General features: G+C 45.2%; 1 protein-coding gene across 1 annotated transcript; it reads right to left on the bottom strand.

The window, feature by feature from the left end:
- Positions 1 to 28520: 28520 nt before the first annotated feature.
- Positions 28521 to 91129, bottom strand: S1PR2 (sphingosine-1-phosphate receptor 2). Its single transcript, XM_066617546.1, has 3 exons — positions 91050 to 91129; positions 40858 to 40975; positions 28521 to 35920 (listed from the first exon to the last, which is right to left on the bottom strand). The coding sequence occupies exon 3, from the start codon at positions 35792 to 35794 to the stop codon at positions 34742 to 34744; it is 1053 nt and encodes a 350-aa protein (XP_066473643.1). The 5' UTR covers positions 35795 to 35920; positions 40858 to 40975; positions 91050 to 91129; the 3' UTR covers positions 28521 to 34741.
- Positions 91130 to 114747: the final 23618 nt, after the last annotated feature.

Here is a 114747-nt window from a genome sequence, read left to right as displayed (position 1 = left end):
TTGGACACTCCTGGTCTAGGGGTAAAGAAATACTTTCTTTTATCTGTTCTGACTCTCCCACCACTCCATTTTAGTGGATGTGCCCTGGTTCTGCAAGAGGCACTGGCATAGCCAGAGGGGGGTGGGGCACTAAGTTTAGTAGGGAGCCTCCCCGCAAGGTGCAAGCAGGTACTCCCCTCCCCTTTGGAGCCATGGGGGGGGGAGCAAAACTGAGGCAAATGGCTCCCAAGGAGTGGGGGAGGGGCCACTTGCACCCTGCAGGGAGGCTCCCTGCAAAACTTAGTGTCCCACCCCCCCTCTAGCCATGCCAGTGGAAAGAGGGAAAAGAATCCCTCTATCCACTCTGTACACCCCTTGCATAATGTTATATATCTCAATCTTGTCTCCCCTCAGGCACCTTTTTTCTAAACCAAAAAGCCCTAAACACTGTAGCTTTTCCTCATAAGGGAGCTGCCCCAGCCCAGAAATGATTTTAGTTTCTCTCTTCTGCACCTTTTCCAGTTCCACTATATCTTTTTTGAAATGTGGCAACCAGGGCTGGACACAATACTCCAGATGCAGCTTAACCATCAATTTTTACAATGGGATATCATTATTGGCTGTTTTATTTTCATCCCCTTTTAATGATCCCAATCATGGAATTGATTTTCTTCACAGCTGCTGCACACAGGGTCAACACAGCTGTCCACCAGCACTCCCAAGATTTCTCTCCTGATCTGCTCAGAACTTAGTGTATATGTGAAGTTTTGATTTCTTGCCCCAATGTGCATTAATTTAAACCAGTGGTTTGCTTTTTACCACTGTGACCCACTGAGGGCCCAATCCTATCCAACTTTCCCACACTGGTGCAGGTGCAATGCAACCCTGAAAAAATGTTCCCTTACCTTGAGGAGGCCTCCATGACTGTCTCCCCACCAAAGGATGCAGTGTACACCCCATTGGCACAGCTATACCAGCACTGGAAAATTGGATAGGATTGGTCCCTTAGGGCACAAGCCTAACCAGGTCTACTCAGAAGTAAGTCCTATTTTGTTCAATGGGGCTTAGTCTCAGGAAAGTATGGTTAGGATTGCAGCCTTCGTAAGCCACAACAGTAGCATCGTGCCCCAGGATGCCTTGCGGTTTCTGGGGCTCGATGCAGCCAATTAAGTGTGCTGCACAGCAGTACTACCTGGGAGCTGCAAGGTATTCTGGGGCTCAGTGTAGCCCAGAATGCCTCAAGGCTCATGGGTAGTGCCTGGGTAGTGTTGGCCCTGTGACCCACCAAAAATTGGGTTGCAGCCCACAGTTTGAGAACCATTACTTTACATTTACTTACTTTGAAGTGCATCTAGCGTTTTGCTACCCAGTCTCCTCGTTTGGAGAATTTCTTTTTTAGCTCTTCACAATCCCTATTTGTCTTCACAACCTGGAAAAGTTTAGTGCCATTTGCAAACTTGGCCATTTTGCTGCTTATCCCCAACTCCAAGTCATTTATGAACAAGGTAAAAAGTACCTTTCCCAAGACTGATCCTTGGGACATACTGCTTTTCAACTCTCCTTTGTGAAAATTGCCCATGAACACCCACTCTCCGTTTTCTGGTCTTCAACCTGTTCCTAATTCGTATAAGGACCTACCCTCTTATTCCCTTACTTCGGAGTTTTCTCAGGAACCTTTGGTGAAGGACTGTGTCAAAAGACTTCTGCAAATCCAAATAAACAGTTTCAGTGGGTTCACCACATGCCTGTTGATCTTTTAAAAGAATTCTAAAAGGTTCATGGGACAATACTTACCGTTACAGAAGCCATGCTGACTCTCCCTCAGCAAAGCTTGTTGTTCTGTTTTAAGATTTTATCTTTGATTAGGCTTTCCACCATCTTACCTGGAACAAATTTTCGGCTGACCAGCCTGTAGTTTGGATCCCCTCTCCTTTTAAAGACTGGTATGATATTAGCTACCCTCTGGCACAGTAGCCATTTTAAGGGGACAAGTTACATACTTTAGTCAGAAAATTAGCAACATCTTTAGTTTCTTAAGAACTCTTGCATTAATGACATCTGGGCCTGTGACTTATTGCTCTTTAATTTGTCAATAAGGTCTGAAATGTCTTCTCATTTAACCTCTGTTTGACTTAGGGCACAATCCTAACCAAATTTCCAGCACTGACATAAGGGCAATGCAACTCCAAGGTAAGGAAACAAACTTTGCCTTACCTTGAGGAGGCCTCCGTGACTGCCCCCCAATTGTAGGATGCCCCACTGGCACAACAATGCCAGTGCTGGAAAGTGGGTTAGGATTGCGCCCTTAATTCTTTAGTCAAAAGGGGCTGTTCAGGCAGCAGTATCTGCCTGAGGTCTTCTGCCATGCAGACAGATGCAAATAACTCATTTATAGTCCAATCCTATGCTGCACTGCCACAGCCAGGACGCATGGCCTGTGCTGCACGCATTGCAGCTTAAGAGTCAGCTGGACGTCTCCTCAGGATAAGAGGATATATGTCCTCTAACCCTGGGTAAAGCCCCAACCACCCCTATCGGGCTTCTTGGATTTGCACCAGCTATGAAGCTAGCGCAAATCTCAGAAGCCCGATGTAATGCCAGCCTTGCTGGGAGGGGTTTGGGATATGGCGTGCACTCTGCTGCCAATCCTGTCTCTCTCCTATCCTCCCACCACCCACCCCATGCCTCCACACCGCCCTGCACAATCTTACTTACTCCGGCCTGCACTGGGCTGAGATATGGCACTGGCAGGCCAGCACATGCCTTCGGGCTGGCGCTGCCAGCTCTCAAGTAGCTGCAAAGTGCTTTACAGCACATTTGCAACACTCTGAGCTGGTGCAAGGACCGCTGCACCAATTTAAGGTAGGGTTTGGATTACACTGTCAATTTCTGCAATCTCCAAATCCTTTTTAATCTCCCCTTTCCCTCCCTCATCATCCTGCAGGCAAACTGCTTTTTCTGGCAGGTTTCCTGCTTCTTTCATAATTGAAGAAGCTTTCATTATTCCCTTTGATATTACTTTGATATTGCTTACGTGGTTAAGTATTTATTTGATAAAGTATTTGATAAAGTATTTGATAAATACTTAAGTGGTTCCCAACTCCCAGCGTTGGGAACTCAAGTCAGTGATTCAGACTTGAGTCACGAAAATGCATGATTTTGGGTGACTCAGTGACTCGGGAGTCATGCATGTGGAAGACTCTGAAAAAGACTCGAGTCAGGGCCCTCCTGACTCGGCACTTGCCCCACGCATGCTGACTCGAGACTGCCTGTGTCTGGGTATACTTGCTTGCTGTTCTCGTGGTGTGAAAAACCTCCTGGGGCCAGCATTCCAGTGGGGTGAGTAGCAGAGGTTCCAGCCACAAGACAGGGAAGGGTTAATGCTTTCCTCTTGCAATGAATAGGGGAAAACAGGGCTGGGCTCTCTTTTCCCCATCTGTGATAGAAAGGAAGGAATGGATGATCATTGGACAAAGGGTAGGCATTCTGATATTTTCATTGGCTGAGGAAGGGCAGGAGGAGGAGCCAAGGGGGTTCTTTCCTTACGATTGGCTAGAGGAGGCAGGGAAGGGGGGAGGAGGCAGTTCATGGTGATCATGCTTTCCTATTTATTTCTTGGGGGAAGGGGAGGAAGCCTCATTGAATGACCAGCCACAGTGGGATTACTTTTGTATAGAGCTGCAAAGGATCAAGTCGTCCTAATAAGCCTCACAGCTGCTGTGTGTGACCTCCTCCCTCTTGTTGCTTCTATCCCCACTCTCTTGCAGTCCCTCCCACCCCTCCTGCCCTGTTTACAGATGGGCAGGGACAGTAGGGGATGGTTAAAAGTGCTCCGACACACACACACAGCCTAGCAGCAGTCCTGTTTATTCCACAACTGGCTTTTTAAAGGGGGGGGGACTCAACTCTAGTCTTTTAGAGACACTAAAGGGTGACTCACAGATTTGGAAAGTGCCCCTGTTATGACTCTTTTTCGAGTCGAGTTGCAGGGGGCAGTGACTCAGCAACTCAACTTGAGTCAAGTAGCACTGGGTTTTCCCATCCCTGCCAACTCCACTGTAGGAGTTTGGAAACCACTGAACTAACACATTTATTTCAGCATGAGCATCAGTTGGCAAATATTTACATATATGATGCACAGACACATTGTAAAAATGAGATCTAAGGACTATGAGATGGGAGAGGTAGATCAATGACTATTATGAGGTAAACTTAAATCGAAAGAAGTAAGTACAGTAGCTATTCATGCCAGAAGTACAATGGATCCTCGTTACCCATGGCATCCGCAGATTTGACCTAACACAGTTCCCAACCCTAAACTGGAAGGTCCCAGAGGACTTCCAGGATGTGACCAGAAGTGCCTTGTGTGTGTCTTTTGAGGCACAGGGAGCTCAAACACAGCCTCCCCACACCTCAGGAGGCCTCCTGGAGGCTTCTGAAAGACACTTTTAATTTGTCAGAAAACTGAAAGTGCTTTTCAGAAGCATCTGAAAGACCTTCAGAGGCACATGGAGGTCAAATAAAGGCTTTTGAAAGGCACTTTGGGTTTGTCAGCAGGCTCCCCCCATGGATTTCACTATCTGCAGAATTCAGTATCCTTGGGGGGTCCTGGAACGGATCCTATGCAGATATCGAAGGCTCACTATAATAGTTGATCTTCCAGACCAAGGGTGTCCAAACTTTTTGGCAAGGGGGCCACATCATCTCTCTGACACTGTGTTGGGGGACCAGGAAAAAAATAATTAATTTACATTTAAAATTTGAATAAATTTACATAAATAAATATATTAGAGAGGGAACTTACATGAATGAATGAAGGTCTCGCGATAGCTCAAGGCCTATAAAAGATGTTGTGCGAAACAAGGCTAGCCTTTCCTTTGCTGCCACTGGTGCTTCACAGATATGAAACAGCAAGCAGCAAAGGGAGTCCTCGGCCCACAGCTCACACAAGAGTTCAAACAGTCGGCCCTCACACTGAGACTAGTAGCATCGGACCAGCATGGGCTCCAGCAAGTCTCCGGAGGGCCAGCAGTTCATTGGAGACTGAAGGGTCCCTACGGGCCAGATTGGGGGTCCCCAAGGGGTGCAAATGGCCCCCGGGCTGGGGTTTGGGCACCCCTGTTCCAGATGATAATTCAGGCTGCAATCCTATGCACACTTTCCTGGTAGTAAGCCCCATTAAACATAATGGGATTTAATTCTGAGTAGACATACCTAGGATTGTGCTATCAGGGTGCAATCCTAACCCCTTATGTCAGTGCCTTCCAGCACTGGCATAGCAATGCCAATGGGACGTGTGCTGCATCCTGCAGTTGGGTGTCACTCACAGAGGCCTCCTAAAAGTAAGGGAATGTTTGTTCCCTTACCTTGGAGCTGCATTGCCCTTATGTCAGTGCTGGAAAGCACTGACATAAGGGGTTCGGATTGCACCCTTAGTTAACTAAAATATTGAAAAAGGAGCAATGGTTACCCATAGAAGCCTGAGTAGGTGGACCCAGACCTATTTACCATGCTTTCAAATGGCTATGGAATGGGAATGTACGGTTGACTATTATGTACAACTGATGCAACTTGAAATAGTGTGGGAAACAGGATGCAAAACTAGATGGCATTTGGCTTGATCCAGTCCCTTCTTATATGAGGACAATTTTCAATGGACAATTTTCACAATGGAGAGAGGTGAAAAGCGGTGTGCCCCAAGGATCTGTCCTAGGACCAGTGCTTTTCAACCTCTTCATAAATGACCTGGAGACAGGGTTGAGCAGCGAGGTGGCTAAATTTGCAGATGACACCAAGCTTTTCTAAGTGGTGAAGACCAGAAGCAATTGTGAGGAGCTTCAGAAGGATCTCTCCAAACTGGCAGAATGGGCAGCAAAATGGCAGATGCGTTTCAATTTAAGTCCAAAGTCATGCACATTGGGGCAAAAAATCAAAACTTCACATATAGGCTAATGGGTTCTGAGCTGTCTGTGACAGATCAGGAGAGAGGCCTTGGGGTGGTGGTGGACAGCTTGATGAAAGTGTCAACCTAATGTGCAGCGGCAGTAAAGAAGGCCAATTCTATGCTTGGGATCATTAGAAAAGGTATTGAGAACAGAACAGTTAATATAATACTGCCATTGCACAAATTGATGGTAAGGCCACACCTGGAGTATTGTGTCCAGTTATGGTCACCACATCTCAAAAAGGATATAGTGGAAATGGAAAAGGTGCAAAAGAAAGTGACTAAAATGATTACTGGGCTGGGGCACCTTCCTTATGAGGAAAGGCTACAGTGTTTGGGCCTCTTCAGCCTAGAAAAGAGGCACCTGAAGGGGGACATGATTGAGACATACAAAATTATGCAGGGGATGAACAGAGTGGATAGAGAGATGCTCTTTACCCTCTCACACAACACCAGAACCAGGGGACATCCACTAAAATTGAGTGTTGGGAGAGTTAGGACAGACAGAAGAAAATATTTATTTACTCAGCGTGTAGTTTGTCTGTGGAACTCCTTGCCACAGCATGTGGTAATGGCATCTGGCCTAGATGCCTTTAAAAGGGGATTCAACAAGTTTCTGGAGGAAAAATTCATTACGGGTTACAAGCCATAACGGGTATGTGCAACCTCCCGATTTTAGAAATGGGCTATGTCAGAATGCCAGATGCAAGAGAGGGCACCAGGATGCAGGTCTCTTGTTATCTGGTGTGCTTCCTGGGGCATTTAGTGAGCCACTGTGAGATAAAGGAAGCTGGACTAGATGGGGCTATGGCGGGGCTGTTCTTATGTTCTTATGAGGCTAGATGAATAGATAGTGCAATAATAGATTGAAGTGCAATAATAATTTACATATTCATCAGCAATAATAGGTGATAAAACAGTCTTCTGTGCTGAGCTAATTTATTAGCAGCACAGTCATAAACAGAAATAAGTCCCACTGAATTGAGTGGGACTTATTCCCAGGTAAGTGTATGATGGATTGTAAATGTGAAATGAAAATCTCCCATCTTTGTTCTAGTCAAGATGGATAGAATCAAATGTCCTGATAAATTCTAGTGCAGCCTTCTGCTAACTTGAAAGTTAGCATTTTACAAAGTTTTTTTAAAAATTTCAAAGGGAGACTTAAGTGGAAAATTACTGAATTAGAATTTAGTAGGAGAATTGATTCTGTTCTAATCTGATGCACTGTTGGCCACAATAATTCATGCTGAAATAAATGTGTTTGTCTTTAAGGTACTACTAGAGCAAGGGTGTCAAACGTGTTTCATACAGAGGGCCACAGTTCGCTTTCATGGTGCCTGCTTAGGGCCAAAGATGACATCATTAAGCAGCTGTTGCAGAAATAAGCACTTTGTTCTCACATAGAAACTCATTAGCTGCAAATGAGAAGAGAAAAGAGAAGAAAAAATGTGCAAATCTTGTTCATATTTTCAAGATATGAGACAGCTCAATTATCACACTGGGAGAGCCCAATTAGAATGGGGGCCTGTTCCAGGGGCCACATTCGGCCTGCAGGCCTTATGTTTGGCACACCTCTACTAGAGTCTACTTTTCCTGCAACAGATTAGGCTGCAATTCTGTACATATTTCCGTGGAAGTATGTATTGATTTACATACTTGATTGATTGATTGGAAGTAAGTATGTAATTCTGTACATATTTCCCTGGAAGTCCTATTGAACACAGTGAGACTTACTTTTTGAGTACACACACATAGACTGGTGTTGTAACAGCTAATCAGCTGGAAGTAATTCTGAGACAAGGCCATGATGCTAACAAACCAAATGTTTACAAGCCAAATGTTTATGCTATGTTTATGGGTGTTTATAGCTAAATTAGTTTAAAACAAATTATTGGTTTATATGTTTAGGAAATAGGGAAAAGTGTTTGTTTGCTTAGCATGCTTATATGTTCAAATACCAAAAAGCATTTTTCTGGTCTCTGTCTGCAAATTGCAAGTTGGCTGTTAATCAGTCTCAAGGAATGTCTCTTGGCAAACTGCCAAAGCATCAGATAAGATGAACGCTCCATGAAAAAGGGAGTGAAATACACTCCCAAGCTTGAATGTCAAAACAAGTGGACAGATGAAAACACATGGAAAAAGAACATCTTTGGATTTTTAAACCTATTATTCTATTAGTTCCCTTTTAAATAAAAAAATACAGTCTAGTAAGCACTGAGTTATTTACACCAGAGCATCACAGAAGTGTCAAATAAATTACTAAGTTAGCATGCATGCCAAATATTCTTCAATATTTAATAGTTAATAGTTATAGAGTGTAACTAACACACACACATAAGGATGTAATAGTTTAGGAATAGGTTTTATTATTTGAAAGTTAATAATAGCATAAAATACACAGAAAGGTAGAAAAAGCTATTTAAAAAGGCTTAAAGCCACAAGTTTGAAAATGTAACCTTGAGAGGCAGATGTCTGGCAAAAGTTAATTAAAAAGAGTCTAACAACGAGACACTGGAATGTGGTATAAAGTTACTCCTCACAGATAAGACTCTTATCTTAGGCAAAAGGCATTCCTAACTCTAGACTCAAGTTCCTGCCTGATATCTCTTGGTACCAAGAAGCGAGAAAACCAAAGGTTATACACAGGTTAGAAACATTTTAATGAGGAAAACTAGCAACATTAGATAAAAAGGCCTTGGAAAGGACAGTTTATCTTGTTTGGCAGACAGAAATGGAATTTTCTAAGATACAGACACCTGCAAGTACCAGCTAGACAGAAGATAACAGAAATAACATCTATGGGAAAGTCCCCTGATCAGCAAAACATAATGAGAGCCTCTGTCTGAACTGAAAGCTGATAGAAAAAGCTGAATTTAGTTAGAAAGAGTTTTTAAAATCCTTTTATACAATAAGAGGTTAGTTTGTCTTGTATTAAATATATGTTTATACCACTATACATCACAGCAACAAGTCACATATAGAGAATCACACATAGAATAGGAAGACCAAATGGCTTAAACAGAGGTTGGCAGACAGCCCAGTGATTGATGAGACCAGACAGAAAAGAATGTTAGAAAGATAGCACTAGTAGCTCTACCAAAGTCAAACCAGTAAAGAATAGCAAAAGATAAAAACAAAGACATACCAAAGGCCAGTAATTGAGTAAAGAGTGCCATCTACTGGTTGTTGGAAACAACGTTTTCTATATGTCTCAATGTATGTTATTGCCTTTTTAGAATCTGTAACTTGAAACCAACCAATCAAATGCTTGTAAAGTTATCTGTGGCCAACCCTGAGAAAGCCCCCATCTATGATGTCACACACCAGCCAATGGGAAGTGTAAGATTCCTCAAACAAAGGAGCCAGAATCAAATATAAGTGAGAGGCTCACACTGGAAAATTGCTCTCTCTGAGGGCTCTGGGAGCTCCCACATGGCTCTCATTGCTCTCTTCACTTTGGACAGGAGTCCCTGAGAGGCCCATTGCTGGCAACGAAATAAAGCTTGCAGACGATCACCACTCTTGCCTACTGAGTTTGCTTTTGGACTTTGCTTTTGACCTTGCAACAATTCATCTTGTAGCATCTTAAGGACTGATTAATTATGAGGAGCCCTTGTGGGTCAGACCCCACTCTGTCAGATGGATTCAAAATTATACTTCATTGGCAAATATAAATTTTGGTGCAACGTAAAGTTGGAAATGCATGCGACACAGGTATGCATAGGCTTGTGTTCTAACTGCATCTCATACTCTAGATTTGATCTTGTTTTCATTTGTATTGTGCATAAAAGTAACAGACCAAGTGTTTGGTCTTCTGGCCTCATTTGGTAAAAACACTTGCAACTCTTACTTTGTAGTAATTATTATTGAGCGTAGGATGTGGATAGAGGTGATCCAGTTGATACTGTACACTAGAAATTTCAAAATTTTGACAAAGTCCCTTTCAAAAGGCTCTTGAATAAATTTAGCAGACCTAGAATAAGAGAACAGAACTTCTTATGGATTGGTGACTGGTTAAAGAACAGGAATCAGAGGAAAGAAACAAGTGGGCAGTGTGCATGGTGGAGGGAAATGAGAAGTGAGCCCCTGAAGGATCTGTCTTAGGGCAAGCACTTTTTTATGTTTATAGATGATCTGGAGTTGGAGATAAACAGCAAGGTGGCCTTGTTTGCAGATGACAAACAATCATTCAGCATAGTAAAAACCAAACTAGATTGTGAAGTACTGTACTGCAAAAGGACTTCTCCAAACTGAGTGAATGGGCAACCAAATGACAAATATGGTTCGGCGTCAAAACATATAAAGGGCTGCTGCACGCGAATTTCAGTTTTACAGCATGTTCAAGCTTTATGACATGACTAGAAGGAGACAAATCCCAAAACAACATAAAATGCGAATGATTTTCTAACTACACAGTTCCTTACCTGATCTTATCTGGGTGATAGAACCACTAACTCAAAAAGGATGGGGCAACTGGACTGTTTCTTGTAAAAAAACTATAAAAACCACCACCTTATCTGTGAAGATATAGCCCCATTTTGCACATACACACTCAAACACCTTGGTTTGCTATTAGCAACTCTTTACTCTACTCTTACTCTCCAGTAAGGGCTGCTCATGGATTCTCTGACCTGGAGCTAGAGCAGCCATTTTCAACCACTGTGCCGTGGCACACTGGTGTGCAGGTGTGCCGTGGGAGTTTGGGGGAGAATCATTTGTTAGTAGGGCCAGTGGGGGATGCGAGTGTGGTGTGCCTTGACAATTGTCAAAAAACTGATGGTGTGCCGTGACAATTTTAGTGCCTTGTCAGTGTGCCATGAGATGAAAAAGGTTGAAAATAAATCACTGAGCTAGAGGAAGAGAGAGAGAGCTTCTGGCAGGAAAACTGTTTTTCTTTCTAGGCTGGAATGATGTCATCTGTCTATCAGAGAAGTGCTGCCTGGTCACTGTGGCCCATCTCCTCGGAACTCACTGAACCTGTTTTGTTGGACTTAGCTGCTAAATCAAATTTGCATTTCCTGTCTCCTGTCTGGTAACCTGTAAGCTGTAACAGAAACATTGCGGAGGGAGGGGTGACAATGCCCAGAACCACAAGGATCACAGAGAATTACACAGAACCAAAAATATATAGAAAGGAATAGAAACACACATAAAATACAGTGATTTTATGACAGCCACAGAGAGGAAAACCTAGAGGCACAAAATTGTGCCTAAAAGTTTATTTCCTCCATGGTTAACAGCTGCAGTGTGTTTATGGGGAGGGGGAATATAACATAGTTAGGGATGCAGCACTGGGACAAATAATTGGAATTCCCTCCATCTGCATCACAGCCCTAATCCAAATGCTACCTCCTATGGCTGCTTTTGACAAAAAGGACAAACAGGAAGATGTTGGAAGGATTTCTAAACACGGAGCTCCCACATCATGTCTCATTTTGTCCTTAATAGATACCTGAAAGCAGTCAACTTACAGTACATGAAGCAATACTGCCTTGCCAGCAGAAGATGGGGCTGTTTACCTGATATACCAGAAAATATCCATACCGGGAATTGCTAGCCAGAATTGCTCTCTGCTTACATTCCATTGAAACAAGCTACAGGCTCCAGGAGGCCACTGCACATTTTAAGAGCAGTGTAATCCAGTTTGTGTGTGTGTGTGTGTGTGATGGTGGAGGGGGGGTATTGTAACTTGAGGAGAGAGAAAGTTGAAATTTCTGATGGATGAAACATCTTAGGGTAAATTTGCTTGGAGCTTTATTTCCCAAAGCAATTTTATCTGAAATTGCTTCTGCAGTAACTGTTTCACATCTCCTTCATTTTTGCATACGGACTACATATGTTCCTCATTCAAATAAACATATGCATTTAAGGGTGCTTCCAGTTGTTAGCTTCCCCAGCATCTGGAACACCAGTGGTACCTTCCTACTGCAGTCAATAGCAGCCTTAGAGGAGTAGTCTGAGGGCCCAATCCTATCCAACTTCCCAGCACGGGTGCAACTGCAATGCAGTCCCGAGGTAAGGGAACAAATGTCCCCATACCTTGGGGAGGCCTCTGTGACTGACATCCCACCACAGGATGCAGTGCACACCCCGTTGGCAAGGCTGCACCAGCACTGGAAAAATTGGACAGGATTGTGCCCTTAGTCAGGGTCACAGTGCAAGGGCAAAGGCCACGGCATGACCCCAATCCAAATTGGGCACAACTTTTTATCTGAGAGTTGCTTCAAGGTACATATTATAATTTGGATTTCTTTGCCATAATTCTATAGTTTCTCATGTTATCAGTGACCAATCATTTTACAATTTGATTGAGTTCATGTAATTTCTCATTTAGAAATACAGTATTTAAAAACTTGTCGGATCCGTTGACTCAGAGTTCTAGGAACAACTTGCACACTGGGAAATGGTGACATACTGAACCTCAAAGGGAAACCCAGTTACAGCCCACAGGGTCTTTAGGGCACAATCCTTACCCCTTATGTCAGATCTTTCCAGCACTGACATAAGGGCAGTGGAGCTCTGATGTAAGGGAACAAACACTCCCTTACTTTGAGGAGGCCTCCGTGAGTGACACCCAACTGCAGGATGCAGCACATGTCTCCGCTATGCCATTGCACCGCTACGCCACCGCTATGCCAGTGCAGTGCTGGATTGCACCCTTAGTCTTATACACAATTGACCGCAGACCATGTCAGAGGCAGCCTCTGTCCATGACTTACAGCTCAAGCCTAGGCATGTCTACTCAGAAGTAACTCCCATTATAGTCAATTAAGTTTACTTCCAAGTAAGTGTGGATAGGATTGCAGCCTATGCTGCGGCTGTAAGAAGCCACAAAGTTGAGTCCGAGGGCAGAAGCAAGGTCGCGGTCTACGCAGCCAGGTTTCAGGATTAAGTTTCAGGTCTGCCAAGATTAAGAGGCAAAGACAAGTTCAAGGGGAAGCTGAGGGATCATGTTGGAAAGCTTGATCAGGGCAAGCTGGGTTGGTAACTGAAGATTTCATCCAAAAGCAGGGGCATACAGGGCATCTCAAGAAGATACACACATACTTAATTTGACACTATAATACGCTATGATTCACACATATACCATGATATTCTAATTCAGTGTTTCTCAACCACTGGTACTTATACCACTGGTGGTACTTGAGGTGGTGTCTGGTGGTACCTGCAGGACTGTTAGACTTCCGCTGGCTGGCAATGAGACTAGCAATGCAACACAACAAGCAAAAATAGGCGGCTTGGTTCACTGAGCAGAGCTCCAGTGTGCACTTTTCATGCACTCGAAAAAGCCCTTCCATCTGCCCTGAGCCTCTTACCAGTATTTGACACCATCACCAGTTACTTTCAATAGATGGACCATGCAGACTGGTACAGCAAGAGACAAATGTTGAGAAACACTGCTCTAATTCACACATACACTATACTGCATATAGTATACATAGAAGCAACTGCTTGACCAAGTTGCCTGACCCCTGAGTGGCCGTGTGCGGACCCTGAGTGGTGTTGCATGGCTTGGCGTGGTAGCTGAAGAAACCTGGAAGAGCCAGCAGGCAGCTGCAGGAGTGCACATTTCTCATCTCTCTTGGTGAGCCAGTGAGGGAGCACCCCAACAGGCCTTGTGCTTCTGCAGCTGCTGGCCAGCTCTGCTGCACCTACTTTGCATTGAATGCCTGCCAGCAAGAGTTAATGGTCAAGGCCATAGCCACCCACCAACAGCAAGAGCCTTGGTTCTAATACTGACCCCACCCAACCGTCTTCATTGTTGTTTAATGTGATTTTTCTCTCCTTAGTCTTGTCACTTAAATTCTCCCAGCTAGTTCAGCAATTATCATTTGTAAATTTTCTAGACAAGAACTGAGTCACGTCTGCACAACACCTTATGTGTCATGGATGCTCAACAGAAGCCTAGTGGTAGAATTTCTGATGTGAAGGCATACATGGCTTGAGCAGGAAGAAGTTCAGTTCCTCTCTGCAGGCTATATCAGAGACAGCAAAGAATGGCTTTCTTTTAAAAAGGACTTTGATCGTACAGTATTCAGATCTGGAACTTCGAGGCCTGCCTCACTCAGCATTCCAGCAAAACCTGTGAGGCACCCCACTGAAACCTACCAAGTGTTTGGCAGAAACAAGACTTGTTACTTTTCAGGATCTGGCCCCTAATTAGGATATGGAGCGGAGGCGGATGTGCACGCGTGTGAATAGCTTTTATAAGTCCCTGCTGAGCCATTAAGCGAGGTCAGCCAATGACAATCTGTAACAGCCACGGCCAGCTGTGTTTTCTCAAAAAATTATTTTCTCTTGTGAGAAGGAACGACATGTCAGCATAATAAGGACCCCACTAGAATGGGGTCTGACTCGAGGGCATCTCTAATTTCCTTCTCCCCTCTTAAATGCAGCTTATAGGAGCAGATGCATTTACTGTTAGTGTTTTGTTTCTACGGCTGGCTGGCCCTACCATGTACCAGGATGAAACAAGTCACTTCAGGTCGTGAATTAGGGGCAGATTTGGGGCTGTTGCCCCTGCTTAGTTACCTCTGCAGCGGTTGACAGGGCCACTCAAGCCAGTCCGTCTCCATGGATGGTATCACTCTCCAGCCCAACTCTATGGATGGAAATGCCACATCATCATTCCCCCCCTGCTTCATCTCCCTTCTCTATGGCCTAGCACAGGGGTGCCCAAACCCTGGCCCTGGGGCCACTTGCGGCCCTCAAGGCCTCTCAGTGCGGCCCTCAGGGAGCCCCCAGTCTCCAATGAGCCTCTGGCCCTCCGGAGATTTGTTGAAGCCCACACTGGCCCGACACAACTGCTCTCAGCTTGAGGAAGACTGTTTGACCTCTCGCGTGAGCTGTGGGATGAGGGCTTCCTCCACTGCTTGTTGTTTCACGTCTGGGATGCAGTAGCGGCAGCAAAGGAAATGCCAGACTTGTTTTGTGCAAGGCCTTTTATAGGCCTTGAGCTATTGCAAGACCTTCATTCATTCATATAAGTTCATCTTTAATATATTCATTTACGTAAACTTATGTAAATTTATTCAAATTTTAAATGTAAATTAATTCTTTTTTTCGCCCGGCCCCCGGACACAGTGTCTGAGAGACTATGTGGCCCTCCTGCCAAAAACTTTGGACACCCCTGGCCTAGCACAACACTGCTCTTTCTTGCTGCCCACCTACCAGAAGGGAGCACAAGCAGTGCAGTAGGAACAATTGTGCTGCCCTTCACGTAGCTACTGAACTGCTTGGTAAGGGGGCAGGAGATGACATGTACAACAGAGGAAGGGCATTTGATGCCCTACTTCAGGCACTAACATGTCTTGAGCGACTACTATTAATCACTTGGAAAGTAAACTGCAGGTTGCATTAATTGGGCCTCTTTCCTATTTCGAGTGCCCTCTATGTTGCTCACTCCCAGTCATCAGCAGGATACTATTTCTTGCTGTCTAATAACACTGTTCATACCTGGCTTTGCCCTTATGGGATCCCAAGTGCCTCTCTAGTTAAGTGATCTTAGATAACAGGGCTTGACAATGGCTATTCCTGAGACTGCTATGATAGTTCAGGCCTAGATCTAGAGCAGGCCCAAGCCCCCTCCCCTCGAGACATTGCAATGACTCCAATCTAGCCCACCACACTCCTCGCCTCCATGTTTCCTTCTGTTCTGATCATTTCTCACTCTCTTCAAAAGCTGGCGGTGTGAGGAGGGCCATGCCACTGCCAAGTAAAATGGGGCATGATGAGGTGTCTAGTGGAGGCAAGTGCAAAGTGCCCCACTAATCACTTGAGGCAGCCAGTTCACAATGGCTTGTTAGTGGGGTGGCTATGCCTAGCCCATTAGGTCTAAAACAGGTTTTGAAGGCACAATATTAGCCTTACAGAGACCTGGCCCAAGGCAATTTGGTGCCTGAGGCAAAAACATCCAAATGACAATCAGCATGGGGCACAACTGTACTCTTGCACAGCTCATGTTCATTTCAGTGAGAGTTACATAGGAGATTGTACCCATCGATGGGTATGACTAGCCCGTCTCTCATGGTGTTTCTCTTAACTGAACCCTCCCAAAGTGGATGCCTTACCCTCACGGTAGGGTGACACCATTTCTAGGCAGACTCAAGGCCCAGCCCAAGACTTTCCCTGGTTTAACAATTAAGCACTGATCAACCTTCCTTGGTACAACACTGTATAGTTCCTGTATTTTGAATGGGCCATGCTGGCGGAGTATGGCATTGATCTAATGCCAGAATATTAAGCAATCCAAAATATTGGTTCATTGGAGAAGTTGAGCATCTGTGGGCTTTTGCCAACAAATGAAGCCAAACTATTTGACTTGGAGGCGTATTATTTTTCACTATGCAAATACACTTCCAGATCATTTATGTCAAGTGTTGCCACTCAGAAACTGGCAGCTTCTTCACTCATGAGTCACTCATTCCCCATCCCCCTTCCTTCACTCCCACTCACCAAGAGTAGCAGTGTTAAAGGAAGCAGCCCAGTCATAACGAGAAATGGAGCAAGCTGGCGTCATCTACTTCTCTGAGCTGGTTTTACTGCAGTTGAAGAATCAGGGTCAGGCCGATAGGCACCTCAGGCTTGCAGGGGCAATATTCTTATGAATGCCTATGAAGCAGCACATCCCAGAATCCTTTAAAATGCGTGACCTTCTTTGGCCAGCCATGAGTAATACCAGACCAAAAGAGCTGAAGGGAACAACAGAACACACAAGATCTCATGGAGGATGGGCGAGGATAAAAACAACAAAGAACACTTCACTATTGAAACTGAAGGTTAAAGACTTAAAAACAGCAGGTGGCCAATGACAAGATTAAAGAAACTGTAAAGTGCTGCAGCTCTTGGGTTGAAAGTAATGAACAAACAGTTTTTCCCACATCTAAGAACTAAGGCTGGAGCTATGGCACGCAGTGGCGACACTAGGGTTTTTGTCACCCAGTGCGGGAGGCCAGCACGTCACCCCCATGATGGACCACTTCCCATGCAGTGGGTGGAGCAATGCCCCAAGTGGTGGGGTTGCTGATGTACCATAGCCCCGCTGGTTTTTTTGGCTATGACTTTTGATAGAGATATTTCAATGTGGTTTGTTCCACTGCATTCTGCATGAAATTGCACATCGATTGATATATAGCATGACAGTATTATTCAAAAATACCAAGATTTAAAATTTTTGGGCCAGTAGTGGTGTCACCACCCCACTCATGCCCGTCACCCAGTGAGGCCCACACCCCCTGCACCCCCCTCACAACACCACTGCTGTGGTACACCTCATTGAGCTGTAAGCTCCACTTCATTGGCTACTATTTGAAGGGACAGGAAAAGGTTTGCATGTGTGATATGTCACCTACTAAATTTAACAGAACGGATAAAGACAATGCGACATCAAGCTTCTTTTTTCTGCGATTATCCCACATCTTCTGTAATGTTCGAGACAAATACATCTGTGCCAAGGCTTCATTTATCACCTCTCGTCATATTCCACATTTTTGTTGGTTCATGAAGCCTTGGCACAGATGTGTTTGGCTGGGGGAAAAGCAGGGAAAGACCTTCCTCCTTCTCCTCCTTCTCTCTCCACCCCCCCCCAACTAATTGATTTGTTCTACAAGGACGTTGTAGGCAAAAACAGTAATCATGATTGGTCAAGGAGTGGAGAAGGGAAGGAGGATCTTCTTGTAACTCACACTGGATGAGCTCCTCAGCAGGGTTGGATTAAGCTAGTGTGGGGCCTGTAACATATGTTATACAGGAGCCAGCCCCCTGCCCCATTATACTCCCTTCCCTGCCCCATTCCATCCTCCTGTTGCCAATGCACACAAAGCCTACATGCTTTGGTGCATACTGGACTTCTGTGAGTACTGACAGGCTGGTACAGGCCTTCCCACTAGTTCTGTGAACTCTTCCATTGTTGCAATGTGTTTTCCAGCACATTTGCTATAGCCAGAGCCAGCAGAGCATGTGCTCCACCAGCACTGAGGCACAATAGGATTGTGCCCACAGTACAGTTAAATTTGAATGTAATTATTTATTTGTATCCTGTTATTAATGATGCCCATTACGTACCATACAGAATGCAGCTCCTCAACCTGTAAACAACAGGGTTAGCAGATCATGAGATGCCAATTTCACCAAAGACTACTTGCAAGCATTTAGTGTAGGGCCTTCAAAAATGTAGGGCCTGTAGCTTATGCTGTTTTTGCTACTAGGTTAATCAGGCCCTGCTCCTCGGTCAATTGCATCTAGCTTTGGGGAGCAACCAACCAGCCAGGTATGTTGGGGGAGGGGGGTGACACATATAGTGGTTGTTGTTGTTGCAGGCACATATGAACCCTCCACCATGGTGTGCTACCTTATGTGACTCCTTCCTAAATGTAAGAAGAGTACCTCTTTAAACTGTGCCTCTTTGCCCAGTTAGCAGTGTATGGTTCAAATGAAGATACTAGTGTGTTTTACTTATGTTTAGCGTGCCAGCAAGTGGGGTATGTGCGCTTGCATTCCTGTATGTTCTTTACTTCTCATCTTGATAATTTGCTTCTGTCTTCCAGGGTAGGCCCGTCATGTAACCACCGCCTTTTTAGTCCATGCATCTGTTGTAGTAGGCAATTGCTTGCAAAGCTTTGTCACTAGTTTATTTATTTAAAATATTTATACCACATCATTCCTTCTATTACCAGGACACCCAAGTTATCCTAGACTTTGGTTGAGAATGGGTTGGGATGAGTTTTAGTTTCCTGGATTTTTTCTAGCTACCCCAATTCTCTTGTCAATTTCTGGGTGCTGTCAGAAATTATCCTGCAAGAAGATACAGTGGGGCAGATCTTTCTCCAGAGTTATCTGTCTTCATCTACTCCATATCCCTCCCTCCACCCTGATTTTACACTATCTCTGGTTGCCCCATGACATCCTTCCTCATTTAATTTGTGCTGCACTCCTTGCATATCACATAGACCAAAATAAAAATTAAAGCTGTGGTATTTTGCCCATAAAGTGCAGTAAGTTGACAGTAGTGATGAGTCAATTCTAAAAATAAACACATTGTTAATAACCATTCATAACCAAATTCTAAAAATAACCTGAAAGACATTGTGAAATCCTCTGCAGCCTGCAGAGGAGGCTGCAGAGTTCACAATGTGTTTCAGGCTGCTACTGACTGATGGGGGTAGTGCATGCTGTGCATATGCTGAAATGTGTATGTGTGTTCTAAATTCTGGGGCAGCATCAAGATGTGGTTGCAGGATCAAAGGAAGGGCATTCCAAATAAATAGTGGGAAATGGTGGTCTTGTTGAAGGTAAACAATATTTCCAATGGCTGTTGCTGGTGCGCATGTGTGTGTTTTAGATCGGGGGATTGAGAACCATTTACTTATTTATTTTAACATGTAAATTGCTTTATAAATGACTTTTGGTTGAAAAGCAGTAATATAATGATGATGAAGAAGATGATGTTCCTGATGATGATGAAGATGATGTTCCTGGAGAAGAAGATGAAGCATACAATAAGAGGTCCTCCCAGCCTAATTCAGAATATTTTATGAGACCCTTTGTTGCTGTGCGCCTGTCTGCTCAGCTGGGTGTATGAAGGCCTATGGAGCAACAATTCAACTCATACTTCCGAGTCAAATCATATCACGTGAACTGAACCTGTATTTGTACATCTGAGAGTGCAATCCTAACTTACATTTCCACCCATGCAGCAGCCACTCAGCTACTTTAATGCGAATATGCCATGAAGCACATTTGCACCACCTGGATAAGGAAGGGTGGAACTCGGGTGGATTGGGCCCAGGAGGGGCAGGATCAGTGGAGCAGGCTTCTGCCATATCCTAACCCCAATCCTGGGTCTCCCGGTGTTACACAGGCCTGCTTGGACTTGCGCCTGGCATTTAGCAGGCACAAATCCAAGTAGCCCCTTAGGGCAGGCTGGGGTATTACTCAGTATAAGGTGAAAATTATCGCCTTACACCAAAGAGACCTCCAGCTTGCTCCATAGCTGCTCTGGACACAATGGAGGCCCCATGGCTATCAAACAAACCCATCATGATCTTGCAGGCACTCTGGCCATTGGTTTTGTAGCCCTATCTTTTAACCATGTCCTTTTAGCTCTGTCCTTCCAAACTTTGGTCCTGTTCCATCTTAAAGAAATGGATATGGAAATATATATATATATATATATATATATATATATATATATATATATATATATATATATATATAGTCCTGGAACATGCTGGAATCCCTAGCATGTATTCACTGCTGAAACAGAGACGCCTGCGTTGGCTTGGTCATGTCGTGAGAATGGATGATGGCCGGATCCCAAAGGATCTCCTCTATGGAGAACTCGTGCAAGGAAAGCACCCTACAGGTAGACCACAGCTGCGATACAAGGACATCTGCAAGAGGGATCTGAAGGCCTTAGGGATGGACCTCAACAAGTGGGAAACCCTGGCCTCTGAGCGGCCCTCTTGGAGGCAGGCTGTGCAGCATGGCCTTTCCCAGTTTGAAGAGACACTTTGCCAACAGTCTGAGGCTAAGAGGCAAAGAAGGAAGGCCCATAGCCAGGGAGACAGACCAGGGACAGACTGCACTTGCTCCCGGTGTGGAAGGGATTGTCACTCCCGGATTGGCCTTTTCAGCCACACTAGACGCTGTGCCAGAACCACCTTTCAGAGCGCGATACCATAGTCTTTCGAGACTGAAGGTTGCCAATACCAATACCATATATATATAAAACTTACAGCCCAGAGCCTTGGTGCCACTTTTACATCCATGCACCAGATACCACTAATGTAGACTTTGGATAGATGGGTTTCCCTCCTCTAGAAGCCTTGTTTGATGCTATTGGAAAACTTTTCTTTTGGAACAGGCAACAGAATTTATGTAGTATTTTGTGAGTGTTTAGTCTGCGATACATTAAATTGTGATAGGACTTTACAGGGTTTTATTCTGAGCTTTTTTATATACTCAGATTTTATTTTTATAAGGCACTCTTGAATATATTGAATATAGTATAATCTACCGCAAATCCTGGGTATTCAGTGGGATAAACATTCATCTGGAGAGACTGGTTTTAGAAAAGAAGCATGGCAGCACACTACTTTCATGCAAAAGTCTCCAAAAATGTGCACCAGCTGAGCCTTCCAAAGAACACATTGCAAGACTTGCCAAGGCTGGGCCATAGATGAAGGAAACAATGCAGCTTGCACTGAGTGGCAGGCACACTCTGGATACCTTTAACCCAGTGACTGCTGCCATCCAGCTTGCTGTGATCAGAGCTGCTCTGATCTGCCTTGATCAGAATGCAGCAAACCAGCCCTCTATCCCAGTCCTTCCTGTTTGGTAGTATGGAGGTGGGAGATGGGTGAGATGGCCATGGTGAATTGCCTGTGTCTTAGCTCCTCAGCTGCAACCTGCCCTGGGGCCAGCCCAGGGGGCAGTAGGTGGTCCTCCCAGGTCTCAGATTTTAGAATGCCATTAAAAGGCAGCAAATTATCATACATAAAAGGAAAGATGCTCCAGCTCTAACCAATTCCCTATGTTATAGATAACTGGATTTAACTGGAGGGCATCTGTTGGCATGATGGGTGTTCTCATAACTATGGGCTGTGGGAATTGGACAATTTTGTAATCTGTAGGGTGAAAGAGTGACACTTGAAGAATAATATGGGGGCCAATTTGTAGTAGCATAGCGTGAATATGGGGGGCTACTATGTAGCAGCAGGGAGGAATCAAGAGCCATTAGTATTTAGTGGAGGAAGAGGGGTGGTTGTGGAGAAATGCAGAAAATCATGTCAGTCTCCCTTTGGAACAGCCCCCCATCTTTGGTGGCTTCTGTGGTCATTTGCAGCCCTCAGAGCCAGACAAATCCATTGCAGATGTTGCTCTGTAAAGGAACACAAGCACCCCCAGCTCCCACCCCCAGCCATCTGTTGCCTGCAGAGTCAGAAGGAAGCCACTGACCCCTGTAGCTTCCCTGGGAATGTTTGTTTTTTGGGTCTGGGTTTTTCAGTAGCTCTTGGCTTCCTTGCACTGAAGAACTGAGACTTCATGTCCTCAGCATGATGAACTCATTGGGGCTGTAAAGGTAGCCCTATCTCAGGACTCTTATGACCAAGAATATTAAAGGTCACTGAGTATAGGCTGAGTATATATATCTGAAAATCCCAGGCAAAACCCTCCACACAAGAGTATTCTACAAACTACATAAGAGAGAACTAAAGGTTCTCAGTAACTAAGAATAAAGATAGGCACAGAACCAATAAAAAGAAAAGAAAAAACATTTCTAAAGACATCTCCCTCCTAGCAGAGTGCTGCAAAAGAACAGGAAGCAACCCAAGGCCCAAACAGAAGAACAAGCAAAACGTAGCTCCCAGACCCTTCCTTTTATACCTCTTCTCTTTCTCCTGAGAAGCTTATCTTAGCCCATGACTCAGCTAATATTCCAGCTGACAACAATCACCTCCCCTACAAAACAGCAAGACAGAAAGAGGGCACTGATCCTAGAAACGTATGCTCTTCAATCTTCCTTATCCCCATCTACATGATCTTGCTTACCAACCCTATATCTAATTCCTGTATCTTTACAGGGGCAAAGACAGGAATGGGCAAGTCAGGCACAGCACGGCTTGGCTTGACTCGAGTCAAGTCAAGTCACAAGTCTCCACTCAACAAGTTGTAACAGGCAGACTTTCCGAGTAGCCCAGAGCATTTTTATGGAGTCTCAAGTCATTCCCTTTAAAAAGCCAGCCATGGAAAAAATAGGGGTGCTGCAAGGGTGTGTATTGTTCTCTTTAAACACTCCCCTGCTGTTCCCATCCCATCTGTAAACAAGGTGGGAGGGGGTGGGATGGACTGAGGGAGAGCTAGAGAAGTGACAAGAGGGAGGAGGATCACACACAGCAGCTGCAAGGCTTACCAGGATGACCCAATTCTTTGCAGCTCTATTCAGAAGTAGTCCTGTTTGCACCGGTCATTCAATGAGGCTTCCTCCTCCCAAGTAACAATGCCTCACTGCAGGTGTACTGGCATCCTCCTCTCCTTCAGAGCAGGGGTGGCAGGTGAGGCAGAACTTCCCTACTGTAGTCCATGAAAAAGCACTGCAGCTGCCCTGCTTGCTTACACCCAAAGAGGTTCTCCTTAAACCTACTTTCTGAGGTGTAAGGAACCTCCATGGCCTTGGGTGTAAGCAGATGGGGCAGCCGTGGTGCTTTTCCATGGACTACAGTAGAGCAGTTCTGCCTCACCTGCTGCCCCTACTCTGAAGGGGAGGGGGTCACCCATAGTAAGGCTCTGTGCAACACATAGTGCAGGGGTGGCAAACATAAGGCCCAGCAGCCAGATGCTGCCCCTGGAAGCTTTTTATCCGGTCCTCAGGCTCTCAGCTGCTGAGCAGTGCTGAAGTGTTACCACGGAAACAGTGGCCCACATGAAAATGGGGCTTTCCCATATCTTGAAATATGATCAAGATTTCCATATTTTCTTTTCTGTCATTTGCAGTTAATGAACTTCTATATGAGAGCAAGGTGTTGATTTCTAGCCATCAGCTGCTTAATGATGACACTTTCTGCTTGATGACATCATTTCTGGCTCTTAGCAGGTGCCCTGAATGCTAACTTTGGCCCTCTGTATGAAACAAGTTTGACACCCGACACAGTGCTTTGCAAGCCAGTGAGGCTCCCTGCAAAACTTAGTGCTTTGCACCCCCTCTAGGTACACTAGAGCACACCGGAGCACACAGGAGCCAGCCATATGGTTGGAAAGCATGATCACTAAGAATTGTCTCTTCCCCCTCCCTGAGTTTCTCCAGTCAATCCCAAGGCAGGAACCCCCTTAAGCTCCTTCTTCTGCCCTCCCTCATCCAAAGAAAAACACCAGACCGCCCATCCTTCATCCAACCACCATCACTTCCTTTAGAGCAGTGTTTCTCAAACTGTGAGTCGGGACCCACTAGGTGGGTCACAAACCAATTTCAGGTGGGTCCCCATTCATTTCAATATTTATTTTTAATGTATTAGATGATGCTACCATGATATGTGACTGCATTTGGGGATAAGTTACAGACCTGTACTTTTTACAAGCTGCTATGTATATTCTTTTAACAATGATAGTAAATGAGACTTACACCTGGTCAAGCGTGGGTAGGATTGCAGCCTAAGTTTATAAAAAATTTTTCTTGCTTGATTATGTCACTTCCAGTCATGGCATCACTTCTGGTGGGTCCTGACAGATTCTCATTCTAAAAAGTGGGTCCCAGTGCTAAATGTGTGAGAACCACTACTTTAGAGATCCGCAAGAGAGCCCGCTCCCACCTCCTGCCCGATGCAAAAGCAAAACATGAACCCTTCCTTGACTCCTGGCTGGAACTTCCCTGCTGCTCGTCCAATCTGAGTGATGGCTCCATGAGGTCTTTCGTGCCACACAAAAAGTAAGCAAGCACACCCAGACAGACAGACTCTAGTGCGCATGCATGGGGAATCAATGCCAAGTCAAGCGGCCTCAGGCTGGATGATGGCTGGATGGGGCCTCAGGCCCCATTGATGCATGGGGAATCAATGCCTGAGTTATTGGTGCAGGTGACTCGAGTCGCCACAAGTCCTCTTCTTCCTCTTTATTCCTTTAGCTGGCGTTTGGACAACAGGTTGTCTTCTAAGCCAATATGCTGCTGTAGGTGCCACAGGTTTAGATGCATTTGTCACAATGAGCTTCCATTCATTGTAATCCTTGGCAATGATTCTGGTTGTATCCACAAGTCAGTGAAAAATGCTGATTTTTGTGACTCGGACTTGAGTCACCTGACTTGAGTTCCCATCCCTAGGCAAAGATAGAGAGGCTTGGAAGGAACACAGGGAAATCCGCTGGTCTGTATTTTATGTAAATTCCTCCCCCCCCTTTCTTTTTAATTTCAGGGATGTCTGTCCATGTTGACTCCATTGTTAGGTTCTATGCTATCAGTGCCCTAAAACTATTGCAGGACACTATTACTTCCCTAGGAAGCTCAATTGACAGTCTCCCAGGGAATACCAGCCTGGCAGCCAGGTACATAGAGGCTCTGTACACCAATGCCCCTGCCAAATATGAATGACAAATCATCGATTATAACATATGACCACTGTGTTTTGCCATTTTGTACTTTTTCCAATTTGGGACAGCTTGTATCTTCAAAGTATGGAATAATTGCACTTGCTCTTTTTTTGGGGGGGGGGGGGACCAAATCTTTTTCTTTTTATGAGTACAACTCTGGACAGTTGGTTATGACTTCAGGGGAAAAAAAATAGCTTCCGAAGGCAAATCCAGCTCCAGCGTTGTCACTGGCCATTGCTGATCCAGGCTATAGAAGGACTAAGCAAAGAACTGCTGAGGCCATGTGTGATGCATTTATTACCGATGTTTTTTTACCCAAAAGGAACCTGGCTCTCCTACTGCCATTCCAAATTTAAATTTTGGCTGCTGAGCTAAGCTTCCCTGAGCAAGGGAAAGCGCTGTTCTCAGCAGGATTTTTGCTTGGATCCCTCCAGGGAGATGGGGGTGGTGGGAGGCTTTTTAATAGAAAGAAAAATAATCTTGTGCAATCACTCTATCCCCTTGGATGTGAAAGGGCTCTGGCTCAACCAGCCAGAGTATGAGTGTGTGTAGTAGTGGTGGTGGGGAGGGATAGACGTTCCCAGCCATTGCTCTAGCCATCTGCTAACAGTTACAAGGAGGAAGATTTCCTCCGTCCCCACCCCCATCAAGGAAGTAATAGGGGGGAATCAGGGAGGCCAGGCTTGGGACAAAAGAAATGCATACTGTACTAGAGTCTCCTCTTCTGTTGGCAGCTGGAAGAAACGGCAAGGTTGGTTGCACAACATTATCAGAGCTAGATGAGTTGCTTTTCTCCCCCATTATTTTCTTTGCATCAGGCCTGATATGGAGAGTCTCTTTTCCCAGAATGTGGAACAAAGCCTGCTCTAAGCCAGAAGTTCTTCTTGCTTGCATGTGCAAGGTTCTTGCACAAGCATTAGGCCTGGCTGTGCTGCTTAGAGATCCTCCTAGATGAGTCTGTCAAAGAAAGATTTTTTTCCTGATTAAATTTATATAAACTGCCTTAGATGAATGGACAAAGTGCCTTACATTCTTCATCTCTTTTCTTCCCACAACCACCCTGCGAGGTAGGTAGCTTCTTCCTACTTTCAGATGGGGAACAGTGGCTGGCAGATACAGCTCATTTGCACTTTAGGTGACAATTGTTTCCGGTTACCGTAGGCATCCACCATCCAAAATGGCAGAAGATTTATGCCCAGCCAGTCATGGTTTCATTCAGGCTGCAACCCAATATATGCTTACCTGGGAGTAAATCCCATTGTAAACAAGGCTTACTTCTTAGTAGACATGGCAAGGATTGTGCTGTAAATATATAAGCTGCCCTTCAGTGTCATGGCACTCAGGTTATTTTCATAGAACTTTAAGCTGATCAAAACATGTAGCAAAAGAGGTGCTACATTCCTGAGATGGTCGACTGTCCTGCGTCGCTGCAGGTGAAAGGCATGCATTTTGAATGTAGAAAACCCTGTAAACTCCCTGCAGGTTAAAAAACAACAACAAAAAACCTCAATGCATCAGCGAAAAAGATTCTAGTCATGCCTGGTCACTGTTGGGCAGCAAAGAGGCAACTCTCAGAGCGGTGCCCTCTTATATTTAAAGGAGGAGAGCAATTGTCCCTCTTACCCCAAGCATAGCTTCTTTTCCAGTGGCTGTTGCCTCTTCTGTATTTTTTTTTTTTAAGATTGTGAGCCCTTTGGAGACAGGGAACCATTTATTGATTTATTTTATTATGTAAACTGCTTTTGACCTACTCCTGTTGTAAAGTTGTATATAAATATTCTTAATAATAATAATTTAAATAATTTTCTACACTAGTATCCTGTCTTATGTGGTACCCAATAATTACCCACTCAAGGACTGAATCATGTCCATATTTGCTTAGCATCAACAACACAAGTATTTGCAGGCCATTCACTACTAGGCCCTGCTTGTAGTGCGTTTTTCTGTTTAGGAAAATATTTTTAAAACATGACCCTTCCCACCACATTGATACAGCCCATTCCAAGACCTTATTCTGCCTCTTGTATAGACCAGACCCAGCCTCTCATAGACTCAGAGATGAAAAGAGAAAGCCTGCTAGCTCAAAATTCACCTCCCCCATTATGCCATTTTCCAGCTCTTGTCCCCACAAACAGAAATAGCTCAAAGAAATAGGGCTAAGCTTGTGAGACGGTTTAAAGAGAAGCAAATTAAGAACTATTTCAGGGCTGTGTTATTAAGGCTGCAAACCTATCCACACTTACCTGGGAGTCTCCTTGAATTCAAAGGGGCTTCTGAGTAGGCTTACTTCTGAGTAGAGTTGTGAAGGCCCAGAAAAAAACCCAGAAAAATTCAGAAAAAAACTTTCCCCCCTGTTTTCTCTTGAAACCTTTTTTGTTTTTTCTATTGATCACAATAGATTAATGGGAACATAATAAAGCACAATAAAAAAACTTACTAGAACAACAAATTTTATATTACTTTAGATATTATAAAGAAAACCATGTGTACCTAGTTATTATGATTTTAACTGTTGCGAGGATCTTATATGCTAGATATTGGAAGGGTTCTAAAATACCAATGAAAAATGAATTAATAGAGAAAATAATGAATGTGGCAGAAATGGACAGACTTTCAGAAATTTTGGATCAACAATGAAAACTGACACAAATTGAGCAATGGAAAAAACCCTTTTATGCTTGGTTGAAAATGAAGTTTTAAAAATATATGATAGGGCATTTAGATGATTGTATTACATATATAACTTGATATGGTATGATAGATGAATGAAAAATGATATTAAGAGGTAAATTTAGAAGAGGAAATTGATTAAGATATGTAATGATTTATTAGTTTTAGTGATATATGATAATGATATATGATTTTATATATATATATATATATATATATATATATATATATATATATATATATATATATATATATATATATATATATAGTCCACAGCTATATGATATATATATCATATATATGATATATGATAATGATATGCACCCTTTGGTTTTTATGATGTAGTGGTGTGTTATGTTTTTTGTGTTATGTGTGTTTGTTTATAGTTGTTTTTGGAAAATAAAAAAAAAGAAATAAACTGACATGTGAAAGGGTAGTTAAGCTTTTTTCAATTTGGGCAAACCTTCAGTTTTTAGAAGTCTATAATAACTGTGATAATGACAGACACAGCAGAATAGCTGCAGAAGCAGAGACTGAAACTGATAACACAGGCCAACACACATTTTGCTTCCTTAAACTTTACACCAATACCTGGGTATATTTGGGGTGTGATTCCAAAAATGGCATCCATTTTGCCCGATCACGTCTAGTTTTGGAGATATAGTATAGCCTCTTTAGTGAACGGTTCAAGCAGCTTCCTCATGAGGAGGCCTACACCATGGCTTCCTCATGTGGAAGCTGCCTGAACCATTCACTAAAGAGGTTATACTATATCTCCAAAACTAGTCGTGATAGGGCAAAATGGATGCCATTTTTGGAATTAGCTCCCCAAATTCATGTCAAACCACCATAAAGTTTGGGAAAAACTTTTCTGACCCTCAGTTTTGTAGGCCTGTGTAATTACATCTCAGAAAATGATTCTGATTAAATTTCGTGCCCATTCATTGAAACTTAGTCCCACTCCCTTCTACATACTTCTCTCCTCTTCAGTTCTTTTTATGAGAATGGGTTTTTAAATTATTTAATACTGTGGAGAGGAAATATGAATAATTGTTACTTCTGGATTTTATAAATTGTTTTGTGGAGGTTTTTTTTGTCTACTAATTGCTGATCCCTACAGGAGGTAGTATCTTCTGGTACTGGTACTGGTACTGGCTACAGCTTATGTGCCCCCATCTCCATTTCCTACTGTAACTAAGCCCAAGTATGCATAACAAACAATTGCACACACTTCTTCCCCTGTTTAGTCTTGCCTGCCCCCTCCCTTCTAGACTGTAAGCTGTGGACTATATGAAGCACCATGTACATTGATAGTGTTATGTAAATACTAGAAATACACTACTGCTTCTGTTAGTACAAGTTGGAGTGGCAGACAAATATGGCAATGATATGGCCAAGTGATACATTCCATTAGTCATGCAACTGGCTCCTGGTTTTTGTTTTACAGACAGCAGCCATGGAAGAAACCTGTTACAGATTTAGACCTGGTGGAGCCAGAGGACTAAAGCTGCCTTCCTCCATTGTTCGGATCTAGATTAGATACCACACCCCCAGGTAACTCTTATTTATAGAAGAAAATGCAGGAACAATGTAGTTTGGCCCTCAGAGAGATTTCCAGCTGCCACAGGTGTGTTGTCATATGCAGTTACTATGGTTCTGAAGGAAAAAGGGTCAGTGTCCCTAATCCCCATCACCTTGAAAAGAAAGCCAGGCAGGGGATTTGTACATCCTCAGACAGCATGAGCAAGGGGGAAAATGACAAAGGGGCCAAATTTAGAAGCAAACATTTTAATACATACAAATTACCATCCAAAAATTATTAAAAATACAAACAAAAGTTAGTGTTTCCACAGGCAACATTCTGCTAATCTAAGGAAAGCAGGAACTAATGGCCAAAGACCGTACCTTTGGGTTTGTGCAAGGAAGAGACTGCAACATGGTGGTAATGAGTGACTGATTCATTCTTCCTCCTTCTCTTTGATCTTTCCATGACACAGTTCAATCCAAAGACTGGCAGCCTATCTCTAAGCAACTTTCCAGGGCTGATGCAGCTACAATGCAGCGTTGAGGTAAGGGAACAAATGTTCCCTTACTTTGAGGAGGTCTCTGTGATGTGCCCCCCCCCCACTGCAGGATGCAGCACACACCCCACTGGTATGCCTGTATCATACCAGTATATGCAGGAAAGTTGGTTATGATTGCGCTGTGTCTCAGTGCTTTTCTAAGGCCATTATTTGGTCTGCATCTGTGGGCATAATCTATACCACAAGCTTGTATCTGTTTGATATCCTTTTATATGGAATCCTGACAATTGCAGTTTACTGAGTATGCTGAAATGTCCGTTAGACATCTCTGGCTCCACAGCTATAAATGCCAGGATTCCCAAAAGAGAATAAGAAAGAATGACTGAATAAATCAGTATGCCTGCACCATAGAGAAGCCCTCAAATTCATTTTGGCTTTGGCACATGCAAAAAAGAATGATAATGGGGTAAATGGTTCTGCTTTGAAGGCACATTTATATGGTAATTATCCTGCAGTCTCAATTTGGTGCTTTAGCTCCCAGTTGGAATTTTAAAAGTATCTTTAAAAGCCAATTCATTTTTGTGCAGGCTGAGCTTCTGCAATGATGAATGTCCACACTTTCAAACCAGTAGAAAACTGGCTTTTTGTAGCTGGTAACGCATGCTGGGGAGGGGGGAGAGCATGCACATATGCATGTGTGTGTGGAGAGGAGAACCATCCTCACCCCAATATATGCAAGAGGATATACCTAAGCACCATGTTGCAGTCTTCCTTTGAAAGCAGCCAGCAGTTCTTCCTTCTGATTTGATTGAAGAAGAGGTGGCGATAAGCAAGTATAAAAAACTGACAAGGGCAACAGAGGGCCAGAGTTTACATACAGTATCATACAACATTCTCAGACACACAGGGGCACACACACAAATGCCACTGCTTTATGCCATTTGCCAACATTCCAATAATGCAATAATTGCAATACCAATAATGCCATTATTGCGAAAGGACTGTGGGGGCACAGGCTATACATGTATGCCAATGCAGATGTGCAAAATGACAACCCAGCAATACCTTGAAGATATGCAACCCACAGGATGCCTACTCATACACCAAAATTGTGCACTTGCATTCACACACACATACATAAACACACCGAGTGATAGACATACTTCATGATCATGACAAGCTGTACAAGTACGCACATGCTTTATAGGGTCAACATGTTCACATGCATGCACACACATGCCACACTGTGATTTAGCTTCACTCACATACAATATACATCTTCCCTTCATAGTTTGCTTAACTGCTCCTGCCCATGACCTGCATAGGACAGTGACTTCAATCCCTTGCTAGATCCACTTGGTGCACGCACTCTCTTGGTAAGCCAGGGAGAGACACCCCTCTTCTTCACCATAACATGTTTTATCATGCCCTCAGATTTCTGCACAGACCAAATATTCAACAAGGATTTCAGTGCTTATTTATAAATGGGAGAAGTGCTGGGGCTCAAATCTTTTAGAAACCAGACTCCATATGACGTTGACTCAGGGGTGTGGGAAGGATGCCTTGGTACACGCTTGCTCAGAGGCACAGTTCTACCCTCTTGCATACACAGTTAAAACAGATTGGGTTAAATATCCCAAATTCATATATTCTGGACCAGAAAAAAATTAACATACAACAGTCCCTTACATTGCATCCCCACCCCATATTCTACTTGATACGAAATCATTACTTTTTATTGAATGTTGTGTAGAAACAGCAGCCATATTCAACTGGGAAACAACTTTCTTATCTTTTTCTCAGCCAGGGAAATGCAACACTGTGTTTAAAAAAGGAACAAAAACCCCACAGGGATTTATTCCTACAGGGGTAATGGAACAGAAGAAGGATTGCTTTAAATAACTTATCACCCACCTCTTTTAGCCCCTGGGCTGCATCACCTGTGCCCTGGGAGGGAAAGAATTCCCACACTTGCATCTCATTCCCATTCATAAAATATCCTCCTCTCACCCTCAAAAGCATGTTCCTGCACATAATGGTGGTGAATCATGCTTTCAGCTGCAGGACTGATGCTGACAAGAAACGCACCCAGTCCTGGCACTTTCCTTGAAGGAATTCCAACCTTCCCCCTGCACATTTTGTGCTTCTTTCCACCTCTCCCTTAGCAATACCCCCTGCCTAGCAAACCCACCTTCCCCAAACCACACCTTAATTTCCACATTAAGGTGGAAATTTAACAGAGTGTGTTAAATGTTAAATTTAAATGTTAAATTTAACATTTAACAGAGTGGCTGGAAAGTAAAAAGGCTCATGTTGCAGACTGGTATTTCTGGTTGGAATGGGGGATGCGTCTTAAGGGAGAGTGTGTGCATGTACAAATCCACCCTCATAACATACAAGCTTAGGGCTGAAAAGGGTAGTTCTGATGTCATCTCTCAGAAATGGTTTCTTTTTATGTACTAAATTTTCACACACACACACACACACACACACACAGCCCACATGACTGGAAAGAAGGTGCCAAACACAGTGTCAGATCAGTTTCCCATCTAGCCCACCGGTCAGCAACTTATGGAAGCATCATTAGCAGGAGGAAATGGATGATGTTGGGCCACAGCCCCAAAATGATTCTGATTACTGCCTTGTTCTGAAATTTCTGGTAAGTCTTGTAGAACAACACAGCTTCCATGTCCACCCCACACCTCTCTTGTTTCTGCATTGAAAACTGAGTGGTGGTGGTGGGGAAGAGTTAGTACTTCCCAGTACCAGTTCTCAGATACAGCCCTAGGGCCTCCAGTTGCCAATCTCCAACTGAGTCCCCGATCGCCTACTCTGACTGACAAGGGATGCTCTCCACCCTATGCCCAAGATCCCTATGACTCAAGATCTTAACAGGAGATCCCAAAAATTGAACTTAGGATGCCAGCTCTCTTAAGTGCTCTACAATGTGTGGGTGGGTCCCTGCACTTCACAACCAGAAATGTGAGAGCCAGAAGCAGGGGAGATAGGTGGGGAGTGATAATCACATGGTGTTGGGTTTTGGGCTGGAGAGAGGCTGTGGCTCAGTGATAGGACATCTGCTTTGCATGCATAAGATCCCAGATTCAATCCCTGGCAACCCCAGGTAAACTAAGAAAAACCCTTATCTGAAATCTAGAACTACTGTCAGTCAGCACAGACAATACATTTACTAGATGATCTGACTCAACTCTGGTGTTTCCTTAATCCATGTTACATTAACATTAATTGGCAGGAGAAGCCAGATTTTCCACCTGAGGCACTGCAGTATTTTAGGATGAGCAGCTGAGCTTCCCATCTAAAATTCAGAGTAAACATGGTGAGGCTCAAAGAGACTTAAACATTAAATCTACAGCATAGGGAGGCAGCCTAATCTGAAGTTGGAAAAGCAAGTTCTCCAACATTTTGCTTAGCCCCAACAACTAAGGGAAATGCTCCTGGTAGCAACTGGAGCAGCAGTAATCTTGCTGAGGTCTTTCCACCATCAAAATGAACCCCAGTAAAGGGGCAAATTAGATTATAGAAGACCACAGCACCCTTTGTGACAATCGCAGGGATCTCTAGCCCTCTCACCCCTCCATGCATGTGGAAGCAAAGGAAAATTTTTCTGTCCTATCTGAAGAATCTTCTTTGGGGTTTGTGCTCAGTCTCAGTCTCTTTTGCAAGAGAGCAGTGACTATGGTGGACCAAACCATGCAGAAGCACTGCTTGGTAGTCTCATCTACAGGGCCCAAGCCACCTTTGAGTCAACACTGCAATTCCAAGTCTGCCTCCACACAATGTAGCTTTTTCAGACTCCCACCCCAACTGCTACTGTGGATCTAACTGCAGTCCAGCTTCCACAAGACCATTGTGAATAAAGAGATGGGAAATGCCTGTTTCCGGGCAGGGGCAGGATGAAGTCTTGCTGGGGGGGGGGGGGAACCTTGGTTGCACCTTGAAAAATATTTCAAATAAAAAGAAAACTATCTTCAGGTGGGGAACAGGGTAGCTTTGTAGTATCTTTTTCCTTTTAAAAAAAAGAACCACTGGCATACAGTGCCCAAGCACAATTTCTCTTGTCCTGTTGCAAATTTGTAAGAAAAACCTCTTTTCGCCTCCCTGGAAAAACCTTGTCTCTTTTGAAAAATTGTATGTGGTATGACTGCTTTCCCTTCACACACTTTCTGGGGAAGAAGAAAGTAGAGGCTACCCCTGTGCTTACCCAAACTATGTATGCACTTACACACTCAGGCTTCACTTTACCAGGGGAAAAATTCAAAAGCCTTTACAAACATGCTCTGGTAGCTCATGACTTCTGCAGTGACAAACTCTAGTTAATGTGTATCCACCCTGGCTGTACAGATATCTCTAGAATCAGCCTTTGTCTCTTTTTTGGAGGGAGGGACTGGTGTTTTCTAGGTTAGCTTGAAGTACACAAAAAAACCTGCAAAACGAGTCTGACCAGGACAGGGGGAAAAGAAAAGAAATGGAAGTGATTGCCATCGCTGACTGCACTACAATCAACTGCCCCTGCTGCTCTAAAAATGTTTAAGTCTGTCTTCAGCCTTAGCCAGTCTAGGAAGCCCCCTTGACTCCTCAGATCCCATTTAGATCCAAATTAGAACCCTGTCAAGAGTTTAAGACTCTGTGCAGGTAGGCAGGAAGCTGAGCTGTTGACTGTTGATTGCCTGGAAAGAGGGAGAAGATGCTTTGCAAAGAGGGGAACCGTGGATGCACAATTGCAGATGCAGGATAAAAGAAAGCATGGGTATACAGATAGGGCAGGGCAGCTTTCTGGAAGGAGAATAATCGTACCAAATCACACTGTCAGGAGCTCACAAGCTGCTTACTCCCCTCACCCACACCAGTCAGTCACTCTTACACACTCACATACTTCTAAACAGAAAGTCATAATACTGTGCAGGTCTAGTTAACAAATGGACATCATGTTTTTCATGCCATGTACCATATCATCTCCTTTGTACCGTTCGCTTAAGTCCAGTCCCCTTCTTTCCTGATTCCCATCTACCCCACTGCTTGTGTCGTTTCATACAACAGTAGAACGTTCCTTAATGAATGGTGATGTGGGAAGGTCCTGTTTTTGTGTGCAGCGTTCCAAGGAACTGGAGCTGCGAAGGGGAATCATGCAACGCTCTGAAGGCTTCCCCTGCCCCATCATCCCCCAGCAGCAAAGCACTCGGAGGAACTCCTTTCTCATGTCCTTGCTGCGGAGAGTGTAGATGAGGGGGTTGATGAAGGAATTGAGGGTGGCGAAAGCAAAGAAATACTTTGCCTTGTAAAGGATAGGGCATGACTTCCTTTGGCATGAAGCGTCTATGGAGAGGATGATGAAGGCTGGTAGCCAGCAAATGATGAAGGCCCCCAGGACAAAGGTGACTGTCCTAAGCAAGGCCATAGTCTGGGAACTGGCAATCTCGGCATGGCTGGAGCGGACAATGCGGTAGATCCGGACATAGAGAACCACAATGGAGAAGAGAATGAGGGTGAAGACAGTAACAACAAAGACAATGTAGCGTTTGGAGTAGAGTGGCAGGACGGTGGAGCACTCATTGAGGTTGGGCATGCAGTTCCAGCCAAGAATAGGCATTCCCCCAATAGCTGCCGAGATGACCCAGCAGGCCCCAATCAGCAGTACCATCCGGCAGTTCTTGTCACTGCTATAGACCTTCACCTTTGTGATGGCCACATGCCGCTCTATTGCAATGGCCAACAGACTGAAGACTGAGGCGGCCAAAGTAGCAAAGGCTGTTCCCTCTCGAACAAACCACTGTATGGGAGTGAGGTGAAAGGTGGCTGGGCCAGACAAAAGAACGTTGGCAATGAAGGCTGAGCCAGCCAGCAGGTCTGAAAAGGCCAAGTTGCCAATAAAGATGTACATGGCCGAGTGAAATTTTTTGTTTCTCCAAACAGACACCAGTACCAGGAGGTTCTCCAGGATGATCAAGCAACACAGCACAATGATGACAATGGTGATGAACGTTGGTGAAGGGTCGTCATCTTTCTCCAGCTTATCCTTGGTGTAACTGTAGTGCTCCAAGATCTTGCTTTTGTTGAAGTAGTGCTTATAGATGCTTTCCATGACTGAGCCAAGCTTTCCTGGGACTAGTTATGCTGGTGCCCAACCAGGGAAGTCTGTATTAGAGGACATGTGACAGGATTGTGCCAAAGATGTGTCCATTCAGGGCAGAGTCAACAGGAAGTCAACCTGGTGAAGACACAACATCAAACAGGATTAGAATCTCAGAAGAGAGAGAGAGAGAGAGAGAGAGAGAGAGAGAGAGAGAGAGGGAGGAGAGGCAACCTCACTCATAGTCAACAGCTGTGGGAATATAGAGAGCCACGTGCATTCTGATTACAGTATTCATTTTTTTTTTGTAGCTTTCCTTTAAGCAAGGGGCCCATAACAACAGAAGGCAATTGGGAGAGAAGTTGTAGAGGCTATTCTTGGGGACAGGCAGGATGGTGTAGTGGTTTGGGAGTTGGATTTAGTCCTGGAAGATTTAGGTTCAAATTCCCACTCAGCCACAAAGCTTCCTGGGTGACCTTGGGCCAATCACTATCTTTCACCCTCACCTACCTCACAGGATTGTTGTGAGGACAAAACGTGGGGAGGAGCTATGTACATCGCCCTGAGCTCCTTGGAGGAAAAGTGATATAAAAGTGTGAAACATAAATAATTCCAGCTTCCTCTCAAAACCTTCAACTTCCATGAAAGAAAAAAAAAGGTATAGTACATCTCTAGCGAAACAAAATGGAGTAACACTAAACTTTTATCAAACAGGAAAAACCATACAGGCCACCCAATACAATACAGTCTACTTAATAGTTCAATAAGAAGCAAACTTTTTTGCTTTCACCTCCCCACACCCTGTTGAACTAGTGCAGAGCTACTGGGAAACATCACACATGTGATATGGGAAATGTGACATTCTATCTTACAAAAAAACACTTAAAATAAATTTTAAACACACATCCAGTAATGATTAACTTTGTGTTGTTTTGTAACTGCATACTGTCTGTTCCCCATCCCCATTCCCCACACTCAAAACCCCTAAACTTTTGGCTACAGTCCTGAACAAGAAAACAGCCCTATATTGAAATGGTAATTCCACTCCTAGTTCTTGAGCGGTACCCTCCTACCTAAGCTCTACTGTCCTATTATCTCTGTAAAGGTCTCACAGCCCAGAAAAAAAAAAAACCATTAAGGGGCTATTCAGCCACTATATATTATGTTAGGGCGTTCTGTGGTTCCAGTGTCTGTATCTAACAACAAAGGGCCCAAACCTACAGCTCACTGATTTGCCCCAACCCATCTGGAGAGTCCATGATCAAAACCAGACTGGTCTTAATCTCTCCCTGTTTATGGTTTTCATCTTCAGGAAGCAGAAGCGTTTTAGTGCTGTCTGGATTTGTATTTGAACTATGGATGCTTGGGATGCTTAGGGTGGGGAGAAGCAGGGGACAAGAGGCCATGCTGGGACAGGAAAGCTGTTCTACCACCCCCTTCCCTTTCCAAGTGTGGTGCCCCATGGATCAATTGTTGTTCCTTTGCTACTGCATTTCCTATACGGAAAGCAGGTCCTGTTATGCACAGTATGGGGTTAGGAGTTGGCTGTGTTTTCAGTGTACATCAGTTCTGAGCACACATCCTAACTCCAATTTGTTGGCTGACACTGGCCTCCCTCCCACAACTCTGACTACAACTAGCCGCAGTTGAGGGGCTGTGATGTGCAGCCAGTCAGCATCTTGCCCAGCCACGGAGACATGCCGCTTGCTGAAGTTGCTTCGCACTTTAATTTTTACCTCAGTAGCATTCTAAATGACAATTTCTTTGCACTCAGCGCAATGGTGGCTGGTCAACAGTTCAGTTGCTTGTGTGGAAAATAACGGCCAGCTTCTTGAATGCAAGTATTCTTGGCCCCAAAAAAGTAGCAATCGGCTACTCAATGAAAATGGCCAAGAAATCTATTTTGCCACAAACTGTGAACATGACAGGATGCTTAAAAGATATTGATGGGCAATTAATGTGTGCTATGTGATCTTGTGCATAGAGTGGCCTCTAGAGAGCCCTTGAACCTTTCTGTTTTTTAATCTTTAACTGAATACCATGTGATTGAATTAAGAGGGCCCCATATGAACAACCAAACTAAGATAGATAATTGGTCCTGCAGTCTTGCCTTATACAGTGGTGAGTATAAAGGGTCTAAGATTACCACAGGCAAATATAAACTAACCAGAGCTATTTAGCCAATGTTCTTGTATCAAGAAGTTCAAAATTTAGTTCCTGTCCCCTCAGTTCAAAGGTTCCCTGCCCATACACATGCACACAAACACACAAACTCTCCCCTGACAATGTGCAGAATATTCTGTCTTTAGATCCTAAGAGTGCCCAAACTGTAGTTTCTTCCACAACAGCTGCAGTTATTGCCAATATTCCAAGAGGAATCTCACTCTCAGCAGTTGGAATATTTATAAATATTTCCATTACCTCACGTTAGATCAGCAAGTGGGGTGTGGTACAGGCGTGGTTTGCCAAATGCAGGCAATTTTCATTATGCCTTTAAATTGTTTAAAAGTGCTCTCAACATTTTTAGATATTTTCATGGCAATATTTGGTGGCAGCCAAAAGCAATTGAAGGGATGCAAATAACAGCTTTAAACACACACACACACCACTACCACCACCACCCAACATTTCCCTGCTTGTTTTAAGTTCTGAATGTTCTCATAAGGTGAACACTGATTTGTTTGTTTTTTTAAATACTTTCACTAAAATCCATTTACGTTTGTCAGTACTCAATTGACAAACTGAGAAATATTTAACTGAACAGAATGGAAAAGTCTTGGACGCACGAGATTTACCCGTTGCTCACTACCCAGCAGTCAAGGATTGAAAGAGGTAGGCCAGAAACAAAAAGGTAATGCCACAAATGTATAGCATTAGTTAACCACTGCACACTGTAGCAACTACAATAAATTCCAAATGTAACACATAGGTGGTGGTCCCCATTCAGCTCCTCAGGTCACAGGTTGTGAAAGCCTGTGCTAGATTTAAGAAGAGGCCATCAGCAGGTATTTCAGTCTGCTCAGGAGGAACTCTGGGTTGTCATTGCCAAAAAACAGCCATAAATGCCTCCAACTTTTATATTCGCCTTTTCATAACACATTGCTTTGATCTTTCTAACAATATACAGTTTGGTGGTAAAGAGATCCTCACATTTAGCTGAACATCCCTATAACAATTAAGGTGTGCCTCTACACACTTAACTACATAACATTACTGTCAGCAAAACATTACTGTCAGTTCAACAAGACGGGTATTCAAGTAACAGTTTTTTTTTTCATTAAAACGTGTCACGTTTAACTTTCGCTTTAATATTAGGTTGCGAGCCCCACCTTCCCCTTCAAACACATGTCTCCAGGAGGTCTAGCCCTGAAGCAGGCTGGGAAAACCTGTTACTGCTTCTCCCCCTGCTCCCCAGCAGGAGTGAGAGGAAAAGGAACTCACTACTCTCAAGCTTCAAAAAACAATGAAAACACAACTGACGTGGTTCCTCTTGCCCGCAACCCAATTATTAATTACTTTTTTTTTTTTTAAAGAAGAAGCAGACAGGCATCAACTCCACCCACGTGCCACAGGCAAGGATGATGCCTGCTAGGAAGGGTGGTGATTACTGTGGGACAAGTTGGATACACAGGCAAGCATGTGCAGAGCTGTTCCATCTCCCAAAGCTTTGGCTGCTGTGTTGTCATGTACACACTAAGTAACCAGAACTGTCCATATGCAAATAGCACTGGCACTGGTGCTGCAGCAAATATTCATTATTGCTGGGAAAGGCTCCCGCCCCTTCTTTCCTCAGCCACAGAAGCATCTGTTGTGCTGGATCTGAGCCCTCTGAGATCAGGTCTGCTGAGCAACAGGCAGTTCAACCAAGGGCCTTCACAGACAATCAATGCCTTCCCACCCACAACCACTCCTTGCAAACTACAGTTGCAGCAGGTCCTGAGTCTGGAAACTAATCAAGCAGGTATCAATTCCCTGGCCAACCACCAGGCTGTGCCTGGCTGAAGAAGGGTGTTACGCAGTAACCGGTCAGAACATTAACAACGAAGAGTCTTGCAGAGGAATTGCACGTGCGAAGACCTACTCTCTGGTCGAAGGCACAAAAAGGGGCCTTCTTCCTTGCCACAGAAATGCCACACTCCTAGGACATTATAGGAGTTGGACCAAGAGAAAGGAACTGCTCATTTGCTATTCTGCTCTCTTTCTAACTGAACAGTGCATTTGTGTGCTCCAACACAGGAAAGAGGAAATGAAACATTCTAGAACTGAAGGGGGGGTGTTAATGAATGGCCAAGGATTGCTGGAAGATGGAAAAACAACCTTGCACGTGGTTTGTCAAATACGGTATGTTCCACCCTGTCTTGCCTCCTTTCCCAGGCAGATAAGGAAGCTCCCTACTTTCAAAATTGAGAAATACATTAAAAATCCTTTCAAATGTTTCACAGTGGTAAGGGCATTTGGGCGTAGAACCAGGTGACACTTTGCCAAGGCTGTTCTGGGCAATAGATGCTCATGGCATTCACAAAACAACAGTATACACAGCCCTAGAAGCTACAACATTTGTTTGGCAAACATGCATTGTGGTATATAGCAAGAGAAATCATGTTTCCCTACCATGAACACTGTGGGAGCGCAGCATACTTTGGATCCTACAAATCAAGTACAGCTTCAAGTTTATTGTGCTAAAAGAATAGAAGATATATTGTGAATATTTATATAGAAGAATATTGTGCAGAAGAATATTCCAGAAAAATCTTCTAATGTAAGGAGATGGAACACAGTCCTCTCCCAGAGCAACATCACCAAGCATTATGGGAAATTCCTTCCCTTGGTGTAACAGTTTAGCTAATAGCCAAGCCATATGTTACGACAAAAGCATAATGTGGCCTTTTGTGCTTTTTGATAAATATCTTGTGTGTGTGTGTTGAACTGGAGGTAAAACCATGCCATAAGATGAGGGGGCTTTGCCCCCTGTCAGATGCTGATTGTTCTCCCCCCACTAGCATGCTTAACGAAAAAGAAAACAACATCCACAAGCCTTTCTAATAAGTAGCGTGGTCCTAAGAAATGAAATTTACCTGAAAAGGCCAGACACCTTAGTAAGGCGGAAGAAGAGTTTGCTAGACTGACTCAGAAAATCTTTGGTTCCTCTAGCTCAGAATCCCAGTCTTCAGCAGCAGTCAGCATCATGCTATTCTGAGGAAACAAAGAAAAAGGGAGTAGTTATGGGATGACCCACCCTGTGTCATTTGCTCCAGGATTCTTACAGTCTTATATTTATAAAAACACCATGCTTAAAGCTGTGTCATTATGAGACTCTTCAATCACTGCCATCAACAGACTACACACAGTATGTGAAGTGTGCAATAATACCATAGGATCACAAATGGCCTATATACTATATGTGGTGGCAATGTCTCTAAATGTGGGTTTGCCCCACTCATGTGTAAAGCAGGGACAAAAAAAGGGCCAGATGGGGAATGAGGGAGGGTTTTCCACTTGTCATGGAGAACATGGAACTTCTCCTGTCATGGAGAAGTGCAGCAGGTTAACCTGTAAAAATTTTGCCCAATTTTCAGTCTGTATCTAACCTTTGTTTTCACGCACACCTCAACCTACCTTCTTTCTTTGCTACCTAAGAAATAGTATTGGTTGATAACATCCACTGACCTTTGCTTCTCCCCTACAAGATATCCTAAAGCAGGTCACATCATGGGTCAATTTTGTAGGTAGTCCTATAAGTGTTCAGGGAAATCCTGTGATGAGTAGGATATTGCAAGCTATATTCACCAGAGTTCATGCTTCAACTTCTACCAAAAGGGTAAAGGAATTATGGACCCAACAACTGCCTCTTACTTTGAATCATCTGTCATATGTAAGCTAGGACTGATATAAGTCAAAGGTATTAGAATTTCAGTCAATAAATTAAAGGCAATGCTATGTGTTCTGTGTTTTGTTAATAAGCCTAGTTTTTTTTTTGTTTAATTACAATGAGTATGTTCTGAATTCCCAAGTACCACATCTCACTCCATGTTACTGCTTTTGGCTTCTTAGTCAAGGTACTACAATTACTGCCCTCCAGGAGAGTGGGGTGGGCAGAGATTGGGAGCTCACAGTCTGGTGACTCAGTACCTCAGATTCAGTAGATTCTGCCAGCTATTGACTTTGTAGATATCTCCTGATGAATCTAGTCCTGGTGGTGAAGCCAGAGCAACTAGATAGCAATCTAAATGCCGTTTACCTAGGATGACAGATTAAGGAGAGCAGAAGGACTCTTCAAAGGACCCTAGGGATGTCACAATCCTGACTTTCCCTCTTATCCCTGCAGCCTTACAGGAAACCATTTTCTCCTACGTAGCCTCACTGCTTGCGACAGAGTTCTGTTAGGAAAAACGTGACCAGAGAGATGGACTGCAGGGTGGAGCACCCTCTGGATGGAGCGAAGTTCCTAGCCATGGGGTGTCAAACTTGTTTTACACAGCGGGCTGAATAGCATTCATGACGCCTGCTGAAGGTCGGAGATGATGTCATTAGGTAGGGAATTCAGAGCGCGAAACCATTGTCTTTCGAGACTGAAGGTTGCCAACTGATGTCATTAAATAGGTCATAAACATTCAGAGCGTGATACCATTGTCTTTCGAGACTGAAGGTTGCTAACTGATGTCATTAAATAGATCATAACCAGAAATAGTTTTTTTCCCACTTAGAAATATTAGTTGCAAATGAGACAGAAGAAAAAATATGCAAATCTTGATCATAAAAAAAGCTTCAACGGGCTGCATCTGGCCCCTGGGCCTTATGTTTGACATGCCTGTTCTATCCCCCTTATGGCTACAGAGAAATGCCTCAAAATGGGTGGGCTGTTCCTAGTCAAAAATGAAAAACCGCAGGTGGCCTAATAAGATTCTTTGTGGTTGGGATGGGGCTTCAGTGCCCTGCATAGCTCCTTGCTCCTCTCCATGATTAGCAAAATGACAATGCATTACTAAAATATAGCAGACAGCAGAATCACAGCAGAAACATTTAGTTTCTAAGCTTGTAGAATTCAGCAAGATTTGGGATTGCCTGAATACATAATTTTTTTTTTTTAAAGAACATGGAATACACACTTCCTTGCCTATCATGGTTATGTAGTAATATCTCCATTGAAGCTTATATATTATTGGTCTTCACAGCTTGGTGGTTGGCTTCACCAGCTTCAGTCTCGAAAGACTATGGTATAAGCCTACAGCACCCGGTTTTCCCATGCGGTCTCCCATCCAAGTACTAACCAGGCCTGACCCTGCTTAGCTTCTGAGATCAGGCATGTGGAGGGTAATAGTCTTTCGAGACTGAAGGTTGCCAACCATTCTTCACAGCTTACAACTTCTCTTGTCTAAGACAAGCGTTCAGATGCAATCTTCCACAGAAATGAACTGGAAATCCCCCTTGAACACATATACATTTCTCTTTCCCTCTAGTCAAAACACAGTTTGGTGAGAAACCCACAAATACCCTTGTATTGATTTGACTGTGCTACCATCACTCATGCCATTTTAAATCTCAAGGCTGGACTACTGCAACATACTCTGTACAGGACTGACCTCCTGAAAGCTGTTCAGTTCACCTCTTGGCAGGAATGGGTCACTAGGAAATTATTATTTAGTTCTGGCACTAGGTTGCTCTAGGCCAGGGGTGTCCAAAGTTTTTGGCAGGAGGACCATATCATCTCTCTGACACTGTGTCGGGGGCCAGGGAAAAAAATAATTAATTTACACTTAAAATTTGAATAAATTTACATAAATAAATATATTAAAGATGAACTTATATGAATGAATGAAGGTCTTGCAATAGCTCAAGACCTATAAAAGGCCTTGCACAAAGCAAGGCCGGCCTTTCCTTTGCTGCTGCTACTGCATCACAGATGTGAAACAACAAGCAGTGGAGGAAGCCCTCATCCCACATCTCATGCGAGAGGTCAAACAGTCACCCTCACACTGAGAGCGGTTGTGTTGGGCCAGTGTGGGCTCCAACAAATCTCCGGAGGGCCAGAGGCTCACTGGAGGCTGGGGGCTCCCTGAGGGCCGCATTGAGAGGCCTTGAGGGCCGCAAGTGGCCCCAGGGCCGGGGTTTGGGCACTCCTGCTCTAGGCCCTGGGCAAAGTCTAACTCTAAATGTACCCATGGTCACTACTGCCTCTCAATACTAGGCCTTCAAGGGGTTGGTCAGATAAGCATGCCGATGTGAGTGGGCCCTCAACCAGTCCCTCCTCTGCTCAATCTGATGCAGTCACTGATTCCATAATCAAGATGTCTACTAAACTGTGGGACCGTGTAGGAAAATGTAGACAGAACAGTGGGCACTGACGGGGGAGGGACGGGCAGAAATCAGCAAGTGCCAGCCTCAACTTCTCTTCCCTATTCCCAGTTGGCTTCCTTGCACTTTTTCATTTAAGCCTCACCTCTTACACACCATCTGTTCTCAACCTTTCTGCTTTTGAAGGCACAGTGGATTGGAAGTGGTCCTTTGATCTCTAAAATCAAATGGGGGTGCAGTCTAGTTGGAAGTGTGGAGCAGGGTAAATTAACACTGTTCTGTATTTTAAAAATAACACACCCCAGTGGTTTGCAGCAAACGTCTGCTTCAATGCAAATCATTTGGTGCAAAATCAGCACAGAAGGGTTAACCTCCCAGTTGCCATATGCCACACTCCTGGCTTTACCTGGAGCCTGATGGGCAGCAGGCAGAAAGAACTGTTTTATTAACCAGACAAAGGTAGAAAAAACCAGACTCCTGGTATTTGTAAAGTGGCAGTGACTGCCCAAGTTGTTGAAGGCCTTGAGGGAAAGCCCTGTATTAGGCCCCTGATAACACCTTACTGATGGTGCATTAAGCACTATCACCAATATTGATGGGGTCAGCCTGGTGAGGTAGGCCCTCTGTAGGCCCTTGAGCTGTCCAGGCCAAGGCCACTCTTGAGGCCAGGACAATCTGTCATACAGCCTGCCAAATCACAGGGGCTGATGATGCACACCCTATTCCCACCTGTATTTGAAGAGGACTCCGAGACTTATCCATATACTATACCTGTGTATAAGTCAAAATTTTATGCCTTAAAATTGACCCAAAAAGTCTTGAGTTATACACGGGTTAACACAGTAAATGCAGTGAGTCATGTGGTAGGTTGGAATCCAGTAAAAGACAGAGCAAAGCCATATCCCTCTAGTGCAGGGGGCTCCAAACTTTTTGGCCAGAGGGCTGCATCAAATATCTGGCGTGGTGTTGAGGGCCAGAATAAAAATTTAAATATAAAATTAAAATAAATAAGAGATGGAACTTAGATGAGTGAATAAATGAATGAATGGGCTCATTCATTCAACCTCTCTGGCCCTCGGAACACCCTCCAGACACAATCAGAGCACAGTTCTGGTCACGTGCAGTTGAGTGGGCCAGAGGCTTTCAAGGGACAAGAGGTTGGCCGCGGGCCGGAAAGAGGCTTGCAGCGGGCCGCATCTGGTCCCTGGGCTGGGGTTTGGAGACCCCTGCTCTAGGGAACAAAGCAGGCTCACCACTTTTGCTATAGGCTCTGCTTAACCCTATACTGCCAGGAAAAACTGCTGCAAACAGGTCAGGGGGGCTACAAATTGAGGCATATCAAGAAGGCCTTGCATTGCCAGAGCTGGTAAGGCCTCCTCAAATTCAAAGAAAAGCTGTTTGGTCGGGCAGGGGATGGATTGCACTGAGAAGTGGGTGGAGAGAAAACATGATGCTGCCTGTAAAAGCAAGGGGGGATAAGACCAGTATTGTATCTCTGCTTTGCTTGTTCTTCGGGGGGGGGGGGGGCTAGCCTCCTATACCCATTCATCTTCTACCCATTCCTGGAAGCACTTTGAAAAATGGTTGTTAAATGAATGAAAAATTAATAAATGAAAATGCACCCTATGATTTTACTTTCTCTTCAATAAATTAGATAGACTATACAGATCTTAGTAACAATTACTGGTAGGCAGTTTTTCAGGATCTGGCCTTGGGTAAAAGCAGACAAAATTATCTAATTCAAAGAATTTCTTATACCCCTAAATTTAACCCTCAACTTATCCATGGGTCATAGTAAATTCTATTATTTTTGGTTTAAAGCTTGCCCTCGACTTATCCATGAGATCAATTTATGCGCAGGTGTATGAGGTGAGTATACATGGCCCCTGGTAGCTTATTAAGGCTAGATTTCAGCCTTCAATTCAGAGGTTCAAGTCCTTAATAAATCCCTTGAACTAACTGAAGAAAGTAGCCTCACTACTATTCAAAAGTGGCAGTGATGTCACTGATGCAGGTTCAAAAAGTCCCTATTTTTAGTGGCAGAACTGACCAGAACGGAACAGTTCTGCCAAGCTTCCTGCACAGCAGTACAATCCCAGGACCCCCCATCCTTGGCTATGATCAATACATTGTCAGCAAAACACTTTTTTTTAGAATACAGTAAGATTTGAACTTTCCTCAGAAATTTCCCCAGCTTCCTCCTGTCTTTTTTAAAATTACATCATCATTCCAAACTTAACACAATAAAATGCACATTGTATGTTGATCTTAGCACAACTTGAGCAAACTGGAGGTATTTTCAGTAAATGATGACAAGAATGCCTGTATCCCTCAACACCTTTAAAAATTATGAATACTGTATAGTTAGTCAATATACACCATGTTTATATTTGGGAAAAGCCATTTGCAGTTTGAAGGGCACTTGCTGGAACCCATGGCTTCAGGGAGGGGGCAGGAGAGAAGAGTCATGTATTATCATGTCCCAATTTTTTACCTCAAGACCCAATCCATTGGTCTTCACGTGGATTGTGCAAGCTCCACTGAAACAAAGGAGTTGTGCCAAAACACTGCTCTAAGCAATGCCTTTCATCCAAACATCAGGGGACCAAGAAATAGCATGATCATTCCAGATTGCAATCAGATGTATAAAATGCAGCAGGTTTCTAGTCCTCATGCCTCCACAGAAATATGGGAATGGTTTCTACAAAATGTGTGGAAACTGGAGCAGTGCTTCCCAAACTTTGTAGCACCAGGACCCACTTTTAAAAAGGACAATCTATCATGACCCACTAGACAAAAAGAGATCTGGAAAGAAGTAATGTTTTATTTAATAATAATAGGGGTCCTGTATTCCTGAGGTTGCTAGAGACCTTACATATAGTATGTGTGTGTAGACATTTGCTAGACTCTCCCTAGAAATGGAGCTTAACGACTGCTCCCCCGAACCTTTACAGTCATTCCCAGGTACCCAGAAGGCTGAACTGGAGAGCAAGATGTGCAGTTAGGAACTTCCAGGCCAGACAAAAGACTGACACTGGGTTCACATGTGATCTATGGCATGACAATTACTTGAGAAAATCAGAAGATGTGACATTTTAATTTGGGGGTATGAAGATCACCTCATATCACAGGTTAGCACCCCAGTCACAAGATTGGTCTCTCCATCCAGACTGCCTGCTGCTGCAATTTTCTTCTGCAAAATGGGCAAGGGTACTTGCAATTTTTTTTTAATATTTCAGAAACTTTTTGCAACCCACAAAAAATTGACTAATGACTCTCTGACAGGTCCTGACCCACAGTTTGGGTCGCCGCATCTCAAAAAAGACATAGTGGAAATGGAAAAGGTGCAAAAGAGAGCGACTAAGATGATTACGGGGCTGGGGCACCTTCCTTACGAGGAAAGGCTACGGCGTTTGGGCCTCTTCAGCCTAGAAAAGAGACGCCTGAGGGGGGACATGATTGAGACATACAAAATTATGCAGGGGATGGACAGAGTGGATAGGGAGATGCTCTTTACACTCTCACATAACACCAGAACCAGGGGACATCCACTAAAATTGAGTGTTGGGAGAGTTAGACAAAAGAAAATATTTCTTTACTCAGCGTGTGGTTGGTCTGTGGAACTCCTTGCCACAGGATGTGGTGACGACATCTGGCCTGGACGCCTTTAAAAGGGGATTGGACAAGTTTCTGGAGGAAAAATCCATTACGGGGTACAAGCCATGATGTGTATGCGCAACCTCCTGATTTTAGAAATGGGCTGTGTCAGAATGCCAGATGCAAGGGAGGGCACCAGGATGAGGTCTCTTGTTATCTGGTGTGCTCCCTGGGGCATTTGGTGGGCCGCTGTGAGATACAGGAAGCTGGACTAGATGGGCCTATGGCCTGATCCAGTGGGGCTGTTCTTATGTTCTTAAACACTGAACTAGAGCAATGTTTGGGCAGGGCTTCAAGTAGCTAGGAACCAACAGTCCAATCCTAAAGGTAGCACTGGTGCCACTGCACCTGGTGGCAAAGTGGCTACTGCTGTGACCTACAGCCCTGCAGCAGCTGCTGGAGGTCTCCTTGGGAGAAGAGGACTTTTGTTCCCTGCCCCCAGGGAAAGCCCCAAGTGCCACAATGGGGATTCTCAAGTCTGCACCAGCTACTTCGATGGTGCACACTTGAGAGACTCTGTGTCAGGTCTTTTGGCCAGACACAGAGTTCAGGATACAGCAGAGCAGAGCTCCACCAGTCCCATCTCCTGCTGTGTTTCCTCCTCCCTGCCCTGCCCTCCCCCTGCCCTGGAACACCTTCCCTCTACCCCCAAGGCCCTCACCACTGCTCAGTGCTCTTACCTAACTCTAGGTGATATCCAGCTGGCACTGGGTCGGCACTGGCACTGACTCAGCACAGGATGCTGTGGGCATGCCTTATAGCAAGTTTGCAACATTCAGCACCGATGGTATGCCCGTACCGCCAACACTAAAGTGTTCAGGATTGGGCTCTAATGCTGCTTCAAGCCAAGCAACCATTACCCCCCCCTTCTTGCCTTACTCATGGAGACAAAAGTTACATTGCATAAATCCTATTACTTCTTTCTCAAGTCTGTCATGAAAAGTATTCTAATGGAAAAATTCCAAATGCAGAAAATGTCCCAATTCTGGAACGTTGTCTGTCCCTGTTCTACGTCAATCTATGGGCAGGAGGTCTGGTCTAGAGGGTAGAGCCTCCATTTGCCTGAAGATGACATCTGCAGGTCGCTAGTTCGAGGCCACCGGCACCGTGCGACCTTGAAGCAGCTGACAAGCTGAGCCGAGTTATTCCATCTGCTCTGAGCGTGGGAAGATGGAGGCCAGAATGTGCGGCCAGATCAGAAAGAAACATCTGAATGTTGTGGTTTCTTGAAAGACAGAACCTTCTTTGAAATGGTAAAAATCCCTACGGGGATTTAATTTGCCTGCCTATGTAAACCACCTTAAATAAAGTCCGAGGAGAAATCTGAGGACCAAGAAAGGCGGTATAGAAATACCTGTATTATTAATTATTATTATTATCTAACAACTTAAAAAGAATAAAATAAAACAAAAATAAATTCGGTAAGTGAAACAATTCTAGTTTACTCAAGAGCACAGTCAGGCACATCTATATACCAAGAACGGCTTGCCTTTCAACTTCAATGTGCGTTCAGGTGCACATAATTTGAGCTTGAGTGGTGAGCTTGCTAGGAAAGCACATTCACCGTGTTTCCTCAAATGTAACATCTTCTTTCCCACATCAGGCTCAGGGGAAACTGGCTGTGCATATTTGCTGCAAAAGCAGGCTGCGCACAGCTCAGATGACTGGCAGAGATGATATCACAAAAATAACCAAGTTTTTTAAAAAGCGGACAATTGTGCATTGGTCAAATGAAACATGTACACAATGTTTTTAAAAATAATGCATCCACCCCTGCCAAAAGAAGGCTGAAGCACACTTTTTGAAAGATTGTGGGGGGAGAAGGAGGCAAGGCAGGTTGAATTAACTGTTCACTGATCATTATACTTGTCATCTACATTCTGAACATGGGGAGGAAGCTGGGCTCACCCAGGTAGGGTTAAATGCATTGACATCTCCTGAGGTGGTTTTTTTTTGTTTCTGTTTGTATACCCGTATGCACCCTTCGAACACCTGTATCTGTGTTGTGCAGGCAAGAATATTTTGGCTGGTGCAGCTATTTAACCCCCCTGCAGCAGTAGGGCATGACAAGCTGAACTAGGTGCAATTCTTTCCGTACACAACAATTAAAGGTACAGGGTAGTGTAGTGGTTTGGGAGGTGGATTTAGACCTGGATGATCCAGATTCAAACCCCCCTCAGCCATGAAGCTTCCTGGGTGACCTTGGGCCAGTCACTTTACCTCACAGGGTTGTTGTGAGGACAAAAGGAGGGGAGCAGCTGTGTACACTGCCCTGAGCTCTTTGTAGGAAGGGCAGTATAAAAATGTGGAAAATAAATAAATAAAATAATGCTGAAATGTTGTCTGTCCTGGTCTACACCAATCTAATTATCTCTTTCTTAAAAGAATAAAACAAAACAAAAATTACTTTATTTAGTCTAGAGATTTCTATCTTGCCTCCAAAGAAACATGCAGTGCAGCTCACAACAGATTAAAAATGTACAGATACAATCAAAGTCACAAAAACCCAAATCAAACAATTAAAAAACTGGACAACAATCAACTGCCAAAATAAGGGGACACAGAATATATGTGTGTGGGGTATTAACTAAACACCTGCTTGAACAGAAAAGTTTTTACAAGTTGACAAAAGTAAACCAGTGAAGGGGCGACACGGAACCCCAGGGCAGGGAGTTAGAGAGTCTACAGCTGTGGCTGAGAAGGCCCACTTGTGCATCTCCCCACCACATTTCAGAAAAAGGTGGAATGATCAGTAAGTTGAGAGAAATGGGCACATAGATCCATATGGAAAAAAACAGTTCTTAAATATACAGTACTGAATCTAAATCATGAAGTACAGGTGAGCCCTTTTTATCTGTGAGTTTGGAACCCACGGACCTGACTCAGCACAGATTCTGAACCCATGCTGGAGGGCCCCATCTCACCTCTCAGAGGCAACAGATGCACCCTCCAGTCACGTCTGGGAGGCCTTTTGGGGCCTGGGGAGGCTGCATGAGGTTTCGGAAAACAGTGCATGGCCTCTCCAGGTCTCAGAACACCTCTGGATGCGACCTGAAGGCACTCCCAGTCACGTCCAGAGGTCAAGTGAGAACCCCGACCCGTGGATTCAGTTAAGCACAGGTTTTGGCATCCACGGGGGGGGGGGGGTTTCCAGGAATGGAACCCCCGCAGATGCCAAGGGCCAGCTGCACTTTAATGGTTTTAACCAACATCTTGAACTGAGTCAGAAACACACAGGTAGCCTATGAAAATTACGTATATAATATGGGAGCTGCATGATCTCACACATGGGCTTTCACTAATCTGTTCAGCAACATTTTGTACCAACTGAAATTTCTATATGCGTTTCAAGTACAGCCTCATGCAAAAAAACATTGCAATTACCCAATCCAGCTGTGGTTATGGCATGTGTTACAATAGTAAGATCTGCCTATTTCAGAAGGGATACAGTTGAAGCTTTGCAAAAGCACTCCTTGCCATGGCTACCACCTGACCATCCAGGTGTAAGGCCGAATCAAGGAGCACTCCTAAGCTGTGAACCTGATCTTTCCAGGGGAAGTACCAACCCAGAGCAGGCTGAACACCCACAACCAGGTCAGTTCTCTTATTAATCAGCAGGACCCTCTGTCTTTTCTGGATTCTGTCTCAGCTTATTAGCTCACAACCAGTCCATTGCTGAGCTAAGAAACAACTGCCTCCACAGTATTGGATGGAAAAGAGGTAGATCTGAGTGTCAACAGCATACTGATGACTTCTTCCAGTGGGCTTATGTAGGATCCAGAGGTATGAAAGGACCATGGCTGACAAGCTTTGAGGGAGTCCATAGGCCACAAGAAAAAACAGCCAACTCTGTATCACCTTCTGGCACCTCCACCCAGGCCAGTCGACCTATGAGGCCAACCGAAGCAGTTGTCCAAGCAACAGTTAGTGGGGCATTTATCTCCATCTGCCTGCTTGCCTCTGCTACCCCTCTTTCCCCTGAATTGGAAAAGTTAGATGAGGATAAAGAAAAAGAGGAAATGTAGAAGGGAAGAGAGTGCTGAGCTGGAACATTGGAGAGTGGGAGGTGCAAATGTAGGCACATCATTGGGTGAAGGGGGCAGCATTTGGCATGTCACATCAGAGTTCAGGGGGTCTTGGTTCAGCCCTACACCTACCCTCCAACAAGGAACAAAGCCACAACAAAACAGTAACCATAACCCAGTGAAGGGATTCAGGAGCATACTATGGTCAATGGCATCTAAAGCCACTGAGAGGTCCAGCAGAACCAACAGGGATGCACATGCTTGTTTAGTTTCTGGCATAGGTCATCCATCAGGGCAACAAGTGCAGTTTCAATCAAAAACCAGGTCAAATTCCAGATGATAAGGATCCAGATAATTATCAGTCTCCTCCAAGAAAGCAGGTAGTTAGAATGCCACCACAGGATATCTGCACAATAATAAATACACTATTGCAGTGGTTCTCAAACTAGAGCATTGCAACGCCAGAGAGCCCTGGCCTTAAGGGATATGGAGGGGGGGAAGACAGCAACGCAATGTGCTAGGTCATGCCACTTTGGAGGGGCATAGGGGCTTGCTGTCACTTACCATAGCCTGCAGCAGCCTCCGGGGGTGAGGCGCCAACCTCTTCAGGACTCCCCGACATGCAGAGACAGTCAAAACAGTGATTGCAACCACTTTGAGGCTGGCATGGGGGCTGGCATGGGGCTCCCTGCACCCCTGGGAGGCTGCTGCAGGATATGGTAAGTGGCAGCAAGCCCTTGTGCCCCTCCAAAGCAGTGCGATCTAGCGCATTGCATCAGTGCCTTTCCCCCCACCCCTACACACACTTACTATGTCTCAAACTCTCCCTCAGAGTTTGAGAACCGCTGCACTACTGCTTAAAACTGTACCATTTAAACTTGTGTTTGATTCCTTCTTTCAAATATTATGCTAGTAGTCTTGGTAACATGGAAGTGGAACAAAGATTTAAATACAATTAATAGGAACTTATCTAGTAGAAGCAGAATTTTTAGCACAATCTCCTTGGGCTGTGTGCTTATAAGAGCTGAACTATACAAACACAAACAACAAGGGTGGTTCATCCCAAGAATGACACCATGTCAAATTTTTTGACATCATGCCAAGTTTCCCTCTCCCAGCCAGCACCATCCAGCAGCAGCGGCCCATAATGCACAATGGGGAGAACGAGGAAACAAGCATCATAATTATGTCATGCCATAGGGCTGCAGTTTTCAAACTCTCCAGGAGTTTGAAAACTGCTTGCAGAGGAGGGGAGGGAGGCAGCGGGGGCAGGGGGAAGGCAGCAACGTGATCCCCAGGACAGCCAGGGTGGTGTAGTGGTTTGGGAGGTGGACTTTGACCTGGAAGATCCAGGTTTGAATCCTCCCTCAGCCATGAAGCTTCCTGGGTGACTTTGGGCCAGGAGCCCTGCATGAGCGTCTGCAGGGCTCCCCAGTCTTCAAAAGTGAAAGTGGAGCAATCGCACTCCATCTCTGCAACCGGAAGTCTGGTTGATGCTCACGCAGGGCTCCCCTCACCCCAGGACAGCTGTTGCAGGGACTGGTGAGTGCAGCCCCCTGCCTCTGCCTCTTAAGGGGGCAGAGGCCAGGGCCTTCAGGCCAGGGCATCGCAGCACCCCAGTTTGAATACCACTGCCATAGGGCAGTGGTTCCCAGACTTACCTGGGTCGCGATGCCCCCGCAGCATCTTTGTCCTGGCTCAGCCTGGCACCGCCATGTTGGATCTTGCAAAATCTTGCTAGATTGAAGACGGTGGCATCCAAATCTTGTGAGCTTTCATAAGATCCAAGAAGGTTGTGCCCAAATCTCAGAAGATTTGGGTGCCGCCCTCTTGGATCTCACAAGATTTTGCAAGCTCTAAGATGGTAATACCCAGGTAAACAAGTAGGAGGGGCTCCCGTGGCGTCCCGTGGGAATGTCATGATACAGCATACACTTTGGGCTCCCCTGCCATACAGTAATGCCTGCTAGATATTACAGGTTGGGAGAAGAAAACTCAAGTTTTAGTTCAGGGGTGTCAAAGTCATTTCATAGAACAGGCTAAATAGCATTCATGGTGCCTGCTGAAGGTCAGAAGTGATGTAAGCAGGAAATGACATCAGAAGCAGATGATGGCTAGAAATAAACACTTTGCTCTCATGCAGGAACTGAGCTGCAAATTACAGAAGAGAAAATATGCAAATCTTGATAATATTTTCAAGATATGGGAGAGCCCAATTATCTAGCTGAAAGAGTCCAATTATCACATGGGCCGCCCTTTCAGCAGCGGTGCTTCTGCCAACGCGTCACTTTGTAGCTCAGCAGTTGAGATGCCTGCACACTCTGACTCAGTTTCATATCTGGCACTTTGAAAACATCCACAGGCAACTTTCCCTGCCCTTGCATGCCCCAGCTTGATCCAAAGAGTAGATTTCCAGTAATTGCTCGACCTATTTCACTGCCCACTTATGCTTGTGTGGGAGGGAAGGAAGAGGCAGCCCAGATGAAGGGACAGTTCACTTTTTAGTTTGAGCACACATGTCTGGGAGCCACCAGCAGAGTTTTTAAGAGACAAGAAGTCTTCAGTAGGTTCAGAAAAAAAAAGAGTGACTTACACGCGGGGAAGATGAGTAGCTTGTTTCTTCTGGGAGTGGAGCTGTGTACTTAGAATTGTCTAGCAGCTCACCAACTTAATAAATAAGAGGTTGGCCTAGTTTTAATCACAAAGGGAAGGCACAGTTAAATCAGATTAAGGTAAATGAAGTACTGTATAGTTCTCAGGGCAAAACATGACGTGACTTCCATCACATTAGCTTGCCTCTCTATGCTTGCCTCTCTTTCTTTGGTAGTGGGGGAGAAACAATGACTCCTAATTGAGCTGAGAGGCACTTTTTAAGTGATGGTTCCTTATATTTAGCTGCCCCTCTCCATCACAGCATAGGGTCCCAGCATCCAGTGACTGTTTGTTGGTGCCTTGTTTGCGTCTTATTTTAGATTATGAGCCCACTAGGAAAGGAAGCCACATTCTGTTTTCATGTATTCTGCTATGTCAATTACGATGTGAAATTTTTTGAAAAGCAAGATATAAATTCGTAATAAATAAATAATCTGGATTAAGACCAGAGTGAGAGGTTACAACCCTTCACCACTCTGATCTTGATTCAGAGGACTATCTCCCTCCCCCCACCATGCATGCAATTTATTTTTTTAAAAAAGTATTCTGGGGTAATGACGTATCACAACTAGTCGTTATCTTGTTTGGCCCTCCTGAAAGAGGTTAATTTATATCTGGGTCTGGGGTGTCAAACACGTTTCATACAGTGGGCCAGATAGCATTCATGATGCCTGCTGAGGGCCAAAGACGATGTCATTAGGCAAAAAGTGATGTAATTAAATAGGTGATAATCAGAAATAAGCGGTTTTTTCTCACTTAGGAATATTAGCTGCAAATGAGACAGAAGACAAAATATGCAAATCATGATCATATTTCAAGATATGGGAGAGCCCAGTTATCATGTGGGTTGCCCTTTCAGCAGTGCCACTTTAGCATTCCTCAGCAGCTGAGAGCTCAAGGGCCAGATAAAAAGCTTCAGTGGGCCGCATCCACCCCCTGGGCCTTATGTTTGACATGCCTGGTCTGGACCCTACCCATTTTTGCTAGGAGCTCACACTGACTGAATATTGCTTCAAATAAAAAACAATTATTTGGAGACAAAACTCACTAGTATGTCAAGGAAAAGGGTTCTAGTCTAGTCTCTCACCAACAGGATAGTTTGCGTGGTGTAGGTGTTTTCTGCTTGCTTTTGCTGGGGTGGGGGTGCTGCTTGGAGAAACATGCTGTCACATGAGCCCTCACCTGGCATCTGAAATAGGGGCACAGCTCAGCCACAGTTTACTAACTCAGTTAGAACTAAGCTTCAGTTTACTAGGGGAGTTGAGGCATTGATAAGGAAGTGAATCATCTTTCAAAGTCATTTCTCTCCTGCTCTTTCAAAGTTTGCAACCTGGAATACACAGTCTTGTTGGCATCCTTCAGTCTCGGAAGACTATGGTGTCGCGCTCTGAATGGTGGTTCTGGAACAGAATGTCCTCTCCAGTGCGCGAAGCCTGGGTAAAGTAGGTATGGAGGATAGGCTGTTACCCATGCAGCAAATCCCCCCTCTCCACGTTGCTGGAATGGTCCAATGGAAAGGCAGAGGCCAATACGGTTGGTTCCAGCGGCGTCGCAGGAGTTGCCAGAACGTGACTGTGTTCAGCCACGAACTGCCTCAGGGACTCCAGCTCCGGCTTTTGCCTCGAGGTTGACTCTTGAAGCCTTTTCCATAACTGGATGTAGCCACAAGGCAGTGGAGGTTTGGGGTCAGAGTTTTCCTTCTCTCAGATGAGCTGCCTTCCCAGGCTGACGAGTCCCATCGACCCGGTGGCTGTTTAGTCGCCTCTTACGACAAGTACAGCCAAACTGAGGGTCTATTCTTATCCCCAGCCCCCAGGGTGACAGTACACAGTAACACCTCCTATAATGCTGTGGATATGTTCTTGGAAAACAGAACTACTGGAAAATATTTTAATACTGGCCTAACATACTTGGGGTCACAATACTCTCCAGCACATTTGGTCAGAGCCTGCTGTGTCAATGACCACTGCTGCTATCCCTCCTCCTGACAGACAGTGGTGGAAGATGGTGAGAAGAATTACTCCCAGGAAAACAAGCCAGGTTGTGATTCACCTTTGGGAGCCATAGGCCTCCTGCTGAAGAAGGCATTCAGGGCAAATTGTCTTGCCTGCTGCTTCCTCTCCTGGAGCATTTCCTGATAGTAAGCCAGTGGCAAGAACACCCTGCACTCACTGGTGCAGCACAAGTCAGAATATGAAACTTCCGTTGGCTGAAAGCTGTACATTTCTGACCAAAACTTTTCAATCGTTTTAAGGAAAATTAACCTCTCTCTTTTTTTTAATAATGTCCAAATGACCCTTAGGACAAAGAGTGCTATGATGAAACCATTATATATGAAACAATGCTACAGGAGGCATTACTGACTCCAGAAAGTGGAATGCTTGCAGTAGTAGAGAGCACTGGTTAAGAGCAATTTTGAAAATTGGTATTTGCAGGTTGGGAATGGAATGGACATTTTGTGGTCAAATATTGAATGTTGTCTTAAGTGGGGTGGGGAGGGGAACTTGCCCCGCCACCCAGGTTTTGCACTCATCAGTTTTACCTGGGTTACATATGCCCTGTATGACCTTCAAGAGGGTAGTGACTGATTACTATAAGAATCTTAACAACAGACTTACATGTGACCCTACACAAAGCACTACACAAAACTGTGGTCAAATTTCTGTGTACTCTATACACGCACACGCACACGGAGAAAAGTTAAGCTACAATATGGAGATACCAACAACTCTGGTCTACCTTCCTGCACTGAGCATTTGCTGCAATTTTGTAGAAAGGCAAAAAAGAATGTGTGGAGCACAATATTGGGCACGGTAGTCTTCCAACAATTTCAGCTGTTTTTATTGTTACTTAAAGGAGAGTAAGTTTCTAGCCCTTTTGGATGCCAAGAAATACTTAAATTGTGTAGGCAATGCCTGCTGAAATTTCAAAAGCCAGAGGGGTGGCTGCAGAAGCTTCTTTCCTTTCCCAAGGAGCAGCAAAACCAGAGTCATGCAAACTTTCTCAGGTTGCATAACTAAGAGAGGTTGCAGGATTCAGCTTTTTGGGAATTTTTTGGGGGAGAGGGGGGTAAGAGCAGAGTATGAACAACCTGGGGATTACCAGGAAAAGTGAAGCACTTTTAATACACAAAAAGCCCTTTATAAGTGCAGGATATTAGTGTTCTATTATTTTGGCTAGAAGGGCCACAAGAACTGCATAACCTTACACAGAACCACAGTTAATAACTTTTCCCACGTGGGTAAGTGACTTACCAGAGCTGCTATTCAAAGTTACCTTGTGAGTTGTTCAGACTACAGGCAGGACCAGCTCCAGGTGTGGCCAAACCCCTGGGCAAAATGGATCCCCTCGTGTGCTGGAGCTCATGTGGGTGAGCCCTGGCTAGTTTACTGGGCACTAGGAGTTGTGTTTCTCTCAGCCCCATGGGTTGGCACTGGAAGGTTATGCATGGCAGTAACTCTCAGTGCATGGCAATTTAAATTACCCCTTCATTCCTCCATAATGCCCCCGACAACACATCACTCCAGAGAGATGCTACCTTTGGGACACTGTGGAGGAAATAAATGGTGGCTTCATCTATGCTGGCACTGCTCTGGGGTGCTGGGCCCCCCAGCATTTGCCTAGGATGCCATGTGCTGAAGCCAACACTGATGATGACTGGGGCAGCTGTATTCTGATATTTGCATTGAATGGATCAAATCTGATGCTGGACTGTACTTAGAACTGGACACGTTCTTAGCTTTGGATGGTTTGCATGTGCCTAGCAATAAGCACTAGGAACGCTCTAACAACAGATGTCAAGATCCACCACTCATCAGCCTTTGCCCTGCAGTACTGCATTTTAAACAATGAAAGCCAGGTGATTATGGTGCCAGAGTGCAGTGAGACTGAGCATCTGCTGGGGTCTTCCATACTGGCAAAGGAGCTACTGCCCTAGCAACATACCCAAGGAGGTCAGAAATCACTTCAGAGAAACCTCTATTTGCATGCCCTACCTCTCTGAGTTTTAAAGAGTCCAGTGGGTGCCATTCCCAGAGCCTGGAGCTATTACCAATTACACAAAAGCCCTTTCTAGCTATTTGCTCTGAAGGTATCTTTCCACAGTGAATCTGCTCTTTGCTTCTGGCACACACTAACTGTCAATTACATTTTAGTCCCAAGGATCATACGTATTTTGGAGCAAGGCCAGCAAATCTGGGTGCACCCACAGATTCATTCATGGGCAGAAGATGGGATACAAAGGGGTCTCCTTTCCAGTGTGAAAACCAACAGAGGCTTGGGCAGAGCCCTTCCCTTATTACACAACTCAGCCATGAGGCTGTCGTAAACCTGGGGGGGGGGTTTGGGGTGCTCAGAGTTCTTGGTTCTCGAACCCTAAAGCCCTCAAGGCCCCTTGTTCAGTAGTACTGCCACCACCCTGTATGTGCCAGGGCCTCAGTCCAGGGACACTGAGACCCTCTAGGCTTAATTCTATCCCTTGCAGGCACTGAGCGCTTTCTTCAATTAAAGCTTCAGTCCTCAAGTTACTAGACCTCATTGAGCACTTGGTAGCTTGCTGAACAGCTAGGCAGGATTCTGAACCTTTGTCCCCAACAGACAATGAAACAGCTTAGTAAAAGTTAGTTTAGTTTATTAAGTACATAAGGTTACATAAGGTTACAGTAAGGCAGCAAATGCCAGAGGCATAAACATCTAGGAAACATATCAGTAATAAAATAATAAAGCTAGCTGGCTATCTCTCACCTGGGTCAGTTACTCTTGTAGATCTCTTAGCTCCCAGGCTACCTATGAGGCCAGGTGCCCATGTTGGACAATGGAGCTCACACATGTGCAGGAGGTTGCACTCAACTCTGCCCAAGAAGGAATACCACACACCCCTTGGGCGCTCATTATTATACTTCTTATGCTAATAGTACTGAGGTGACTTCGTACTATTTAGACTGTCCAATCAGAAACTTTTGAGGACAGAACCTTCTCAAAGTTGGCCTGGTTGCTAGCCCCTTATAGTTCTTTACCCCTCCCAACTGGAGATCCACGGCTGCACTCCATCACACTTGATCATGCGCCTCTGTCTACTAAGGCGCTAAACATTCCAATGGGTTGTAATTCTTGTTATCTGTCCTTTCTGGCCAGCAAAGGAGAGACAACAATCTTTTTGTTTATTTACTCACATTCTTGCAGCTAGGAACTTCTAGCAACTTCTCAGTTACATTGTCTTAGTGTGGTTCAGGCTTCTACTGCTAACCTAGGCCTAACACGTACATATTCATGATAGAGGCAAAGGGCTCTTTTATCCATCACTCCCCAGTGGGGACAGCAGAGTCACTGGAAAAGTTCTTCCCTTGTGCAGCTCACTCCCTTGTCCATATCTTTGCTTGTGCAAATCAGTCACCAGTTCTGCAGAAGAATGTTCTCTTAGCACAGTGTGCTCTTAGGAGCCCTGAGACCCTGTGAGGGGCTCCACAAGCGCACCACAAGTGGCTGCCATCTGCTCAGCACTGCACCACTCAAGGCATGAACTACTGCTCTGGGACTCCCCAAGACCCCACAACATGCACCAGCAAGGATTCTCAAGTCTCTGTTTAGGAGTATAAAGGTCTCCGGAGACCAACAAGTTTAAGAATTGCAGCCTTAATAGAAAAAAAGGGGTTTGTGTGAAAATGGGCAGGAGGTCTGGTCTAGAGGGTTGAGCCTCCATTTGCCTGAAGATAACATCTGACGGTCGCCAGTTCGAGGCCACCAGCACCATGCAACCTTGAAGCAGCTGACAAGCTGAGCCGAGCTATTCCATCTGCTCTGAGCGTGGGAGGATGGAGGCCAGAATGTGCGACCAGATCAAGAAAGAAACATCTGAATGTTGTGGTTTCTTGAAAGATAGAAACCTTCTTTCAAAATTGTAAAAATCCCTACGGGGATTTAAATTTGCCTGCCTATGTAAACCGCCTTGAATAAAGTCTAAGGAGAAAGGCGGTACAGAAATACCTGTATTATTATTATTAATAATAATAATGGTAGTTCCATCAGGAAAAATTCCAGTGGTGAAAAGTGACTCCCCCATCCTGGTTGATTTTCAATATTAATGAAAGCTCTCTTCTTACAGACCATTGCCACACACAAATAAAAAAGCAGAGCTAAATCTAAAAAGAAAGCTTAGTTTGAAACTGATGCAAGTACTGTCTCTAAAGTGCTCCACTGTTGAGGGCTGGAGTGTCCATGATATGCAAGGCTACCTGTAAGCAGGTACCCTGTATTTACCTGAGAACGCTAATGCAGGCTCATGTATGTGTCAGGAGGGGGGTGTTCAGGGAGAACTGGCACACATTCTTTAACACTTGCCTACCTAGTTCCCCTTTTAATTATCCCCTGGCCTACTGTTTTAGCCCACTGTTTCTCCAGCTAAGCTTCCAGAGCAGAAATAAGGCCACTGCATTTGTAGGGAATAACTGGCAGGCACTGGAATACTTAAGAGCTATTTGTAAAACCTCCCTTTGCTCCTTGCATTATTTCAGCAGACCAAGGGTTCTGAATAGGTACATTTCTGCCCCTTACATGCCCTTCTATGCCATACCCAACAAGTTATACTAAAGCTAGTATTAGGTTTGGAATAAAACAGGCAAGCTGGGCAGGATTATGCAGAACATGTAAGAGGCAGACCTTCTTCTAGTCTAAAATTATCCAAGAAGTTTGTATCCTAAAGCATTTTTATTCTGTTAGAAAGAAAGAAGGGGAAGGAAGCTTCTGGCAAAAGGTCTGTGAGAAGCTTCCTCATATTTCAGCTGTATAACTATTATCGCCATCAAAACACTTAATAGTAAAGGGATGGAAAACAAGCAGGGTGCTTCTCAGGAAGGTCTGTTGCTATGTCTGCTGCTCTCTAGCTAATACTGGGCCAAAGTACATATTACATCAAGCCCTTGCTTGGGTCTGCTTCAAAAGCAGCTGCAGGAGGGGGGCAATCCAGATTGGGATCAGGAAGCATATCAGGAGTTTTCATCCTCGACTTCTGCAGCGGTACTCTCTGTACTCTTTCCCCTAGGAAAGTGGAAGCGGCAGGGCTTGATTTGGTTAAAGCTCCATCCTCCCTCCTACAGTTCCAAAGCTGATCTTTACCTGCCAATCCATGGCTGCTATTTACATTGCAAAATCAAGTACACCCGCCCAGTACATCAACCCAAATCACCAACAATGACAGATGTCATTGTTCTGTCCTAAGTTCTTGGGTTTCCCTGGTAGGGCAGTCTGGATGGCCCTCCCCATTCCTACAAATAATGAGGTGGTCCCATGCCTGATCTAGACCACCCCAGAAAGAGAAAGCTATCATTACCAAGCACTACTGGAATTATTTTTGAGATTTTAATACCGTTCGTCCTCCAATGAACTCAGGGTGGTGTACATGGTTCCTTCTCTCCTTTCTGTCCTCACAACAACCCTGTGAGGTAGGTGAAGGTGAGGGGTAGTGACTGGCCCAATGTCACCCAGGAAGCTTTATGGATTTGAACCTAGATGTTCCAGGTCTAACACCATAACCACTACACCATCCTGTCTCTCTAAGAATGTCATGTATCATGGCCAGGATATTGCAAGTGATTACTTCTGAGCTCCGAGTTACCACCCCTTAGTAGAGCATATTTGTCCTGACCCTTCCTCTTTCTCAATGGAACATAAGCAAAGCTTTAGGGCCTACCCTTTTGCTGGAATCATCCCTGGTGGATGCAAAGCTTTAGGGCCTACCTTTTTTCTGGAATCATCCCTGGTGCGTGCACAGGGCACATGAGGCTACATATGCCTCTGCTCCTCCAATTCAGATGCTGAGAGCTGTTCAACGGGAGATAACACAGAGGAGGTCTTGTTTAGATCCTCCCAAGACATGAGCTCTCTGCTGTCCAAAGGAGCTCATTATACACACAGAAGGCAGCCTTGTTCCCTACTCAAGTCTTCATCCCAAAGCATCATTCATTCCAGCCCAGACAGCACAGCATGCTCAGCCCCCTCCCATCCTGCTTTACTCACACACACACACACACACACAACCATGTGCCCTCAGGGCATCAGGGTGGATACAAATTGGATCAGTGCCTCCTTGCTTAATGGGATTAAAAGCAGGAATAGAAAACCAAGTGGGAGGGTGTGCAGCTATACTGGAAGGAAGATATGGGAGATTTGGGAATAGGGAGATGTTTAAACAGGTAGCATCAGATCTAACAAGACATAAGTGACTCTGCCACATAGGCAGCCACATAGGGCAACAGATTTTGAATGCCATTAGAGAAGTCAGAGTGAGAAACACAATAACATATGAAGCTACCTTATGCAGAGTCAGCCCATTGGTCCATCTAGCCCAGGACAGACTCCTCTGACTGGCATGAGCTTTTCAAGGTCTTTCCAGTCCTGCTTCTAAAAATCCTTCACCTGCTGATGCTGGGAATTAACCCTGAAGCCTGATGCATGCAAAAAAAAAAAAAAAACACATCTGGAGGGGTAGTAATGTGAAGCCTGTTGCAGTAGAAAACAACAGAGTCTCCTAGCACATTAATTAACCCATTTATTGTTGCCTAAAGCGTCTGCGGACTGCAGTTGACTTCAACAAATGTATGTCAAATCCTCAGTGAGCATGCATATACAGGTACAGGGCATGGTGAAAGTCTCAATTTTCCCACCTTTTTGGACCTTCTTATCACCTAAGGAGGCTCCTGTGATGTATTAGTATCTTAAAGGGACTGCTGAATCATCTGAAGGCTATAGGAATGTTTGCCGAATTGTCCTTGTTTATTGCCAACCTTCTTACCCAACTTAGCAGTAAACAAAGAACTTTGCTTTGAGCCAAACCCGCCTGATTCCCCAAAGTGTAAGAGTCAAAAACTAAAGTATCCAAGCCCACAGGTAAAACATTGGTTAACACCCACATGTTATAAGAAGCAAGATCACATATTCCTCCTCCCCAACACACACACACACCACACACGTGTACTTAGTATAGGAAAAATACCTATTAAGCTATGGTGGTAGATCATTTTATTTTTGGCTTGCCTGTTAAATCGCTGTGCTAACCTTTTCCCAGATCCTTCCACCTTGTGCCATCCCATTGCTTACTCCTTGACTGTGCAGTATTACATTCTCAACTCCTTTTAATAACATTCCTTTGCTGAATGTTTGATCTGCCTGGTCTCAGTTCACCATGACATCAAGAAGCTGGAGCCAGACAATTCAAGGAAGCTGGAAGTGACTTGAGAGAAGCATTGATTTCAATGCATGCATATTTCTTTTATCCCATCACTGCCTGATGACCACCACATTTTGCAGGTTTATGAAATTTAAATCCGTGTTCAGCACAGGTGAAAGGAGGAAGAGTATGCATATTTCAAGTTGTAATCCTGCCTTTTAATTACCACCAATACAGGTGTGTGCCACTTAATAACCATTCACTTAACAACGGACCGCATATATAACAGTGGTCAAAGCACAATAAAAATGCTCTTAATGAGGCAATCTTGTCTCCTATAGCCTGCAGCAGAGTGTCTGCTTACACAACAGAGAGGCTCTTAATGCAAAGAAGAGGCAATCAATCCATCTCCAGTAGCCTGTGCAGCCAGCTAGTATCTGGCAGGGAGTGTCTGTTTACACAACAAAGGCAATAGATTGAACTGAATGCTTGCTTAATGACCTAACCGCATAACAGGGATACACATATCACCGTTGTCAAGTGGCGCATACCTGTATTCTAAAAAGACTATTTCTGTTTCTAGCCTATTTCTTGTTTCTATCCTAGACAAATAAGATGGGAATTCCAGGAAGATGAGTAAGCTGTGCCAACTCACTTGTACAGTATATTAAAAAGGTGTATATCTTTGGCTACTTCCTACAATGATCTACACTTTCCTACAATGATCAATCTTCAAAGAATTGGGGGAGCAGGGAGATCTTCAATATGCTTGAGTTTCTGTGGCACATAAGAAAACGAATCTCCACATGAGTACCTCCTCTCCAGAGAAGAATGCTGTGTTGCTAAAGGTTACACCTTGAACCAAATTCTCCAAATATTTCCAGTGTCCTTATCTAAGCCCTTTACTTTGCTGGGGCTGATGCAGCAGGAAGTTGTTACTTACACAGCAAATTCATTGAACCAGAGGGCAGCTCCTTGCTCTCCACCCAAATTCTGGGGAATTATGTCATCAACTAAAAGCAATGAACTTAAGGACTTCTGTACATATTGGTTGTGAATCCAAGCTGCACAGGGCTGTTAGGCACATAGAAAGCCATACATAAAGGGCCATCCCCTCCTTAAGTACAGTGGTGCTCCGTGTTCTGTGCACAGTGCAGGCACATTGGTTCCACTGTTGCTGTTGGACTGAGGTGATGTTTTTGAAGCATTAATCTCACAATGAAGAAATATGACAGATTCATCTACCTGAAGTTTCAGTGAAAAATATATCAAGGTTTTTTTCTAAAGCATTTCAAAACAGTTGCTAAATTGATTCGTGGATTGGGGTGGTCTTTGGAAGGTCTTTGTTGGTGACATGAAAGGTGCTAACCAGTCAGCACCATTTCCTCATTCAAACAGAACCACTCAGAAACACGACAGTATTTCAAAGCTTGCCTCAGTACAGAAAAAAGGTATGTTTGGACTTAATAGGGCGAGGGGCTTCCCAAAAGCTCTTTATTCATCCTTTAAAAATTTAGATTAAGCACTGTTGTAAAAGGCCAGGCAGCGCAAACACTGTGCAGCTGTCACAATGAAGGTGTTGGTGGAAATGGCAAGTGGTTTCCCCATCTGCTTCAAAATTGCCCAGACACCACAATGGAGCAGGTAGGTTGGTGGTGTGGGAGGTTCATGGGCAACCTGGGGGAGGTTTGAGAACAGGGAGGCTAAGAAGCAGGATGGGGAAGGGGTGGATCCCAGCAGCAGTAACTTAAGCAGCAGTGCCAGGATAGTATCTTCTCTTTCACTGGCCAACATGCCCCCTTCCTCTCCTTGGACCGAGGCCAGCTACATAGCCGGCGTGGGTCAGAAGAGATGCATTGCCAACTATGCAGCCTATTGAGAGGTAAGTAAAAGTTTTTTACTTAAGTCTTGTTGGCCTTCTGGTTGACCCTCACCATCCCTGCATGCAGCACATGCTCCACTGACACAGCTGCATGCTATGGTGTGGTAAATGATGGTGTGGTAAATGATGCCGGCCTTTCTTTTGCTGCTGCATTATACAAGTGAAACAGTAAGCAGTGGAGGGAGCCCCCAGGCCGCAGCTCACACAAGAGGTTGAACAGTCACCCTCACGCTGAGAGTAGTTGCATCAGGCCAGCGCGGGCTCCAGCAAGTATCTGGAGGGCCAGAAGCTCATTGGAGACTGGGGACTTCCCAACAGCTGGATTGGGAGTCCCTGAGGGCTGCGAGTGGCCCCTGGGCCAGGGTTTGGACACCCCTGGTTTAAATGAATAACAAGGTGTTTTATCCAGTTGTGCCACATGCATCCCCAGGAATTTCAAACTGCTCATGAACGCACACTGAAACCCCCTAAAATATACTTTTTGTTTATTTCATTTTAATTGTTATTTGCTATTGTCCTTACACTGCATTTGAAGATACAGGTCCAGCCTTGTTATACACAGATTTTTTATACACGGTTTTGACTCAACACAAATAGCCACTGCAAATGACGAAGGAGAAAAATGCATCCCTTTAAAATCACAGTTTTGAAAACTGCTATTCTTACTATTGCAGAGAGAGTCAGGCAAGGGATTGCAGGTATAACCTAATTATCCACAGATTTTACTATGTCAACTTGGTGAGAAGAGCTCTTTAAAGGAAACAGTCTTTTAACAACAATAGCCTTGTTAGTGCAAGAGAGGGCAGCCTGCCATTCTCTCTCTAAGGCTGCTATTTTCAACCTGTTCCGTGGCACACTGTACCGTGGTCCACAGGTGTGCCACAGGAATTTGGGGGTAGGTCATTTATTAATAGGGCCAATGGGAGATGTGAGCCCCCACTGGCAGCATGGTGTGCCTTGTCTATTGTCCAAAACCTGGTGGTGTGCCCTGACGATTATAGTGCCTTATCAGTGTGCTGTGACATGAAAAAGGTTGAAAATCTCTGCTCTAAGGCAAAGCAACCCCTCCCTTGACCCTTGAAGTGAAAGATCACTTTGCTCTAGATCAGGGGTGCCCAAACCCCGGCCCTGGGGCCACATGCGGCCCTCTCAATGCGGCCCTCAGGGAGACCCCAGTCTCCAATGAGCCTCTGGCCCTCTGGAGATTTGTTGGAGCCCACACTGGCCTGACACATCTGCTCTCAGCGTGAGGGCGACTGTTTGACCTCTTACGTGAGCTGTGGGATGTGGGCTTCCTCCACTGCTTGCTGTTTCATGTCTGTGATGCAGCAGAGGCAGCAAAGGAAAGGCCGGCCTTGCTTTGTACAATGCCTTTTATAGGCCTTGATCTATTGCAAGACCTTCATTCATTCATATAAGTTCATCTTTAATATATTCATTTATGTAAACTTATGCAAATTTATTCAAATTTTAAATGTAAATTAATTCTTCCCCCCCCCCCCCCCGGCCACGGACACAGTGTCAGAGAGATGATGTGGCCCTCCTGCCAAAAACTTTGGACACCCCTGCTCTAGATGAAGGGAGGGGTCCCTGGCTTACCTGGAGAGAGACTAGTTGTCTTGTCTGGCTTGCTGTCTAATGACTCTGTTTTAACATCACAGAGGTCAGCAAGGCTGTTTTTAAATCACCCAAGCAAAGGGACTTTGTTTTAAAATTGATTTGCTTTAGGGTGCTTTTTGCCATCCACATGAGTTCAGGGAAGGGAACCCTCACAAACAATGAGACTCAACCTGTGTATTGCAAAAAGTGGAATGTCAAAAGATAACATTACATTTCAATTGTAAAAAAAAGTTGTTCATAGAATTGAAGACATAAAAAAACATTTTAAAAAATCAATGAGAAGGATGAAAACAATCAATGTGGTCAATAAGAAAATCTATTATTGGATTTTGTTGGCCCAAATTCAAAAAATGTTTAGAGACTGTCATCTAAGTCAAAACAAATGTGTATTGACTTACACATTTGACTTAAATCTTATTTGACCCAGGGTAGCAGATGCCTTTGCTATGCACATAAAATGTATATGCACATTTTACTTATTTCTTCATTTTTGCATTGCTAACTAATCTGTTGTCTACCAACTTGTTTAGCTAAATATGTGTTGAATATACAAATGTGAAGTATTCTAAAATACTTTATAAGTACGCTGAATAATATTAGTACACAGAGCAGTGTCTGTACTAGAGTTTTTCTATCTCATACAGGGGCTTGCCAACTCACAGCCAATGTGCTTAGCCACATTGCAGCACTAGCTTTTGAATCCACAAAATCCCATGATTGTTTGCAAGGATTTCATCAGTCAGGACTCAGATTTGGAACCTGTTTTCACTATGAGAGCTCAACGATAGACTATACCAGTGGTTCTCACACATTTAGCATCAGGACCCACTTTTTAGAAAAAGAATCTTGTCGGGACCCACCAGAAGTAACATCATCAAGAAGGGAAATTTTTAACAATCCTAGGCTGCAATCCTACCTACACATACCCAGGAGTAAGTCCCATTTACTGAATATACATGGTAGCTTGTTAAAAGTACAGGTCTAACATTTCCCCAAATGCAGTCACATACCATGGTAGCATCAAGTCTAATATATTAAAAATAAAATATTGAAATGAATGGGGACCCACCTGAAATTGGCTCGCGACCCACCTACCACAGTTTGAGAAACACTGGACTATAAAATATAAGTACAGAGAAGCATTTCAGCATATGCAGAGTGCAGCTACCACTTAGACATCATGCACCGTGCGGTATAGGACAGGGCTTTGAGGCAAAAGGGTGTAGCTTCCAGGCTGGCTTATTTGGTGTGCCTCTCTGAATTGTTCCTCCACCATTATGAGCAAGGTTCTCAAGCTTTGTCATTGTGAGCCTGCTCAAGGCAAGAAAGCAATTCCATGAACAACAAAGTTTTTAAATGGTTGTGTTCAAACCTGCCAACAGCCTGGGGGCAAATATAGCCACTGTGAAAATAGACAAAGCAACAGAAGGAACCAGTGTGCCATGAAGGAATGTATGGATAGATGGAGGGAAGCTGTTATGAGAACGCCAGCATTGAAACGCCAGCATACCTGGGGCAGCAGCCATTTTGAATTCAGCTGTAGTAGGAGTTGCGTGGCGTTAAGTGACATTTGTTAGTTCCACGCTTCTGTCTGTGACTGTGACATCATTTGGCAAAATTTGCAGCAAGTGTTACATGATACAGAAAAGAAACTGAAAGTGAAACAGCAAAGCAAACAAACCACAAGACCAGTGAAAACCTCTGGGAAATTTGGTGTTTGTAGAAAACGCTGCAGAGAACTGAAGGATTTGAGATGCAATACAGGGACACTGCAAGTAAGGAATATAAAGAGAGACAACAAAACCATCACTATTTCTTTGACAGCTAAAGAGAGATGACTGGGGGCAAACACAAATGGATGGGCTATATCCATCCATTCACACAAACATTTGACTATTAAATCCTGATATAACAACAGCAAAGAGGATCTCACTGAAATGCTGAATCCAAAGGCTGATCTACAGAGTTCCCTAAGAACAGACCCTTACCTAGCAAAGTTCATTTCAAATATGGATACAGCGGCTTTAATATTAACAATATTAACCTCAATTGCCTCAAAATGCCAAGTTTTACTGAGATCGTAAGCCCCCCCATGCACCCTAAGGAGGTGAAGGGAGCTGTTCTCCCCTCACCTCTGGAGGCTCTTCTGAGCCCTGCAGAATCCACATGCATCTGCCCATGGCCTCTGTGGGTCTCAGAATGGCCGTTTAGGCCTAAAAACAGCTACTTCTGGTTTTATGAAAAAACTGGAAGTCATTTTTTATACCTTTAAAAGGCATTATGTTGGCTGGGGAAACAAGTGAGGGCTTGTGGGGGGGGGGGGCAGCAAGCTGGCCTATCCATTTTTCAGGTATCTGCAGAGTTCCAGAACTGAACTCCTGCAGATACAGGGCATGCCTGTATCACCAAAATGTCAAAGGCTGAATGAATATCTTTCTTTTGTCAGGTGACAAGACCTGTCAGGTCAGCAGCCCTAGGAAGCAACAGAATTGGTCCCCACTTTGGGAGAGGTGGGTGGCGATGTGTCTGAAACATGCGGGAATGCTATTTGTTTCACCATTTTGTCTATAGTTAAATCTCACCATATGTTAGGGGAAGCTAGTCATTTTTAAGACCATATGATGGTAACAAAGTTAACTTTGGTAACTGTATGTTCCCCTGAAGATTGAGCACTTGTAAGACCACCAGCACAACCCCACTCTCATGCACCATCTCAACAGGATTGATAAACTAACAATGCTTTAGGCAGAGGATATCAAACATAAGACCCACATGATACTTGGGCTCTCCCAGCACAACCATCAGCTGCAAAGCTGCAAAGTGATGGATTGGCAGAAGTGACAATGCTGAAAGCTCAGCGCTGGGAGATCCCAATTATCATGTGGGTGACCCTTTCTGCAGTTCCACTTCTGCTGAGGTGTCACAGTTGAAAGAGTGGCCAGTGTGATAGCTGGACTCTCTCAGCACCACTCTTTCAGCAGTGCTACTTCTGCCAAGGAGCTGGGAGGAAGAGGTCAAAAGAGGCCTCAGAAGGCAAGGAATGCTATGGTGGAAGAGGAAGACCAAGAAGGGTGAGAAAGAGAGAAGCTGCCGAGGGACTGGGAGAGCCCAATTATCACAGAGGCGGCCTTTTTTGTTTTTTTGCCAAAACTGGGCTCTCCCATCCCTTGAAAATATGATCAAGATGTGTTTATTTTCTCTACAGAATTCCAAAGTGAGAAAAAAGTGCTTATTTCTGGTCATCACCTGCTTAATGATATCACTTCCTGCTTAATAACATCACTTCTGGCCTCAACAAGTGCCGTGACTGTTTTTTGAGTCTGCTGTAGGAAACATCTGACACTCCTATTTTAGAACATGTTCAGATAGTTTTGAGGAGAGACACCCAATCTCTGTCCACACCATAACACAGGCTATGGAAACTGCAAAACTTGCAATTTGATCAAGGACTCACAAACACAAAATGCTTCGTGATTTTGCATGCAGAATGTTCTACATTTACAGCTCAATTCTATCCTTCCCCCCTCCCCACTGGAGCATCCGCACCAAAAATAGATAAGCTGTATCAGGGAGGGGGGGCAGTGGGAGGATAGATCCAGAGGCTTCAGAGGAGAAAAGGGATTTAAATCCCCCACACTTTCATAAGCCTCATGCTCCACAATGGGTCACCTCAGACCTGCCCCAGCAATTTCACTGGTGCAAGTCAGAGGAGAGAGAGGGGATGGGGAGGCTGCCCACAGGGGGATAGGATCCAGTGTGTGCCATTGTCACCAGATTCACCACCTCCTGCAGCCACTCCACCCCTGTTCTGCCTCCTTCCCCGCCCCACCCTCCAAAGGGCTCGCCAAGTTTCCAAAACAGTAAAAATCACAATTAGAACACAATTCCAGTTTTGCAATTGAAAACCAGAAATGGGTTCCGATCACAATTTTGGAGGTTTGGGGAACCCTGCAGAGGGCTCTTGGGACTCCTCCACATCCGTTGGAGGTCAGCGCCAACCTTAGGTAGTTTCTTAAAAAAAAAAATAACAACCCTTCTCCCTGGCTGTGGTGCGATCCTGAGGATTGCGACACTGCCTTCACCCTTCCCCAACCCTTAAGGGGTTAGAGACAGGGCTTCCCAGGCTGGTGGATTGCGACCCACCAATTTGAGAACCTCTGATCTAAGATGTCACTGAATGTTTCGTTTTTGTCACTCATGCACGCTCATGTACTGTGGGATGTGCTGCCTTCCAGCATCTCCAGGTAAGCGGTAAGACTCCAAGGATGAAGAAAGATGCTGCCTGAACAGAGTTTAAGAAGCATATCGTACAGGCAGTTTTGCTTACGTGCAATTATCTGTGGCCTCTGTTCAGCATGGGTGCACTTGGGGTGAACACAGGAAAGAAGCATGAAAAGAAGATTTCCACAGATATGACTGAAATGATCATTGCAACTGCAATAGATGAAAAAAAGTTTTGTAATGATGAAGGCAATAACAGCCCAATTCTATCTGTTCTCCCCCACCAATACAGATGCGTTAAAATGGCTTGTGTGGCATTCTGCAAAGGCTTGTGTGAAGGCTTACAGGAGGTACATACAAAACATTTATACTTGCATGGCATATACAGCAGTGGCATACTGGGGGGGGGCAAGGGATGCAAATGTCCCGGGTGCCAGGTAGTTGGGTGCAGGGAGGCAGAACCACAACCCACCCCTGCCACTGGTTTTTTGAGTGGACAGAACCACACAGACAGCGAGTGTAGGAGCAAAGCCACTGTCGGTGCAGTTCCGCATCAATCTGAGGACCGCCCTCCTCTCCTCCCCCTCCCCTCCTCTTTCTTTAAAAGGGAGGATAGGAGGGTGGCCCTCAGATCATCGAGGAATCACACCTAGAGTGGCACAAAAGGCTCCATCAGAGCTCGGGGCACCTCCTCCCTCTTCCCTTTTCTTCAAAAGGGACAAAGGAGGAGCTAGTGTAGAAGCAATTGCATGACAATGACGTCACTGCAATTACTTCCAGGTTAGGTTAGGGGGTGGCAAGCAAGGAAGTGGCACCTGGCAGGAAAACCCCCAGGACCACCACTGCCTTGTATGCCCTGGTGCTGCCTATGCAGTTTTGTTGGCACATGTCCAAGGAGAAGAAAGGGATGGGTAGCCTCGAAATGGAGAGGATAGGATCCAGAGCATGCCATTGCTGCTGGATCCACCCCCTCCTGCCACCACCCCACTTTGTTCCTCCTCCTCCCTGCCCAGTTACATCCCCAACCCACCTTTCCCTGCCCCCACCATTGGCATACCACAGGAGTCGGCTGCTCCTGACCCTGCCACCACATGTAAAGCCTCTACAATTTCTCTGGCAGCAGGACAGAAGCATGAGGCTTTGTGTGCTTCTGTAAGGTCATTTGCTATTGCCATAAAGCACATTCCACCACCTGAATGCTAATTTTGGTGGCAGAGAGGGAGGATAGGTTTGGGCCATAAGATTTCCTTAGGGGGTCAAGTGCATGGGCATACAAACATGTGGCTGTTCACACACACAAGAGGCTGCATGTGAAACGAGCCCTTAAATATGTACATGCACAGGCTCAACGGCTTGTGGGACTGCAACAGCTCTAGGACCAAGCCATAGCCTCCCCTTCTCTCATCCCTTCAGATGATGACATTTCCAACCTTTGTTTGGTTGAGGAATCCTCGGGTACTTCTCTCGTCCCATTCAAGTTGTGCTTGTCCTTATCCTTGTCCTTGTTCCAGCTGGGAGGTGGCTTACTCAGCGGAGAAGCCAGCAGGCACCTGCCGTGTGACCCGGTAGGATTTCTGTGCTAACCTAGCATGCCGAGATGTACCAGCACAGCCAGTCCAAAATCATATCCAGGCACGTCCCAGCCTATAGCTTACGGCTGTTGACTCACTTGCAGCAGTAGCAAGAGGGAAGACTTGTTTGGGAGCAGGGAATTAGCTACTGGGAAGTCAGAGGAAGACAAGAGGAGTAACCTAGAGAAAACAGCATTGAACAGAAGGAGCTCCAAACACGGGACAAAACAAGAGCACAGTAATGTGTTAAAAGGAATGCAAAGTGAATCATATGTAAAAAGGTGACGGAGAGAGCAAGCATGCAGGAGTTTATGTCACGTGAAGGCCAGAGCAGCAAGCCAAGGTGGAAGCAGGTCACAGAATGAATGTGAAGGAGGCAGTTTGAGCACACAATTGACCTAGAGACCAGGAACCCAGACAACAGCAGCAGGGAAGTGCTGTCCGTTCAACGGCAGAGGCGGCTGTTAACTACTTGCACAATCCTGCACATGGGAGAGGAAGGCTGATGGGGAAATCTGAGGGACTCTAAACACAAGTGGCATTGCATCTCCAAGCCAATTTAAGGAGGGGACATTGGACAGGGCAACAGCTACACACACATGCACACCCACACACAGATACAAGGCGAATATGCATGCATATTGCCACAGGCTAACATAAGCAAATGGAGGACTATGTGCCCTTAAGGTTACAAAAGTTAAATTTTGGCATCAAGAAAAGCTGAATTCTACAGTCTGCATAAATTGAACATAACTGCATCATGTATTCTGAGGGGTGGCAAAGAACAACAAAGAAGCCCCATCCTTTGACAGCTGGAAATCCTATTCAATAACTCATCCTGCTGTTGGGCTTTTACCAGGAAATGTCTGCAAGGCGGTATGCCACCTGCCATTTTTCTTTTGGAGCCCTGTCGTTTCTTGGAGCTCTGTTTGTCTTCATGGCTCCTGGACACTCTCACTTAGGTCATGTTCAGGCCTTCTGTGTTTCACGATCCATCTGGAACGTCTCAATGCATCTCCAAACCTCTTTCATTTTGTGTGTGTGGTTTTTTTAAAACCTTATTTTATGCAGAGGGTTTTGCTGCTGCCTGTGTTGCCAGGAGCCCCAATGTGCAGCCAGCTGTTGGCAGTGGCTTTGCTGTGGCTGTACTGCATCCTGCCCCAGGATGCAGCACGGACAAAACGTGGCTGTTGCCGTGAAAAAATGTTGCTATTAAATTTGTTTTCATGAAGCAGGCTGCTGTTCACCCAAACCGCCCTGGGACGCTGCTGCATCCTGGTACAGATGTGAGTAAAACGAATCAAATCAAATCAAAAAGGGCTGCTGCCCACTTATTGGAGCTCCAGACAACATCAACATAAACAGTGGTGGAATCTTACAGCATAAGATATGAGCTTTTTAAAAAGTAATGAAAACTAACACGGTTCCAAAAATGAACCTCCATCTGCATTCATCTGTCCCATTTATTCCCTGGCCCATCAGTTTTAGAAGCATGAACTCCGAACCAAATGGGACTTATTTGGTTTAAGTACCAGTCAATCTGAAAACAACGGCGCTCACTAATGACCGCATGTTTTCAACCTGATCACTGAAGCCAGAAGGACCAGAAGGCTAGTTTTCACTAAAAATAAGGGGAAAAAAGTTCCTTAGGAATGCAAATTCTGCACACACTAGCATATTTTTCTATGCTCCCATAGAACTATGATACACATACAGTACTGTTCATAATGCTAACATCTACTATCCTAATAAGCTAATAAGATTTTGGACGGCACTAAAGGCAGCACGCAGATGTAAGCCAAGGGGCACAATCTACTGGAGGAGCTCTCCTGCATAAGCCCCAGTGAAGTGACCAAAGCAGTGTAAGAGTATTGAAGGGCTCTTCAAGTGGATTTGTACAGGAGAACTTCCCAATGGAGTGCTAAGTAGGTAAAATGCCATTTGGATTTTCTCCCCCAAACACCAAAACATCTTTTGCCACCCTTGCCTACATCTCTTCATTTATTACCCTTGACTCATGCACAACACAGTTGTTCACGTTGTTGACAGAGAAGCAGAAAACCTCTGGAGATCTCTTTGACTTACTGCTTTTGAACAATACAATCATGGGGCCTGGATTCAAATTACTGCTCAGTCAGAAAGAGGTTCTAGATCAGTGGTATTCTTCATCTGTAAAATGGGAATATCAGTGGCCTTTCTTCAAATAGTTGCAATGAAGGTGAATGAGATCAACAAATCCAACAGTCCTCTGAACACGAAAAGCATTAAAGGAATTATTATCAGCAAGCAAATTCCTTATCTGAATTCCAAACTGTAGCTCTGCCTAACTGACAAACAACAATTTGGATACTCATGAAAATCAAACGCACGGGCCACATTTGACAAATAATAAATGAGCCAAAGAGGAGAAGTAACATTTTGGAAATCTTTAACCAAATATCTGTCAATTCTCCTTCATCCTCAGGAACAGACCAAGGCATTTCACTGCCCAAAGCTGGTCACCAAGAGAGGTGATGACATGATTGATGAAATCTGAATCTCCTTGTATTTTTTTATTTCACTTCCCCTGCACCTGCTCAGGACTTTCAAAAAAGCTAACATTCCACAGATAACTGTTTAGGAAAGGGAGCAGGATTAGACTCAATATTCCTCCCCAGCAGCATCACTGAGAGTGGAGACAACATCATCATGCCATGTCATGTGACCCTTCTTTAGATGCTTGCTGGAGACTCTTAGAACTCTGGAGAGCTTATGGCAGTAGAGAGTCTCCCCCAAGAGTCTGCCAGCCAGTGTCATGGCCACGCATGTGCTCCTGAGTTTTAAAGAGTCTCCAGAAAGCAAGCTGACTCCTTAGAACCAGAGCACAAGTATCTGCTGGCAACATCCTCAGAGTTCTTGGAGGCTCCAACAAGCATCTAAACTCTAAAGAGTCTTGTTTGCTTGTCTTCCCATCTGTCTTCCCCATAAATAACAGATCCTGGATCAGGCCTCTTGCTGGAATTGTCATGCAGCAGCCAATTGGGGACCTAACCCCCATCTGACCAGGCAAGGGGAGATACCCAGGTGGTTGAAAACTATCAAGACAGATGGACCCATGACATCATCAACCCTAGGTTTTATATGATCAATCTGTTCTCAGGTTTATTGCCGGAGAGCAGGTGCTGTTTTAGTAAGGGAGCACACCCACTCACCTGGTTGCATTGTGGGTTTAAGGACCAGACTCTGGACTGTGTTCAATTATTCATGTCAGGGGAATTTGTTTTACTTTGCTGTTTGTCTTTTAATCTACGAGCCAATCCTTTGCCAATCACTCCTTCTCTGAAACATAGCTGCCTGGGTTTGACACATGCCTTGCTTTGATTCCTTTGCAAATCTGCTCCTTCTATTGTTTTGTTACTTCAGCATGTTAATACTTCTTGAATTTCTCTTGTTTTACCTGCATGGCATAACTTGAGAGGAGGGTGTAGGCTTGCAATGTCCCCTCAGATCATCATGTTCCACAGCCATTTGTTCTCTAAGAGAACCTCTTGGATTTAGGGGCTCTACTCATTATGGTAGAGAGGTTTTTCCAAAGTAGACTTTCTACCTGGGCTTCCTAGCCTTGACAGGGGGCAGCAAAGATCCTTCCAGTCCAATTCCAGTAAATCTCAGTGTGACCAATAAGAATAGTGGAGAAGGACAGTACGAGAGAGGGGGCCACTGCAGTGCCCAGCCTGCCCTTTCCCCTTATCTTTCTTCACTGTGTCCATGCATAGCAAGCAAATGCTCAGACATCATTGCTTGAGCACCATAACACACCACCCACTTTCCCCTTTGCCAAGAAGACCAGTATTGTGGGACCGTAAGTGGGATAAAGGAGAGACTGTATTGGGTGCGGAGTGTTCCAGTTGATTGAGGAAGAACAATGTTTCAGCAGTGCTGAATGGCCCTTGCTCGCTGGAAAGTGTGTTTACAGCAATAATAAAGGACAGGGAGTAGGACTAGAAAAGTCCAGAGAGCCACTGCCAGTCAATAAAGACAGTACTGAACCAGATGGACCAATGGTGTGACTCAGTATAAAGCAACTTAACAGGTTCATATAAACGTTGGGTCCTCTTTATCCATGGGCTCGGAATCCACAGATTTCAGTATGCGCAGATGCCAAGCCTGCAGCTGGAGGGCCTCAGAGGACCTTCCAGATGGCACCAGAAGTGCCTTCCAGTCACATCTGGGAGGTGTTCTGAGATGCAGGAAGGCAGTGCAAAGCCTTCCCGTGCCTCAGGAGGCCTTCTGGACATGACGAAGTCACTTCCGGTATGTGCCAGCAACTTCTGGTTACCTCCGGGAGGTTCTCTGAGGTTCTCCAGCTACGGATTTAATTATCTGCTGAATTTGGTATCTGGAGGGGGTCGTGAAACAGATCCCCCATAGATACTGAAGATCCACTGTACATGTTCTCATGTTCAGCCACAGTGGAAAGAGGTAAACAGCTGGTTTTTCCCCATCCATTCAAGACATGATGAGAAAGTTAGCTCAGAATAGGCATTATGTATTTCCAAATGGGATCAGAGGCTTTGTTACTGATCACCCAACTCTATTAAAAACCCAAATGATGAGAAGCAGGACTTGCATGATCCAAAAAGTACAATCTACAAGATTGTTGCACAACACTGGTGCTTTTAGAAATGTCACTGCCCCAAGTAACCATTCTGGAGGGCCTTTGTATTTGGACTGGTCTCATCTATTTTGTTTTAAAGTGCAAAGAAATTCAGGTCATCTTGGCCACCCCCCTCCCAACACAGTGCCCTTATGGTTTACATCTCAGTCTTAAGGAAGTTGTGGCTCTGGGAAGAGAACACAAGCTTCTTAAGTAGGTTTAAAAAAAGCACAGAAACAGGAAAGGAGCCTGTCACATATAAAAATGGGGAAGGGGGATAACATACTAGAAGATGATCTCATAAAGCCTTCCTAGGAAGTCATAGGTCTGGATCACATTTCAGAGGAATGACCACTGCAAGCAAGGAAGGCAGGCAGAAAATTCCCAGAATTCCCTGTGCAGCAAATGCTGAGCTGCAGTCCCCCAAACATCATGCAGATGCAGAAGCCAAAAGAGGCAGGTAAATGAATGAACTCCCCCAACCCTTGTTCAGTTTTATTCCCACAAATTAAGCTCAAGTAAAAAGGGAGAACTATAATTAAGGCTGTGATCCTATTCCATAAATAAGGGGGCACTCTCGCTATCTTCACCAATACTAGCCAGTAGGTCCCCTCCTCTATTGGCTCTCTCTTGGTACAGTGTGACCATGCTGGCAAAAAGGAACATATATTTGGAATGTAAGGAGGATGCTTCCAAAATAGCCCTTACTGCTCAAAAAAATGTTGTTTGCCTTCAGTCTTAGCTGCCTCTGGAGTTGCAGTATGAGGCAGCCCTCCCATATCCAGGCTAGGAGAAAGAAGAACAAGATTATTGGAGCCCAGCTGACATCATAGAATTGGAAGGGACCAATAATGTCATCTAGTCCAACCCCATCTGTAGCAAGAAATCCTCCCTTGTCAAGCCTCTGCTTGAAGATCTCCAGTGAGGGAGAATCCACCACCTCCCTTGGCAATCTGTTCCACTGCCAAACCATCCTTACAGTCAGGAATTGTTTTCCTGATGTCCAATTGGAATTTCTTCCCTTGTAGTTTGTATCCATTGGATCTAGTTCTCCTTTCAGAAGCAGTTGAGAACAAATTTGTCCCTTCTTCCATATGACAGCCCTTCAGATATTTGCTGTCATATGCCCTCTCAGCCTTCTCTTCTCCAGGCTGAACATACCAAGTTCCCTCAACCTTTCCTTATAGGGCTTGTTCTCCTGCCCTCTGATCATCCTTGTCACTCTCCTCTGAACCCACTCCAGTTTGGCTGCATCTCTCTTAAATGAGGTGCCCAGAATTGTGTCCAAGAATTGGACACAGTACTCCAGGAGAGGTCTGACCAATGCAGAGTAAAGTGGAACTATAACTTCTCGCAACTTGGAAGCTTGGGTTGAAGGGCTTCCAGATCTAAATCATTATTGTTGGTTAGTAACTAGAGTTGTCCATGCTATAATACATTAGGAGTGTTGTAAAGGAGAAGGTAGTTTCACAACTTTAGCCTCTCCTGAAGAAAACTCTGACTAGCAGTTTCATATCAAATGAGGTTCTGTCAAATCAGTGTACAAGACAGATAGACCAGTGATGTGCAGTAAGGTCCAAGGCTGGGGAGGTAGACCCGGAAGAATGGCAGTGATGTGATAATGTAACACTGCAAAGCATTCAGTGGGCTACCCCAGTGCCTGCACAATCACAGGGAAGGTTGAGCTGTTGCTGCTGCAAGCTTTAGGGCACAGTCCTAACCAACTTTCCAGCACTGGCATACCTGTGCCAGTGGGGCATGTGCTGCATTCTGCCGTTGGGAAGCAGTCACGAAGGCCTCCTCAAGGTAGGGCAATGTTTGTTCCCTTACTTTGGAGTTGCATTGCCCTTATGTCAGTGCAGGAAAGTTGGTTACGATTGCGGCCATAGTCTCTCCCTAGAAGTGAAGCTATTTTCACTGGAGGCACGCGAGGCTCTGAGGCTATTTTCATTGGAGCAGGACAGGACAGGACAGGCTCTACCCCCCCCCCCCCGCCTGCATGTCCCAGTGAACCACCTGCACGGTGTAAACAGTCTTAAAAAAGCTCTTCTCTGCTTTCTAGAGTGCGTTACTCACTTCACATAAGGAACAGAGACTATGCAAAAGGCCAAATAGCACTTTTTTGTGGCCTTAGAACAGGGGTGCCCAAACCCCAGACCAGGGGCCATTTGCAGCCCTCGGGGACCCCCAATCAGGCCTGCAGGGAGCTCCCAGTCTCCAATGAGCCTCTGGCCCACTGGACACTTGCTGGAGCCCACATTGGCAGTACATGACTACTCTCAGTGTGAGGACCGACTGTTCGACCTCTCGCATGAGCTATGGCGGAGGGCTCCCTCCACTGCTTGCTGTTTCACGTCTGTGAAATAGCAGCTGCAGTGATGGAAAGACTGGCCTTTTATAGGCCTTGAGCTATCGTGAGACCTACATTCATTCATACACGTTCCATCTCTAATATATTCATTTATGTAAATTAATTCAAATTTTAAATGTAAATTTTTCCTAGCACCCTAGTGTCAGAGAGATGATGTGGCCCTCCAGTCAAAAAGTTTGAACACCCTTGCCTTAGAAGATGAAAGTAGGCCTGTTCTTCTGGCATACAAAGATGAAAGAACAGGAAATTATCTCAGAATCAATTGATGCCAGTGAATTTTCAATAAAGCACACAGATTTTTATATTTTTAAAAACCAGGATTTGGGAAAGTTTGTCCATGGCAGATCTATTTCAAACTGGGCCCTGAGATTGTCTGACATCTGGGCTTGGTACAAAATGGACCCAGACTGAGTACTCCATTGCCTCCAGCATTAAAGCTATTTTGTTCCAATGCAAAATGATGCTATTTTCACCACATGATAGGGCCTGGAAGCTGAAGTCCCTTCTACAGCCATCAGGCTGGGAACAAGGTCTTCTTTGCTGTCACCTTGCCACTGCACAGTACTTAACTGGGGTATGGGTGGGAAAGTTCTTCATTCATAACTGTGAAAGCCACTGCAGGAACTGAGACCCTGCATGCTGCCTCCACAGGTGTGGTGCATCCAGAACAACTAAAACAAACAGGAAGAGTTCCCATGGTTCCCAGTTTCCCCAGGCACCCAGTGCATTTGCAGCAGCATTCATGACTCAAAATCCTGCCTTGGCTTTCACTGCCATAAATGGAGTTATCATGTCATCCACTTGTGTCCAAGAATACGCCCAAAGTGGTATGTGCGTTGAAGTTCCTAAGAAAGGCTTTCAGTATGTAGGCCTTGACATATGGTAATATGATTGCCTTATGCAATTCACGGTCCAAATTAACTTTCTGAGCATCTAGAAGATGCCAAGGAAACTAACCCTAGCCTCCCAAGCCTCAATCATTACTTCTCAATGCATCCAGGAAATAAGATTTCCCATCTTCTGTAGGAGACTATTGTTTTACATTTCATAAACCTTTTCCACCGACATAAATTTTTAAAAGAATTTTAAAAGAGTTGAATAAGGTATACTTGCATTGGGACAGTGGATCAAACAAGCCTCTCTCACTACTCTCTCACTACTCCAAGGGACATCTAAACCAGGGGTGCCAAACTCATTTCATACAGTGCACTGAATAGCACGAACAGTGCCTGTTGAGGGCCAGAGGTGACATCACTAAGCAGGAAGTGACATCATGAAGCAGATGAGGGTCAGAAATAAGCACTTTCTTCTCAAGTAGGAACCCATTAGCTGCATGTGGCAGAAGAGAAAATGTGCAAATCTTGATCATATGCTCAAGATATGGGAGAGTCTATCATGTGGGCCACCCTTTCAGCAGTACTGCTTCTGCCGAGGCATCAATTAACCTCTCAGTAGATGAAACATGTTCTGCGTAGTGACAGCTGGGCAGAAGTGACAGTGTTGAAAGGTTGGCCTGCCTCATAATTGGGCTCTTTCCTCTTTCACCCCTCTTGGTCTGCCCCTTCCGCTGTGGTGTTCCTTGTCTTCTAAGGCCTCCTTCCATCTCTCCCTCCCAGTGCCTTGGCAGAAAGGGCAGCGCTGGGTGAGCTCAATTATCACATGGGCTGGATAATGAGCTTCTGCGAGACTTATGTTTGACACCCGTAATCTAAACCAGGGGTCTCCAAACACCGGCCCGGGGGCCAGATGCGGCCCATGGTGAGCTTCTGTCCGGCCCATGCCCAGCCTCTTGTCCCCTGAAAGCCGCTGGCCCACTTGGCCGAATATGACTGGAACTGTTCTCTGGTTGTATCTGGAGGGTGTTCTAAGGGCCGGAGAGGTTGAATGAATGAGCCCATTCATTCATTTATTCACTTATCTAAGTTCCATCTCTAATTTATTTATATAAATTTCATATTTAAATTTTTTTCCCTGCCCCCAGCACCGTGCCAGATATTTGATGCGGCCCTCTGGCCAAAACATTTGGAGACCCCTGATCTAAACCATACCTACAACCTTCTTTTGATAACCTCTAAGATAAATTTCACAACATTTCTAGTTTGTTTGTTCCACTGTCAAACAGCTTTAGCTGAGGACATTAATATTTTACCCTAGATCAGTGGTTCTCACACATTTAGCACCAGGACCCAGTTTTTAGAATGAGAATCTGTCAGGACCCACCGCAAGTGATGTCATCACCAGAAGTGATATCACCAAGCAAGAAGAGTTTTAACAATCCTAGGCTGCAATCCTACCTACACCAACCCAAGTCCCATTTACTATCATTGTTAAAAGAATATACATAGTAGCTTGTTAAAAATACAGGTCTGTAGCATTTCCCTGAATGCAGTCACATATCATGGTAGCATCAAGTCTAATACATTAAAAATAAAATATTGAAATGAATGTGGACCCACCTGAGACTGGCTTGCTACCCACCTACAGGGTCCCAACCCACAGTTTGAGAAGCACTGCCCTAGATAATACTTTCAGGTTTTGCAACCAAATATTTTCCATCTTGTTACAGAGCTTACCATCTTTCTGCCACGTTCTAAAAAATATCTGCAAGCAGCCAAAGTATTTCTTGCATCTTCCCCTTCCCTATCATAATCTTTTACTCAGACTATCTAATCTTTCAGTCTCATTTTCATTCTCTTCTCATGTGGTTTTGCAGCTTTCCTCCAATGCTCATTTATTCAGGATAGTTGGGAACCTATGAAAAACAGTCATAGCTCCTCAAGCACTCAGACCTGTTCCCACAGCACCAGATTCACATTCCATTTCTAATGTGCTTGTTATCTCTCACCTATCTGTGTGTGTGTGTGTGTGTGTGTTATGATTGCAAAACTGGCATAAAATTTCAAAAATAAACTGTTTCAAAAGCAAAATATATTTTTTTCTAATTAGTTACAACTGTATTCAATTTACAGGGCTATGTTTTGAGCAAAATACTTTGATATTATCCTACATGAAATGCACAGAACATCTGAACTGGAACTGTACAAGAGAGTTTCCAAACACCAAATGAACCTGAAACCAAATTTTTAATGGCTTGCCTCCCTTCTCTGTGTATCTATTAACCACAGCCCAGTTAGAAATGACAGCATCTTTTCTGTTCATATCAGAGAGACACTAGCCAGACTGTTCCACTTGAGGGCCAGCATCTGTCCCATGTCTGTACCGCAAGAGGCAAGCGCCAGAGCCCTGCTGGGCATTGATTTCTGCATTAAGCCACTTCTGTCGTCTCTGGCCTTATCTGGGCTTCATCCATGCAGCAATGTCTGCCCACCCCACCACCCTCACCGATCCCTTCCCCCCATCCATAAGCAGGCAAGAAGGTCATCTTTGTTAAGGAGCCAAGGGCTGTAAAGAGACTTCCTGTCCTGTGGAAGTTAAGAAAGACTGTAGGAGTATTAGGGTGGAGCAGATAAAGCCCTCATCATTGATGAGCTCATCCTAGCTGGAGAGAGTCCCTCCAGGCTCCTAAATAGCATGGGTGGGTGGAGAACAGCTATTTCTTCCTCATCTGACTATCCAGTGATAAATGTCCTGCTTGTCCATCCCCTGATTTATCCGCCTTCGAGACATCTTGCTGCACATGAGAGGATGGCAGTCTCACTTCGATTTGAACAGCCGTGATTGCTTAATCAGAAACAGCTCCCCCTGCCCCAAGTCCCTACAGCACACCCAAGGCCAGAAGCGTGGGGAACAAGCTTGCACCAACCACAGAGAACAACAGATGGTTTTTGTTGCATGGCTGGGATTTGGCAAGAGGCTTTGGGAGAGAGAATGATGGGTTGGGGGTGGGTTTGGTGAGAGGAAACAATCTTATTGCAGTAGCAACTCATAAGGTAGAGGGAGCTGAGCTGCATGGCTGATGGAAGATTCCATCGGTGCTTTCCAGATAGCCTGAGCATGACTGCAATAGTGAATGGAAAAATCCGTGGTCTGCGAGTGCATCAGCAAACAGAGAACAAGAGGAGCACAAGAAGCAACTTGGCAGACAGGGAGTGCCTTGAGTTGGGAAAGGCAACAGCTGATTTGAAGGGCAGTCTGGGAGTGACTAAAACAAACAGAGCAGGGCAAGGGTACATCATAATGGCTGTTATCTAGGGGGACTTTCTGAGGAGGGGATGTTTCCCGATACTCAATTGCTCCAGAGTAAACAGGCCTTTCCAAGAATGCAGAGCCACCTGATCTTTCTAAAGCAAGAGGGAAGGAATTTAGCCAGGTTTCAGTTAACTGTTTCCTCACCAGACTCGGGTTTTTTTTGCCAAACAAGAGCAGCAGATGTTCCCCAGGTCAACTTTTCCCTTTCTTTTTGCTCAACCGCAGGCAAAGGTACAGTTATGTGACTTGCTCCCAAAGCAAAGAATTTCAAAAGGCACACCGCTTAAGGGTGTGAGCCACAAAATACCTAACCCTAATCTCACCTCAGACACAAACTCACAAGGTGACCTTAGGCTTCAACCCTCAATCCCCACCTGCCATATGGGAATAATTATACTGAACTACCTTGCAGCATTCTTGTAAGGATTATTGCAGCTGTGCTCAGATGATCCTCCAACCCACAGCAAGTCTCATACTTGCACATTCCCTCTTTTCCTCTCCATTCCTTTGGGTGCAGGGGAGAAGAGCAGAAACTTATGTTCCCAGTGAGTGACAAACCACACTTTGGAATCTTTGTCTGGGGGCAAACATTAGGCTGGCTCAGATGACATGTCTGCCAGTCCTTTCAATTACGTTGGGGAGAAGCATTCTTTCCCCTCAGCACTCTGTCCTGATGCCTAATCATGCTAACGGCACACATCTCACTGCAGAAGCAGTGAGGGAATGGGACATGGGGGAGAGGTGCATGCAACCATGCTCTTCCCCTACACAATCAGGGTGGGCTGGTGGTTCGAACCGATTCCATGGTTTGCTGCACTCCAATGAAATGGCAAAGTATGGTTTGCTGCTAACTAGAAGTCTCTAAACTTCTTTCCCTTACAAGCAGAGGAAGGCAGAAGGGAAGAAAGGTACTCAAGAGCCAGAGGCTCATCATGGCTCATTCACCTGGTAAAAACCATGGTTTGTAATTGCATCTGAACCGCCAATGTGCATGAAGCATTTAAACATTGGCACTATCTAATTGTTGTGCCATTGTTATATACAGTAGACAAGTGGTTATCAAGTGGTTTGCAAGGCACACTTTATATATTATGGGGTCACAAATGCCATTTCAGAAGCTTGTGCAGCCTTGTGCTTTCAGGTTGCCACAGATGGCAGGGAGAACCCACACACAGCAGAGGCGAGAAGCCCCACTGATATTGGTAAGTCGACAGGGTGAATGGAACAGGGCAGAGGGGTGAGAGGAAGCAGGCAAGTTGGAGGTGGGAGCAGGTGCAACTTGCACCAGATGCTATCCCCTCCAGAGTCTCCCAACATACCCCCTTTATCTCCTTGGACTTGTGCCAGCTGAAGTCCAAGAGCTGGCACAGTCCTGAGGAGACCATTGGCAATTGAGGGGCTTACGGATGGGAAACATTTTCCCTTACCCCTCCCAAACTGCCTAATCTGCACCCCTCACAACAGCATACAGTTACCCTGCTAACTGGGTAAGAGGCACTTTTTCAAGTGGGTGCTCCTCTTTTATTTAGCAGGGGGAGAGTAACTGGCCCACCTCACCCCAGCAGTGCCTGTTCTAGTGGCTGTCTGCTGGTATTCTTTTGCATCTTTTTAGATTGTGAGCCCTTTTGGGACAGTGAGCCATTTAGTTATTTGATTTTTCTCTGTAAACCGCTTTGTGAACTTTTAGCGGTATATAAATACTGTTAATAATTAATAATAATACACCACAGCTTGTTTTGGCATGGCCGCTTGCTATGACAGGGAAAAGGATAGAATTGGACTGTTATAGAATCCCCTGCCACAAAGTGTGGGGATGGCCTCCAGTTTAGAAGGCTCTAAATGGGATTCAGGGATAAGTCTATCAATGGCTATTAGCTTTGTGGCTATGACCAACTTCCACATTTCAGAGACAATACACCTGACAACATCAGATGCCATTATATGTGACATATAATACGTCCTTCGTTATCTGCTTTAATACTTCCTAGGGATATCTGGCTGGCCACTGTTGGAAACAGAATGGTAGATTAGTTGGCCCTTTGATCTGAGTCAGTAGAGGTCTTCCTATGCTTATTAAACCAGCTGAACAGCAGCTTCTATACTGAAAATTTCTGCCAAATACACTGTATTGACACAGTTCATATTGTACTACCATGAAGAATGGTACATGTTCCTTTTGATACTTGAAGATGCAGATCATTGATCCATTTAGTTATGGCATATTAGCCTTCGCAACATTTCATTACCAACTCCCTACTTTCCTGCTCTTTTTTCCAGGACATGTTCTCTTTTTTAGCCTCGTGTCCTGGAAAAGAACTCAAATGTCTTCCATTTCCCTGTGAGCAGCCCCTGCAGGCAGCGCATAGCCTTCTTGTAATTAATAAATTATATACTGTACAATAAATTACATGTAATATAGTTTTAAATAACCAGTAATATAGTGTTTAAATTAACCACATGAAACCAATATATATGAGTGTTTTTAGCTTTTATTTTATCATATCCTACTTTTTTCTTAGATGTCCTACATTTTGGGGTGTATTTTCCTCTTTTGCGGTTATGACATCTGGTCACCTTGTTCCTGCCATGACAGAAAGCCACTTTGCATTTTACAGGATCTCCTACTCTAAAGACCTCAGCTCTGAGTATTCCATCAAAGCAAACAAAACTGCATGTAGTTCTGCCATTTCAAAGATACTGCACCATGTGGGGTTGGGCATAATTCTCTTACACAGAGGTTCTCAAAATTTTCAGTCTCTGGAGTCCTTCACACACTCACTTTCAGTGAGCCTCACCGGCACATGTGCTGACTCTTGGGGAACCACAGAGCAGCAGCATATGCATGGAATGGCACAGCACCGAGCCCAACATGAAAACCAGAGAAGAGCTGGAACAAGAGGGGAATAAGGAACGCAGGAGACACAAACGGAAGAGGTCAGAGGGATGGATGAGCAAACTGAGCAGGGGGCAGACGGTGGCAACTTATGGTGTGCTCATGAAGCCCCTAAAGGGATCTCAGGGAGCCCCAGGGCTCCTAGGAGCACACTGAGAAATGCTGCCTTAATGCATCTAAGGGCGCAATCCAGAGCGTGCCCTGGGCCAATGCAAATCCCTTGCGCTGGCCCATGCTGGTTGCGAAAGTGCCAAAAAATAACTTTTGCTCCATCTCTGGAGAAGAAAGGTCAGTGCACAGATGTGCGCCGGCCTCCAGAGGCTGACGTGAGCCCCACTCAACTGACCTGACAGGTAAGCCTGTGCTGGCCAAGCAAGGGTGTCACAGTGGGGGTGTAGGGAGGGCGAAGGGAGGCATTCTGGGATGGGGAGGGCAGGTGGACCCATGGATGGGCAACAGGTGAGGGGAGCGGGGCCAGGATCCAGCACCTTTGCCGGATCCTATCCCCATTCCGGGGCAGTCTGAGGCAGCTCCGATCTGTGCCACTTCTTTAGGTGGCACAGATCCAAGTAGACCCATTGGGGCTGCTGTGGCTTTACCTGGGGTAAGGGGAAGCAATTCCCCTTGCCCCAGGTTGAGCCACTTTCAGCCCCAACCCTGCCTTGGATACAGCACAGGCCCATTGGTGTGCCTGCTCCAGGGCAGGTTAGGATTGGGCTGTCCATCTCACAGTTCCTTAACTGTGCTCAGGACTGGACCATCCATGAGGCCAATTAAAGCAGTTATCTCAGGCAGCAGATAGGTGGGGCATGCCCATCACTGCTACTGCTTCCCCTTTCACTCCATGGATTGGAGGGGGAAGAGGGAAACAGAGAAGAAGAGGAAATGTGGAGGGGGGGAGGGCTGAGCAACCAAGTAAAGTTTCAACCTCAGATAGATTTTTATCAGCCAAATTCATTCTGGGCTGATTGATCAATGGCTAATAGCCACAACAGCTAAGATGCTAAGAAGCAGCATACCTATGTTTTTGGCTCCCAGATGCTAGGAATGGGAACAAACCACAGGGGATGTATGCTGCATCACAACCTGCCTGTGAATTGCCCTGGGGCATCTGGCCAATTTCTCCTTAGAAAGTGTGTGCTGGTGTATCCAGCTCTTACAAGCCTGGGAACTGGGGCTGGATGTAAGATTGGGTGCCTGGAGGGAGAACTCAGCCCTGAAAACTATAGGCTGGCTCACTGCGCTCAAAGAAATGATTATATGCAGAGAAGCTTTGTGGCCTCCTTGTGGTGCTCAAATGTAACATTTGTGGTTAGGTTTCTACTCTGAATCCTTTATCCAGTCTTCCTGGGTCTTTCTGATTATGGGCATGCAGTTTATTAAAAACATTGACTTATTGTAGTGTGTGAATAGTATGGATTAAGAGATTGTGATCGAAAGGCAGGGTGGTCTTCCAGAAGCTTGCATTGCACCTGGGTTCAAATCTCTACGCAGAGCTGCTTCCTCTATAGCAGGGGTGTCCAAAGTTTTTGGCAAGAGGGCCACATCATTTCTCTGACACTGTGTTGGGGGCCGAATTAATTTACATTTCAAATTTGAATAAATTTACATAAATGAATATATTAAAGATGAACTTATATGAATGAATGAAGCTCTTGCAATAGCTCAAGGCCTATAAAAGGCCTTGCACAAAGCAAGGCCAGCCTTTCCTTTGCTGCTGCTGCTGCATCACAGACGTGAAACAACAAGCAGTGGAGGGAGCCCTCATTCCATAGCTCACTCGAGAGGCCAAACAGTTGCCCTCAGGCTGAGAGCAGTTGTGTTGGGCCAGTGTGGGCTCCAACAAATCTCCGGAGGGCCAGAGGCTCATTGGAGACTAGGGGCTCCCTGAGGGCCGCATAGAGAGGCCTTGAGGGCCACAAGTGGCCCCAGGGCCGGGGTTTGGGCACCCCTGCTCTATAGGACACTGCAGAAACACAGGTACCCGATCCGAATTTGCTGTGGTGATAATATGTATTATAAAAGGGGAGGCAGGCATTTCTAAACAATGTTCCCAAGTATGCATGTGACACCAAATGTTTGGGGGACGCACATCATCATCAAAACATTTACATAACACTTTCCAAGTGTGCAAAGCACTTCACACATATCATTCTCAATGCTGTCCTTATAAACAACCTTGTAAGGTTAAGCAAATATGATTATCTCCATATCACAGCTGGAGAACTGAGGCTAAGAAGGAATGGTATACCAAGGGAAAATTCATGGCAAAGGTGTGATTTAAACCAGGAACTGATTCACAGCCTGGTCTCTTACAGTGCAATCCTAGACATGTTTATTCAGAAATATGCCCCACTATGTTCAATGGGACTTACTCTCAGGTAAGTGTGTATCAGATTGCAGCCTTTATACAGATTGAAAAACTGCTGCACCAGTTTTGACGGTCTTTACAGCTATTGTGAATAGCACCTGGGAGCATGAACCAGGAAGCACCTTGTTCAAAGTTCACCTCACCTACTCACTCACTAGGCCACCTAAGGCAAGACCATCAGCCTCAGCCCCACACCTGCAATAGGGATGTGACAATATTGGCCTACCTTACAAGATTGTTTTAACAATCACTAACATTGAATGCTCAAAATGTACCATATAAATGCTGTGTGTGTCATCATAGTCCATACTGCTAGAGAATACCAAGCAAGCAGTGTTTGAATTGTGGGATAAAAGGGGGTTCTGATGAAATTCAGAAGCCCACCCCCAATTCCCTCCATTTTAGTCAAATCACGCCCTGTAAAACTTCTAAAAGCTGTAGTTAAGAGGGCCATCAATAAAGCTAAGGCAGCCAGGCCTTCTCTGGCTGTCACTCAAGAACTGCTGGCCTGCAGCATTGGTCAAAAATTATCACAGCCTGAGTTCCCCATCTGTAAAATGGGGATGTTGCTGTGGAGCTGCAAAGCTTACCACAAGACAACCTATAAACAGGCACAGAAAGATTTATTCAAAGGGGAAAAATCAGCTTTGATAGCTGTGTTATGTGCCATGGAAGACCCTTCATCGAGGGGACTCTGTGTGTTAAGAAGATGCAAGGACTGGATGAGCCAAAGAGTTTTTATTTTATTTTCATCAAGATCTATTTGGAGGTGCTTGTTCCAAGAAAATTGTTAAGTGTGCTCTCAATCTGCTCTCATTCAAGGAGATTCTCTCTTGCTGGACCAGCTCTGCAAAGCCGTCTTTCGTGATGGAAATCCTACTTATGTATGAAAACAGTGCCTGCCCGATTGCCACCCCTTTATTTTCTCATACAGAATTGAAGGACTGCTACAGTATTTGTTTCTATGGAAGAAAGAAACTGCACTGTGGTGAGGCCAAACCTGCCCTTTGTTCCCGACCTTCACTGACAAGTATTCCGCAAGGAGGGGTGCAAAGTATCTCTGTGTGCTAAGCATATACAGATGTTCTCCCCCCCCTCAAGTCTTTGCACTACAGACACTCTCCCTCCATCCACATCCAGACACACCTACTGTCCTGACGCCAGGCATTTTGCTGGCAACAACAGACAATGAACTGAAACATCCACAGCAGGTATCAGTCGATGCTACCTGCACTACATTCCAACCATGAAAGTGACCTCCTGCCACCTTTTCACCTCCATTGAGGAGGAGCACACACAAGACAGACCCAGATTGGGGGGGGGGTCTCGGAGGAGGGCGTGCGTGTCCCAAGCAGGAGGAAAGATGGAAGGCAACAGGAGGCAAGTAGCAAGACGGGAGAAAACAATACAGTGTGGCACCCGCAGCACATGGAGGGACGAGGAAAGGGATCTGCACAAGGACAGAGGAAAGTTGCAGGCAGCCCTCGGGACTGGCGAAGGGCAGGCGCTGGGCAGGGAAGAGCCAGGCTGACAAAGGGGAGCGAGGCAGGGGCGCTTCCGATCAAGGACAGGGGAACGTGGCCGTCTCATGCGGGGGAGGAGGAAAGCGGGAGAAGAGGTGCACCAGAGGAGGCAGGCCAGCGAGGGGGAAAGCCAGCGAGCCTGCCTGGCTTGGGGAGAGAAAAGAGCCAGCCTGGCCGAGGGGAGCCCAGTTCTGCAGGGAAGCAGGCGGCGCGCACGCCTTGGAGAAGCGGGCTGCGGACTCACCTCGCGGCTCACACAGGCGACCCGGCTGGTCTCCGGCAGCAGGCACTAGCGACGGCGCGGCAGTTGCAGCGGGAGGGAGACGGGGCGAGCAGTCCAGCTGGCACGGTGCCTCCATCGCGTCCGCCCAGCCGTCGATGTGATTCAGCTGTGTGCGCCGCCAGTCCCGGCCCGGCAGGGGGCGCTCCTTGCCCCACCCGGTGTCGCCCGCCCTCGCTCGCTCGCTCGCTCAAGCCGGCCGAAGAAGTCTTCCGCGCCGCTTGCTAAGCACAGGGGCCAGAGCAATATCATGGAGCGGGGCTCCTTCTCATACGGAAGATCCCCTCCAATCTCCCCTTCTTTTAAAAGTTCCTTTTATTCTCCTCTCAAAATGCCACTCACAACCCAATCCTAGGCATGTCTACTCAGAAGAAAGTCCCATTAGAGTCAGTGGGGTTTACTCCCAGGAAAGTGTGGATAGGTTTGGGCTGCTAGGCTGCAATCCTAGACACACTTTCCTGGGAGGGAGTTGAACATAAGAACATAAGAACAGCCCCACTGGATCAGGCCATAGGCCCATCTAGTCCAGCTTCCTGTATCTCACAGCGGCCCACCAAATGCCCCAGGGAGCACACCAGGTAACAAGAGACCTCATCCTGGTGCCCTCCCCTACATCTGGCATTCTGACTTAACCCATTCCTAAAATCAGGAGGTTGCGCATACACATCATGGCTTGTACCCCATAATGGATTTTTCCTCCAGAAACTCGTCCAATCCCCTTTTAAAGGCGTCTCGGCTAGACGCCAGCACCACATCCTGTGACAAGGAGTTCCACAGACCGACCACGTGCTGAGTAAAGAAATATTTTCTTTTGTCTGTCCTAACCCGCCCAACACTCAATTTTAGTGGATGTCCCCTGGTTCTGGTATTATGTGAGAGTGTAAAGAGCATCTCCCTATCCACTCTGTCCATCCCCTGCATAATTTTGTATGTCTCAATCATGTCCCCCCTCAAGCGTCTCTTTTCTAGGCTGAAGAGGCCCAAATGCCATAGCCTTTCCTCATAAGGAAGGTGCCCCAGCCCCGTAATCATCTTAGTCGCTCTCTTTTGCACCTTTTCCATTTCCACTTTGTCTTTTTTGAGATGCGGCGACCAGAACTGGACACAATACTCCAGGTGTGGCCTTACCATCGATTTGTACAACGGCATTATAATACTAGCCGTTTTGTTCTCAATACCCTTCCTAATGATCCCAAGCATAGAATTGGCCAAGCATAGAGTTTGAGCATAGAGCATAGAGCAATGATCCCAAGCATAGAGTTTCATTGAACACAGTGGGACTCTACTCCAGAGTAGACATGCATAGGATTGTGCTGTTAAGCAATCACTCCCAGCCTGCCGCCTTATTCCCTCCTTCTCTGCGCTCATAAAATATAATTCCTCCCACCCACACCTTTCCGCACTACAAAACAAAACTCTTGCAAAACAAACAAACAAAAAACAGGCAAGACAAGACAAGACAGGCACATATTAAATAAGTGGGGAAGGGGGCTAAGAGCTGTAAAGCCAGCACTTTTAGTTTTGGAACTTTTTTTCAAAACATGGACCAAATACACAAATATTTGTCATTGTCAAACATGCCTGTTGTAAGCAATTTCTTTAACAGCAAGATCTAACATACCCTCAATGTGTGGTATCAAGGATGATCTTTTTATCAGTTACAGGGCCCAATCATATCCAACATTCCAGTACACATGCAGCCCCAAAGTAAAGGAACAAACATTCCCTTACCTTGAGAAGGTTTCCATGGTGTCCTACCCCCCCTAACGCAGGATGCAGCACACACCCCGTTGACACAGCTGCATTAGCACTGGAAAGTTGGATGGGATTGGGCCCAAACTATGATAGCAGACCACAGGAGCCAAAATCTTTGATCAGAAGCATTATTTGGCTCCATTGGCCAATACTATAGAACAGGGGTGTCCAAAGTTTTTGGCAGGGGGGCCACATCATCTCTCTGACACTGTGTTGGGGGCCAGGGGGGGGAAAGAATTAATTTACATTTAAAATTTGAATAAATTTACCTAAGTTTACATAAATGAATATATTAAAGATGAACTTATATGAATGAATGAAGGTCTTGAAATAGCTCAAGGCCTATAAAACGCCTTGCACAAAGCAAGGCTGGCCTTTCCATTGCTGCTGCCAACTGCATCAGAGACGTGAAACAGCAAGCAGTGGAAGAAGCCCTCATCCCACAGCTCACGCAAGAGGTCAAACAGTTGCCCTCATGCTGAGAGCAGTTGCTTTGGGCCAGTGCGGGCTCCAACAAATCTCTAGAGGGCCAGAGGCTCATTTGAGACTGGGGGCTCCCTGAGGGCCACATTGAGAGGTGTCAAGGGCTGCAAGTGGCCCCAGGGCCGGGGTTTGGGCACATGTGTGTCACAAAAAATTTGAGCTTAGAGTCTAACGTCTAACACAGAATTAATAAACTGTATCACAGCTTGCCAACATAGAGCTATGACAAAGTATGACCATAACACTACAATCCTATGCTCAATGCTACTTTGGCACAACATCCACCAGGCCCATCCAGCACAAAGTGTGAGAGGAGAACAGGAGCCCAAACAATTCTGGCCAACTGTTCTGGCCAAACAAGCCCAAACATAGCCCTCTCAGCAACTATTCTAGTATTCCTGAACACATAGGGTGGTGACCTGAGGACAGCCTGATATTGACCTGTTGTCAACCTTACATGCAAAGAACCAATCACTGCAACCTGCCTAGCCCCAGCGCACCAGCCAGAGAAGCACCACCAGGGGACAAGCAGGGGACAGAGGACCCAATCCTAAATATTGTCTGGCAGCTTACTGCCAGCGTGCACTGTCGCAAACTTGCCGTAAGGCACATCTGCAGCCCTCAGCACTTTCCAGTGTCTGTGCTAGCTCAGTGCCGACTGGCGCTGGGCTAGTGCTGTTGGACCTCTGCTGCTCCACCACTCCAGTCACTTGAACTAGCGGGCAGCAGAGAGGTAGAAGGGGGAGGCGGAGAGGAGGCGTTCTGGGGCAGGGGGGAGGTGGGGAGAGGGCAGGGAGGAGACCTGCCGGGGGAGAGAGCGGGGTGGGAAGGAGGCGGGACTGGCGAAGCTCCACTCCTCCACATCCAGAGCCTCCATGTTGGGCTATGGGCCCAATGCAGAGGCTTTTGATTCTACAGCAGCCCAAGGGTTGCTGCAGAATCGAGTAACCCCATTGTGGGGCTACTGTCAGTGGCTGCCCTGTTGTGCACAGGACGCTGCTGCAGCCATTTTGGCACCGCGGCAGTCCCAGCACAACGGGCAGCTCAGGATTGGACTGTCCATCCCAAAGGGGTTTGTCCCCCAGCTGGAAAGAGGTGAGCCACAAGGCAAGCTGGAATGCTGGTATCCCAAGGCACACAGACACAGGCTGGGAGGCAGTCAAGACAGGTTTGGGCCCTGTCAAGAGAACTTCCATAATCAACAGCACACTCATCTTTTGTAAGACAGGCCAGCACACTCTCCTCCAAAAGCAGAAGCAGAGGTAGTCTACCAAACTACTTTCGTCTAACCACTTAGCTGTAGAAAAAACGTACAAAGAGCACCTCGTGGAATATTTAGCAACACCACAAAGAGGCACACCTGACTAGGAGACTGTAGCACATGATCCAATCTGAGAGAGTACTTCATAGGCCAATCACTGGGCTTCATGTGACACAGGGCCCCTATTGCAGCAGTCCACCCATTTTGTCATCGGTTTGCACTATAGCTGACACCTGCCATATAGTTCTTCCAGTGTTGCTATCATTACGCTGCCTTCCCTCTTTTGCCTTCTACATCATGGTAGCAGACAATAGGTGGCTGGTGACCAACTAGGGGCTTCCCCTCACCACTGGAATCCAGGAGTGAGAGAGTGAAGATACTGCAGACCCAGAGCCCTGTTAAAAGAGAGTCTGCCAATCTTCTCTTCTTGGCAGAGTCTCACTGTGAGGCCAGCTTAGGACAAAAACAACTAGGGTAAGGAAAAGAGATCCCTATTTGCTAACAAAATGACAACATGTGTAATCCAGTCAGAGATTTCATTGCAGAACCCCCAAAGACGGAGCTGAATCTGGAAGAGAAACACACAAGGGGGGTTGTCAACCAACTCATCTGGGCAGGGATCTTGTGCCTTTGTAAGTTATCTATCAGCAAATAGTAGGTGTCAGTGAGGTGTCAACCAGATCATAATAGCCTCATGCCATGTGCCCTGTGATCTGTGTTCTGGGCTCCCTGGCAGGGCTTTAATACTGGGGCATGTATCCTGTGATTGGCTGCAGTGTTGTCTGCATCCTACACTCCAACAGGCAGGACAGAGGGACTGGCGGGGTTTTCTGGTGTTCCCTCCCCCCATTGTTTTCTATGAGATTTGTCCCTTCCTGCAGCAGCTGTGCTGTCGGTCTAGCATTTTTTTTTTTATGTCTGGGGCATGTGCATCATCTGAAGGGGGCTTGAGATATGGCGTGCAATGACCTTGCCTTGTCCTGTCAGTGTCTCCATCCTATTTTGGGATGTCCACTGGAAAGGATTGCACTGGCAGCTGAGGTAAGCCAGCCTGTTGTAGGGCCAGCAGCCAGGCCTCATCTATCGGTGAGGTAGCTGCCATAATGGTGGGGCAGTTATGCGGGCATCCAATGGCATATGTTGTTCCTATGTTGCAGTGTCAGTATAGGATTGTACTTTGAAGCAGAGATTGAACTGAAGCTGTCAAGGGATGCCAAAAACAACAACAAAAATGGGGTTGTTTTGGTCACATTCGAAAGAAGAGGAAGCACTAGCATTAGGTCAAGGAAGCACTAGCAGTAGACCTGTTGTATGGAGAAGATTGGGAAGTAGTAACAGATTATGGAGAAAAGCTGGTTCAACTCTTATTTTCTGGTTTCAGCTCTGCTTCAACCTGTCTTCTCCAACAAGGGAAAGGTGGCCCAACCTAGTGCTCTAATGAAGAACTGAGAACATCACAACTCAGGTGTCCAGAGTTGGACAGACTTGCTCCCATGGGGGCCAGTCACAGCATCTTGAGACACTGCAAGCCAAGTTGGGAAGTGGTGGTGTGCGGGCTCCCTGGAGCCACATCAACCCCACCTGTGCTGACTGAACTAGAAATGGCCACCTCTGTCAAGTATGGTAGCACACAAGGTGATAAAAGGAAATGGGTGGGGCTTAGAAGGAAAGGCAGGGTAAGGGGAGCTCAGATCACACAAGTAAACAAACAAATCTGGTTGAACTCAGAGGCAAGGCCTAATATGAAGTTATAAATCAAAGGAGGGGAGAGAAGTCTATGAGTAAAGACAGACCTACTTTTTAAGTGTAGCTGCAGTGGCTGAAACCCATTTTCTCTACTCTGAAAACAAATGCCTCATGACGCAGAAAATGTGTGTTTAATTTTCCCACACTTCAACATACCTGTCTGTTTTCACCTCTAGTGAGACATGTGATGCCTCTGGCTACTTTGTATCTCTTTAGACTGGAGCCAGACATTTTCTTCCCCTCAGTTCCAGTCTCACCTGCTTCTGACCCCTACTCATGTATTTATTTATTTTATTTTAATGGTTTTTATCCTGCCTTCTTGTCCACAAAGGGGGCTCACAAGATGCAAACCATGAAAAATGAGTACAAATAAATCAAACAAAAACTGTAAAATTGTAAAATTATAAAAAATAAACATTAAATCATACATTTAGAAAAAATTGATTTGCAGCACAGACCAGAATTAAAACAGAGACCAGCATCAAGGAACAACCCCCAGCACACATAAAATAAAACAAGAGACGCAGCAGCAGCATATTATTATGGTTCTTATATCTGACCATATTATTATTTATTATCGCCATAAGTCAGACCAACCATTAGAAAATCACATGCAAAATACTGAAATGCAGGATTGCAAGCGGATGATGATATTGTCTAAATGTGAACAATGATGACAATTTGTCATCAGTACAAGTGTCTGCCGCTTATCAACAGTTTGCTTAATGACGGACTGCATATATGACAGTAATCAAAGCACAATAAAGATTCTCTTAATGAGGCAATCATATCTCCCATAGCCTGCAGCAGAGTGTCTGTCTATGCAACAGAGAGGCTCTTAATGCAAAGAAGAGGCAGTCTATCTCTAGTAGCCTGTGCAGTCAGCCAGCTAGTGTCTGGCAGGGAGTGTCTGTTTATACAACAAAGCAATAGATTGAACTTAAGGTTCACTTAATGACCTAATCACATAACAACAGGGATAGGAGAACGTGTCACAGTTGTTAAGTGGCGCATACCTGTACATCATTACAGTGAGTGGCTAATGTGGAAGCAACTGTGGAGAAGAGCTTCCAGGAGGGAAGCAGAATCTGGTAGGTAGGTAAGCAAGCAAGCAATCAGTTTAAGGAGCTGGCAGGACATTGATTCTGGGGATTGTTGGTGTGGGGAAACTCTGCTGGTGTCTATTTGTTCCTTTTTTTCTTTTGTTAAAGAGCTACATGAGTTCTTACGCTTGAGTGATACAGCAGATGAATGCTTGGCTTCTAAAGAAATACATGTTTTAAAAATAATGCCTTTGAGAGAAAGAAGGCAGCAATGTGATTACCCATATTAAACTGCTGATGTCATCACTTGGAGACACCCCCTTGACTTAAGGGAAATTCATGTTGCAGAGGCGTTTTGGATTTCCTTGCTGTGGTTCTGCAGCTGTGCTCAGAGTCTGTTGCTTCTTAAAAGAGAGGTGGCAACTTTTAAGCTGTCTTTGTATCACATTAATTCCAGAAGAGTCTAATTTTCACCAAAACATAGCTTGTTCATTAAGCATGACAACCATAAGAGACAGCAAGTCATTGTGTGAAACACTCCCATTTGCTACAAATTTGGGAAATGTATGACACAAGATGAAGAGAAGACTAGTTAACAGCAACATGGTTTGTATTTGTGTTATAAGACTGATCTAGAAACAGTAGTGTGGCTAATATTCACACCCAAGCTAATTAGGAAAAAAGGGACAGATAAGCCCAGGGTTCTTTGCAAGCAGGTGCTTTATGAAACAGTCATGCATGGAGTGTAAATATACATGTGAATAACGTCTTTCAGGAAAGCTAAACATTAGACAGAAGATGAACCATCATTCAGTACTTGACAGCTCTGTACCCCTCTGTTGTTCACATCAATTAAAGATTCTTTCTCTCTGCAACGGAACATTAAACAGTCAGTACTTTAATACGTGTTTGTTTCTTCTGGTGATTAATCACATGATAAATACTTATTCTTCTAGCCCTGAAGTATATTTCCAGTACTGGTTCAGAAAGCATTGCTGCTGATCAACATGGCCAGGCATGGGGGCACATAAGAATGTGTATGTTCATATCACATCCCTAATGAAAAAGAAACCTCCATACATTTCCTTTTATTTTATTGGTTTTTGATTTTGCATTATTTCTCCCAGGGCACAATCCTAACCAGGTCTACTCAGAAGTAAGTCCTATTTTGTTCAATAGGACTTACTCCCAGGAAATTGAAGTTAGGATTGCAGCCCCATTCTTCCCCTTGGAGGTAGATGACAGCATGGGCCAGTGATGTACCTAGGGAGAGGCAAGGGGTGCAAATAACCAGGGAGCCAGGATATTAGGTCCCACCATGACCCACTCCCCCTGCCATCTGTTTGTGCATCCACTGTTGCGTGGTTCTGTGCTGATCTGAGGTTGTGCCCTTCCCCTCCCCTTTCTTTAAAGAGGAGGAGAGTAGGGCAGCCCTCAGATCAGAGGGGAACATGCCAAGAGTGGCTGTTCTCCTGCAGCCATTCTTGGCACAGTTCTCAATCGCACCTGAGGGCTGCCTTCCTCTCCTCGCCTTTAAGGGGACAAGAGAAGTGCAGCCCTCAGAACAGCCTCCCTGGCACAGAAGGCTCAATTTGAGCTATTTTGTGCTGCTGGAAGGTGCCTAGGAGGCAGGTGGTGCTCATGGGCAGCTTCCAGCAGTACAAAATAGCTCCAATTGAGCCTTCTGCGATGGAGCCACTGCTAGTGGCACAGAAAGCTCCATTGGAGCCTGGGCTGCCTCTTCCTTTGCCCCTTTTTTCAAAGGAGGAACAGAGGAAGCAGCCACGTGGAAGTAATTGTTGTGACAATGACATTATCACAATTACTTCCAGGTCAGAGGTGACGAATGGGGGGTGGCCTCCAGGTCTGCCCCTGGTATGGGTGGCATAATCCTGAAGCCGGTGGCTCTGCCAGGTGCTGTGGCACCAAAATAGCTACCACTGCATTCAGCAGCACCACTAGAGGTCTCCTCGGGTGAAGCCCCAAGCCCTGCAATGGGGCTTCTCAAGTATGCGCAGGCTATTTTGCCTTCCAGCCCAACACGGAGTTCAGGATCCCACCCTCATTCCTCTCCCCACCCACTCTCCCCTGCCCTGTTCCACCCACTCCATACCTTCCCCCTGTCTCAAAATTACTTACTGCCGGCCAGTACTGCTGGGTTCTGACATTTTCCTACCTACTCAGACTTGTTGCCTACACGGGATACTGGGGACACTACCACAAGCATGCGGCTACAACTACTGCAGCTACTGGCAAGCCATATATGCTGGTCCAAGGAATGCATACACACTGGCGTCACTAGGGGGGTGCAGGTGCTGTGGGCAGCACCGGGTGACGTGCATAGGGAGGTTGACGTGCACTGGGGGTGACACGCTAAAATTGCAGTGGTTAGGAGTAATGCCATCATGTTATATACCGTTGGATGCAGAATTTCCAGCAGAATGCAATGCAAAAAACTAGAGTGAAATATCTCCTTTCTATCAAAGGTTATGGCCAAAAAACGGGAGAACAAGAAATGCATGGAGCCCTATAGAAAGTGAAACTGAGCCAAATAGAGCATTTACTCACAAGTAGGTGAACCTGCCTTAGTCCCTCAGAAAGGGCAGGCTGAGAGGAATCCAACAGCACCAGAATGGTCCTGATCCAATGAATGCAGCCCCCAAAAACACCTTTGAAGGAAGTCCCTCCCTCCAAGCAGACAAATGTATTGAGCCCTATGGAAAGCAAAACTAAGCCTCACGGTCGTGTTTACTCATGGTTAAGCAAACATGCCTTGGCTGGTGAAGGGCAGGTGAAGTGGAATGTGAAACCACCAGAATGGTCCTGATCTGATGGAACTGGAGCTCAACAAATGCTCTAGAAGGCAGCCTCCCCCCCCCCCAACACTAAAAAGGATCAAAACAGAGGCTTCAGCTGATAAGGTGAGCCTTTTTGAGACTTGCAAAGCCAAGAGGATCATGACAGTGATCTGGTTTAAACAGAAGTTCTTAAATTGAACTGGGCACTGGGTAGGGCTGAAAACCTTACTGATTTTGGAGGCAGTTATTGCAGGCAGGCTGCAGAGGAAATTCATTTGGTGGAACAGGGCTGGCTTCTGCTTATTTAATTATTTGTTTTACTTTAATTATTTATACTTATTTATTTTAATTTGCCTGATGATGTCACTTTGACCATGACATCACTTCTGGTGGGCAGATTGTCATTCTAAAAAGTGGGTCCCAGTGCTAAAAGTTTGAGAACTGCTACAATAAGGTGTTTGTAAGTTGACACCCTGGGGAGGGGTGTGTGACACCACTAGTGTCTAAAATAATTAAAATCACAGTTTAAACTTTAGAGGAATAATATCATCATGTTATATATCAATCAATGTGTAATTTCATGCAGAATGTGTTCTATCTTTGTTCTATCGAAAGGTACAGCCAAAAAACCAGTTTTACCTCTCCCCCTTTGCAAAGGGGCCCAAAAGAAACTTTGTACCCCCAGATAAAATTTCTCTCAGAGGCCCTGCTTTGCACTGTCCTAGCCACTTGCTACTTATGGCAGTGGCCAGGCTGCATACTCTGGCAGTGTCACTTTTGCAGCAGGTGCAAAGTGTGTTATGCCAGTGGAATGCACATTCCGCCAGCATAATGTGCCACAGGATTGGGGCAATAGAAATCTATCTCTCTTCTTTCTCTTCCCTTCATTCCCCTTGCCTTTTTAGTTGGGCAGAGGGTGTACTAGGGAAGGGTAACAAGATAGGTGGGTTAGGCAGCAGAGGAATTTTGTTTAAATGGATGTTAAAATGCTTTTGAAAATGCTAGTCAAACTGAAGAAACAAACAAGAGGGCTGAAGAAGGCTTTGCTTGTTTTGGACATAAATACCACTTTTGTCCTCCTGTTAGCTTTCATTTATTGTCCTCCTAGTTATCTTTTGTTTTGCTAGTTTTTGAGACACCACAGAACATTTTTTTAGAGACAAAAGTGAGATATGAATCAAGTCTCCTAGACCTTTAAGAGCTTCTTAAAAGGTAGAACATTTTGTGACAATTCCTCAGACAGAGGGAGCAATGGAGGCCCTGGTTGTGCAGCCACAGAGATTTTGGGTGCTCTGCACTGACTTTCATAAAACAAACAAGGGCCTTGTTGTTCCACTTGATTTAGGAGCAAAAATATAAGCTGTCTGTGTCATGTGCAGTGCACCCACTTAGGAAAATGGTAGCAAGAGTTACTGAGAACTGGATGAGATGAGAAAATTTCCCTGGGTTGCATTACAGAGCAAATGCAGAAGTTCCAGATAATAGATCATGCAAAGTTGCTTCCTGTGCCTATAGAACTAGTCTGGGCTGACGTTATTCATAGACTGAAACGAAAGATTTTATTTGGTTAACGATTCTCAGCATTGAATGTCAGGATTTCTCAAACGTGTCAAAATATGTCTGGAATCCACAACTGTAAGGCTTCCCAAGACTTCATGGGCCAAATTTGGCAGTATACCAAATCTCCCCTCCCCAAACCTGGTGATGTGCCAGTCTCCACTCCTGTCACTTCCTGGATTGGATAAGGAAGAGGGGGGATGGGGTGGAAAAAAAGCATGGAAGAATAGAGCCCATCACTCTTGTTTCTTCCATGTTTCCCCTTCTGCTCTGCCCTCTTTTCCTATTCAGGGAGCAGAAGTAGCAGCAGTTGTAGAAATGAGTGGGTGAATTGGTACCCCCACCAAACTGTTGCCTGAGGTGATTGTCTCAGTTGGCCTCATGGGTGTGCCTGTCCTGCATAACTATCTTAGAGCGCAATCCATACATGCTCTTTGGCCAGCACAAGTCCCTTGCACCAGCCAGAAGTGTTGCAAAAGTGCCTTAAAGCACTTCTGTGACAACTTGGGAATAGGCCGCACCAGCTCCCCAGGCCAATGTGAACTTACCTTGTGCCACTCTGGATCAAGCAGGATTAGGCTGGCACGGATCCTTCCGCTGGTGCGGCCTGCTCCCAAGTTGTCACAGAACTGTTACACCAGGCTGCTCAGATTTGAGCCAGCCATTTTGCAAGTGCAGATCCAAGTAGCCCCATTAAGGTGGCCGGGGCAGTACTTGGGGTAAGGGGACATAAGTCCCTCTACCACCTTCAAACTTGCTTTGGATACAGTGCAGGCCAACCGGCCTGCCAGTTCCAGTGCAGGTTAGAATTGGGCTGCCCATCTTCATAGGACAGTACCAATGTTCACAGTTGGATCAGGACAATAAAACACACACAAGGTTCTCTTGACATGTACTGCAACATTTGCCTCTTGAGTCCTTTCAACATTTGAGAAAATGAGTAGGACACCAGTGCGACCTGACCAGTATTTTCAGGAAGAGTTTCTGAGATCAAAGCTATAATGAAACATTTTAATCAAGATCATAGAGGCTTTTGAAACAAGAAAGAATGCTTAAAGCACACAACAGCAAATGACAAATAATGACATATTATCCAGAACAGGGGTCTCCAAACCCTGGCCCAGGGTCCAGATGCAGCGTGCGGCGAGCCTCTATCCGGCCTGCAGCCAGTCTCTGATCCCCTGAGCACCTCTGGCCCAGTTGAGCAAACGCAGCCAGAGTTGTGCTTGTGGGCTAAGGGAATGGGGGTCCATTTAAGTGTGTGCTTTATTTCTTGGGTTTTGTTCATGCTTGGAGAAGTCCTGGACATTTGAACCCCTTCATTTATTCTTTCATCTAAGTTCCATCTCTAATGTATTTATTTAAACTTTATATTTAATTTTTTTTCCAGCCCTCAACACTGTGCCAGATATTTGATGTGGCCCTTTGGCAGAAAAGTTTAGAGACCCCTGATCTAGAAAACACATTTCACTTAATATCAAACTTTAGATTTTCATGCAGGCCTGCTAAACAGACCCAATCCTATCCCACACCAGTTACGCAGATGCAGCAATGCCAAAAAGGTTCACACTGCATCCAGCTATGGGGGCAACTTGAGGGCAAACAGGAGGTAAAAATAATTATTTTTATTTACCTCTCAGTAAGTCCTGTGGCTGCCTGTGGCTATGCCTTTTGGTGGCATATGTCCAAAGAGAGAAAAGGGGCAGGGAACATTTGAATGGAAGGAGGGAGATAGGATCTGACACATGCCATTGCCACTGGGTTCACCGGCTTCTGCCTCCTCCCCATCTAGGTTTCTCTCCCCTGTCTGCCCAGTTACTTCCCCAATTATTTAAGATAAATACAGGTGAACCCCCATATCTGCAGATCACATATCAGGAGAGTCCCTTATTCATAGATTGGGTCCGCGGGGCTCCCTTCATGCACCCCCTCTGGAAGCAAGGGGAGCTCAGTCTCAACCTGTGGCCAGACTGAGCCTGGCTGTTAAAAAAATGCAACTTCTGGTTTCTCAGTTAACCTGGAAGTGATGTTGACTTATAAGGCATTAGGAGGCCAAGGGAAGCCTCAAAGCTGGGCTCAGAGAACCCTCCAGAGGTGAGAGGAGCAAAGCTCCCCTCAGTTCTGGAGGGTGGGGGGAGACATTTGCCCATATCTGCAGTTTCACATAGCCGTGGGGAGTTCCAGAATGGAACCCCCGCGGGTACAGGGGCACGCCTGTAAATGTGTGTATAAATAGGCTGCAGTTTCATACAAAACCCCACAACATTTAGTGCTGGGTTTAGAATTCAGCAGGGATGGGATGAGATTTGGATGCCTCAGACCTGAGTCACAATAACCCTCCCTTTTAATGTAATTCGTACGTTCTCGAGTTACACTTGTTTTCGAGTCTATCAGCCGCAAACCCTGTCCACAGTGTGTCCCTGAGTGGTTGCTTACTTTTTTTCTCTAGAAAGGCGTCATGAGTAATCTGGAAGCCCTATTCATAGCGGCAGGAGCAACAGGCTTGGTGAGAGTAGGGTGAATGGGCTCCAGGAGGTGGGAGCTGGGGGAGAGGGGAGGAGGAAGGAAGGCTGCATGAGGCTGGGGTGGGAGTGACCAGAGGAAGCTGCAGACAGCCAGGACAGTTATTTTCCCCTGCTAAGTAAAAGAGGAGCATCATTTGAAAAAGTGCCTCTTTGCCCAGTTAGCAGGGGTAACTGTATTATGTTACACAAAAATGAGAACGGACTCATATTAACACCTTATTGGTTCCCTGCTGTATCATAACAACACTTAATTGGCTCCCGGGATAATTAGTCTCATTGGTCGGATTTGAGTTAAGAAAATCCAGTTTTTGTTACATAATGCAGTTGTGGTTTTATTTTCTGGTTATTTGGCTAAATATTTTGATAGAATAGAAATATTTTGATGTGGTTTGTTTCACTGCATTTTGCATTAAATTACATATCAAGGTGTATAATATGATGCTATTATTTGAAAATACCAAAGTTTTCATAATTTTGGCCACTAGTGTCAAGCTCAAGTTGTTGCCCCTCTAAAGCTTGTTGCCCAGTGCAACTGCTACCCCCTGCACCCACTTAGCTACACCACTCCAATACTGTGAAGATAGATTTGAAAATATGTGTGTGGCAGTGTCCACTGACATCTCAAAAGTTATAGAAGATGGCTAACTAATACTGGTCAGGGACAGGTGCCCTGTATAATCCTTGCCCCATGGTAGGCAGGAGCAGAATTCTGTTTCATTTGCGTCATTCAGAGACTTTGCAGAAGTCAGTGGATCTTGTCACAGCATCTGGGCCACCTGGGTACATGGTGGAGCAGTGATTCAAACTTCTCTTTCCTGTTTCCAACATGCTGGCTTTCCCTGAACCATGATGCTGTCCTGCTTGCGCCATCAATTGCACATCCTGAGCATGGGAGAAACATCCCCACTGCTTCAAATTCTGTGCTGTGTTTAATATCAAACTTTTGGCTTGTTGCCTGGCTGAATTGAGAGAGCAGAGAGTTATCTGTGCCTCTTCTTCCTCTACATTCCTAATGGCCCTGGCTGTCTGCCTTAGCTTTCTAAGAGCCCTGGATACAACAGGCTCCTTCTTGGATGGAGAGGAGTGCTGCAGCTGGGATCTTTCTTTAACAACTACTACTACTTCCAACATCATTAGAATGAAGGGATACACAAGGGGAGAAATGATCTATGCAACTTCATGCATAGAGGGATGTGTAGATGCCTGTTATAGAATAATGGGCTCCTAGTACTCTTATGTTAGTCTCAGGGCTACTACACATAGGAGAGCTATTCTCAACAGTAGTGTGTGTGACAGAAAGAAAGAGGGAGAAAACAGTACAGTATACAGTTGGGTGGAAGATATGTAATATAGAGAGGTTTTGTGTGCATAAGAAAAACAAAGTGTGTGTGTGTGTGTGTGTGTGTGTGTGTGTGAGAGAGAGAGAGAGAGAGAGAGAGAGAATGGAGATACAGGGCTATTTCACTCCCTGAAGCAGTGGCATCACTAGGGAGTGCAGGGGTTCAGACCACACTGGGAGATACTGTTGGGGGGGGTGACACCAAAGTGACTTGATGTGGCCGCATCACAGTCAGTGTTGTCCATGGTCAGGTGCAGAGGACTATATTTCCCAGCATACCCCTTGCAGCACAGTGGGCTTGAATTGGGGTGCTTCCTTGGGGGTTCCTCTGTCCATTGAATGCAGCCAGACAGGGCAGGGAAGCATGCTTGCGACTTCCCTGCCCACATTCAGCCACAAGCACCAATGCAATTGGTTTAGCCTCTGGACCACCCCAGATCGCACTGGAGCTCATGCAAGAGCTGAGAAGCCCTGGAAGTTATCAGTGCAGCCAGGAGAGGGTGGGGCCGGCCCATGGGGTGGCACCAAAACTACTATTATTATTGTTGTTGTTGTTGTTGTTAACAGTATTTATATACCGCTTTTCAACTAAAAGTTCACAAAGCGGTTTACAGAGAAAAATCAAATAACTAAATGGCTCCCTGTCCCAAGGGCTCACAATCTAAAAAGATGCAAATGAATACCAGCAGACAGCCACTAGAACAGACACTGCTGGGGGGAGGTGGGCCAGTTACTCTCCCCCTGCTAAAAAAAGGAGCACCCACTTGAAAAAGTGCCTCTTACCCAATTAGCAGGGGTTCCCTCTTACCCAATTAGCAGTTGTTGCATGCTTCTGGCTGTTGGAAGAGGTTAAGAGTCAATCCAGGCCTGTTAAAAGGAAACTCCTTGGGGAGGTGGGAGGGTGGGGCCTCAGGAACTCAGACCCTATCCATGGAAGGGATTGAGAGACCATGGTCTTGTAGCATGGCTTAGGACCTGAGATAACTCCACAAGCTATATTACAGGAGGGGCACGTCCCTGTTAAGGGACCTGAGGCTGATTGAGGGAGAAAGGGTGATAAGCCAAAGGGGAAGAATGACTAACTGGGCAGAAGTCACTTTTTCAAGTGGTGCTCCTCTTATATTTAGCAAGGAGAGAGTAACTGTCCCTTTTCACACCAGCACAGTATCTTTTCTGGTGGCTGTTTGCTGTTATTCTGCTGGTGATTGTGAGCCCTTTTGTGATTTAGTTACAGTGCTGGAAAGCACTGACATAAGGGGTTAGGATTGTGCCCTTTGTCTGTAAACTGCTTTGTGAAAATTTTGATGAAAAATACTGAAAAAAATTTTGTTGAAAAATTTTGTTAAAAAAATATAAATACTGATGATAATGATATTGTAAGAAATAGCCAGACCTAATTATTTTAGCAAATAGAATGCATTGTCTGGATTTCTGCTGATTTCACTAGACCAGAAAGCTCCAGATGATGCAAAGACACTGGCCATCATGAATATGTCACAACCTGAAGACAATAAGTTCAAAGACTGCTAGTATGCTCAATTCTGTTGTCAAATTCATTCCCAGTGTTGCAGGCTGCACTGTTTGCCTGGGGCAGAACAAAGGTTCTGCATGAAGAAGAATACCACAGAATGACCAGGAATTCAGTTTGATAACAGCATCTAACCTACTTTGATTCACTGAAAAAAATGAAATTTTCCACAGCTAAGGAAGACTAAGAGCAGTTCTTCTGCAGAAGCATGTCACAGATTCAGAGGCATAACAAAGAGGGGAAGGGGGCACATTGTCCCGGGTGCCAACCTGTGCACCTGATGGCAGACCTGAGGTGAAAAAAGTGGCCTACTGAGGCTTGAGGAGGCCGCACACGGGGAGGCTGTGTGCAATGGCTGACTGGGTATAGTTTGCTGTTGCCGAGTGGGGTGGTTGAATGCTGCTAAAAGGCCTAGACGCCTTTAAAAGGGGATTGGACAAGTTTCTGGAGGAAAAATCCATTATGGGGTACAAGCCATGATGTGTATGCGCAACCTCCTGATTTTAGAAATGGGTTAAGTCAGAATGCCAGATGTAGGGGAGAGCACCAGGATGAGGTCTCTTGTTATCTGGTGTGCTCCCTGGGGCATTTGGTGGGCCGCTGTGAGATACAGGAAGCTGGACTAGATGGGCCTATGGCCTGATCCAGTGGGGCTGTTCTTATGTTCTTATGTTCTTAAAAAGAAAAAATGAGGGTTATAGGATATCCAGCCTTTTGGAAATAACGCCTTCTACCTTGGAAGCACTTCCTCTTCATTTGCAGAAGAGTCTGATCCTATAGTGACCCTGGCTCAAGCTACACTTGATGTTGAGAGACCCATTATTAACCTCCAAGCATTTTTTGGAGCGGTAGAGGTATAAATTGCATACTAGATTGCTGCAGCAGTGGAAGAAGGGCTGATTAACTCTTTCTGTGTGGGTTGTTTTTGTGACTAAACTCCCCCAAGCCAGTTGCTCTCCACTGGAAGAAAACCATCAACCGGGGACTTGTTGGAGTCCTTATGTTTTTTCCCCTTTGAGTGGGAAATCAGCTGAGGGGGCAATTTTGTTGCAAAAACAGCCTAGGGGGAAAGTGCTTATCACCTTCTCCCTCATTGCTCCCTCAAATCATATTCACGGCCCCCTGCCCCCAAATTTGAAAACAAGCAAACAAACAAAACTTTGGGGAAAAGATTATTCTTCCAGCATCTTATGTAGTTTGAGCCTAAGGTACCTAGATTACTATGTTCAGATAGTTATAGATTACTATGATTACCTATAATTATTAATAAATTACTATGTTTAGATTACTAAACAGCAGAAGATCCATGGTTGGATCTCCAACTGTTTTCTAAAAGAGTAAATGCACCTGTAAGAAGCCCCAATTTGGATCAGGGCTGCAGCTCAAAGAGGGTTTTTTTCCCCCTTGCTCTTTTTCCCCAGTCTGAATTGGATACCACGGGGGTTGACTGCTGTCATATACATTTCCACCCTGAGATAAGGTGGTCAGTTTTGCTTAGAAATAGGTATTTTCCAGAGTTCCCACCTGATAAGAACATAAGAACATAAGAACAGCCCCACTGGATCAGGCCATAGGCCCATCTAGTCCAGCTTCCTGTATCTCACAGTGGCCCACCAAATGCCCCAGGGAGCACACCAGATAACAAGAGACCTCATCCTGGTGCCCTCCCTTGCATCTGGCATTCTGACATAACCCATTTCTAAAATCAGGAGGTTGCGCATACACATCATGGCTTGTACCCCATAATGGATTTTTCCTCCAGAAACTCGTCCAATCCCCTTTTAAAGGCGTCTCGGCTAGACGCCAGCACCACATCCTGTGGCAAGGAGTTCCACAGACCGACCACACGCTGAGTAAAGAAATATTTCCTTTTGTCTGTCCTAACCTGCCCAACACTCAATTATAGTGGATGTCCCCTAGTTCTGGTGTTATGTGAGAGTGTAAAGAGTGTAAAGAGAGTGTAAAGAGCATCTCCCTATCCACTCTGTCCATCCCCTGCATAATTTTGTATGTATTTTGTATGTATGATAATGCATATGTTTTCATTACATTTGGTTCTGCTCTTCCTCCAAGAATCTCAGAATAGAATTCATGCTCTCCCCCCATTCATTAATCCTCTCAATGACTGTATGAAGTATGATAAGCTGAGAGAGGGTGACCAGTCCAAGGTGACTGACCAGTCCAATCCTACATAACTCCCCCTGCTCCAATGCAGCCATGCCAACTGGGCACACCTGGGGGAGTTTCAAGGGCCAAATGCCCTCCCCCCCCAAGATAACAGAACATTTGTGCACTTGCCCTGGGGCAAGCCAAAGGGCAAGTCTACTTTGACCTGTGCCAGCAACTTTGCTGGAGCAAGTCTAGGTGAACCCAGGTCAGTGGACCAAGGCAAGGATGGGGGATAGGATAATGGCAGTGCTGCTGCCACTGATACTGCCCCCACCCTGGCCTCAATTTCTTGAAGGCATTTTCATAACTGAAAGCAGAAACAAGGATTTTTCAGACTCCTGCAGGCAGAAAGATCAACTTGGGAGCAGGAAGGAGCTGCACAGTTGAAGGGAGGGGGGTTGAGTAAAGTACAGTATCAGTGTTTATGAACACACCTGGCTTCAATTAAGAAAAGGGGGTGGAATACAAAGAAGAATATATGCATAGCAATGAAACAGCCTACTTTTTTAAGCCTGAATCTGAAACTTGCAAAAACACAGAGCCCTGGAGAGCAACTTGAAAGGAATGTAGCCCAAAGCAAGTTTCCAGCTGTAATATTCTAGTTAGGATACAAAATGGAGATATGGAGGGGTTGCAAACTAAGCAGACCTGAGTGGGAGGCTTGGCAGGCCTTCATGAGAGGATGGGCCAGAAGTGACAATTCTGTTCCACTGCTGTAACTAGCCTAATAGCATTGGCCTGTTAGGGTTCTCTATCTTCTGTATATAACATTTTCAAGATGCTTTGGACTTGTCTCCCCATTCCTCCTGGCAAGAGCAGCCTGCAGTGATGGATATGCCAACCTAACAAGTTGGGTTAAATGCTCTTGCACAGCTTCCATTCATCTGAGGCAGAAAGATGTCTTTATTGTGTCCTATGAATTAGTGGAAATGGTGGGAGTCATGCCGCTCTTTCTTCTTTAAGCATTAAAAGGCCTCAGGCATTTCTGTGCCTCTTCCTCTGTGCAGCTGTGTGTAAGTATCCATTTGTTACTTGCGTACACATTTTTTCAATTCCTATTACCAGTAGATGTCCTATAATATCTGCTGTGTGGACTTCCCCTTCCTTTGATCAAAGAAAGTGAATGCTGGCTCACACAGAAAGTTCAGGCTGCCACCTTTTCTTCAGACAGACTCACATCAGTGTGGTTTTTCTCCCCTGAACAAAGGAGGCGGAATGAAACCTGTAACCCCAAGATCATGACAGTTCCTCTTTCCTATTTCCAAGAAGAGTAGGTAAGAGGAGGGGGGGACGTGATTGGGCAGATCCTGTCTGGGGTGGGTGTATTGGTTTTTTCCTGAAGTGCTGGCACCTAGAGTCACAAATGCTGAAAGCCAAGGGGTGCTTGTTCTTTGGAGTGAGTGGCTGAGGGCCATCATAAGGGGAACAATCTGTGAAAGCTCCTGTTTCACACTGGGGATGAGGAAGTGGAGGCACTCCGGACTTTGTCTGTGTCTGGTTTTGTGTGGGAGTCCGTCAGCTGGTACAGCCAGCGTTGCTTGGCCCTTCAGCTCTTGCTCAGTTTGAAACATGGGTCATAGCTCCTGTTTAAAATTAGTTGCTGACTGTGGCAGTTTTGCATGTTACCACGAAAACCACTGACAGACAAAGCACAATTGATAATTTGCACATTATCAAGAAGTGTGGAAAGGAGGAAGTCATGTGTCTCCTTTGTGGTGTACAGTGTGTGTGCGTGGTACCTGCCCTAAGGTACAACTTTCCCATCATCATGTTACTCAGAATTATGAAGCAATTATGGTGGTGAATCTGGGTCTCAGCTATACCATTTCAGACTGCAGGCATATGCTCACAAGAAGAAGTGCTCTTCAATGCAAAAACAAAAACTTGAATGCCTATGCTTAGAAAACTAGCGTATCAAGCTTGGCTAGAATCAGGGTTGGCTTTAAGCCAATTGGACCAGTTGCCCCCAGTTGGCCCCCATGCCTAAGGGGGCTCTGCACTAGGGTAATACAGACATTTTGAATTTTTCTTCTAAACAAAAGAAGTTTATTATTTTTACTAAATTATTTCACAGTCACTATAACAAGTGGTTTTGTAACTATTTACTTTTCAAAGGTCATCTACACCAGTGGTTCTCATGTATTTAGCACTGGGACCCAATTTTTAGAATGAGAATCTGTCAGGACCCACCGAAAGTGATGTCATGACCTGAAGTGACATCATCAAGCACTAAAATTTTTAACAATCCTAGGCTGCAATCGTAGCCACACTTACCCAGGAGTAAGTCCCATGTACTACCATTGCTAAAAGAATATATATAGTAGCTTGTTCTACAGACCTATAGTGCAGGTCTGTAACATTTCCCCAAATGCAGTCACATACCATGGTAGCATCAGGTCTAAGATATTAAAATAAAATATTGCAATGAATGGGGAGCCAGCTGAAATTGGCTCGCGACCCACCTAGTGGGTCCCGACCCACAGTTTGAGAAACATGATCTACACATTTTGTTTACTTGTAGGCTTACATTTATGCAGGTCATGGTTCAGGATGTGGACTCACCTCCCTGCATTACAATCTCTGAGCATGAACTGGAGGTTGTCCATGACTTTGTGTACCTTGGCTCAAAGATCTCCGACACTCATTCTCTCGATGCCGAGCTAAACAGGCGCATTGGTAAAGCAGCTACCACGTTTTCCAGACTCACAAAGAGAGTCTGGTCCAACAAGAAGCTGACGGAACATACCAAGATCCAGGTCTACAGAGCTTGCGTCCTGAGTACACTTCTGTACTGCAGCGAGTCATGGACTCTTCGCCCACAACAGGAGAGGAAACTGAGCGCTTTCCACATGCGCTGCCTCCGACGCATCCTCGGCATCACCTGGCAGGACAAAGTTCCAAACAACACAGTCCTGGAACGTGCTGGAATCCCTAGCATGTATTCACTGCTGAAACAGAGACGCCTGCGTTGGCTCGGTCATGTCGTGAGAATGGATGATGGCCGGATCCCAAAGGATCTCCTCTATGGAGAACTCGTGCAAGGAAAGCGCCCTACAGGTAGACCACAGCTGCGATACAAGGACATCTGCAAGAGGGATCTGAAGGCCTTAGGGATGGACCTCAACAAGTGGGAAACCCTGGCCTCTGAGCGGCCCGCTTGGAGGCAGGCTGTGCAGCATGGCCTTTCCCAGTTTGAAGAGACACTTTGCCAACAGTCTGAGGCTAAGAGGCAAAGAAGGAAGGCCCATAGCCAGGGAGACAGACCAGGGACAGACTGCACTTGCTCCCGGTGTGGAAGGGATTGTCACTCCCGGATTGGCCTTTTCAGCCACACTAGACGCTGTGCCAGAACCACCTTTCAGAGCGCGATACCATAGTCTTTCGAGACTGAAGGTTGCCAATACAATACATTTATGCAATTTTATATTAAAATGTGCTTATATCCATTTGGTCCATTAACTCAGATGTACTTTTTAAGTGCACATTTTGATTGCTTTCCTTTCTACCAAGACCTATAAAGTCTATAATAAATTTTATTTATACCTCTACGGTTCTACACACCTTTGCTGTGAACATGCCCTCCCCCAAATGTTTCCAACCGGGCCCCACAGCAACTAAGGCTGAACTTTGCTAGAACCCTTCTCCCTGACATCTAAGGGCCCAATCGTATCCAATTTTCCAGTGTCAGTGCAGCTCTGCCAATGGGGCATGTATTACATCTTGTGGTGGTGGGGCAGGCACAGAAGCCTCCTCAAGGTATGGGAACAATTGTTCCCTTACCCGAGAGCTGCACTGTGGCTGCACCAGTGCTGGAAATTTGGATAGGATTGGGCCCTAAAGTAGGTGGATTCTGGGTGCTTTAAGCAGGGAGGAAAAAAATCTGGTCAAGATTGATCAGAAGGTTTCTCTTGAAAAGTGCTACTGAAATGAACAGGAGCTGTGCAAGTGCACAGCAGCCTAAACTCTCATTCATTTTTATGGAGAACATGCTGAAGAATTCCCCAGCAGATTGTGCCCCATATTAATTAGTGGGAGGAAGACAGTACTTTTTGGATTTTCCTTTAGCAGCACCGAAATATTCTCAATGGGCCCTGTAAGCTGGGTTGCTGCATGTCATGCCTCCAGTGTATTTGCTACTTTGTTGCCCATTGATGGCTATAATCCATTACATGTGGCTTCTCTTATCTCTCTGACAATTGGGGGTGGGTGGGACAAAAATAGCACTTCTTAGCAACACATCAGGGGCTTTGTGCAACCTGCATCCCTTTGTGTTTCACACCAGGTATCATCACATCTGCCCTAGATGCACACACAACACCATCCCCAAATCTGCTCTCTGCAAGAGGTGCTAACAGATGCGGTCATAGGTTCACAAGAGATGCATCTTCCTTCCTGTCTCACTTGGAGATGATCTTTTTCTGCAGCTGGGCAGCAGCAGGCTTCTGAAACCTTTCTGTTGTTTTCTCTTTGGCAGCCTTCTCTCTTTGCTTCCAGAATTTAGTTGCTAATAAATAAGTGTCTCTCCAGCAGACCGTGGTTGTAGCAAGCTGACTAAAAGAGCAAGCTTTGAATCAGAAAGGAAGTCTCCCATTCAAATGTTGCTATTAACTTGCTAGGGGATCTGGGACTTTACAAAATGACATTAGGTACCAGTTACACACAAATGTACATAACAAAATTGTGACTTTTGGGGGGGGGGGGAGATGCCACCGGAATTGGACACTTTGGAGTGAAGTGGTGGTGGGAAGGGATGTTTAACCCTTTCCTGCTACTTCTTTGCTCCAAATCCGAGCATGCTTGTTTGGAAGCCCATAACAGAAAAGCAGGTGGCAGGTAGCAGTGGTGAAACTGGAGCAGAGGGACAGTGGGAAAGGAAAGGGTTAAATGCCCACTCTGCCACTTCTCTGCTCCACATTGCCTTCTCCTGAAGTGGCTTTTCCTTAAAGAAAAAAAAGATGGACTTTTGTTACCAAGGAAATTTCACATTAAACAAAATTGAGGTGGCTGTTGTGAGCTTTCTGGATACTTTTACCATTTTAAGATGACTGAACATGATTATGCTTGTACATGAACATGATTATGTGTACTGAACATGAACATGACTGAACATGATTATGTGTACAAATTTGTTATATTTACAAACTCGTGATTAAGAAACCCCTTTTGAAATGGGTTCAGTGGACTGACTTCCTAAGGAGCTCTTCAGCTGTGGATATCTTCATCCTACTTCGGCAACTATTTCTGCTGAAAAAATGGAATATAAATATTCTTAATATTGAGGAAGTTGGGGAGTTAATGTAAACTATTGTGGAGTTGGTGTTTAGTCTTGGAACAGCATCAGAAACCAATAGAGAGCATACAGTGTCAAGTGACTTTTGAAATGGTGTACTCTATCGTGTAGTGATCGTGTCACTACACGATCACTTTATGGAAGGAAACTTTTTGTACTTTATGTAAT

This window comes from Tiliqua scincoides, chromosome 2 (assembly GCF_035046505.1).
Source record: "Tiliqua scincoides isolate rTilSci1 chromosome 2, rTilSci1.hap2, whole genome shotgun sequence".
NCBI lineage: Eukaryota > Metazoa > Chordata > Lepidosauria > Squamata > Scincidae > Tiliqua > Tiliqua scincoides.
This window is presented reverse-complemented; position numbering and strand designations above follow the sequence as displayed.

Coding starts and splice junctions, on each gene's coding strand:
- S1PR2 (XM_066617546.1), bottom strand. CDS start 35,794: ATGGAAAGCATCTATAAGCACTACTTCAACAAAAGCAAGATCTTGGAG.